General features: G+C 34.5%; 1 protein-coding gene across 5 annotated transcripts; it reads right to left on the bottom strand.

The window, feature by feature from the left end:
• Positions 1 to 23,916: 23,916 nt before the first annotated feature.
• Positions 23,917 to 139,304, bottom strand: LOC136037704 (long-chain-fatty-acid--CoA ligase ACSBG2-like). 5 transcript variants are annotated; one of them, XM_065720463.1, is made up of 17 exons: positions 139,203 to 139,304; positions 131,317 to 131,510; positions 110,770 to 110,932; positions 105,751 to 105,868; positions 105,088 to 105,257; positions 93,790 to 93,956; positions 85,506 to 85,701; positions 77,400 to 77,501; positions 72,666 to 72,809; positions 64,863 to 64,931; positions 62,466 to 62,647; positions 54,543 to 54,708; positions 51,368 to 51,502; positions 45,424 to 45,573; positions 39,113 to 39,253; positions 29,306 to 29,564; positions 23,917 to 24,121 (listed from the first exon to the last, which is right to left on the bottom strand). In XM_065720463.1, exons 2-17 carry the CDS (start codon positions 131,502 to 131,504, stop codon positions 24,048 to 24,050), a joined length of 2,424 nt encoding a protein of 807 aa, XP_065576535.1. In that variant the 5' UTR covers positions 131,505 to 131,510; positions 139,203 to 139,304; the 3' UTR covers positions 23,917 to 24,047. The 5 variants fall into 5 exon arrangements, with proteins under 5 accessions (XP_065576535.1, XP_065576537.1, XP_065576538.1 ...); XM_065720465.1 differs by lacking the exons at positions 131,317 to 131,510; positions 139,203 to 139,304 and adding an exon at positions 125,004 to 125,142; XM_065720466.1 differs by lacking the exons at positions 131,317 to 131,510; positions 139,203 to 139,304 and adding an exon at positions 119,756 to 119,827.
• Positions 139,305 to 144,110: the final 4,806 nt, after the last annotated feature.

The following is a 144,110-nucleotide window of genomic DNA, read 5'->3' as shown; positions in this document are numbered from 1 at the left end:
CGTAAAGGAGAGTCACCATTTCAAAATCAACTTCAAATTGTGACTCTTCTTCACTTTGCAGTTTATTGAACGCTTGTTTTAGTTTTTTTTCGTTATTTTGGGCTAGAGTTCGTTCTTTACTAGGTTGCATGTGACGATGCAACCATGAGATACCAGATCAAGCGTTTTCAGTTGGTGGCACAAATTAAAAAACGATTTGGCCCCTACGTGTTACTTGTTTTCCCCCAACCAATTCCTCTAGAAGGAGTAGTTGCAGAAAATTAGGAGAAGGCATATTAGATTATAAAATCAAAGCTGTATTTTTGGCTACTTTTCAGTAGTATTACAAACACACCAGATGATAAAACTCACATAGATTTTGAAAAACTGAATGACGTTGAATACACAAGAGCATGGAAATGAAAGCAGGAAAGGAGAATGAAAAAGGTGCAACACGTGAGTGGAGGAGCTCAGAAACAAAATCATGGTTGCAGTGTGAGATGTAACCTAGTATAGTAAGTGCTCAAAGGGCTCATTTGAAAGGAAGTTGGAATATCTAGCGGCTTTTATACAATCAAAAATGAAGCGCGATTTTGGCTGAAACTTCATATTTGGCAAATTTTTTCAGGCTTGTAGCTTTTGATGAGTAACACTAAATCGTATATATTTAAAGTCATCATGAAAGTCAGTTCTTTTTATGTATCTATTGATATCCACATTCCTTGTTTTTCGTTACCATGAACTATTTGATAATCTTGCAATTGTGAGATCAAATGAAAGCGCTAAGGTAAACTAGTACAAAAACAGACATTGTAGGTATAGAAAGAAAGCCATATGAATAAAAACAAAGTGTGTTATACTTCTTACGGCAATATATTCCTTCTTGCTTGCAGACTGTCTCCTCCAAATTAGAATACGAACACTGATTCTGTTCTGAGTCAAGCGTTTATGTGCATTTTTCATTGATTAAAACAAAAATGATTTTTTGTTATAAATCAAATCAAAAAGACAACTTTTTTCAACTAAAAGTAAGAAGCAACATTAGAAATCAAAACGAACAGAAATAATCCCGTATATGAAGGGGTTTTACCTTCCTCAATACCATGTTCTCCACGCTAAGGCCTTTAGCACTTTCAAAAAAGATTTCCATTCTGAGTAAACGGCCCTTGTGTTGCAGGAGTCGTTCTTAAAATAATTGGGACAAACAGTCAAACTTTAGCGTAACAAACAAGGTATTGAGGAAGGAACAACCCGCTCATATACGGTACATTTTCTGTTTGTTTTGAGTTTTAAAGTTGCACCTCACTTTCATTTGAAAAAAAACTAGCTTTTTTATTTAGTTTTTGATAGTTCCTGAAGTAATACCGGTAAATCTGGCTCACGCTCCATGAAAAATTCCCCCCTCTCAGCGGAAACTCCTCCTTGGAAAGTTCCTGGGGAGGGGCATGTTATCTTCAAAGGCATAATTTTTCGGACTTTTTAGCTATGTTAATCAAAATGGCAATCTTGAAATTTTTATCGGATTGATCTGGGGGGAAATGGCGCGGGAGGGAGAAAAGCTGCTGCCAATCGTTTGGTCACTTTAAAGTGCTATAGAGTTTTTTGTTTCCGATCAAATAACTCACCTGCTAAGATTCTAGGACCATTGGTTTGATATTATCACCTCTGGGAAAAAACACGCATCCGCGATCTGGCAAAAAAAATAAAAAATTTCACGTTTTTTCAGTTAGGAGTATGAAATGTCTACAGTACGGTTCTCTGATACATTGAATCTGATGGTGTGATTTTCATTAAGATTCACCAACTTTTAGGAGGTCTTTCTCCCCTTTTTTCCTAGATCAGGCAAGCTTTCCAAGGCCGTTAGCCTTTTATTGGTAACACTGAGGTTAATGAATCTTTTATATTTAGAATTTGTATAATAAGGCGATACTTTTGGATTATTTATTTATTTCAAAATTCCGTTTTTAAGAGTTTCAATTACTATTTAGCCGTGTTGCTCGTTACCAGCAGTTAGTTACCATGAACTGTAGGATCGGCTTTAGTTTAAACATTAATAAAGATTCATATCCGGTCACTAGCCGAAATTCGGTCATTAGCTTATCATCCAAAATCCGGTCGATAATCATAAAAGGCACATGCTGTAAAAAAATTTGAAAAATAGAGCTCATGTTATAATTTTAATCTATTCAAGGTCATTATCTTAGATAGGGAACAAGTTAACATCTAAAATATTCGGTTATCATATCTTTTATACCGGAACAGGGGGAAGGAGGAGTTACTCCACTGAGATTGGCCCTTCACCACCCCACAAAAAAGAGGTGATTTCCTATTTCGACCCGCTCCTTCTTATTGCAAATAATCTTAAACTCCCTGTCCGTGTCGAATATGTCTGCATCATTAGTGGAAGTGCTCGTAAGCACAGCATAAATATTATACGGCATGGAAAATTTGGTTCAGAAATGGAATACATAACATCGCGCGGTTTGGTAAGTTTTTCAAAGCGTCACATCAATAATTTCAGCGGATCTCCTGTATTCCCATCGCAATGTGCTAAAATTTCGTTATTGCGCACACGCGAAGGCGGAGCCATGGCAGAGAGAGAGAGAGAGAGAGAGAGAGAGAGAGAGAGAGAGAGAGAGAGAGAGAGAGAGAGAGAGAGAGAGAGAGAGTAGAGCTCGTAAGGCCGGGGCAGTACAAATGCATAGAAAAAAAAACACAACGTCTCCTCATGCTAATAATTCCAAAAAGAGAAAAAAAACTAAGACAAAAAAAAACATACAAGGTAGGAGATAATAGAGGAGACCAGCCCAGCGTGAGAACGCCACATCAAAATACATACTAAAATCTATTATCAATCAATCCCGACATCCAGCCAAAGAACTATTTTTGAAATATGTTTTTTTTCAAAGAAAATCGACTTGTGAAACTTCGTGACATTTCTACTAAGTTAAGTTTATTTACAATATGAGAAATCTGGTATCTGATTAAGACTAGCTCTTTCTGATTTGATTGACGGAAGGCTATACTTTCCGTCAGTTTGGGTTTCTGACAGATTTTTAAGTCTCGCAGGGCGATGAACAAAAGTACCTAGAATTCTAATTGCCTTGTTTTGAATTATCTGAAGAGGTTGCAGATGGACCATAAATGTGTTGAGATAAACTATGGGGCAATAATTAAGAAATGATTCAAATAGAGAATGGTATAAAATTTTAAGGATGGAAAAAGGAAACACCGGTTTTAATCTATGAAGACAACCTAAGTGATGTGCAAGTTTCAATCTAAAAAAAAAGAATGCTTACGGAAAGATAAAAGATCATCGAGAATAATCCCAAGGTAACGAAATGAATGTACTCTTTTTATCCTACTTTTATTTACAATTAACTCATCTACGGTAATTTTATTTATCACCCGCTGTGACCACCCGAAAATCATTAATTCAGTTTTAGAAAAGTTCGGAGCTAGGCAGTTACACGCAAACCATTTATTCAAAGATTTCATTGCTGTTACTATTTTCTCAACCAACAAAGATGGGGTTTTAGGTTTTACTGTCACTGCCGTATAATCTGCAAAAATTACTGCTAAGCTATTATCTTGGGGTAAACAACTTAGGAGGTCATTTATATATATCAAAAATAGTAATGGCCCCAATACTGATCCTTGGGGACTCCAATATCATCAATAACGATATGACATGTCAAAAGACCATTTATTTCTACCTGAATTTTTCGATCATGCAGGCAAGATTTTAAAAGATCTAGGCCTTTACCTCTAATACCTGTGTTATTATTTTTCCATCAAAATTGCATGGTTTAGCGTATCAAATGCCTTTTTTATATCATAGAAGAGAGCAGACACATGATTATCATCATTTAGTGAATCATTAATCTCTAAGATTAGCGCAGCAATAGCTTGTTCAGTGGAATGACCTGACCTGAATCCAAACTGATTTGTAGTAAATACGATACAATTCTTTTTTTGAATAATTTTGTCTAGAACCTTTGATATTGGAGAAAGAATAGCTATTGGGCGGTAGTTGCCTACATCTGTCTTATCACCTTTCTTATGAATTGGAATAACTCGTGCAGATTTCCATACTTCTGGAAAGATCCCTGATGATATAGATGCGCTTAAAATATGAAGCAATGGGACATGGATTACACAAGCAAGTTCTTTTAGAATATTTGTGGGGAGCCCATCTAGACCTAGGGAATTACCACGTTTTAAATTCAGAATTACTTTCTGGAATTCACCGAAAGTAACAGGGGCCAGGAACATACTAGAATTTTCGGATGACGGTAGATAATCTTTATATGAACAAAATAAAGATTCAGGGTAAGATAAGATAAGATATTTATTTCAAAAAAATCACTATCACAAGCCCTCAAAGAGCCGAATTCGGACTTCGGAGTCGACTAATAAAACAAACAAAGCAAAAAACACAAAGCTAATAATAATAAATAATCAAATTATGAGTCAAAAAAATAAATAAAAAATATATAAGTCAGAAAAAAAAGGAAAGGGGACAAAAAAGTATAATAACACAGAAATGAACAAGAAATAAACATATATATCTACAAATTACAATGGACACTAAAAAAAAGTCCAAAAACTCACAAAAAAAAGAACGAAGCATAAAACACACGAAAAACACATATGAATTAAAAGGGAAACTAAACCAAAACAGCGGGAGGCAAGCAAATTAGTGTAACGACCTAAAGCACCTCACAAAAAAAGAAGGGGGGAGGAGGAGAAACTAGTTGGCTATTTTATTTATTTTTTCTGTGATGAAGGGGACAAAGGTTTTTTCATATCTGGAAGTAACGCAGCGAATGGGAGACAAAACTGGGATAGGCTCAGAAACAGCTCGAGGCTGTCGTAATCTGGATGGTGAGTGACGTTTGGGGAAAATACTTGCCGTCCGAGGGTTCGTTATTGCATTTTTTGAAAAACGGAGGCACAACGACGACCTCCTTCGCTCAAGGGTTTCCAAACTAGCTTTTTTTAGGAGCAGAGAGTAAGGCACCTTGCCTTCTTTGAAAATTATTCGCAAGGCTCTTTTTTGGATTGACTCAATTTTGTCTGATTCTTCACGGGAGATGCCAGGGTGCCAAACTGGACAAGCATATTCAAGATGCGACGGACAAAAGACGTGTACAACCTTAAGGAGTGAGAAGGGGGGACGCTATATTTATTTAGGAGCTTAAGGAGGGCGATAGACGCATTAGCTTTATGGATGATATCTTTAACGTGGATATCCCACTTTAAATTTGAAGAAATTGTGACTCCAAGTAATTTAACCGAGGATGCATAAATTTCAGGAGGGATAGGATTAAGAAAACAGGGCGAGGATTTGAGGAAACAAATCGACATTATCATGGACTTAGAGGGGCTTACGGTCATATCTAGGTCCAAAGCCTCACTTCCAATTTCATTGAGAATACTCATAGGGTCACTTAGTAAATTTCTGAAGCAACTTTCAACAATCGTTAGGTCATCAACAAATTTCCAACGGTCAGGAACTTCCTTCGCAAAGCTGTTAACCATGACTGAAAAAAGGAGGGGGCCTAGGAGAGTTCCTTGGGGTATGCCATTGTAGATAGGGAGAGGATTTGAGTAATGGTTCTGGTATTTAACCACCTGTGATCTATTTGTTAAAAAGGAGGCAACCAATTTTACCAGTAAGGGATCGATATTGAACTCGCTTTCTAGTTTCTCAATTAAAATATTGTGGTTAACAAGGTCAAAGGCTTTCTGAAGGTCAATAGAAATTAAGTTTAGCCAGGAATTAGGTTTTTCGAGGATTTTCCCGATGTGGTCAATAAAAGAAACAAGGTAGTGGGAAGTAGAAGTTGATTTTAGGTTTCCAAATTGTTTCAGGTCAGTAAGAGGTAGGATTTTTTCCTTTAGCAAATCTGCAAGGAATCCTTCATACAATTTTGAAAAAATAGGAGTAAGCGTAATAGGTCGAACGCCATCAAAGCCAGGCTTTCCGTTTTTCTTTTTCAAAGGGGTAATAAAACCCTGTTTCCAAATTGTTGGAATTTGCCCAGACTTAGTAATTTCGTTAAACAGGACAGACAAGGGTTTAGACAGGAAGTCACCGAAGGCTCTAATAAGAGGAAATGGGATATCCAAAGGACAAACACTTGTCTTTCTTAGTTTATCAATTCTTCTTTCAATCTCAGACGGGGAAACAGTCGGGAAAAGAGGGGATGGGGCTCCTGTTGATAATTGGATTGACAATGCTGGAAGGCTCTGGACAATGGAAGCGAGAAATTTATTTAGACTATTTGCAGTAACATCAGGGGGCTCTGGTAAGTTGAAATTAAGCTGGTCAAGACTCCTGCCAAATAGCTTTTTAACCTCAGAATACCAGTTTTTTGGCTTATTAGTGAACAGTTCTTCGATCTTATTTTTGTAGTATGATCGTGCCAATTTACGAATTTCTCTTTTAATTGATTTTCTTAATATATTGGCTTGATCGAGTTTACCATTCTTAAACAGCTTCAATTTGGTTCTAATTAGTGTTTTTATTGTTTGATTAATAAAGGGTTTGTCACTTGAGCACCTTTTAAACCTTTTTTCTGGGAAACAAATTTGATATTTATCAATTAGCTTTTTATGAAACGTGGCTGTTTTCTCATCAAGGTTTTGTAAGCTATAAATGTCGGACCAATCTTCAGTACTCAGCCACATACCAAAAGAAAGAAGACCAGAATTTTGAAGGGGGCGGTAAGTGCTATAAGTCTTTGAGAAAGTATGCTTAAATGTTGAGGAGGGGGACAAAAGAATGGAAAGATGATAACTCCCACCTAATGGGGGCAAAGTTGAGGGAGGGGTGTAAAAATTATACATATTAGTTAAAATAACATCAAGAGAGGTATTTCCCCGAGTCGTCGGTGTTTTAACAATTTGCTTTACTTTAAGTGAAGCACAAAAGGAATCCATTTTAAGGTCATTGGCATCGCCAACTAAAAAAAGGCCAGCATTGGGGTACTTAGAAATAACAAAATCAGCACTTGCCTGTAATCTGGATAAAATTACGTTTTGACTCGATATTTTGATTTGGGGAGTAATAGAAAACAGCTATTACAATAATACTAAATGGACGAGGGAGTACTTTTGGTCTAACACTTAGCCAGAGGATTTCATCATACTCGGATAAGTTAGGGACTTGAATAACCTTTGGGTAAAGGTGACTCTTAGCAAAAAACAGAACTCCGCCACCTTTTTTCCCGAGTGGGTGGTCTGAAGGACGGAGTTTAATAAACTCTGAATAATTTGTCAGGTGTAGGGACCCTGGGTCATGGGATTGAACTTCAGTAACAGCTATAATATCTATCAAATGTGATTCTGAAACCACCTCGAGTTCAGTAAGCTTTTCAAAATTAAGACTTTCAGCATTAGTAACTAAAAGCTTAGGAAAAACAAACCGATTGGGGAATCGCGACAGGGAAACTTGATGGGTTTGAGAATTTCCTGGGGGGTAGGGTTTTAATTTAATTTTATTATGCTTTGGAGAAGAGGGGTAAGAGAAGGATTTGCTTTGGGGATTTGGATGTGGGGGGACGGGCAAGGATATGGACGAAGCACGAGGACTTATTATATGACAATTATTGGACGGAAAAAGTCTCAGACCTGAGTCACGTTTACAGGGTAGGCACGAGGTATAAAACGAATGGGCTGGGGTTTCGTAAGGTGCTGGGAAAGGGGGGCTGGGTGGGAATAGTGATTCATGTCCGTCAAGAAATTGCTGGTTTGCGGCGGAGTAGGGAGGGTATGGGGAAGCATACTGTAAGGGGAAGGAAATATGACTTCTGTATACGGAGAGAGAGAGGAGATAACAAGGGGTGAGGGGGGGAGTATGTAATCGGGAAGGGTTTATTAATTGTTGATCTGAGAATGCAGGAGGATAAGAATGAAAGTCGACAGGAACCTGACCAAGGGAAGGAGGGGGTCGTGAGTGCCTTCGACGCTGCCCTAAAAAAAGGTTGGGTTTTAAACCTACCCCCCGCGTCTGATGATACATGAGCAAAATTACACGACTTAAAATGCTTAGTAGATTTAGCAGGATTAAGGTGGCTTCTGGGCAGCCCAGTTTTGTGGAGCCTACTACGACCTTTAATTGGCGATTCAATATGAGCTTTTGTACAGCCAAAGCACCTTCCACTTGAAAACTTTTTACAAATATCAACATGGGGGTATTTACACAGATTATTTGTACAACGGCTAAAAACAAAAAATTTACAAATGTGTAAATATTTACAATTATTAGAAATACATCTACTATCTAAGAAGTTAAAACACACATTAGGTTTATTACGCGTAAAATCGTTAAGCTCATTTTTTTGAATATTTGATTGCATTGTGTAAGAATTTCCGCTTGTCAGTTCAACTTTATTGTCACTTTTCAAAGATGTGTCGTTAACACTGGATTTCAACAATAAATTATCTTCGGTTGAAGCGAGGTCAGTATGATTAGGTTGCGTAACCTTTTTAATCCCCTTGAGAAAATTCTGACTAAGGAAGTTCACTAGCCCTAGCTTGATGAACCGAAGAATTTTGGTAATGAATATTTGCGGAAGTATCAGCTAAATGAGGAATTCTGGGCTGTGTAGGGGAATTTAAAGTATGTAAAGCTTCAACAATTGCGAGCTGAAAACCGACTTTTAACAATTTGATTTCTTTGTCCTTGAAGAGATTACTATTCTGGCGCTCGTAAAGATCAGACAAGCTATCATAAAGAAATTCGAGATTAATAATCCGTTTCTTGAGATTGACGGATTTTGAATATTCAGTGGTAGACATTAACTGTGGGAAAACCTTTATCAAAGTGGAAGTTGCAAGAAAAGAAGCCCAAATTCTTATATTGAAAAATGCTAGGAGGTTAAAAACAAGTCAATTTTAGAGCATTCTAATATCTTTGTGACGGATGATGCCCCGCAATCGGTCCGAGAAGTTCGAAGGAAATTATTTGCTGTGAGGTTAAAATTACTCAACAGTGGAGTTAATCGTGGTGATGTTTGGGTGACGAAATCGATCCCGCCACTTTTGTGTATACGCCAGTGTCCAAACACTGAGCCTCTAGAAGTGTCTGTTGACAAAGTAAATAAGGATTTTATGGATTCAGTTTTGCCGCATATCCCTCATAGAGTTGATATTCATAGGGGTGGATTTGGAAGTTTGATTTGTTTGAAGGTTGGGTTGGACGCGCGAAGGGATAATTTGAATGAAATGAAGGGTAGTAATAGAATTACGAGTGAAGAAAGTTTTTTTTGTGGGCTTTTTTCTTTTTTGTTCATTTATTTGTAATTTGGAGAGAGTGTTTTGCTTGGTTGAGTGTTGCTTGGTTGCTTGGTTGAGAGTGTTGCTTGGTTGGTACTTTGGTACTTACAGTGTCTATGGATTCCCGTGTTGTTTTTTCTTTCGTAATTCATGTTGAATTATCTGTGATTTTTAGTGCTTTTATTTTTCAGTGGGAGAGGCATGGGGGGGTACTCCTTGGCGTGAGGTCAATGCACGATAATGGTTAATCAAGCTCATGGGATCCCTGCATCTAGACTGGAAGAATTTGAAAGAAAATCAGCCCTCTTTAGTAATGTATTCCAAACGCCCCTAGCCCATGATAATAATGAAATTTTAAACTCTATTTTAGTCCCCCCAAATAAATATTTGTTTTCTCATGAAATACCTCATAAAAACCAAATTATGAGGATAATATCTTTTTGGAACTGTCGTGGTTGGAGGAGTGGGCAAGGTGCGACTGAAAACTTTTTATTTGAATCGGATACGGATATTCTTGGGGTTTATGAACATTTTTAGATGAAAACTCGGCAAATAAAATTAATATTAGCGATTTCCAGTTCTGTCACGTAAGCAGAAAAAGAAGGAAGGTGGCTTAGCAATACTAGTTAAAAAATTATATTCCGTCGCGACTGAGAGAAGAATTTCTATATAAAACAGTTCGCGGTAACGAACTGTAGTAATGAGCGACCCGGCTCAATAGTAAACTAGACTCTAAAAAACGGAATTTTTATGCTAAAATATATATCAAAAGAATCGGATTTTCATGCTGATTTTAAATATATAAGTTTCATCAACTTTAGTCTTTGTCATGAAAAGTTACGAGCCTGAGAAAATTTGCTTTATTTTGGAAAATAGGGGGAAACACCCCGTAAAAGTCATAGAATCTTAACGAAAATCACACCATCGCATTCGGTGTATCAGAGAACTCTCCTATCTACGTATCAGCGTATCAAGCTCCTATCTACAAAAATGTGGAATTTCGTATTTTTGCCAGAAGACAAATCACGGGTGCGTCTTTGTTTGTTTGTTTTTGTTTTTTGTTTTTGTTTTTTTTTCCCTTGGGGTCATCGTATCGACCAAGTGGTCCTAGAATGTCTCAAGAGGGCTCATTCTAAAGGAAATGAAAAGTTCTAGTGCCCTTTTTAAGTGACCAAAAAAATTGGAGGGTACCTAGGCCCCCTCCCACGCTAATTATTTTCCCAAAGTCAACGGATCAAAATTCTGAGATAGCCATTTTATTCAGCGTAGTCGAAAAACCTCATGAAAAATCTATGTGGGTAAATATTTCCTTGGAGAAATATGTCATGGGGGAAGAAAAATTCAATGAAAAGGGCGCAGAATTTTCTAAAACTACTATAAAAAAAACAATGAAAAAATAAACATGAACAAGTTTTTTCAGTTAAGGGGAAAGTAAGGAGTAGCATTGAAGCTTAAAACGAACAGAGATTATTACGCATATGAGGGGCTCTAAATATACTTTAGTATAAATAGCGAGGTATTTAGGATGAGATAAATACCTCGCTTTTTATGCTAAAGTATTTTTAGTAATTTCAACTATTTACTCTACGGCCTTTCTGATTCAGGGGTCATTCTTAAAGAATTGAGACAAAACTTACGATTTAGTGTAAAGAGCGAGGCATTAACGAGGATACAAACCCCCTTATATACATAATAAAAATATAATAATATAAAAGTTTGTTACGTAAGTTAATTCTTGAGTTACGTATATTTTTTACTAATAGAAACGTTAGTTCAAAATTAAAAGGTATAGTTGCCTTTTTATGTAACCGAAACATTGGAGGGCAACTAGGCCTCCTTCCCTACGCCTTATTTCTCAAAATCGTCTGATCAAAACTAAGAGAAAGCCATTTAGCCAAAAAAAATTAACATGCAAATTTCATTTCAATAATCTGTTAATCTGATTCAATACAAAATGCAATAAGATTGGACAAGTCCTATGGTGGAGAGCCAAAATCAAACATGCATTAATTCAAAAACGTTCAGAAATTAAATGAAAAAAACTAGTTTTTTAACTGTAAGTAAGGAGCGACATTAAAACTTAAAACGAACAGAAATTACTCCGTATATGAAATGGGTTGTCCCCTCTTCAACGCCTCGCTCTTTACGCTAAAGCTTTTAATTGTTTTAAAAAGTAGAATTGTAGCAAAGAGTTAAACTTTGGCGTAAAGAGCGAGGCGTTGAAGAGGGGACAACCCATTTCATATACGGAGTAATTTCTGTTCGTTTTAAGTTTTAATGTCACTCCTTACTTACAGTTAAAAAAACTAGGTTTTTTCAATTAATCTGAATACTGAGATGGTTTTTGAGAGCTGTATTGTTGAATGTTTTTCTTACCAAATAATGAAAAAATTTTAATTGCTGTAATTTATCGTCCTCCCTCATCTAGCATGGCAGACTTTATTGACAAATTTGAAAATATGTTAAAATTGATATCAAATCTTCGAATGCCATTTTTTATCCTTGGGGACTTCAATATTGGCTTAATGAGATGCCTCCCATCAAGCCTGCAAAGGATTGACCGACATGTCCTTCAGTTTTTAGAACGTAACCTTTGACATGGTATTAGCCAAGTATCTTTTATTCAGACACAAATTACAAATTCATCTTTTTCTCTGATTTATAACATTTTTGCACCTTATCCATGTGCGGCTACATTCGTGGTTATGGAAGATATGTCTGATCATTGTATTTTAATGTTTGACTTCAGAGCACAAAAGATAGCCAATAAAGAAAACCGTATGAAAAAGAGAAAATCCTCAAAAGTAAATATGAATGAACTGAAATCTAATTTTAGCGATATAGATTGGAGTGAAGTTACTAACGAGAATGATCCAAATACATCCTTGGATGTATTTTACCGAATTCTGAACGAAAAACAGAATCTTCATTGCCCACTTAGAGCTACATACCGGAAAAGAAACTCGCCCAAAAAAACCTTTGATAAGTTTATCGTTTTTAAAATTTATCAAGGAAACAAATCGACTCTATAAGATAAAAATAAAATACCCCTCAGCTCATAATGTACAGCGATTCAAAAATTATAAAAATTTGCTGGTTAAAATTCTTAGAACAAGTGAAAAAATTTATTATGAAAATTCATTTAAAAAACCGGGTTCACCTCGGACTGTATGGAAATTAGTCAAATAGAATATTCGAAACAATACTAAGACATCACACCCTGAAGTGATCATAAATGAAAATGGTGTTGGTTGGCCTGTCAAGGCGTCTCTTTTTTAATAAATGACACCTGTGATTTTTAAGTGAAGACGCGAGATCAGCCTTGTTGAACTTTTCTCTAGCAAGTACCAGTGCTAATCCTGGCTTAGGCAACCAGGTTTCAGTTGAAGATATAGTTTCCAATTCAAGGTTTGTGTCTCGTTTTTGTTCCTTAGCCTAGAATGTCCCATCCTTGTAATGATTGCTACAGAAAATGTGGAACTGGGTCATTCCAGTGTTCTAAGTGCAATGCATGGTTGCACCCAGCTTGTGCTGGCATCACAAAAAGTAGTCGCCTAAAAAACCCTAAATGGTTATGCGTACAGTGCCGATCAACAATGGTCGTAAATGACGAGATTATTACCAACGATAACCAACCTGAAGTGATCCAACCACCCGAGGTTAAAAAGCCTCACCTTATTTCTATTGAAGAAAATTCAACTAATTCCAAGGATAATCAACTGGAAGTGATCATTCCAATTGGTATTGTTAATTCCCATCCATACCTCGTTTTTCGAATAATGATAAAAATAGTTCCCCTGGATCGATTGATTCTGCAAAAATTACCACCTACCATCAACCCCAAATTACCCCACAAATTTCTTGCTCCAGTAAAGATGAAGTCACGTGCAATGCAAAAAAGGCTAGTGTGTTTGAGCCCCATACCTGTGAAGATTGCCTAAAAAAAGATGCTTTTTTTAGGCAATCTTCACAGGTATGGGGCTCAAACACACTAGCCTTTTTTGCATTGCACGTGACTTCATCTTTACTGGAGCAAGAAATTTGTGGGGTAATTTGGGGTTGATGGTAGGTGGTAATTTTTGCAGAATCAATCGATCCAGGGGAACTATTTTTATCATTATTCGAAAAACGAGGTATGGATGGGAATTAACAATACCAATTGGAATGATCACTTCCAGTTGATTATCCTTGGAATTAGTTGAATTTTCTTCAATAGAAATAAGGTGAGGCTTTTTAACCTCGGGTGGTTGGATCACTTCAGGTTGGTTATCGTTGGTAATAATCTCGTCATTTACGACCATTGTTGATCGGCACTGTACGCATAACCATTTAGGGTTTTTTAGGCGACTACTTTTTGTGATGCCAGCACAAGCTGGGTGCAACCATGCATTGCACTTAGAACACTGGAATGACCCAGTTCCACATTTTCTGTAGCAATCATTACAAGGATGGGACATTCTAGGCTAAGGAACAAAAACGAGACACAAACCTTGAATTGGAAACTATATCTTCAACTGAAACCTGGTTGCCTAAGCCAGGATTAGCACTGGTACTTGCTAGAGAAAAGTTCAACAAGGCTGATCTCGCGTCTTCACTTAAAAATCACAGGTGTCATTTATTAAAAAAGAGACGCCTTGACAGGCCAACCAACACCATTTTCATTTATGATCACTTCAGGGTGTGATGTCTTAGTATTGTTTCGAATATTCTATTTGACTAATTTCCATACAGTCCGAGGTGAACCCGGTTTTTTAAATGAATTTTCATAATAAATTTTTTCACTTGTTCTAAGAATTTTAACCAGCAAATTTTTATAATTTTTGAATCGCTGTACATTATGAGCTGAGGGGTATTTTATTTTTATCTTATAGAGTCGATTTGTTTCCTTGATAAATTTTAAAAACGATAAACTTATCAAAGGTTTTTTTGGGCGAGTTTCTTTTCCGGTATGTAGCTCTAAGTGGGCAATGAAGATTCTGTTTTTCGTTCAGAATTCGGTAAAATACATCCAAGGATGTATTTGGATCATTCTCGTTAGTAACTTCACTCCAATCTATATCGCTAAAATTAGATTTCAGTTCATTCATATTTACTTTTGAGGATTTTCTCTTTTTCATACGGTTTTCTTTATTGGCTATCTTTTGTGCTCTGAAGTCAAACATTAAAATACAATGATCAGACATATCTTCCATAACCACGAATGTAGCCGCACATGGATAAGGTGCAAAAATGTTATAAATCAGAGAAAAAGATGAATTTGTAATTTGTGTCTGAATAAAAGATACTTGGCTAATACCATGTCAAAGGTTACGTTCTAAAAACTGAAGGACATGTCGGTCAATCCTTTGCAGGCTTGATGGGAGGCATCTCATTAAGCCAATATTGAAGTCCCCAAGGATAAAAAATGGCATTCGAAGATTTGATATCAATTTTAACATATTTTCAAATTTGTCAATAAAGTCTGCCATGCTAGATGAGGGAGGACGATAAATTACAGCAATTAAAATTTTTTCATTATTTGGTAAGAAAAACATTCAACAATACAGCTCTCAAAAACCATCTCAGTATTCAGATTAATTGAAAAAACCTAGTTTTTTTAACTGTAAGTAAGGAGTGACATTAAAACTTAAAACGAACAGAAATTACTCCGTATATGAAATGGGTTGTCCCCTCTTCAACGCCTCGCTCTTTACGCTAAAGTTTAACTCTTTGCTACAATTCTACTTTTTAAAACAATTAAAAGCTTTAGCGTAAAGAGCGAGGCGTTGAAGAGGGGACAACCCATTTCATATACGGAGTAATTTCTGTTCGTTTTAAGTTTTAATGTCGCTCCTTACTTACAGTTAAAAAACTAGTTTTTTTCATTTAATTTCTGAACGTTTTTGAATTAATGCATGTTTGATTTTGGCTCTCCACCATAGGACTTGTCCAATCTTATTGCATTTTGTATTGAATCAGATTAACAGATTATTGAAATGAAATTTGCATGTTAATTTTTTTTGGCTAAATGGCTTTCTCTTAGTTTTGATCAGACGATTTTGAGAAATAAGGCGTAGGGAAGGAGGCCTAGTTGCCCTCCAATGTTTCGGTTACATAAAAAGGCAACTATACCTTTTAATTTTGAACTAACGTTTCTATTAGTAAAAAATATACGTAACTCAAGAATTAACTTACGTAACAAACTTTTATATTATTATATTTTTATTATGTATATAAGGGGGTTTGTATCCTCGTTAATGCCTCGCTCTTTACACTAAATCGTAAGTTTTGTCTCAATTCTTTAAGAATGACCCCTGAATCAGAAAGGCCGTAGAGTAAATAGTTGAAATTACTAAAAATACTTTAGCATAAAAAGCGAGGTATTTATCTCATCCTAAATACCTCGCTATTTATACTAAAGTATATTTAGAGCCCCTCATATGCGTAATAATCTCTGTTCGTTTTAAGCTTCAATGCTACTCCTTACTTTCCCCTTAACTGAAAAAACTTGTTCATGTTTATTTTTTCATTGTTTTTTTTATAGTAGTTTTAGAAAATTCTGCGCCCTTTTCATTGAATTTTTCTTCCCCCATGACATATTTCTCCAAGGAAATATTTACCCACATAGATTTTTCATGAGGTTTTTCGACTACGCTGAATAAAATGGCTATCTCAGAATTTTGATCCGTTGACTTTGGGAAAATAATTAGCGTGGGAGGGGGCCTAGGTACCCTCCAATTTTTTTGGTCACTTAAAAAGGGCACTAGAACTTTTCATTTCCTTTAGAATGAGCCCTCTTGAGACATTCTAGGACCACTTGGTCGATACGATGACCCCAAGGGAAAAAAAAACAAAAACAAAAAACAAAAACAAACAAACAAAGACGCACCCGTGATTTGTCTTCTGGCAAAAATACGAAATTCCACATTTTTGTAGATAGGAGCTTGATACGCTGATACGTAGATAGGAGAGTTCTCTGATACACCGAATGCGATGGTGTGATTTTCGTTAAGATTCTATGACTTTTACGGGGTGTTTCCCCCTATTTTCCAAAATAAAGCAAATTTTCTCAGGCTCGTAACTTTTCATGACAAAGACTAAAGTTGATGAAACTTATATATTTAAAATCAGCATGAAAATCCGATTCTTTTGATATATATTTTAGCATAAAAATTCCGTTTTTTAGAGTCTAGTTTACTATTGAGCCGGGTCGCTCATTACTACAGTTCGTTACCGCGAACTGTTTTATATAGAAATTCTTCTCTCAGTCGCGACGGAATATAATTTTTTAACTAGTATTGCTAAGCCACCTTCCTTCTTTTTCTGCTTACGTGACAGAACTGGAAATCGCTAATATTAATTTTATTTGCCGAGTTTTCATCTAAAAATGTTCATAAACCCCAAGAATATCCGTATCCGATTCAAATAAAAAGTTTTCAGTCGCACCTTGCCCACTCCTCCAACCACGACAGTTCCAAAAAGATATTATCCTCATAATTTGGTTTTTATGAGGTATTTCATGAGAAAACAAATATTTATTTGGGGGGACTAAAATAGAGTTTAAAATTTCATTATTATCATGGGCTAGGGGCGTTTGGAATACATTACTAAAGAGGGCTGATTTTCTTTCAAATTCTTCCAGTCTAGATGCAGGGATCCCATGAGCTTGATTAACCATTATCGTGCATTGACCTCACGCCAAGGAGTACCCCCCCATGCCTCTCCCACTGAAAAATAAAAGCACTAAAAATCACAGATAATTCAACATGAATTACGAAAGAAAAAACAACACGGGAATCCATAGACACTGTAAGTACCAAAGTACCAACCAAGCAACACTCTCAACCAAGCAACCAAGCAACACTCAACCAAGCAAAACACTCTCTCCAAATTACAAATAAATGAACAAAAAAGAAAAAAGCCCACAAAAAAAACTTTCTTCACTCGTAATTCTATTACTACCCTTCATTTCATTCAAATTATCCCTTCGCGCGTCCAACCCAACCTTCAAACAAATCAAACTTCCAAATCCACCCCTATGAATATCAACTCTATGAGGGATATGCGGCAAAACTGAATCCATAAAATCCTTATTTACTTTGTCAACAAACACTTTTAGAGGCTCAGTGTTTGGACACTGGCGTATACACAAAAGTGGCGGGATCGATTTCGTCACCCAAACATCACCACGATTAACTCCGCTGTTGAGTAATTTTAACCTCACAGCAAATAATTTCCTTCGAACTTCTCGGACCGATTGGGGGGCATCATCCGTCACAAAGATATTAGAATGCTCTAAAATTGACTTGTTTTTAACCTCCTAGCATTTTTCAATATAAGAATTTGGGCTTCTTTTCTTGCAACTTCCACTTTGATAAAGGTTTTCCCACAGTTAATGTCTACCACTGAATATTCAAAATCCAAATTCAAGGCAATTCCATTAGTAATTACTTTTTCAATGATTTTCTTAGCTGATTCTTCGTCATTAACTGGGACATTCCAAAGCAATACATTTTTTTTAGTCTCGGCTTTCTATTCTCATAGTACTCCCTTTCAGTAAAGATAACTCAGATGTGAAACGAACATTTTCTTCCGCTAATAGAGATAAATTATTTTTTTTATAATTTTTGACTCACTTTGAACAGTAGCTATTCTAGGTTTTAATTTGGAGACCTCCTTTTGCGAGGTAGCAACATAATTCTCAAGGTGTGATAATTGGGATTCAATGGACCTAACTGATCCAGATAAATCATTCAGAATTTCAGTATTTGACTGAATTGTGACCAAAATTGTGCTAAAATTGTCAGCTAACGACCTCAGTGAAATATTTTCTACTCTTCTTGAATCGGGCGAGCTGGAGTCATTCAACATTGAATTGTCCGATGCCGATATAATCGCCATAGCTTCTTCTCCCCGTTTGATCTTCTTCCTTTTTCCAACCATTCTTAACTCTAAATACAGCACTAAAAAGGAGTTGAAGGGGATCCAAAAATTGCAAATTGCCTACCTTAAAAAGCTTTATCTAAGCTGTAAACATAACCATAGCAAACAACTTTAATCAATCTCAGTCCAGAACTACAGTTATATTACAGTAAATTATCCTGTATATGAAACGGGCTGTTCCCTCTTCAACCCCCCGCTTTTTACGCTAAAGTTTGACTCTTTCTCACAACTTTACTTCTTAAATTAGTAAAAACTATAAATTGATACAAGGTTAAAATGTTCCCAACTAAAAGGAGAAAAATGGAAAAGGGTTTCCAAGGTCTCAAAAGTAATTGGAACGCCTAATTTATAGCTTAGATGATCAAAATAAGGTTTTTTTCAAATGTGTTCTTTTACTTAACTGAAATTTTAAATTAATAACTATTCTGAAATATGCTCTCATTAGAAAGTTTGCTAGGGAACCTGAATACCCTACCACGGAAAAAGATAAGAACTGAACGATTTTGTGATTATTAATCACACTATTTAAGAATTAATTGTCGTTAGATTATTATCCAGGTGTGCCAATTCACAAAAGCATAGGGGGAAATGGAAAGCTTTTTTCTTTTTAATTAAATGAAAAAAGTTTTCAACTTAAAGTAAGGAGCAACATTAAAACTTAAAACGAACAGATATATAAGGAGGTTCGCTGCCTCGTGAATATCTCTCTCTTTACGCTAAAGTTCGAATTTTTATCAAATTCTCTAAGAATGACCCCTGAATCACATAGGCCGTTTAATTAGAACAAATAGCTCTTTTGAAAATACTAAAGAAACTTTAGCGTAAAGAGCGAGGTATTGATGAGGGGGTGAACCCCCTCACATATGTAATAATTTCTGCTCGTTTTAAGTTTTAATGTTGCTCCCTGCTTTCAGTTGAAAAGACTTGTTTTTTCATATGTAATTTCTGATCGTTTTTATCTAATGCTGGGAAATCCGGCACACACTTAATAGAAAATTCCCTTCCCTCATGAAAAATTCCTCCATGGAAATATACTCCCACGTAACCCCCTACCCCAAACCCTCCCCTCTCACCAGAAATATACCCCCTGAAAACGTCTGTGTAGTGCCCAATAACCAATACTACATGTAAACTATGGGCAAAGTTAATAACCTACAGCCCTCCCCGGGGACTATGAGGAATTTAGTCATCCTCAAAGGCCATCAATTTTGTTCGAGCGACTTTGGGAAAAAAGAGCATGGGCAGAGGCTTAGTTGCCATTCAATTTTTTGAAGGGCGCTAGAACGTTAATTTTCCATTCAAATAAGCCCCTTTGAGACATTCCAGGACCACTGGGTCGATTCAATCACTCCCGGGGAAAACAACACAAAAAACAACAAATAAACACCCATCCATGATCTTTCTTATGGAAAAAAAAGATAGAAGCTTGAAACCTCTACAGTAGGGTTCCCTGATACGCTGAATCTGATGGTGTGGGTTCATTTAAATTAAATGACCTTTTTTTTTGGGGGGGGGGGTCCAAAATAATTCAATTTTTCTTATTCTCGAAAATAAGGCACATTTGTTCAGGCTCGTAATTTTTGACGGGTAATATTAAACTTGTTGATAGTTAAATATTTGAAATCAGCAAAAAATTAAATTTTTTTTTATATGGATCTGTTTGCATCAAAATTCCTTTTTTAGAGTTTCGGTTACTACTGAGTCAGGTCGTTCCTTAATTTCAGTTCGTTGCCACGAATTGTTTGACACATGTTCAAGAAATGATCTTTTTGTAAATACAAGGGTACAGAGGGGAGTTTTTTTCTCAATTTTTCACCAAAGTACTAAAAAGTAGGATTTTTGAAAATCAAGGGGGACAATTATAACCCAATCCTTTCTTATAATCCAACAAAAAAGTATCACAAAAAGGTGAATTAGTCTTTTGCCTTCATAAAAAAATCGTTTCAACTAGCTTTATCTGTTTTGAGTAAATAAGGTCCAAGAGAAACCGATACCAAAGTCACTCCTAAGATTAGTGGTTCTTGGGGCAAAGTTAACTAAAGCACCCCCTCCCGAATCAAAAGTAAACAAAAAAATCAGAGAAACAATGGACAACCCCCAGTGCACCCCCACCCTCCAGCTGGGTGCCTGGGGTGGCTGACCCGGTTGCCCCCCCGTTTTGAATGACTCCGACTAAAACTGCTACTCAAGCTGGATCCTCACAACATTTGAATCTTAGACATCAATGTCAACGCTATTTTTTTGCATCACTGGTGACATTCCTCGGAATACTCGGTGACAATTCCCGCATTCTCTGCTCCATTTTCGCAATCTCGTGTACCAGGTTTTTGGCCTAGGCATCATTTAAGCATTTCTGGCTACTGGTTTCTCATGAAAAACCTCAGTTCCAAATATAGGAGTCCTTGAATCACAAAAAGATCTGTATAACAATGGTGCCTGTCTTTGATTATATTTTATGTAAATTTGGTGACATTTTGTGCATTCTCGGGACCTTTTTGTCCCAGTTTGATCCAAAAAAGTTTCCATAAAATTGTGATGAAAGACAGTTAAGATCATGTAACATTCCCTTCGAGTTACAATAGTCATTTCTTTAAGCGCTAAGGGAAAAACAAGCAAACTTTAGGGTAATGAGGATTTTGTCAAAATGCACTTTGCAAAAAGAAGTAGCTTTGAGCAACAGTAGTTGCAACTACTGGGATAGATCCTTCCGGCCATTGGAAGGACCAGACCAGGCGTTTTCCACCTGACTGCTGTTACTTGGGAATTTGTTTAACCTTAAGCCATCCCCATACTCATACGACTGAGTTTGAAGTCAAACCGCCTTAAGCTATAGGATCTGCTATACCGAGACTCAAATCCTCGGCCCAAAATACAAGAGATCATAAGCCCAGCTATCGGCAAGGGTGGCCCCCGGGAGGACCGTGTAAAGACTCCAAATCTTACGCATTTTTAAGATCTTTCGAATAAAAGGACATGCGTGATAAAATGGCTACAATTTAGTTTATATATTATGGTATATATTTTATATAAATTGATGGCTTAAATTTTAGTTTGTGCATTAACAAACAACAAACATTTTGCTCTATGTCTATTATTAGATAAAAAAACTAGTTTTTTCTAACTGAAAGTAAGGAGCGACATTAAAACTTAAAACGAACAGAAATTACTCCGTATATGAAATGGGTTGTCCCCTCCGCAATCCCTCGCTCTTTATGCTAAAGCTTTTAATTGTTTTAAAAAGCAGAATTCTGGTAAAGAGTCAAACTTTAGCGTAAAGAGCGAAGGGTTGCGGAGGGGACAACCCATTTCATATACGGAGTAATTTCTGTTCGTTTTGAGTTTTAATGTCGCTCCTTACTTTCAGTTAGAAAAACTAGTTTTTTTTATGTAATTTCTGAACGTTTTTGAATTAATGCATGTTTGATTTTGGCTCTCCGCACATAAATTATTAAAATGAAATTTACATTTTAATTCCTTTTTTGGCTAAATGGCTTTCTCTTAGTTCTGATCAGACGATTTTGAGAAATAAGGGATGGGGAAGGAGGCCTAGTTGCCATGCAATTTTTCGGTCACACAAAAAGGCAACTATAAATTTTAATTTTTAACGAATTTTTTTATTAGTAAAAAATATACGTAACTTAGGAATTAACTTACGTAACAAACTTTTATATTCTTAAATTTTTATTATGTATATGAGGGGGTTTGTACCCTCGTTAATACCTCGCTCTTTACACTAAATCGTAAGTTTTGTGCCGATCCTTCAAGAATGACCCCTGAATCAGAAAGGCCGTAGAATAAATAGTTGAAACTACTAAAAATACTATAGCATAAAGAGCGAGGTATTTATCTCCTCCTAAATACCTCGCTCTTTATGCTAAAGTATTTTTAGAACCCCTCATATGCGTAATAATCTCTGTTCATTTTAAGTTTCAATGCTACTCCTTACTTTCAATTGAAAAAACTTTTCCAGGTTTATTTTTTCATTGTTTTTTTATATTAATTTAGAAAATCCTGCGCCCTTTTCATTTAATTTTTCTTCCCCCATGACATATTTCTCCAAGGAAAGCTCCTCCCACATAGCTCCCTCCCCTCAACCCAACCCCCAAAACCAAAAAAAACCTGAAAACGTCTGTACACTTCCCAATAACCATTATTATATGTAAACACTGGTCGAAGTTTGTAACTTGCAGCCCCTCCCCCAGGGACTGTGGGGGAGTAAGTTATTCCCAAAGACATAGTTATTATGGTTTTTGACTATGCGGAACAAAATGGCTATCTAAAAAATTTTGATCTGTTGACTTTGGAGAAAAAATGAGCGTGGGAGGGGGCCTAGGTGCCCTCCAATTTTTTTGGTCACTTAAAAAGGGCACTAGAACTTTTCATTTCCGTTAGAATTAGCCCTCTTGCAACATCCTAGGACCACTTGGTCGATACGATGACCCCTGGGGAAAATAAAAAAAAAAACAAAACAAATAAACACGCACCTGTGATTTCTCTTCTGGCAAAAAATACGAAATTCCACATTTTTGTAGATAGGAGCTTGAAAATTTTGCTATAGGGTTCTCTGATAAGCCAAATGCGATGGTGTGATTTTCGTTAAGATTCTTGTGACTTTTAGGGGGTGTTTATCCCTATTTTCTAAAATAAGACAAATTTTCTCAGGCTCATAACTTTTGATGACAAAGACCTAATTTGATGAAACTTATATATTTAAAATTAGCATGAAAATGCAATTCTTTTGATGTATATTTTAGCATCAAAATTCCGTTATTTAGAGTTTAGTTTACTATTGAGCCGGGTCGCTCCTTACTACAGTTCGTTACCACGAACTGTTTGAAACCTAAACAGGTCACTTAGCTCCTAATTTCACTAGCTTCCTACGATTTGGAAACCCCCCTCACCTTATGCCTCATTTTAAAAGAAGGGGATATGTATACCCTCTTACCATAGGGTAAGAGGGTATACATAAATGTGTACTTAGTAAGTTTGGAACTTGGAGAAATCTGTTTTATTTTGTACTCATTAACAAAGTAGTTTCTAAATGAGCCTTTTCGTTTTAGGCCCGAGGACATGGAAATTCAAACCTACTACTAATCAAATATACCTCTTCCAATGACAACAGTGGCACTACTTCGACTATCCTCAATTGTTGGTGTTTCCTCAAATTTCCCTCCTCAAATTGGGTCCTCAGAAATCTTCACGAAAATTGATGTTAGCGACAGTTAACAATTCATATTCCGTACCAAAGTTCGTGCATTTACGAACGTTTAATTTAATGGGGGACTTCTGTAATCCAGTTTTATTTTGGTGGGGGATTAGGGACGAATTTGGGGTAATGAAAGTGCTGACCTGCAGATAGAAAGACTCATATAATTTCCGATAAATGACATCAATTGTTGCAGCAGCACTGTATGGTCATAACTCAAGTTTGGAAAGAATATAAATAATGTGTTTTAATATTGGTTTGCGATTTCCTTTTGAAAATAATTAATTTAATAGCAAGTTAAATGTTGAATATTTTGTTCATCAATCTGATTTTTTATTTCTATCTGAATAAATGAATTTCCGTGTTTAAATTCTTGTCGAAAAAGATCATCTAATCTAAAAAGATATTCAGAAAGATATTAATCAGAAGCACCCGTAATTAGAAAGACAAGAAAAAAATAAAAGGAAAGAGAAATTTGACGTCAAGTGTTAGACGCATTCGTTATAAAGCTACAAAGGACGAAATTGCAAAACCACAAATTTTAATAACCATAACATGCATATAAAGAAGCAAATATTGGCACAGAAATAAACATTTTAAATATTCCTAAAACGGAAATATATAGCATATAACATATTAATTTACAGAAAGTTGCCTATTGGTACATTTCTTCGATGAACGGAGCATATTTCTCATATACCACTGCCCTCTTTAACTTCAAGGTAGGCCCTGAAAGGAAAAATTAATAAATAAAATACGAATGTAATATAGCCAATTGAAAAGCACCAACTTCAAAGTATGCTAGATTCAAATGACAGGAATTAATACAATATATAGGTATTCAGTTTTGAAAGGGTTCGAACCCAGACAAAAATTGAAATATAAGCTGTCACAGTTGAGACTAGATCTAAAATTCTTTCTATTGATTACGACTATTCAAGACCTTTCTTTGGAAATTCTTAGAGAAATTCTGAGGTGACAATTCACCAGACAAATTTGCTATGGTTTGCAATTTAACTTTTTGATAAAGGCTGAGAGTAACAACAAATTTGTTGCAGTACTTCATCAGTGACTAATGTACTTCCACTAATGAATAATTTTTTTTTTTTTTTTTATCAACATAATGAAAAGGAGTCATAAAAACAAGTGAGGTATTTAGAAAAAATATGAAAATGAACTTAATAGACTACATATTATTCGAACTAACACAAATACCAACTCCAAAAGAAAAATCATTCCAAAATCTCCAACATCTTAAAAATATAAAAAAAACTGTTCCTTAATTTGGTTTAGTTCTAATTGGAATTCCTTAATATTAACACCTTTATTTTAGGGAGAATCTTATTATTGAGAAAATGCAAAAAACTATTTTTTAAGTACCGTTAAAACAAGTATGAAATAATTTATATGAAAAGTTGATACGCCAATTTCTGATTTCTGAAATTTCTGATTTCTTTCCAATTTCTGAAATCATCCCGGCAATCTCCTTCTCGGTGGTAAAGTTTCCGTGCAAAAAGGAGGCAAAAAGGGGTTTTCCGGCCAAGCATGTTTAGGCGGGAAAGGGGTACAAAAGAAACTTAAAAAAAATGCAGCAAAAATGTAAAATTGGCCTTTACTCCCTTACGATATCTGGGAATATTTCTGGTTTACGTTGTTATTATGAAAGTAAAGAATTACACTAAACCCCAAAATGAGCAAAATTTATTCTATAGAGGAATAGGACTGTCCCTTCCTCGTCCAAACCTCCAGCTCAAGGTCGCAGAAACTTCGGAGTGTGCTCATTGGATCAGAAATTGAGATTTCTAGTCCTTTGTGTGGGGGTGGAATTTTTCGGAGAGGGGAGATCCGTGGAGGGCTGTTTTCCGGAAATACTTTACACGGGGATATTTTCCAGGGGGGTTAACGCCGGCCACCGAAAAAGGAAAAGCAAAGATAAAAAAGAACGCTAATTTTTTAATAAAAAATACGCATCAAATGAGACATGTTCAATGCCGATGAAAACCAGAATAGAATTGAAACTAACAGTAAGAAAAAAGGGATTGCGACTAATCAAGTGAAGAAGAGAAGGTGAAAATCAGAATTGTTCGTCATTAAAATTGAAACCAATTAAAATCTAACCTGTATTAGGCTGGGCTCTTATTACCTGCTTTGGTTGGTGTAGCTTAAATGTATTTTGTTTGCTTTTTCCGCGAGAGGGGGGAGGAGGCAATTGTTTTTGGTTTTCCTTATTTAAAATTTTGTTTCTAGTTTTTGTTTACATTATTCTTGTTGTTCTATTTTTTTGGTTTCCTATTGCTTTTGTTTTTATTCTTTTGTTGTATGGATGAATAAATCTTAAAACGAGTACAGATTAAATTGAATATGCAAATCAAGCTTAAAACAAATCCAAATATTTTACTATTGTAGCATTAATGAAACCCAAAACAAACAGATACTAAATAAAAAATTATAGCAAACAAACATAAAACTTGTAGGCCTACTAATATAAATGAATGAATAAATTTTAAAACGAATAAAGCTTTAATATGTGCGAATCAAGATTGAAACGAACAAAAATCAACTCAAAGAAGAGTATGGGTTTTGCCTCCTTCTTTCACTGTAAAAGTCTAAAATCGACTACATCATTGGTGCTTTACTGAAAACGGTGCTTTATTACAAACATTTTATTACGTACTTAATACAACATTGAAAACAAAAATGAAATTAAAGTAAAATCAAATTTTGAACTGATGGGCTTTTTAGTAGTTGATATCATTATATATCAAATATTTAGTTTAACGTTATTTCTTCCCAAGACCGTTCACGATAAATTTAGTTTCACTACAAACAAGATTTTGGTACTGCCTCCTTTCCTAACTTTAAAAATCAAAAGCCTACTACGTTATTGGCGCTTCACTGAAAGTGAACTATATTTATATAATGACAAAGACCACACTTTCTTTCCATAATAAAAATACAGAAGAGAGAATAACGAGGACTTTTTTTTCCCAAAACAGTGAATGAACAAAACCTATTTGAATATTTAGGCCCTATATCTAAGGGACGTCGTCAGCAAAGAAAATAATAAAAATATAACACAAAAAACACTTACAATAAAATTTCTTGGTTAAAAATTCACTTTTTAAAATAGCCTTGGCTTCATTACTTCTTACCGAAAATTTCAGTCAAGTCCTGGCTGAACTTTTCGTTACACAAAGGATCAATTTAGTTCATCCTTTATGGTGTCAGTCAAGTAGTTATTATTAGAAGACCTTAACTTGACAAATGTGTAAAAATTGCCTGACTTAGGAATTGAACCTTTAACCTTTAGAGTAGAATACCAACAAGCTATCCACTGCACCATAGAGGCTCTCGAAGACACAATTTTAAAACTGTTTATTTTAATACATAAGAAATCATTATAAAAAGTAACCATTGCATATTTTGGACTCAGTTTACTGATGATTCATTTTGGTTCGTCTCTTACTTTTCCAAAGAAGAAAAGACAAAGCTTTTTCCTGTTTGTAATCAGGTATCCGGGCTGCAGCGGTAGCTAGCAACCTAGTTAATACAATAAAACTGATGTAGTCAGTTACTGATTATCAACGTCTTATTTGCCACTTTCATCTGATTCCATCAGATGATTCTAACCAATGTACCTTAAAGTTCTTTTTCTTTTCTTTATTTTAATCGCGTGACATTAAACTGCAAGTCAGAACCAAGCAAATTTAAAAGGGACAGAACTCCTAATTTCGCAAATTATTTTGTTTAACCTCTATCTTACCCAGCTATGACAGCTCAGTCCCCCAAAACACGAAAAAAAATAATTAAGAAAATTATCTGTAATTATCAGGGGGGAGTGCAATTCTCCCTGAGGGAGACTTTTTGGGCGATAATTTTCCACGGGAGGATTTTATGGAGTTAATTGTCTCTGGGGGCAGCGCCCGCAAGGGGATTTTTATGGGGTAGGGGGGGGGGTGATGATAATCAGCCAGACACCAGACTGATTATTAGATTATTTTTTCGTCGACGTAATTAAATGATTCCATTCATTTTCGAAACCTTGGGATTTTAAAAAAAGCTAACCTAAATTAGTCTTACTGGAAACATTCTGGAGTACAAAAAGTATAGCTAGTTACTAATTGTGGTTACTTTATTTAAGAATTTATTTTCAAGGAATTTTTGAAGAAAATGTTAAGAATTTTTAGAAATTAACAAAAAACTAGAAATTCTAACGTTAGAAAATTCAAAGTTTTATATTTTGTTTTGCCAAATCCATGGTATTCGTTCCCATCAACGCACAGCTTTTTACTCTGAGGTCAAACTTTTTATTGCAATGACTAGATACCAGAAACTATCTTTTCTTCAGTATGAGGAGCCTTCACAGACACGCTTCAGACAGTCGTAATGTAAGTTTAGTCTATAACATTTAATACAAAGAATAATAATAATAAACAAAAACATATCCATGTCTATCTTCTATGGAAAAAAATATATTTCATATCTTTGTTGTTAGGAGCTTGAAATCACCTCTGTAGGGTCCTCAGGGACTTTGAATTTGACAGAGTAACTTTCAAAAGGATAAAATTAAAATCAATGAACTTTGCATGCGTGGAATAGAAGTAGGCCTGCATTACTCCGCCGTATATTGTTATCAAAATTCTGATAATTACAGGTTTGGTTTCTTTTAATATGGACCACTTTTTGCTTATTAAAAAAAATCTTTAAATTTAATTTCTGTTACTTTTTATTATTGAGTCCATGGGTGTTACAAATGACTATAAATGTTAGGGTGCTTCTAATCCCCTTAACCCTGCCGTTCACAGTCAAGATAGGTTTTGTTTACACAAATTTTTGAATGATAACAACCCTAATAAGCTTACCCCGATTTTATTGAAGGAAGGCTTGAATCCTTAAAAAGAAAATCCAGAGCCATAATTTCAAAGCTCTTTAAGTGGGGGGGGGGGTCTTTGTAAAAAAAATCTTGCTTTCTGGGGATGCCCGGAGTCCTTCCCCCTCTGCGTATGTAAGTAAATAGATGTCACCTTTTATATGTTACTTAAAATATGCCCGTAGTGAGGGACAAACTTTCACTCCACGGTACCCATATTGCAACCCTAGATCAAAGTAGTAAGGAATAACATGATATCAGGGATTTAACTCTTCTCCGTCTCTCCGTATTAAGATGAACGAACTCTCTCCAAAATTCAGGAGATTTGTACTTAAAAAAGCCCTTTTTAGGCTTTCTGCTCAGCCTTCACGCCCACAGAGGGTTCACTTTATCTCTCTCATAACAATTAACATGCAATAAATCAATGAATATTCAAAGACCATAATTCAACTCAGTTCAAATATAGCTAATTAAACCTATGTCGAATGATCAAACGGTTTTTTGAAACAAACTGCAAACAAAAACCACTCCTTTCCATGGTAACTGAAAGTCGAAAAAATGGAAATTTGGAAATAGAATCTATATCAAAGGACTCATTTTATGACGAATCTAAAATATATAAAATTTCCAAAGGTTAAGATGATCATCACCATCACTGGAGCCAGCAGGAGGTTCTCACAAATTTGGTCACAGATGGAAGAAATGCTCGGTGAGCTTCGCCGAAGGACGGGCACAAGACCGCTCATCATGAGAGACCGTCATTCAGAAGCTCTGTTTAGATGTCGAGTGAGGTGGAAATGCATTGTCCTAATGCACGTACAACTTGTATAAGTTAAGCTGCACAGTTATTTGCATAAGTAATTTTAAATTATTTTATAAAGAGGAGAGTAAAGGAACAATGGACAAGGAATTTAAAAACACTAGAAAAGTACAGTAAGCTATAATTCAACATTAATATTTACCCAGTCTATCCAACTGTTTTTACAGACTGTAAAACTGTTTTAAAATATCAGTGAGCCATACCATAAGAGGAAAACACTTACCTAGTTCTCCTCCATGTACAGAAAAGTCTTTAGGAAGCAATGTCCATTTTTGAATTTTCTGGGCGTTGGATATTGCTTTTGCATTTGCAGCTATTAAGCCAGCGTTGACAGCTTTGTAAGAGGTGCTATTTACATCCTTGCACAGATTTCTAATATCAGTGATTGTTGCTACATTTACAGATGCCATTTCTTTGAACCAGCTTCGTACGGCAGGTGTCAGTTCGTCCAAAGGCTCTTGACTCTCGGGATCAACAAGGGTCTAAGAAAAAAACAAGTAGAACCATAACTTGGAAACATTTTATCTCATTAGTATAATTAAGCATATAATTCACAAAGAAAAACTAGCAGTTCTCTAGCTGAAAGGTTTTTTCGATACAAAAATCAAACAGTTCTTTGGAACAAACTGGACATAAAGACCGACCTGGATTAATAGAAACCAAAACTCTATAAACAATGTTTTTATAGCAGTGTATATATGAAAAAAAAAAAAAACAGTTCTTTGGTGATTCTAAATAAATAAAATTCTCAATTTGCGAAAATTTGCAAATGAGACGTTTCAACTCCCTATCTAAAAACGTGAAATTCCGTGTTTTTTCTTTTTTTTTTAGAAGGATGATCATAAGTTGGTGTTTATTTGTTTGTATATTGATGTTTTTTCCTCAAGGGTAGTCGTAAGGAACCATCGGTCTTTTAGACAGGACATTAAAAGTTATATCAATCTTTTAAGTGGTGGAATGATTTTACCACAGCAAACTCGCACTTTCGGCCCTTTTGCGGCACACAAGATAATTTGGCTCAAAGGGTGCCAAAAATCCATCGTATAAATATCTTGAGATAGAGATTAATCTGTAATCCCTGGTGATTCCACGAATATTGCCATATTATACCTGTAATATTGGTGCGTGAGATGAAAGGGCTTCTCTCATTGCAAAAAACACTTTTCTATGGTAACATTAAATATTACATTGTATGCCCAAGAGAAAAAATATAGATAGATGGAGGGGGGTCATGAGACAAGAGAACTGGTGTTCCCATTTTTATTGAAAACACATTTTGAAGAGTTATAATATAGTAAATTTGTCGAAAAAATGCTCATTATATTCTCACCTTTCGATTTTTGACAAAGCTTTACATCATAAATGAAACTTTGATAGTTTGAACATAGATTTGAATTCTTAGCCATAATCAAATTCACGTACTTTCTTTATCCTGCATTAAATTTAAAAAAAAAGTTTTTTTCAATTGAAAGTAAGGAGCAACACCAAAACTTAAAACGAACAGAAATTATTACGTATATGAGGGGGTTCGCCCCCTCGTCAATGCTTCACTCTTTACGCTAAAGTTTTGAATTTTGTTCCAATTCATTAGGAATGACCCCTGGACCACAAGGGCCGTTTAATTAGAATAAATAGCTCTTTTGAAGGTGCTAAAAAAACTTAAGCGTAAAGAGCGTGGTACTGAAGAGGGGAAAAACGCTCATATACGTGATAATTTCTGTTCGTTTTAAATCTTAATGTTGCTCCTTACTTTCAGTTGAAAAAAAAATGTTTTTTTATTGAATTGCTGATCGTTTTTCAAATAATGCTGGAAAATCCGGCGCCCTCTAAATGGAAAATTCTCTTCCCCTATGAGAACTTCCTCCACGGACAGATCTTCCCACGTAGATCCCTCCCCCCGACCCCACCACCAGAAAAAATCTCCCCTGAAAACGTCTGCATACTTCCCAATAACCAATACTATAAGTAAACAATGGGCAAAGTTCATAACTTGCAGCCCTTGACCCGGGAACTGAATGGGATTAAGGCGTCCTCAAAGACATAATTATTAGATTTTTCGACTATGCTGAACAAAATAGTTATCTAAAAATTTTGATCGGGTGACTTCGGGAAAAATGGGCGTAAGAGGGGGTCTGGATGCCCCCCCACAAATTTTTGGGTCTCTTAAAAAGAGCACTAGAACCCTTAATATCCGTTCAAATGAGCCCTCTCGCGACATTTTAGGACCACTGGATCAATACGACCATCCCTGGGAAAAATACAAGAATAAAATAAACACGCATCCGTGATCTTTCTTTCTGGCAAAAAATACAAAATTCCAGATTTTTACAGATAGGAATTTGAAGCCTCTACAGTGTGTGTTTTCGTTGATGAAAATTCCGCCAGCATTTATTATACTTTTTTTTAACCTCAAATATTCCAAGATATTTTGAGATGGCAATCGGGGATGTGATAAGGCTACCGCCAAAAATCAATAGGCCACAGCTTCTGTCAATCTCCGAATACATTTAATTTCAAAATAAAATAAGTCTTGAGTTAAATTTTTGAAATCTTTCGTCTCTAAAGATTAGATCTCATATCACAAAGCAACCAATTTTCTATATAATTAGTAGTCCTGGAGACTACATCAGTAGAGTTTTACTAAATTTGAATACACAAGTATTGATTTTCGTCTCAGGTGGTATTTTATACGGGGAAGTTTCATCTTCATTATTCCAGGTATACTTGGAACAAATAATATGTCAGCACGCTGTATAGAAGTAAATTGGATGGAAGCCAAACTGCATTTAAATAACTATGTAACACCTAAAAGATTAGACAGCATGACTACATGTCTGTCACGGACGTATACAGAGCGCTCAGGGACTGCCCCTCCAAAAAATAAAATCTAATTTTTAGGCGCTTCTAACTCATATTAATCAGCAGTGTTTCAATTATTCCCCCCTAAACAAAAAAAAACTCCTATGAACGTTCTAGACGCCGGTACTCAATTTGAACAAAGTATTTTCCTCTCATTTGTACACTCAACCCTCAAGTATACCTGATCTGATTGACATCCTGGCATCTCCAGCGAATTGTCAGAAAGAGTATAGGCAGTCCAAAGAAGGCGGAAAGATTGGATCTTTCCGTCTTTTCAAATCTTTGAAAGATTGGATCTTTTTCAAAGATCCAATCTGGTCACCCTCAAGGAAAGGAGAATGGATTTTTTTTTTGCGTTTCACTTGCAAAGTCCTCCATGGCCTCCGAACAACTCTACTTTACTCTAATTAGTTTTCCCAGTTCGACCTCACTTTTATCTTTCTGCTTAAAAAAAAAAAAAAAGATTACCAAAAATTATACCAATAAAATTGTCTACTGAAAGAGATAGAAGAACTTTCGTCCCGTATAAAGTTTGTATGTTAAATTACCACGGACATTAAAATAAAATATTTTTGCCCCTCCTGAACACACCTTAGGTCTATTCATACCTGAAAACCAGGATCGTCTACAAGTTTCCTTTTGGGTGTTAAACTATTAAGATTTTTTCATTGCGTTAATTTTCGCTTTTGTTGCCACACTGAATCGTGAAAAGAAGCAAGCTGAATTTTTTTTTCTGTTTACAGACAAATCCAAACGGTTGTAACCCCCATTTATCTGTATCTGAGAGTAGAGTGATAAAGCAATCACTAGCTATTATGAGCTAGTTCTGAGCTATTATGAGCTATTCTGAGAGTAGAGTGATAAAGCAATCACTAGCTATTATATGTCCAATAGCCACAGCTATTGGACAAATATAGACTAGTGGTAATATACAAGAATTAAGTAATAAAAGTAATATTGTCAGAATAATAAGAAAGCAAGAATTTTATAGATATGTCAATAGTGAACTAGACGGATAAACACAACAGAATAGGATAGCCTAATTGGTCTTTCTCAAGAGATATTTTTATGAAAGTAAGTCAATCAACTAATAATTTGAAATGACGAGTTTTAAACAATTCTAATAGTATGCAAATTAATGCATTGCCTAGATTTATGGCAGTGTTTGTCCTTTGCTACAGAAATCGGGAAAGCTACAGTATCTAGAGTCATGATGATATATTTTTTCATTTATTTTCTGCTTATTTTTTTACACTCTTTTTTATTTCCGAACTTGGCCCCACTAAGTGCTATAACTGCAAGACGGTATATGGAGGTATTTTTCATTAACAATTGACTTTCTGTTGTTTTTTTTTCTAACTGTTAAGACGTATATGGTTGCGTAAGTTTCCAGCTAACCAATTTAAAGAATCATTTTTAGTGTCCTTGGAACTTTAAATAAGTGAAGTCTCAACCCCCCCCCCCGCTCTATTTTTAACTTGCATTTTTTTTATTTTGATTTTGCGAATTTTGAGCAGTTTTTACAGTCTCCCATTTTTCCAACTAAATTGTATTTTGTATTTCTTAGTAACGATACTAAGTTTGTCCTTGTGTTTTTACTTAGTTTATTCCCTCTTAATCCTGCGAATTTTAATTGCTTTTTAGATTCTTTACAGCCTTTTTTACATTTAGACTGTTTTTTACTGACTAGCAATATTATATTTGCTTGTTTTTTGTCTGTTTTTAATGCCTTGAAAGTGCGAATCCGGTCTATCTGAACTTATGACCAACATTTTTCAGGAATAAACCTTATCCTGCATCCAAAATCATACAAAAGTAGTTTCCTGAACTCCATCATCTAGTTAAACCCCAGAACCCTCGTTTGCCCCCCTCCCAATCAACCCCATGCAGGTTATGCAGGTTTATCATACAAAAACCACAACCCAGTATAACAGTGATCTATCTCACAAATTAACTCTTCCCCTTCCCTTCCTCTTCTCTTATTGTAGTTCTGTCCCTTGCTAACCCGCCGTACCCAATGTTTATACTTGACTGCTATTTGTTATCTGTTATACCTTAATGCTCTAGCCAATCTTTTCCTTCTGTTCTATTGTTTTCCTATTGGGTGTGTTTCATTGGTAAATTTCCATTGTTCCATTGATTAGTTGTTTTTTTCAAAACAAGTTCTTTTGTTTTGCGAAAGTGAAAGCAGATTTGGCAAATCCGCGTGCTTATGATATTATTTTTTCAGTAAATCTAGGATCTTATCTTACAAAAATGGAAGCATTTAGTTTGGATTCCTCTCGTGAACTAATTAATATAACAACAAAATTCTAACTTTTTTCTCACCAACAAAACTTTGTTCAATAGATTTTTATAAATAAGCTTTATAAAGGAGTTATAAAAAGGTGCTTGTGTATGTTTAGATGGATGGGTACATTTCATCGTTAGATTTCCTTAGTTCCATTGGTTTGTTCATTTTTTCAAGCCAAATTTTTATTTAACCAAATTATACATTTAACCAAATTTCATTTGACCAAATTATATAAATAGATATTTGTGTATGTTTGGATGGATCGGTATGTTTCATAGGTAGGTTTCCATAGTTTCATTGGTTCGTTTATTCTTTCAAACCAAATTTTTATTTAACCAGATTATATATTTAATCAAATTCCATCTAACCAAATTATATAAATAGATACTTGTGTAAGTTTGGATGGATGGGTATGTTTTACCGGTAGATTTCCATTGTTTCATTGGTTTGTTAATTTTTTCAAGTCAGTTTTTTATTTAACGAAATTATATATTTAACCAAATTAAATAGATGCCTGTGGATGTTTGGATGGATGGGTATATTTAATCGGGTGATTTCCATAGTTTTATTGGTTTGTTAATTTTTTCAAGCCGAATTTTTATTTAGCCAAATTAAATATTTAACAAAATTATATAAAAAGATGCTGATGCATGTTTGGATGGATAGGTATGTTTTACCGGTAGATTTCAATTGTTTCATTGGTTTGTTCATTTTTTTAAGTCAATTTTCTATTTAATCACATTATATATTTAACCAAATTATATAAATACATGCTTATGTATGTTTGGATGGATGGGTATGTTTCATCGGTAGACTTCCACAATTTCATTGATTTGTTAATTTTTTCAAGCAAAATTTTTATTTAATCAAATTTCATTGAACCAAATTATATAATAGATGCTTATGTATATTTGGATGGATGGGTTTGTTTCATCGGTAGATTTCCATAGTTTTATTGGTTTGTTAATTTTTTCAAGCCGAATTTTTATTCAGCCAAAGTGAATATTTAACAAAATTATATAAAAAGATACTTATGCATGTTTGGATGGATAGATATGGTTTACCGGTAGATTTTAATCGTTTCATTGGTTTGTTCATTTTTTCAAGTCAATTTTCTATTTAACCACACTATATATTTAACCAAATTATATAAATAGATGCTTATGTATGTTTGGATGGATGGGTATATTTCATTGGTAGATTTCCATAGTTTTATTGGTTTGTTCATTTTTTCAAGCCAATTTTTTTTGTGATATTAAACAGATTTGTCAAATCTGCAGGTCTCTCATGTTTTTTTTTCACAATAAATTTAGGATCCTATCTCATTACAATGGGTACCAGGCAGGGAATAAACGATTAATACCGATTTCTGCGGTTTTTAGCTGAATTATGATTGAGTCACAGTGATTCTCTCATAAAATAAACTGTAATCGATTTGTGATCAAATGATTTTTGTAATTAATTTGTTCAATTGCACCATAATAAAACGATTAACTAAGATGTTGTTGATTTAGGCTTCCCTTCGACATTGGTGTCCTTGTAACCTCAACTAACCTTGAAAATACATACATACTCAATTATTTGAGAAATTCCCAATAATTTTGTAGAATTCAGATTATAGAAAAAAAGCCCTTTATGTTTCAGTTTTCTTCCAAATTTCAAAGGCTGGTGATCTGACCTTAATTTTTATTGATTATTTTATATTTTGCAAATTTATTGTTTATTTTCAATTATGGGTTAAAAACTGTTTTTTATGAAGAATTTTGAAATTTTTCGTATTGTTTCGAAGTTAAATGCGGCATAAGAAATTCTCAGGTATAGCTTATTCACAATTTTCCAATTACCAAATTGAGTATCGATCAAATATGCACAAACTGTGGTAATTTTCCAATTACCAAATTGGGTATCGATCAAATGGGCATAAACTGTGGTAATTTTCCAATTACCAAATTGAGTGTCGATCAAATGTGCACAAACTGTGGTAATTTTCAAATTACCAAATTGGGTATCGATCAAATGTGCACAAACTGTGGTAATTTTCCAATTACCAAATTGGGTATCGATCAAATGGGCACAAACTGTGGTAATTTTCCAATTACCAAATTGAGTATCGATCAAATGTGCATAAACTGTGGTAATTTTCCAATTACCAAATTGAGTATCGATCATCTCGATCTTCCAAAAATCATATGTGTTATAAAAATAATTTCTGACAGGGTTGCTATATCCCTAGCCGAGTGGTTAGCGCACTAAACTTGCAATCCTGAGGACAGGGGTTCGAGGCCTGGTGTCACTGGTTATTTGGTCTGGAACGGGGATCAATTGTGTGACTCTGTAAGCTAAGCTAGAGTCGAATCAGCTCTAAATGGGCACCTGGACAAATCTGATGGGAAAACAGAAGAAGTGTCTGATGATTTGTCCCCAACCACGTACTGTATTTACGGCCGAAGGTAGAAAATAAGGAGATCTGTACCTGCACTGCGCAGACCATTGGTCAGTTTGCAAAAAAAAGTTTAAAAGACTGAATTCTAATAAATCACTAGTAGCCCAAGAATGACAAAGTCTCACTTTTTTTCAAATCAACGAGACACTACTAAAATATATTCTTAGCCTACCACCCCACTTGTATCAAGTTCTAAAAGTCAAACAGAAAGTTTGACTGGAATTGTGGTATTTGACTGATCTTAAACTCAGTAAGTACTCATGCTCGTATATCTAAAGACTTTACATATAGATTCAGAATATAAGGGTTTGTCTGTTAAACTTTAAAGTACCCCCCCCCCCTTTTCCAATGAGATGAAACAGAAATCTGATGCTGAAAAATAGATAGGTCTGTAAATCTTTTATTTTCTGTTTTGCAAAGTATTTCTTCAGCTACCCTAATCTTCTTTTTTTATTATATTCTGATTTAACCATCTTATACTCAGTAGCCACCAAGGCCGTGTCCAGGATTTTTGTTTGGGGGGGGGAATTCTTTTTAATGTATCAAAAATTTGTTTATGTGCATTTTGTTGTTTTTTACAAGTCACACAATATTTTTGAGGGGGGAGAGGGGAGAGTTAGATCCGGTACCCACCCCCTCCACAAACAGCCTCAGTGACCACTATTATATCTAAAGGCTTGTTTAGTTTCTTTAGAAAAGTAATTAAAGCAAATTTTTTGCATGATATATTTGAATAAATTATTTGACAACAGTGAAAAGAACAATCGAAATTTGGATTGTCTAAAAATAACATTCAGAAACTTAAAATTGTAAATAATGAATTCATTATGCCCTATCATGAAAGCACTAAAAGATGGCATACTCTGTCCCATCTGATATTGAATTGAAAAGCCCCGTCTGGGTTGCACGAACTGCAACCCAGTTTTCTCTAATGTATCGAGAAATATGAGGCTGAAAATTAGCCAAATCTTTAGTTTTATTTATTTTCTGTCTAATATAACAACATTACGCTCATTACGCACTATCTAAAATGTATATATATCTATATCTATAATGTACTATATCTAGATGTATATATATAATGTACTATATCTAAAAGTATATTTGGACTTTTGCGATAATAGTGAAAGCAAATCATTTACATTACTTATTCATTTAGGGTTTTTGATAATACCAAACATTTTATACACCCCAAAAATTTAGTATGCCTGAAAATATCGTTAGAAGAATCTTGGACGTGTCAACAACGGATATATTAGACTATATATTTTAAGTACTCCCTGAAAATATTAATAGATAATACCCCTCCATTTGAGACTGGTTTATTAAGCCCTTGTTAAGTCAAATAATACATATTGCTGTGTTTAACCCCCTCCCCTTTCTCGTCAATCTCAAAGGAAACATGTTTTTTTTACTTAAACACGAATCACAACCCCATTTTTTATATATGGAGAAATTTGAGGCTCAAAAATACACAGGCCGTTAACTTTTTTTTTAACTTCGTAATTATTTTGTCAGGTAGCCTAATTATTATTTTATTTATTATCCTTAGTTTAGTGATCTTATACTACATCACGATCAATAAAGTATTGATATAGCTTAAAGTCTGGTTGCTTCCTTAGGGAATAAAACGGGACAATACTAACATCCTTAATAAAATGTACTCTTTATGTTTTCCCATGACAAATAAAATCATCGTCTCAAGAGAAGAGATATGGATCAAATTTAATGGATGTTTAAATCCCTAAGCGAAACCACTTTCCCTGCTACAACTTTTACGGAGATAGAGTATAACAAATGTTTGTAAACATAAGAGATAGATGCTATAAATTGTAGTTCTTAAAAAGTGTTGGATAATCTAGAAAACTAGACATGTGTCTGTAACCTAAATTAGTACAATATTATATTTTTCTTTGCTAGTTGATTGAAATAACTGGTGAAAACAATCGTCAATGACTTTAAGTGTTTTTGAATTAATCATGGCATCATGGCATTAATCATGGCGTCATGGTATTAATCATGACAACACGGTATTGATCATGGCACCACTGGCGGCATCCTAAAGAGTGAACTACAAACCATATTAATCAAAAGTTCAAAAACGTATTTTGGATAAAACTATCTAATGAGAAAATTTTCCATTTAAAGGTGGTTTAAGAAGGATAGAAAAAACTGCTTTTTTATCTTGATAGTTTATTACAAAACAAATTTTCATGAATTTTTAAAAGGAGTCATCCTAGACAGAGCATATTTTAATATTGCAAAAATTCTGCTTTTTACTTTACAAAACTTATGATTGTCAGAAAAAGAAATAAACTAAAATTCTATTAGGTACCTAAATTCCATTTTTTAAATTTGCAAAATAAAAAAGAAAAAATGTGCTACCCTTTCGTTACACAATTAAAACCCATTATCAAAATGAAGGACTGAATTACCTTGAGTGTTAGAAGGATAGAAAGGAACTTTCGCTTGTCTCCAATGAGCATTGCATTGCTTACACAGGGTAGTTCTGCTTTGACATTATCTTCAATAAGCACTGGGGGTACGTTTTCTCCTCCAGCTGTAATCAGGAGCTCCTAACAAAATGAGAAATAAAATAAAAATAAAAATAAGTTGAAAAAAAGTAATCAGTAAATGAAACATAAAACGTTTAGCCTATACGAGGTAATACAGCACAGCATAATTTAATATAGCATTTCAGCCTAGTTGCCAAACTTACTTGGACTACCACCCCCTTTCAAGAAAAAATATTGCTCGTTAACCTCTGGAGATTAATTCTAAAACTACTTAAATAGAAAAATGTACGCATTGATAGTTCTACCTCTTTTATAAAACATAATAAAGATAGACGTAAATTAGAAACAATGACACGTGAACTTATGAAACTTTATTAAAACTTTATTTATTTATTAAATGAAACTTTATTTATTAAATCAGGATTTAAAATTAACAAAAACAAAATTCAAGCGTTTGAACTCGTCTTGGTGAAAAAAATGGACTTGGCATGCTGTTAAAAATTTGGTTAATCTCGGCTGTATTTTTGTCACAGTAATCTTAAATCAAAGCTTCATTTACCTAGGAAGTATCAAACAGTTCGTGGTAACAGACAGTAGTAAGGAACGAACCGGCTCAACAGTAATCGAAACTCTAAAAAAACCGATACTCTAAAAAAACCAATAGTTACATCAAAAGAATTGCATTTTAATGCTGATTTTAAATACATAAGTTTCATCAAGTTTAGTCTTACCCATCAAAAGTTACGAGCCTGAGAAAATTTGCCTTATTTTAGAAAATAGGGCGAAAAACCCCCTAAAAGTCAGAGGATCTTAACGATAATCACAGCATCAAATTCAGCGTATCGGAGAACCCTACTGTAGAAATTCCAAGCTCTTATCTACAAAAATGTGGAATTTTGTTTTTTTGCCAGAAGACAGATCACGGATGCGTGTTTATTTGTTTGTTTGTTTTTCTTTTGTTTTTTTTCCCAGGGGTGATCGTGTCAGCCCAGTGGTCCTAGAATGTCGTGAGAGGGCTCATTGTAACGGATATTAAAAGTTCTAGTGCCCTTTTTAAGTTACCAAAAAAAATTGGAGGCCACCTAGGCCCCCTCACACGCTCAGTTTTTCCCAAAGTCATCGGATCAAAATTCTAAGATAGCCATTTTAATCAGCATAGTCGAAAAAATTAATAACTATGTCTTTGGGGACGACTTACTCCCCCATAGTCTCCGTAGGAGAAGCTGCAAGTTACAAACCTGGACCAGTGTTTACTTATAGTAATGGCTATTGGGAATGTACAAAAGTCTTCAGAGGTTTTTTTTGGTTGGGGGGGGGGGGGTTGAGGGGATGGGAATACGTGGGGGGATATTTCCATGGAGGAATGTGTCATGGGAGAAGAGAAAGACCATGAATGGGGCGCAGGATTTTCTAGCATTATTTAAGAAAGCAATAAAAAATAAATATGAAAAAGTTTTTTCAATTGAAAGTAAGGAGTAGCATTATAACTTAAAACGAACAGAAATTATTACGCATATAGGGTTCACCTCATCCTACTACCTCGGTCTTTATGATAAATTATTTTTAATAATTCCAACTATTTATTCTAAGGCCTTTGCGATTCAGGGTTCATTCTTAAGGAACTGGGACACAATTTAAGCTTTAGTGTAAAGAGCGAGGCATTGACGAGGGGGCGAGCCCCCTCATATACGTAGTAAAAAAAAATACGAATATAGAAGTTCGTTACGTAAGTCAATTCGTAGGTTACGTATACTTTTTACTAATAAAAACGTTAGTAAATAGTTAAAGGTTCTAGTTACCTTTTTAAGTAACCAAAAAACTGGAGGGCAACTAGGCCCCTCCTCTGCTCCTTTTTTCTCAAAATTGTCCGATCAAAACTATGAGAAAAACATTTAGCCAAAAAAAAAATTAATATGCAAAATTTAGTTATTCATGTGCGGAGAGCCAAAATCAAAACGTGCATTAATTCAAAAACGTTCAGAAATTAAATAAAAAACAAGATTTTTAACTGAAAGTAAGGAGCGACATTAAAACTTAAAACGAACAGAAATTACTCCGTATATGAAAGGGGCTGTTCCTTCCTCAACGCTCCGCTCTTTACGTTAAGGTTGTTTACTGTTTTAAAAAGTGGAGTTAAGAGAAAGAGTCAAACTTTAGCGTATAGAGCGAGGGGTTGAAGAGGAAACAGCCCTTTTCATATAGGGAGGAATTTCTGTTCGTTTTAAGTTTTAATGTCGCTCCTTATTTTCAGTTAAAAACACTTGTTTTTTATTTAATCAAACAGTTACCCGGTAAGGAGTGACCCGGCTCAATAGTAAACGAAACTCTAAAAAACGGAATTTCGATGCTAAAGGATATATCAAAAGAATTGGATTTTTATGCTAATTTTAAATATATAAGTTTCATCAAATTTAGTCTTTGTCATCAAAAGTTACGAGCCTGAGAAAATTTGCCTTATTTTGGAAAATAGGGGGTAACACCCCCTAAAAGTCATAGGATCTTAACGAAAATCACACCATCGATTTAGCGTATCAGAGAACCCTATAGAAAAAATTTCAACGTCCAATCTACAAAAATGTGGAATTTCGTATTTTTTGCCAGAAGACAAATCACGGGTGCGTGTTTATTTGTTTGTTTTTTTTTTCCAGGGGTCATCGTATCGACCAAGTGGTCCTAGAGTGTTTCAAGAGGGCTCATTCTAACGGAAATGAAAAGTTCTAGTGGCCTTTTGAAGTGACCAAAAAAAGTGGAGGGCACCTAGGCCCCCTCCCACGCTCATTTCTTTCACAAAGTCAACGGATCAAAATTTTGAGATAGCCATTTTGTTACGCATAGTTGAACACCATAATAACTATGTCTTGGGGATGACTTACCCCCCACAGTCCCTGGGGGAGGGGCTGCAAGTTACAAACTTTGACCAATGTTTACATACAGTAATGGTTACTGGGAAGTGTACTGACGTCATCAGGGGGATTTTTTTTTGTTTGGGTGTGGGGCTCAGGGGAGGGGGCTATATGGGAGAATCTTTCCTTGGAAGAATATTTCATGGGGGAAGAGAAATTCAATGAAAAGGGCGCAGGATTTTAAAAAAATCCTATTAAAAAAAAACAGTGAAAATATAAACATGAAAAAGTTTTTTCTATTGAAAGTAAGGAGAAGCATTAAAACTTAAAACGAACAGGGATTATTACGCATATGAGGGGGTTCTAAAAATACTTTAGCATAAAGAGCGAGGTATTTAGGAGGAGATAAATACTTCGCTCTTTATGGTAAAAATTTTTTAAGTAATTTCAACTATTTATTCTACGGCCTTTCTGATTCAGGGGTCATTCTTAAAGAATTGGGACAAAATAAGATTTAGTGTGAAGAGCGAGGTATTAAAGAAGGGACTAACCCCCTCATATATATAATCAAAAATATAAGAATATAAAAGTTTATTACGTAAGTTAATTCTTAAGTTAAGTATATTTTTTACTAATAAAAACGTTCGTTAAAAATTAAAAGATCTAGTTGCCTTTTTAAGTAACCGAAAAATTGGAGGGCAACTAGGCCTCCTTCGCCACCCCTTATTTCTCAAAATCGTCTGATCAAAACTAAGAGAAAGCCATTTAGCCAAAAAAAGAATTAATATGCAAATTTCATTTTAATAATTCATGTACGGAAAGCCAAAATCAGACATGCATTAATTCAAAAACTTTCAGAAATTAAATAAGAAAAAACAAGTTTTTTGAAATGAAAGTAAGGAGCGACACTAAAACTTAAAACGAACAGAAATTACTCCGTATATGAAAGGGGCTTTTCCTCCTCGGCACCCCGCTCCTTGCGCTAAAGTTTGATTCTTTCTCGCAACTCTACTTTTTAAAACAATAAAAAACTTTAGCGTAAAGAGTGGGGTGTCGAGGAGGAAAAGCCCCTTTCATATACAGAGTAATTTCTGTTCGTTTTAAGTTTTAACGTCGCTACTTACTTTCAGTTAAAAACACTTGTTTTTTTATTTAGTTATTAGTAAAGATGGTAGGTACAACGAAGACGTTAAAGGTAGAATAGCCAAGACACAGGGTGTTATTCACAGTTGAAAGTAAAAGAAGATGAAGTAGAAAAGTAGAAAGTGAAAGTAGAAGATGAAAGTAGAAAGGTTTGAAAGTAAAAGAAGATGTCTGCGAATACTGGAGGCTTCAGCGATGACAGTGGTGTTTCTTTGTATTGTTTTGATGGGTTTGTCAGGAAATAAATAACAATTAAATAAAATTGTAATTTCAACTAATGTTCATGTCGCTTGAAGTACTAGTTATTTTTTGCAATATATTTCTAGTATATTATGCACTAATGAAAAAAGCAGCATTTTTATTTTGGAAAAAAATTCCTAAAAGAGCACTAGGAAATGCTTCACAAGAGTAAAGAAGATACCTAATAGAATTTACTGAATGCGAGCGGAAATTAACTTACAAAAAGTATGCTTAAAACGAAAAAGAAATAAAAATCAATGAATAAATTAAACCTAGTTGGTAGAAATTACAATAAACAATGAAATCAAACTTAAAACGAATAGAAATAACCTTAAATGATGGTGGCTTTGCAGCAACCTCAAAGACCCAAAAGAGCTTATTATCGTTTTTGTTTTACTGAAAACTTAATATACAGATTGAAATGAAAGTTTGGTCTAGTCAATTTATTACCCACATAAAAGTGTGGTGTTGCCAACCCTCCCCCCCAAAAGTATAAAATGTCACTTGCAATTTATTTAAAAGTAAATATATAGCTCCAGATGCAAGTTTTATTTAGCAATTTGACTTGTCACAAATAAGCGATATTTTAACAAATAACCCCCAAAGAAGCTAATATCATTTAAAGTTTGCTGAGAAGTAAACAGATAGTTTCAATTAAAACAATTTTCTGACAAATATCTTTCAGTATATATGAAAGAAAAGGCTTTAAAAGAAGCAAACTTTGATGAAAAGTATTTGTAAACTGAACTTTCAAAATTATACTGATTGTATGCTGGTAAAATATTAAAAATAAAATTTAAATATTTAAATGTATTTGTTTTCAAAAAAGACACTATATCCCATATTGGATTTTAGCGACACTGACGACACTGAGAGTATTGTCAACTTATCATCCCACTCACCACATTTTGTTCAAATCTACATAAACCAAAAGTTGTAGGAATGTAAACAAAGATTTAACTTTAATTTTTTAGAAAAATTTGGCAATTTTTCTTTGAGCAGTAACTTCGAAATATTTTGCATAGGAATGTCCAACAGAAATAGCGGGGGAAAATGACGGTTCTTCCGAAAAAACATTGTCACAACAATCCCAATCTAACCAGACTTGCAAATAGAAAAAGAATAGGGAGAGGAAAAGGGCCCCAAAAAACTCATAACTTATGCATATAATATTAAACAACCTTGACTCTTGACTCTTCAACCTTGAATTACCTTGACTCTTCTGTGATAAAGAAGAACCCCTTTGAATCAACTTTAAAATAGATCCCAAGTTAAGAAGCTCGTGGATCCGTGGTGAAGGGTGAAAGGAAGGGGGGGGGGGAGAAGCAAAACCTTTAAAGCGCAAATTTTATAAAATTATAGGTCAACATTAAGAAGTTACAAATCCGGGACAATATGTTTGCAGTCTGACCCATCAGCCAGGGGAATTTCTTTGCCCCTCCTTCATAGAAAACAAAGAATAGTAGAGCAAATAACAATTTTGCTGTTATTAGGCAATAAAACAGGAGAGGTAAATCACCTTAGTTCTTCCTGTAACCAATATGAATATACTTGTTCAATATCTCCCAAATTAAGAAGATAGTGGACCCGTGGTGAAGGGTCAAAGGATGGGAGGGGGAGGGGTCAAAGCCTTCAAAGCGCGAATTTTATAAAATTTTAGGTCAAAATTAAGAAGTTAAAAATCCGGGACAATATGTCTGCAGTATGTCCCATCAGACAGAAGATTTTATTTGCCCCTCATTCATAGAAAACAAAAACTAGTATAGCAAATAAAAATATTGCTGTTATTAGGTAATAAAATAGGACAGGTAGATCACCTTTATTCTTCCTGTAATTTTATAAAATTATAGGTCAAAATTAAGAAGTTAAAAATCCAGGACAAATGTCTGCAGTCTCCCATCAGCCAGGGGAATTTCTTTGCCCCTAATTCATAGAAAACAAAAAGTAGTAGAGCAAATAACCATATTGATGTTATTAGTTAATAAAATACAAGAAGTAAATCACCTTTATTCTTCCTGTAATAAAGAGGAACCCTTTCGAATCCACTTTTCCAATATCTCCGGAGTGAAGGAGACCGTCCTCATGGATCGCTTCATTGGTTTTTGGCTCATCATCTAAATATCCCATGAACACGTCTCTTCCGCCCATACAGATCTTGAAAAGACAGGTTGATCTTATAGAAAATAATTGACACCTTTACACGTCATTGAGAAAGATATTGGGAGTTGAAAAATAAAGAGCAAGAAATTAGTCTCCGGGTAACTTTTTAAAGAAAGTAGTTAAGATTGGACAACGAACTTCTGGAGATTTTCAGGGATGGATATCTGATGAGTTCTTTCAAATCCAAATGTTTGTATTAAAATGACGAAAAAAACCCATAAAATTGGCAATATATCAACACTGGTCATTATACTCGAATATACAAAGGACATAACGACCAATTAAATTCATACAACTTAAAAAAGCATAAGCTTTTTCTCGCGTAAAGCATAAAAGCTTAAAAAAGCATGTTAGCGTTTTCAACGCTAACAATATAAGATTAGAGGAAACGGATTAGACAAATCGAGACAGCATGTTGCGCAGAAAAAGGGGGGGGGGCTAATTGCAGTCTTGCAAAGTGTCACATAACGCCTTTTGCTCACCAAAGTCATTTAGTTAGCAGTAAACATTTGGGATTTAAGATGAAGAGCCTAAGGAGAAATCATTTTCAGGGAGGCCCAATATTTCAGAGGGGGCAAACTTTTGAGAGCACGCTAGTACAATTGAGTTGTCTTGAGAATATACAAAATAATGGAAACGACGTCGAAACCTCGAGATGGTGGAAAGGGGTAAAGGCCTTCCCTCTTCATGCGTGCCTTATTCAGAAGTGGTCTAAAAATCGTATTTTTTCGCCTAAAATTCGTTCACAGTATTTTTATTTTTTTTACTGCTAAATGTACTGACTCTTAAAAAAAACTGATGGAGGTAATCGAAAAAAAAAGATTAAGCTAAACCAAAAAAAAAAAAAAAAAAAAAAAAAAAAAAAAAAAAAAAAAAAAAAAAAAAAAAAAAAAAAAAAAAATGTGTAATAGACTGTAATCACAAAAAATTCAGATAGCTAAAGATCTCCAACTTTCTGAAAATATTTATCTCTATGGAAATATTTCCAGAAGGAATAGGAAAAGCCACTTTATGAAAACTACTTTTCATATAGTGGCTTCACCTATTCCCTAATTATATGAAAATTAATTTTCATATAATTAATTAATTAATTAATTAACCACTATTTAATATAAAATTAATATAAATTAACACTCACTTTAGGATAATAATGTTGGTCTTTCTGAAATTTTCTGGTGCCAATGTGCGAACTTTTCGGGCAAAACTTTATACCCGAATTTTTTCGAATAAGAACCCTTTAAGCTACGAAATTTTTAACGTTTGACCCTGATCTCAGATTGAGCATATTGATCATGGATCTTCCTATTGTTAATAAATTGATTTATTGATTGTATTACGTACTTATGTGAGACCTAGATCGTGGAGAGATAGTCAACCGTAGTTTAGTACTAAAAGAGTCGGTATCGTTAGAAATTATCGCTATGGCATCAGAATCAATGTAAATAATCACCCCAAAATTAAAATACAAAAGCGTACATATGTTTTTAAACAAAAATAAAACTAACATTTTTTAGAAACATGTCTAGGCAACGTTTTTTTTACGTCACCCAGACATTATTTATTTGTCAAAAATACTCTTTCCCGCTTATGTTGACACTTTGGTATTTGGGACTCAAATGCACTAAAAATTTAGTGGTGCTTAGAAAATTTCATCAGTGATGTAGGAAGGGGGTACTGGAGGCCGACTGCCCCGGATGCCTTCCTTGTAGGGGTGACAAAAAACTGATCTAAGAAAAATAACTTCGAAGACCACACTGCCTTTCCATGACGAAAGTAAAACAGTTCAAAATAGGGATAAAACCTTTATATTGACAGTGAATAGATATAAATTATTTAACTGGACATTTCGAACTGGATTTTCGAAGTTTTACTGCTGATGATGAACACTGTATATGTGTTCGAAATATCCAGTTAAATAATTTTATATCTATTCACTGTCAATAAAAAGGTTTCATCCCTATTTTGAACTGTTTTACTTTGATCTAAGAAAGCTGTTTCTTCTTCTGATTTTTCATGTTTACTAGTCAGTTTGTTATCGTTACGTTACGTATCGTTACGAAAGCAACAAAATTCAAAATAGTTTTCGGTACCATCTTCTATTCGTTTTAACACAGCCTCAGCGGTAGTAGCTTGAATTAGCCATTTCTTTTTAACACGCGTCTTTTAATAACTGATAAATCCCTTTTTCATACGTTAGAGTTACTATAATGTTGATGTTTAAAAATTATATTATGACTACTATGTTTAAAAATGCTTTATTTTTTCTTTAAACTTCGTTGCGCATTAATTTATTTGAATTAACATGCTACATACATATTTTTTAAAATGTACGACTTAGTTTCGCCTTTTAGTATAGTCAATCTAAATTAATTTTTGGGGTTACCTCAAAACAAATCGCAACAGTTTTTATTTTGGTATAATTCAAAATGGAACACAATTCCCTACAAAATATAAAAAATCGGCCAAAATCGGTCGAGGTGTAATTGACATTTTACGTCTTTTCTTGTAAAATAACGACTTCAAGAAAAAATTAATTTTCACTTTTAAAAAGTCCGTGATAAGGAAATCTGGTACATAGATCACGAATATGGGCTTAGATCTGTGTTTTGACCATCCTTGAGTCGTTACCCCTACAAAAACCCACCCACACGCGAGAAAAAGCGTGCACTAATATACGCTGGATATCACATGAATTCGAATCCAAGCATAGAAATTTACACTTCCTATGCCGAAATGCTAGGAAGAAGTCGTGTTCTAGTATTTTGCATATTCTGTCCCCCCCCCGCACACCCAACAGAATAAATGGTTTTACAGATATCTCAGAATTGTCCAGCATCTGTAATATTCTTCAACGCTCTTGGTAAGAAATTATTCAAAAGATGGGGTGATGCGCAACAACAAACTGACCCATTTTGCCGACATTCGAGTTTGAAAGAACGTGCGAGCAGTACACTTAATGATCAATTTTGGATTCTAGTTAAGTTTTTTTTTTAGTTAAATTCAAGATCAAAGGTAGGTTTTGCCAAACTGAAATAGATGGACGACTTTCTCTTGAACAAATCTCCAAGTCTTCAAGTGTCATAAAAGTCAAAGCTTCTCTGTCAAAGCAAATTCGTGATCTATGTACCAGATTTATCAATTACCGGCTTTCTATACAAGCAAATTAAGTTTTTTTTGTTTCTTCATTTTAGAAAAAAGACGAAAATTGGTCAATTTCGCCTCATCCGAATTTGGCGGATTTTTTATATGTTGTAAACAAAATGGTATCAAAACCAAAACTTTGGCAATTTCTTTAAGAATAATCTTCGGATTAACTGTACTATTTCACTTCTTAATTTCCCTATTAACACGAATTTTGATGATTGTACGTTTAACAGCTAGGGGAAATACCAAAAACGGGGAATGAGGTGGCAAGTCGAAATTTTGCCCCAGACATTAGAAGATATTTCAACACCACTTGATTTAATTAGTTGAAATCAGGCGCAGGAGTATTTTTTACAGTAAAAACCAGTCGAAGTAGGAGGTATAAATGCTAACATTTTCAGGCTGGACGGTCCCTTGCGCAGCAATTTTTTTCTAAACTTCAAAAGAAGATAAATAGGTGATTTGTATGTAAAATATAAGAAACTGCAGGAAAATCGTACAATTGTAAAAATGAGGTCTGTTTATGTCCCTGAGATAACTACAAAAGGACATTAATCGTTTTCTATTTAAGCAGTACTTAAAAAGGGCCTACTAAAATTGACTGCTCATAAAGTATTTATTTTATAAAGGTGTTATTTTGTAATTGAATAATTTAATATATAAATAATAAATGTATATTTTATTAAATAATATAAACGGAAATGAAATACTATCACTTTTTCTTGAGTATTCAGATAGTGTTCTCAATTACAATAAAAGGATCCTAACGATGAGATTAGAGTTATTAAAAATATATATATAATCACAAGGTCTCCAAGGTTTAAGACGATCCCCCCCCCCCCACCCTTCCTAAGCATTTGATTAAACTTTTGAAATGCTCCCAAATTTTTAGTGGATTTGAGTCTGAAACACCACGGCGTCAGCATGAGTAAGAAATAGTAATTTTGACAGAAAAAATGTCTAGACGACGTGACAACCCCCAATGCATTAGATATACGTGTTTGAATAAAACCTTATAAAATTATCCTGAATAATTTACTTTTCTTTTCAAATTATAATTACTCTCCCGGACCGATTATCGTTTTTTTTATACGATTTTATAGACGTTTTCAACCAGTTTTTTTTCAACGCTAACCAATAGAAACTATCGATTATCAGTTTATTTTGCTGTTTTTTAAATTTATGCCAATGTCTTGATAAAGTTTATTAAAACTATCTATAAGTAGTTTACTTTTCTTTTCAAATTATAATTACTCTCCTGGACCAATTATCGTTTTCTTTGCGATTTTTTAAGACGTTTTCAACCAGTTTTTTTTTTTCAACGCTAACCAATAGAAACTATCGATTATCAGTTTATTTTGCTGTTTTTTAAATTTATGCCAATGTCTTGATAAAGTTTATTAAAACTATCTATAAGTAGTTTACTTTTCTTCTCAAATTATAATTACTCTCTTGGACCAATTATCGTTTTCTTTGCGATTTTTTAAGACGTTTTCAACCAGTTTTTTTTTTCAACGCTAACCAATAGAAACTATCGATTATCAGTTTATTTTGCTGTTTTTTAAATTTATGCCAATGTCTTGATAAATTTTATTAAAACTATCTATAAGTAGTTTACTTTTCTTTTCAAATTATAATTACTCTCTTGGACCAATTATCGTTTTCTTTGCGATTTTTTAAGACGTTTTCAACCAGTTTTTTTTTCAACGCTAACCAGTAGAAACTATCGATAATCAGTTTATTTTGCTGTTTTTTAAATTTATGCCAATGTCTTGATAAAGTTTATTAAAACTATCTATAACTAGTTTACTTTTCTTTTCAAATTATAGTTACTCTCCCGGACCAATTATCGTTTTCTTTGCGATTTTTTAAGACGTTTTCAACCAGTTTTTTCAGTGGTAACCAATAGAGACTCGATTATCAGTTTATTTTGCTGTTTTTAAATTTGTGGCAAAGTGTTGATAAAGTTCGTAATTGATGATCTCTACTACTCTAATTTTGGTGGTTCGTTTGAACCACAGAAGGCATCTTAGCCCTCTGTGGTGCAGCCAGGAGGAGGACGAAGTGACAACCTCCAATGCATTAAATATACGAGTTTGGATAAAAATTTATTAAAACTATCTATAAGTAGTTTACTTTTCTTTTCAAATTATAATTACTCTCCCGGACCAATTATCGTTGTTTTTTTTTTTTACAATTTTTAAGATGTTTTCAACCAGTCTATTTCAATGCTAACCAATACAGTCTATCCATTATCTGTTTATTTGCTGTTTTTTAAATTTGTGCCAATGTCTTGATAAAGTTTATGATCTCTACTGTTCTAATCTTGGTGGTTCGCTTTTTCCACAGAAAAACCACAGAGTGGCAGCAGCACAGGACCTTCTGTGGTGCTACCACGAGGAGGATTTGTGCAGCTCAAGACATCCCCCGCATAAGACGTGATATAAAACTTTTTTGTTATACAACGACTGAAGATATTTTAAAAACTTTCAACGCCATCCACCCCCCCCCCCACCCCCCACACACACAAAAAAAGAAGTTACAACCTTGACGAAGGAAAATCCTAGACACACTCGTGAAGTTACATAATTACTTTAAAAAGTCATTTCAGACATAAAAGGATAAATAATGTGAAATTATATACCTCGCCATTTCCATCTTTGTCTGGTTGATGGATCACTGTTTTGCTTCCGGAGAGTGTTCTCCCGGCACTGCCGAAACAAAAGGAAGTTGCAATATTTACAGTATGAGGGCCAGTGGATTCGCTCATTCCGTAGACCTTAATGAGAAAATCGTAAAATTACGCATCTTTATTGCGTCAAATCGATATTTGATAAAGCGTTTATGGTCAAGGTTACTACAATGATTTACTTCAATTAAAATTTAAAGATAGAAACATTCCATTCACTCAAAACTAAATAGATTAATAAAAACGGTCTATACGTATCACATCTAAACTAAACAAACTTCTTCATACCCCAATTACTTCTATTAGATAAAATAATCTACTTAATCAATTTAATATTGTCAATTTTGCATACCAGTATCATAGTTGAGAAAGCTACGTTGAGAAAGCTTGTTTTTTTTATTAGTGTTTTCGAAAGGCTATCAGAAGCTCTAATAGATTAGAATTTGCTTCATATGTCCAAAAAGAGAAAGCAAAACAAAAAACAAACAAAACAGCAATATAAAAGTTAACTATGAAAATAGTTAAAATCCCTTCAAGTCAAGATAGTGTAAACTTTGTTCCTACTTTGGGGTGAGAGTGTTGCAGTGGGCTCTGAGACTTAATAACAACTCTTAGACCATCTGTAGTGTACTAGGCACCAACATTAACCATCTGGTACTATCATAAAAATTAATACAATTAGTCAAATTATGATTAATCATAATAACTAGTATTTTACTAGACTTTCTACTGAAAGAAGCTTATATACTAACTACTTTTTTATTGCTATTATAAGTCTTGTAGGTGGTATTATTAGTATAGTGGATGCAATGAAATTGCTAAAAGTAGAATAGATGAGGTCCAGGGTGTTATTTTCGCTTCCAGTAATAGAAAGCAAGACAAAAACAACCAAGACAGCAAGACAAAAGTTAATTAGCAAAACATAACATAAAAAAATCCGTTTCCAAGACGATTAAAGGCAAAAAACAGATGGGATGGGGGATAAAATAATATCTGATAATATTTTATGACTAACAACTGTCACAAGCTAAAAAAACTGAGTTCACATTCCAAGTCAAATATTACAAAAATCAAAATAATATAAATCAAAAAGTCAAAATCATCAAGGGATTCGAGAAGAATCAGAATTATTTACATTGTGAAAACGACTGGACAAAAAAAAAAAAAAAAAAATGCAAAAATGGTAAAATGTAAATCTTAGTTTTCCGAAAAGTGCCACACTGCTGCTTTTGAATTACTACAACAGCATCATGACCATAATATAGATTGTGGCATTCTTCTGGCTGTAGACCAATTCAAAAATCGGACTGAGTGGCAATGTAAGCGAAGGGCAATATGCTGCTTTGTCTTTTATTTCAGTACATATATACATATGTAGTACATATATAGTTAAATTTTAGTACATCTAGTTCATATATAGTTATATAGTAACATATATAGTACATATATAGTTACACATATACAGTACATATATAGTTCAATCTTAGTACATATATAGTTCAATTTTAGTACATATATAGTTCATATATAGTACATATATAGCTACATATATAGTTACACAAATACAGTACATATATAGTTCAATTTTAGCAGCATCGGAACTCCCCATAGAATAAAATTGGTATATGCTACGGAGGACAAGGGAATAGAGCCTTGAACCTTTTGACTGGGCATTCCAAGGAAAAAAGAGCCGGGGTACCTGGAAAAGTTTTGCAGAATTGTTCGGTGTAAATCAATTTCAATTCGAAAGTCCACCCAAAACCCACATTTTTGAAAATTTTGACAAGATAAAATTTAATAAATATGTTAAATTATGATTTTGATGAGACATAGGTTTGATGCCCTTGTCATAGACATAGACAAAGACATTGTTATAGACACAATTTTGAAGCCCTTGTCATAGACATAGACATTGTCATAGACATAGGTTTGATGCCCTTGTTATAGGCATAAGCATTGTCATATACATACGTTTGATGCCCTTGTCATAGACATAGACATTGTCATAGACGTAGGTTTACACTGGTGATTTATGAAGTGTCCTGACAGTTTTGCCATAAAAATACATAATGATTTTATTTGCGACATAGATTGTTTTATCATCTCAAAAAGCAGCGGTGCCAGAGGTGCAACTGGTATTTTTGTCATCAGAAAGTGTCACTGTTTTTCTATTATTTCAAAAAAGTCTCATCATTATCCTCATCATCTGGAAAAGTACTATCTTTTTTGCAAGTTCTTTTAAATTTGATTTTCTCGTATGTTGAACCCTCCCCCCCCCCCCACATCTATCACGAAGAAAGATTTTGTTTCAGTACAAAATATTCTCACCAAGGATGAAATTTTTATTGTTTCAGGGAAATTTACGCGCATGAAATTCTATCCACGGGGGATACTCCCACAAAAAAAAATGCGTCTAAGGAAGTAGACAGCACCCATTGAAAATAATAATAATAATAATAATATGGTAGATGTGATAGTAACAGATAAAAACAATTGCATTTTTCTCTAGTCTCCCATAATAATGGGAAATTCGCCATATACCATATGCTATTCACCATATTCCATTAACCATAATAATGGGGATATCTTTTTTACAACAACAAAAACTCAAGGGTAATTAATAAAGATTGAGTTGAGAATTCATCGTTACTTTGAAAGTGTCTTTGCTTTTATTTTAGAGATATTTTACTACAGTTTCTTTTTATTTATTTTTGTGGTTGTTTTCTTACGATTGCTTCTTACTTTATGATGGTAAATTGACTTATGGGCTACCCGATATTAGTAACAAATACCGAAAATAAAAAGAAACAACATTGAAGTTTAATAAAAGGGCAACAGTTATTTTACAAAGTAACAGAAGAAAAAAAAATACAAAGTAAAAATAAAAAATTGGATATTTTGAGTAAAAAAATATTTTACCATTTTTGTAAACGCATAGCAAACTTTTTGTGCTTATTAGAGAAAATATTGATGTAGCTTAAGAGACAAAATCAGCTTTAAAATTAACGTGTTAATAAAGTAAATATAAATTCTACTAATAAAATAAATCCAAATAGTAATAATAAGGACAATAGCACTTTTCATATAGCTTTATATGATTAATCTATTCAGCTACCTATCTACGACTTACCTCATAAACTGGTATATCTAATGATGCAAAATAGTTAATAACGTCCAAAGATAAAGGAGCTGCTCCTGAGAAGCAGTAACGAGTTCGATCCAAGCCAAGCGCTGCACGAACTTTTCCAAAAACTAAAGCTTCGGCAATGAAAAACCCAAACGGCTTAGAATCGAATCTATAAGAGATATTGGACCATCTTACGTTCTTATGAATAATGCTACTTACTAAATGAACACGGTTTTCGAATTCCTACTTGCCGAATTAATTTTGTCCGTAATATTCGGAAATTATTAAAAAATATAAGAAAATCTTCGTTTTTTAAATTACAAGAAGAATACTTAATTGTTTAATTTTTTACTCAGTTTTCATACGCTCGGTTATTCATTTATTACATTTTTTTCAATTTTTTACAATTTACTACATTTTTTTCTCTTTTTTTTGCACGAGTTTCAAAAACTAGTGGCTCTCCTAAAAAAAAAAAACAAAAAAAATAATCAGTTTGCAGTCGAATCTAACATGAGTAACGAATTCTATGAAGGCTAAGTGCCGGACGAACATTTTAAAAAGCTAAAGCCTCAGGAATGAAAACCCCAAACTACTTGGAGTCGAATCTAAAAGATATTAATTAAAAAAAATTTTACAGAAAGCAAGGAGCATCATTAGAACTAAAAACGAAAAAAAATATTCCGTATATGAAGGAGTTACCCCCTCCTCAATCCCTTGCTTTTAAAAAATTCTAATTCTCATTGAACGACCCTTGTGTCTCAGGAGTCGCTCTTAAAGAAATAAGACAAACAGTCAAACTTTACAGATTAAGATAGGAGCCTTTTGCAGATAGGATCTTGAAACTTTTAATTTCTGTTCAAATGAGCTTTCTTCCGATATTCTAGGACGGTTCGATAAAATCACCCCTAAGAAAAAACTCAATAAGAAAATAAATAAACATGCATCTCTAAACTTTCTCCTGGCAAAGAAAAATAAAAAATCCCCGTTTTTCAGATAGGAGCTTGAAACCTCTACAGCAGGGTTCTCTGATATGCTGAATCTGATGGTGTAATTTTCATTAAGGTTCTTTTAATTTTTAGGAGGTGATCCCGCCTTTTTCGAAAACCAGGCAAATTTTCTCGGGTTCGTAGCCTTTTATTGGTAACACAAAGCCTAAAGAATCTGTTATATTTGGAATCATCATAATAAGCAAGTTCTTTTGACACATTTATCGATATTTAAAATTCCGCTTTTTGAGTATCGTTTACTATTGATCCGTGTCACTCCTTACTTACAGTTCGTTACCACAAACTTTCTCATAGAATTATGAATAATACGACATGGTTAGGAATTTGTACTGTGTTTGGAATATTAAAATATCATTAAAAATATAGGAAAAATCTCAATTTATTAAAAGAAAAACTGGAATTATTCATTGGTGTTTTTTCATGCTTATAATTTTTTTTGTTAGCTAAAATTATGCAGTTGTTGGATCATGTAGTCTTGTGCAGCCATCTTAAGCGTTAAAGTAAATCAAAAACAAAAAGAATACAAATGAAAAATATATAAATAAAACCAAACTCATATATATATATATATATATATATATATATATATATACAATATATAGTATATATATATACAATATACAATATATACAATATATATATATATATATATATATATATATATATATATATATATATATATATATATATATATATATATATATATATATATATATATATAAATATACAATGTAATATATATACAATATATATTATATTTAATTTAGCTTTGTTGTTTTACATTTTTTTATTTATATCCCTTTAATTTTATATTCTAGTTGGGGTTTTTTATAGGTTTTTCTCTCTCGCTTTTTGTTTTAACGCTGAAGACGTCTTATTATATACGGGCTAAATAATCGTTTGAGTTTCTTCTGTTTCATCATACTGGTCAAATATCCGTTTATCTTCTTCAGATTTATTTTTTTGTTTTAGACTAATTAGTGAATGATACCTAGTTCGTCAAGACACTATTTAATATTAAATAGGGACTAACATACTTGACTTTGACCTAAGGCAATAAAACAGGGAAATGAACTTTACACATGTTTAGAAGTAAACATGGTTGTATTTACACAGTTCATTCCTATGCCTTTGATAAATAGCTCACTGACAGAGAGACTTTGGAATATGTATAATTTGAGGTTAGCCATAATAATATAATAACTGTTGGTTAATTTACCCAAAGCCACAGCAAAGAAAACATAATTAACTAGATGTTTATTTTAATTTGGCTTCCGGATTGATTTTCTTGTAATAATTTCAGCTTTAATAATGTAGTGGCATAAAAAATAATTGCCGAGTTCAAATGTGATTATGGAATTTGCATAAGAGTTTACTCATCTTGTACACATTGTAAGCATATTACGTTCAATAAAGCGTTCTTGTTTGGTTGAACCAAATGCTTTTTCATAGACTCTAGGATTGAAGAAAATTTTTCCAAGAACAGTTGAATATGAAACAGGAGAGCTTAGAACTCGACCATGTAGAAGATGGGTCGAATAAACTGAAGAAAATAACATATGAAGTAGCAGAAGATGTTTTAGGGACAGAAAAACCTTGATAGGAATATTAATAGAACCCTTTTATGCTTAATAGAACATAAAGAAGTTTATAAATGAAGCCTCCGAATCTGGATTGCCAACTGCCGGCGTTTAAAAAGATTACAAATCAAGCCGAAAAAGAATTATTTTTGCTCAAAAAGAGTGCAAATAAAAATATTTACGCATCCCGTCTTATGCGCCTTCTCGGAGGTAAAAAGAGTGCATTTCACTCGACAAAAGTGCAAGTTGGCAACCGTGTTCCTTAGGTTAAACGCTCTCTGTATGAATAGGCCAAGTACTGACGTTTAAAGGAAATGAAAACTGACACCCAAAAAGAGTGACTTTTCCCTCTTCCGCATCTCCTCTGAGGTAAAAATAGAGTGCATTTCACACGGAAAAAGTGCAAGTTGGCAACCCTGTTCCTTAGGTTAAACGCTCTTTTGACGAATAGGCCAACTATTGACGTTTAAAGATAATGAAAACTGACACCCAAAAAAAATTATTTTCACTCTTCCACATCCCCTCTTGAGGTAAAAAAGAGTGTATTTCACAAGAAAAGTTTGCAAGTTGGCAACCATGCTCTGATTGATAAATTTAAGAAGAATAAGAGGTAAGAATGGGAAACAGAGAAGGGATTAAAGCGTAAATCAAGAAGATGTAAAAGTGAGACCAGGATGAAATTAATAAACGATAAAGGAAAGACTAACAAAATTTATAATTTGGAAACGAAGGAAGATCTATACTGCAAGGGGGGGGGGAGAATTTATAGACTATTAAACAGCTGAAATAGCACACACATTTTTCTAATAATGGATAATAAGGGCGAATCTGGGAGGATTTCTTTATTACTTTTTCCTAGATACGACTATTTACAAAGATATTCAACTTAACGTATTTTTATTTATACAGCTTTATCTAAAGCTTTAGCTATTTCCTTATGTTTTGATATAACCCCGTGTATTTTACTTGTTTTTTCTTTATTTTGACGTGGTTAACCTATTTAACAATACTTGACCTACATTACTCTTGACTCTTAAAAGGAAGCTAGAATTTCCAGTTTCAACCACTTCTAAAGTTAATTCAGCCATCCCTTCCATAAGAGCCTTAAATACCCCAGGGGCATAAATTACAACCCTCACGCTCAGGCGGTTTGCATCAACTTCAAAGCCTTGTTATATGTTAAATAGGGGTAACCTACTTATAGGTTAGACGTAGTTGGACGTGGTTTAAAGAGTGCTAAACCTAACAAAAGATGCTGATCGATCCAGTTTATTAGCGTTTTTGGCAGTTGCTTTGCCCAAATAAAACCAATTCCATATCATCAAAACCCTGCATTTATTTGATACTACTTAGAAAACCAATTAGTGATGCAAAAGCGATGCATGAGTATTAGTTGTAAGTAATGCAGTGATGCAGTTTAAAGTGCATCACTGGAGTTTAAGACGTGGTAGGTTAAAATGGGGCTAAACCTAACAAAAGATGCTGATCTATCCAGTTTATTAGCTCTTTTGGCAGTTGTTTTACCCAAATAAAACTAATTCCATATCATCAGACAATTCCATTGTCTTTGCATATAAATAGATAGTCAGGTTTATCGACTCTTGAACATGCAACATATAATTGTCCATGGGAAAAACAATCCGTGTTCAGATCTATACCTCATTATACTAATAATTGCCCTTGAGCTTTGTTGATGGTGATTGCTAATCGAACATTTCCTGTGTCCCCGTCGTCATTTATATATCCCCCCTATCCCCCCTCCAGCGTCCCCTTTGTAGTTGTGTCCCTGTGTCCCGGTCGTCATTTGTGTCCCGGTGTCCCAGTCTGTAATTTCTCTTTGAGTGTCCCGGTCGTCATTTATATTCCCTGTGTCCCTGTGTCCCGGTGTCCCGGTCTGCAATTTCTCTTTGAGTGTCCCGGTCGTCATTTATATTCCCTGTGTCCATTTATATTCGTCATTTGTGTTCCGGTGTCCCAGTCTGTAATTTCTCTTTGAGTGTCCCGGTCGTCATTTATATTCCCTGTGTCCCGGTGTCCCGGTCTGTAATTTCTCTTTGAGTGTCCCGGTCGCATTTATATTCCTTGTGTCCCGGTCGTCATTTGTGTCCCGGTGTCCCGGTCTGTAGTGTCATCTTATAATGACGTCATATACTAAGCCTTATATACTTATATCTTGCGAATATACAACATTCTTCGCTGTCCCATTGTCAGTGCATATAAATAGATTGTCAGGTTTACCGACTCTTGAACATACAACATATAATTGTCCATGGGAAAAACAATCCGTATTCAGATCTATACCTCATTATTCTAATGATTGCCCTTGAGCTTTGTTGATGGTGATTGCTAACCGAACATTCCCTGTGTCCCGGTCGTCATTTATATATCCCCCCTGTGCCCCCCGGCGTCCCCGTTTTAGTTGTGTCCCCGTTTCCCGGTCGTTATTTCTATTCCCTGTGTCTCGGTCGTTATTTGTGTCCCGGTGTCCCAGTCTGTAATTTCTCTTTGAGTGTCCTGGTCGGCATTTATATCCCCTGTGTCCCGGTGTCCTGGTCGTCATTTGTGTCCCGGTCTGTAATTTTGTCAATCGACAAACATGACGTCAGTCGACAAACAACTTCATGACGACATAATGCTCAATCCTCATAATTGCGTCAGTCTACAAACATGACGTCAGTCGACACACAAACATGACGTCAGTACACAGACAAACAACTTATTTATATATATATAGATAGATATCAAACAACAATATTTTAATGCTATTTTATCAAGACGTCTTAATCTATATATGGTACAAATTTTTATGCTTAATTTCCCTTGGATTTGGCGGTATTATTTTGTTTAACTTTTTTTTACAAAGTTATATGGGGAGGGGGTTAGAAGACGAGCGACAATGAGAATCCATATATAGAAGCCTGCCGCATGCCGTTTATCGAAAAGTGTATATTAAATTGCTTAAAGAGCAAAAAACTGGTAATTGCAAAAATATTTGCATATATTTTGACAAACAAAATTGATGAGAGCTGCTACACTGGACATACATATATCAATAATTCACGCTTATAGACTTATTAAAAAAGTCTGAAGGTCAGCCGATAATGCCGATGCCGATTAATTACCCATCTAGACTATTGGATTAGGTGTTTCGCGGGTTGCTTTGGCCAAAGTAAACTAAATGAATACCATCAAAACCTGATTATTTCTTGATAATTAATAGAAAACCAATTAAGCATGCAAAAGCAATGCATAGGAGTCTCATGACAGTCCTAGCATCAGATACTTCAATAGTCATTTGGCGCAAAAAATATTGAACTGCCACACCTGTCCATTTACCAATAGTTTACACTTCTAAATTCATTAAAAAGATTCTGGACGTCGGAGCTGTATGACTATATACGTCTCCGGTAGAGATCCTGCGCATCACCTATTTTAATGATTTTAGAACTAAACAATTAAGAATTTATACAATTTTATACCATAAAAATAAATCTGAATATATGATGACATGCAGTTCCCAGAGGAAAAGTAAAGTAATGATGTTGTTATTTTTTTCATATTTATAGTTGAGTGTGGTGGTATTAGTGGTGTCGGTGGCCTAGTGTTCTTTTATTTTATGTGTTTTATTTTCTCTATGTCCCCCTCGGACGAGCTTTGCTTTTTCGGGGAGGTAGTAACCATTTTTTGTTTATTATCCGTTTAATGAATAAATCCTTCTCTCTTAAAATATCTTGTGCTACGCGCAGTTCGAGTTCCAAATTTTTAATAAATCTGTTATAATACAGAGGAAAAGGGAAAATATAGTCACGAACAAGAGGGGAAAGTATACGCAATATTATCAAGGTCTAGACGCTTTAGATTGTTGGAAATGGAAGAAACTTTGATAAAACTATTGTAGGTGCCAAGGGCGGATCAAGAGAGTGGGGGCCAACTGGGCCATGCCACCCAAGATTTTTCTGGCCCCCTTATTTTTTGTTTTTTTTCTTTTTTACTCTTTTTTAAAATAAGTTTGTCAATTTGTTCAATGGTACCTTTGTCATATTGCCCCCCCCCTCAAAGATTTGCTCATTAGCACCCTTGTCACATTGGGCCTTCCCCAAGATTTTGATCTAGATCCGCCCCTGGTAAGTGCCACATACATTCAGGTATGCGGTACCTTAAATACAATCGGTTATGTGGTAGAAGGTTACCTTCAAGCGTCAGAATTAATTTAGCTTAACGTATGTTGAAATACAGGATTTGTTCCTGGATTTAAACTTAGCTAAAAAAAAAAGAAAGAAGAAAAGAAAATATTACTGCTACCACTGTAAAAGACAATTTTCTTTGTCTTTCATATAGAAAGAGGGGGCTCAAAACCTGTCCTTAGGAAGTTTCAACAATGACCATCCCAATTATATAATTTTACCCTTCATCCGCCCTCATTTAAGTGGTGTCTAAAGCTCTTTTTCAAATTATCAAAAAACAATTTCGCAGTGAACTTTTACCAAAAAGATAGTAATGAATTTTTACAAAATAGACTGTTTTTTTTTTTTTTTTTTTTTTTTTTTTTTTTTTTTTTTTTTTTTTTTTTTAAACGTACTTTTGATTACTACGAGCTAGTTCACTTTTAACTAGGTTGTAACTACTACAACAACCATGATTGAATTCAATAAAATTTGAAATGAAGAGGCCAAATTTCTTTTTCTGAATGTATTTGGCATTTATCCTAATTAATAAATAAGATACATATAATTGGATATCTACATTTATACTGAATCGTAGAGAAAAGCAAAAATAAAACCCCCCAATGTGCATTCACAGGATTCGAGATCTTCAAACCCCTCCCTACTTCCTAAGATCTCAAGATGGCCTTGATTTTTCTTTCAGTTCCTTTAATTTTGTATGTGATTTGCCTTTTTTGTGTTTTTCTTTTCAAATTTACAAAAAAAAACACAATATTTGAAAAAAATTTGAAAATATATGTTTTTTCAATTTTTTCCCCTATTCTTTTCTCAGTTTTTTCATGTAACACAAAGCAAAGGCGACTCATAATTTAAGTCTAGTTAACTGAATACTTATTTAATGGAAACATCAAAAGGAAACAAGAAGGTTACCTGAAAAAACAAACAAAAACAACATGACCAAGTTATCATGAATAAAATGTACCCAAATCGAATGTTAATTCCGTCCATTCAACTTCCAAGCTATCTTTCATTGGGATAAGTTAGTATATTAAAGAAAAAGTACGCAGAGACAAATCAGCTGAATAATCTAATACGATTTTTAAGAGTTTTTTAAGACAATATCTAGGCTTTATAGGCTTCATAATAGTAAACAATAATAGGCTTTAATTTACTCACCCATCCATCTTGTTTTTATTATACTGTGTTCCTCTATCTTTTGCCCAAGTAGCAATTGTTCTCTTCCATCCTTTTGTTTGACTCCCAATCTCCATCATTTTTTCATGAATTTTCTCCCATACTCGAGGGACCCCAAAAAATATTGTCGGTCGTACTTCTTTTAACGTATTGACTAACGACCCCTAAAATAAAAGGTTTAATTCAAAGATTTCGGTATTTGTTTTGATAGTCTACGTTAACACTAAGTTACTGAAATTTTTTGAAATACATCCAATACTTCCGTACTGACATGATTCTGCTTTTAAGAATATACTGGATCAGCCAAAAGAACATAGAGCGGCAAAAAGCCTTTTGGTCACCTTGAGTACTTTTTACTTTTTATCGGATATCTAATTAAAGTATACAGTCGTATTACCGGTGGGATTAACTTTCGAGAAAGAGTGTGACAACATCATAATGCTGCTAAAAACTACCACTTCTACTACTACCACCACTACAACTATTACTAGAACCAAAAACAAGAAGAACAATAGGGGATTTCTCAAGATAGTGGGAGACAAATTAGAATGAATATTTCGGCCCCATGTCCAAGGGCCGTACTAAACAATACAAAAATATATTTAAAGAAAAACTTACAACAGGAAACTCAACCAGGACTGTTAAATAAATTGTGATGAAACGAGGCAATTCATTGAAATGAAAGAGAAAGATTTATAAACACGGTTTTAATGTTAACCGCGCTTTTTTGGCTGCTGATCCCATAGGTGTATTTGTGAAAGGTTCTATCTATTGGTTTTTTGTAATATTTCGTAAGGTCATTTTTAATTAAATTTGTATATAGAGCATTTAATGAATATTCTCCCGAGTCCCTATTTAAGCAAATGTAATTATTAATCTTTAGTCTGGTTTAAATTGCTTCTCGAACTACTTGCTATATGCCTAGGTCATTGTTAATAAGGGCGGATTCTTCAAAGAGTATTTTGTAGCTAAGATTTTCAAAAATCATGGCTGCTTAAAGCAGAATCAAAAGAAACAGAAGCAATATTAGAATTTAGAGCTTTGGACTATTGCTATTAGAATTCTTACTACTACTAACAACTCAGAGCAGCACCATGCAGCCTGAGGCCAGCACAGCCGCACACGCACCTCCTCCCACCCAATCCATTCAAAAGTTCACTCTTCATTTGATTTGAAGTATTTCTAATTCCCTTTAAATCCTTTCTGATAACCTCTTCTCTGGAGACGACCTGCTGCTTACTTGACCTGAGGTGGATGGCCAGAAAACATTGTCTTTGGCAATCTATCATCCTTAAGATCGTGGCTTAAGATCTATAAAGCTTGGCTGAAGGGTCTTACCCTATCTTTCATTATAAAGCTTCACTTTTTGTTATTATTAAATAAAAAACAAGCCATTTCAACTGAAAATAAGGAGCAACATTAGAACTCAAAACGAAGAGAAATTATTACGTATATGAAGTGTTCGCAACCTAGTCATTACCTCACTCTTTGTGCTAAAGTTCAAATATTGTTCAAATTCTTTAAGAATGGCCCCTGAATCACAAAGGCCGTTTAATTAGAAAAAATAGCTCTTTTGAAAGTACTAAAAAAATATTTTTTACTATTTATTGCTCTCGATTTTTATAAGCCCTCTCCCGCCTCAATAAAGCTAGCCAAAGTTTGATAGTACCGAAGTCTAAGATGAAGAAAGAAATAAAATTTTTCTCTCTTTCTCTCTCTTCTTCTTTATTTTCCTTTTGTTTTCTTTTCCCCACTTTTCTGTCTCATTTTATTTAATTTTTTTGTTAATGTTGTCGGTAATGTTGTTCATTGAATGTTTATCAGCCACTGCTAACAAGTCTTTGACTTTCTAAAGTGGCTGATTTGGTTCTTTTGTATATTAATGATATGTATAATAAAAGTGTCTCTCTCTCAAAAAGGACGTAGCTTCAATCACAAGTTTTGTAGTATGCGAATATTAGCACATGTGCAACTTGGAATGTTCAAGTTATCAACAACAAATATCGTAGTAGAACTTGGCATAGTTCAAAAGAAAAGAAAAGGCACCTATTATAAATTATCATTTTTTTTAAACTGAGCATGGAAAACAAATTAAGCACAAGTACTGATATATTACAGCTTAGTCAGTTCATAACTTTGATGTTTGGTAAGGTGGCGTGAATTGTGGGGTGGGGTACTACCCTCGTAGATTTATAAAAATACCTTTTTCGGGTGTATTTTCAAAGAAAATGCCTTTTCTGAAAAGAAAATTAAAAGAAAAACACAAATTTACCCTCCCCCCGAATGCTGAAAAAAACATCCCCCCCAAAAAAAATTCCCATGAATTTATACTCCTTTTTTGGTTGCTTTAATGGCTAAGAATTAGTTTTTGGAACATACCTTAAGTGCATCAGGACTTGCGAAGTATATGCTTGCGCCAACGGAAAGAGCGGCGTAAATATCAACTATCTGGAAAATATTTAACACTTATAAAGAGATATATAATATTGTCATGGGTTTTGTCTTATTTGGAAGGCTCAATAGGTCCTTGCACGATAAAATGTCAAGTTTAATTTGAATGAAGGACTATAAGAATATTAGCAAAAACTAAGCATCCATCCAGTCTGACGGAATCTCATTTGATGGAATTTATTGGTCTCAACTTGAATATCAAGTCAATTCACGGTTGTTTTTTTTTGGGGGGGGGGACTATAGCAATATCAGCAAAGAATAAATATCTGAGAAACAAAATGACTTGAGATTAAAGTTGAGAACAATGATTTCCATTAGACGAGATGATTTAGATGGCAATCTAGTCATAAATAAGGAGAGAATTCACCAGCAAGAAAGTCATGATAAAAAAAAATGTCATTCTATTTTTTTTTGCTGGATACCATGCGACATTGATAGCCAGTCTACTAATTATTTTACTTATTTTTTAACTTATTTATTGTTTATTGATTGCATTTTTCTTTTTTATAAGGTACGATTCCTTATCAGAATTTGGCTACAACATTAAAAAAAGTTCAAGATTATTTCTCAAGACAAATATTTTTTTTTGTGGGGGGGGGGGAGAAGTCAAAATATAGATATAATTATACAATACCCCTTTAAAAACCATTGGCCTTTTTAAAATTCTATTCCCCCTACTCCTTTCGGAAGTTTACAAACACAGAAAGCAATCTTTTCTTTCTCATCCTAATAGACAGAACTTAACATCAGCTCTTGCCGATGTTAAAAGTAAGTTAAGAGGCGGATTTGATAAAATTACCACGAAACGTGGTTGGCATTCCTCTTGAAATTTCATTAGGTCTCATTCAATACATTGCAACCATTTGATTCCTTTCCTATCATGTTTACGCACATTCTTTAACATTCAAGATATAAGGCTTTTGTATTTTCGCTACTGTAATTATTTATTCTTTTCCATTTTTATTCTTTTAATAATTTTCATTTATTTCATTTCTATTTTTTATCCTACATTACTTTGTTACTTAATTTACCCTTATCAAAGTAACATAAATAAATATATTACTTACTCCTACCCCGTAAAGTACGAACTAATCGTTACGCCAACTCATTTCTGCCTTTCTTCACTTCGCTTTCCAATGCTGAGCCGTAGTGTGATTGTGGTTTAAATGTAAGAATTTGTAAAAAAAAAGCTGAATCTAGCTATACTATGATAGTTTTTAAATATACAGATCTCTCTCTCTCCCTCTCCCTCTCTCTCTCTCTCTTCTCTCTCTCTCTCTCTCTCTCTCTCTCTCTCTCTCTCTCTCTCTCTCTTTTTTCTCTACCTCTATTAATATATTTTACTTTATTTATTTATTCTTTTGTTTTCTTTATAATTCATTTATTCTTATGGTTGCACAGAAAACGTGGAAGCTTTTGTAGTATGCCTTTCCACCATTAAATAAAAAAAAAGTTTTTTTTTTAACTGAAAGTAAGGAGCGACATTAAAACTTAAAACGAACTGAAATTACTTTTTATATGAAAGGGGCTGCTTCCTCATCCACGCCCCGCTCTTTACGCTGAAGTTGGACTTTTTCTCTCAACTCTTCCTTTGAAAACAGTAAAAAACTCCCTTATTTTGTGGAAGCACTGAACAGAACGCAACTGATAAACCAAAAGTAATGAAGGAAAGAGGTAATACCAAACTCTCAGCTGACATTCTTGGGAGACATCTGAGAGTTTATTAGTGGCCACAGAATTTCTGCATTGTTTTAAAATCGCTTTTCTGTGGATAGGCTGCGTGGCGGTGGAGTGCACCTGGCACTTTGACAATAAATCACATCAGTCCAATTTTTTAAGGAAAAAATCACCCAGTGATAATCAATTGCGCCCCCGGTAATGTACGCCCATAGGCCCGGGCCGATTGTCAAATCCAGGTTGGGCTCTTTACTCATTAGAATGGAATATATCGTTGACTTTCAGATTTTACCCCCTCACTTCAAACTCAAGTGGAGGGGGATTAAAGAAATAGCCCTGCAATAAGCCATAAGTGATGGACCTTTTTACCTTTATTTTTATTTTCTACTATCTCAATACTCCATAGAAGACATCACTTCCTACGCATTATTAACGAAATACACTTTTTAGCTTTTTTCTCCCTCTTCCGCACTTCAAGGCAAAGTTGACTAGTTTAGCCTTGGGGTAGCGATGCCAATTTCGATGTCAATCAGCGCGTTTTCTCTATCGAATGGTATAAAAGCCATTTCTGTTGCACCTTCTACCGTTAGCTTCATTGCTTTGCACAAGTTCAGCTAAGATCATATTGATTGCATTATCCTTTTTAGACTGTTTCGTTTCGCTGAGGACAGCTATAGACAGAGGTATAGCCGAAATATTTATTTATTGTTTTCTGCAATTAGCTGTCTTAACAATGTCCCATTTTTTTGCCTATTTAATATAAAGACCGAAGAGACGTTAACAAGGTGGTACTGACATTTTGATCTTATAAAAAAAAAATGAGTTTTTAAAACTGAAAGTAAGGAGCGACATTAAAACTTAAAACGAACAGAAATTATTCTGTATATGGAAGGGGCTATCCCCTCTTCAACGCCCCGCTCTTTACACCAAAGTCATTTATTGTTTAAAAAGTAGAGTTGTGATAAAGAGTCAAACTTTAGCGTAAAGAGCGGGGTGTTGAGGAAGGGATAGCCCCTTTCATATACGGAATAATTTCTGTTCGTTTTAAGTTTTAATGTAATATCGACTTTAAATTATGCTATTTACTGCCCAAACTCAATTTCGAAGAATATAGTTAACTTATAAGGGTAGAAACTGGCGCTTATCTCGGCAAAAAAGCCATCAAAGCCATTTAGGCTTTGGTGACACTTGGCTCTTTTCAAGCTTTTCAATCGTTTTTCTGTCAGGAACTGGTATCAGACACTTGCCGACTACAGAAATTAAATTAATTGTTCTCATTATTATACTTAAAAAAATATTGTCAAGTGTTGCCAAATGCTAGATGGTGACGAAGATTTTTCTTGTCGACACTAACTCATTTGAGTTACATATACTGTTTGCAAAATTTCTCAATTGTTTATTTATATCCGAGAAACTTTAAATATCCGAGACAACAAAGAATCCCACCATAAACAATCTAAAATCAATTTACTAGGATTACCTATTTTCAGAAGGGCTCCAAGTTGCAGAAGCAAGTTTCCAGGTATTAATTCTTTCCAGAAAGCAATTAGAGTTCTTTATTTCGTACTCCCCTTGGAACAAAAAAAAATTCTACTAATGAGGCCATTAGAAGTTCTCAGGTAGAGAAATTGATACTCATCGCAGTGAACCTTTCGTATTGATTTTGGAGTGTTTAAGAGGGGTGTATTAGCAACTTCACTTTTAAGAAAAACAAAAGATAAAAAGAAGTCTGACACAACGATTTATAGTAAAAATTTAGATACGGTGTTAAATTAGTTCAAAATGTGAAGATATGTGAAGTGTAAAATATTCATATTACATACGTGAACGTTGGTACAACTCAGCGGCAAGAGGAAGGGGTCACAAATAAAAAAAAAAGGAACCTGAAAATTTGTAAAATAGGCGACTGAAATTGAAGTTTTTTAAAATAATTATTTATTTTAATAAATTTAATATAATATAAACCATTATAAAAGCAGAGTAAAAGTTAAAATAGATAAAACAGTAAAAAGTAAAATAGTAAAAAGTAAAAAGCAAAAGAGAGCAAACCAAAGTAAAATACATAATCCAAAAGTGGAATCAAACATTAGAATCAAAATCCAAAAACATGGATTAAAACAAAGAATGCTTGGCGTTACCATTAAAAATATATTGGAAAGATATTTCATTAAAATCTATTATTTGCCCAAAAATAATAATAACCAACCAACTTCTATTAAAAAAAAAAAAATTGAATTCTAATAAGACACATCTTCTTGACAAAAAATTAATTTTTGGTAGCAAAACCATTACTGACCATATTCTTTGCTCTTTACTAGATCCCAGCTCCTAGGACTTGTGTTTTTTTATGCAACAAAGATCGTGATTCTGAAGTAGAATTTACCACTTACAAAGATCGGTACTCATATTAATAATGTAACTACAGAAGTGGATTCGAATACTGGGATCAAAAAATATTGGAATCAGCTGGTGTGATCCTGCAGTGGCGGTTCTAGACCTAGGAACGGGGGAGGCAGCTGCCCCAGCAGTTTTCTGACATCTGACATAAAATTCCTTTTATTTATACCTTTAAAGTCCTAAAGAATACATGCCCCCCCCTCAGATTATGAGGCCTTTAACCGCTACTGTGGCCCTGGTCTTTCTTAAAAGGTAGAGAGAAGCCACTTAAGCGAATCTTTCTACTTTTCTACTGTTGTTTTTATTTCGATTGTTTGCGTTAGCTCTAAGAACTGTTCTTCTATTGAAATTGTTAGTCTGTTGAAACGTGTAGTCTAACAGTTCAACTATACAGTCATATAGGCTGCATAGATGTTTAAAGACAAAAAGTTCCATTACGTGGCAGTGAGTCCTCAAAAATAGAGAAATCTATCAACAGTTTTAATAGAGTAACAGAGATAGAGAATACTACTGCTGATAACAGCTAACCACAGCACCAAGCTGCCTGAGGCAAACATAGCTCCTCCTCCATCCCAATCTTTTCGACGACCCCCTTTTTACAACCTATAAGGAAGTTCCCATTTTCTCTTAAATCTTTTCCTTACGATATCCTCTTACCCCAACGAGGGAACGACCTGTTTTCCGTTTAGCCCAAGATGGTTGACCGAAAAGTATCATCTTTGGAAATCTGTCATGCTTCATCCGCAGAATGTGCCCTAGCCATCTCAACCTTTCTCTCATTATAGCACTAGAGAGAGGGATTGAACCCAAATTTTCGTACAGCCTATGGTTTAAAATACGGTCAGTCTGTCGGGTACCCAAAATAGTCCGCAAGCAATTTCTCTTGAAAACATCTAGCAAATCCGTCTCCGTTTTTCAGAGCACCCATGTTTCAGAACCATATTTGACCACTGTCATCACCTTAGCTTTCAATATTCTAACCTTGGATCCCATCCTTATCTTCCTATTTTTTCGAACATTTATCAACTGCGAAAAAATGACTATTCTACTTTCAACATCTTCACTGCACCCACCGTCTTAACTAATAACACAACCAAGGTAAGTGAAGCTGTCCACTTGAACGACCATTTCGTTATCCAACGTCACCTTTTCATCTTCACTTATTCCTAGCCCAAGCCACATAGTCTCCATGACATTAATTTAGAGGGATAAAGAATAGAGAAAGAAAAAATAGAGAGCGAGTGAGAAATAGAGAAATCCTCAAAACTGTTGAGGATCAACAGAGAACTGAGCAACAATCAACCTTGATTATTGCAATGTTGTAAAGAATAATTTTGAATATAAAGCACATGATGGCAAAACAAAAGGAATGTCTTAGATAAGTATCTTGGAATTGTAGCTTTATAGTTTTTTTTAGTTAACATTGACAAAATTCATATAAAAACTGTAGTTTTGCGACGAAAAAAATGGAAAACGAGTTTTATTATGACACTATTTTTCTTTATTGAGAAAGAGCTCAAAGCTATTTTGGAAAGAGTTCTCTTCACATTTTCTACAAGTATCTTATCCCACCAAAAAACAAACTAATAAGGCATACGCGATCATTTCACGAAAAATACTTAATTCGGTTCTTGGGTTTTTGGACACATTGTAATTCAGTGGTTAAACTTTCAAAGACACCAACCAAATTACAATATCGAACAGAAATTACAATAAATAACCAAGTCAAACTAAAAACGATCAGAAATTAAGTGGGTAGATCTGATAACCCCCATACCTTCTCAAGACCAGTTCATAATTTGCACTTTACTCCTCCGCCCGTGCTTAATAATACTGTCATTGTGCCTCAACAGAATATTCTGACCACATGTATGTTTGAAGGTATTAATGTTTCGCCAGCTAACTATGCTGATTACATCCATGGTATTAGTAAAACAGACTGGAATTGAAGAGAATTTTTGAATTCTCGATAGGGGAGTATAAACGTATCAGTCTTCGATTTAATAAGAGTAAGACTGAGGTTCTGGTGTTTTATCACCGTTCAATTGATCACCGTGCTTTGGATTTTTGATTACAATTAATTCTTCGTGGTAGATAAGTAAACGAATGTAATCAGCTTTTAAATATATTTCACAAATCGAAAATTGGCACATAGTATAAGTATCTAACCCAAAGCCGTATCCAAGAGGAGGGGGAGGTATTTGACAAATGTTAAAAGTTCAGTTAGGTGAAGATGTTATTAAAGCACTAGACGTATCTGACGTATACACTGACGTATCTTGGCGTGCCGATTATCTAGGCCGGTCCAATCTTCGCGCCACGCGTCGACTTTTGAAAGATTTTTTTTTTTTTGCAAGAAAATCTAAGAATGCTTACGGTTTACTAGTTGCGTTAAAGTTTAAATTTAACCGCCGTATCTTAGCAAGCGTTTATAATACATTTTCTGTTCCACATCTACTCGCCCATGCACTATTTGTCTCTTCTTAGGCCTACTGCTTCACATATTTGTTATATACAGAAGCGTTTCTACATGTATGCGAGATACTTGCTACGGCTGCCTCTCTGGACTAACAACAACTCCCTATCCTCGCGGTATGGAGTTGCTAGTCCAGCGTCCACGGTGCAAAAAAGAAACGAGAGATATCAGAGGCAGATTATTGGTGAAGGTACCTCTGAAATTGCCCGTCGTTGATAATATGTCTGGTTTTACATATAATTGTCTTACTTGTATATTTTTTTTTCGTTTTCTTTTTTTCCTGTCATTTCTTCTTTGTTTTGGTTTTGTGCGTATTTGTCAAAATTTATTCGTTTATTTCTCATTTCTTTCTTTTTATTCTATCAGTGTTGAATTTTAAATTTATGATGGGCAATAAATAGATATAGACATACATACTTTGCTGAAAAAAAAACTACAAAGAAATGTAGAATGACAGTTAAATATACATATACTAATATTTATTCCTTTAACTCATAATATTTTGGACTTATTAAAGTTAAAAAAACAAAAACATTTCGAATGTAATTTATTTTCAGTAAAGTGCAAATTATGTACTGGTTTTCAGAAGGCGTTGGGTCAGTATAGCTCAAATTAATTTCTGCTTGTTTTTAGTTGGACTCGGGTATTTATTGTTAATAAATATATATTTTATATAAATATAATTAAATAATTATATTTATATAAAAATAAACAGAAATATACGGATACTTCTGTTCGTTATTGTAATTTCGGTTCGTATCTTCGCAAGTTTGACCACTGAATTATCATAATATAGCTCTTTAGTTTCTTTGAAAAAAATTATTAGTTCTTGTAAATTAATTAAACAGAAAAGTTTACGCAATCCTTCACGAAAAATATCAAATTTCGTTCAGGGGTTTTAAAGATATTTTTCATCAAAGATAAAAACCCTATTCCTCTTTTCCCTAAATTGGAATTGACTTTTGACTCAAAACAAGAAATTTAGCAATTGTTACCGTGATAGCATTAAAAGTATATTTGCTAAGTGTATACCAATAAAACTGTTGTAAGCGTATATGTTATATGTTAAGTTTCCAATCTTATTTGCACCAAACTCTTTGATAGCAGCTTAATCACGATTATCTTTATATTATAAGCCACCTGTTATAAGCAAGGAAGAATATTCAAATTGTCAAACTTACCTGAGCTGCAACATGACTTAACGGTAAGAAGCTGATCATAATTTCCTGTTCTTTACACGAAACGTACGTAGCGACGGCGTGGCCATTCCATGTCAAATTATCATGACTAAGCATGACACCTTTTGGATTTCCAGTAGTTCCAGACTAAAGAGAAATATAAAAGATGGCGATCAATCAGGTAATTTACAAATAGGGTTTTGCAGAAATTATTAACAGGCTATAAGTGTTGACAGATTTAGTACTTCTTTGAGGTAATTGCATATTGAAGTGGCATAAGTATGGACGTCTGCCACTCGTCTGGTATCTTCAAAAACAAAATCTTAAGCAAATTCTAGTTAATACTTAAATTTTTTCTGGTTTCCCCCGGGAGTTGATGTCTGGATTGGGTTGGATATTTTTTTGAGCTTGAGTCATTTCAGTTTTGATAAATTTTTGGTTTAAAGTAATGCTCTACTCCCCTGCCTAACTTCTGGTCTCTGGGATTTTTACATCTTGTTTTACTTTTATGGTATATTTCCTTATTCTTCTTTTTCCCTTGTTCCTCCCTGACCATGGAACCTTATGAGCGAGACTGTGTTATAGTTGTTTTCGTTGTAAATTTACTGTTGAATAAGTAAACTGTGGGATCTCTCCCCCACCTCCTTTTTTTTCAAAATCGTCCGATCAAAACTATGAGAAAACTATTTAGGAAAAAAAAAATTAATATGCAAATTTCCTTTTATTTATTCATGTGCGGTGAGCCAAAATCAAAGCATGGATTAGTTCAAAAACGTTAAGAAATTAAATAAAAAAATAAGTTTTTTTAACTGCAAGTAAGGAGCGACATTAAACTTAAGACGAACAAAAATTATTCCATATATGAAAGGGGTTGTCCCTTCCTCAACACCCTGCTTTTTATTCTAAAGTTTGACTCTTTGTCACAACTCTACTTTTTCAAACAATCAATAAACTTTAGCGTAAAGAGTGAGGCGTTGAGGAGGGGACAACCCCTTTCATATAGGGAATAATTTCTGTTCGTTTTAAGTTTTAATGTCGCTTCTTACTTGCAGTTAAAAAAACTTGTTTTTTTATTTAATTTTTCTTCAAACAAGTACATTTTCATATCGAATTTCAACTGAGAATTTGAATCCGCTGCGCTTTTTGGAGCAAATTTTCTTTTATCGAGCACCTGGCAACACTTGTTTGTGTTAAAAAATGAATTCATTGCACTAAGCATTATTTAATCCACAGACAGCTAAACGGAAACTATGGAATCAAACAGTTCGTGGTAACGAACTGTAGTAAGGAGCGACCCGGCTCAATAGTAACCAAAACTCTAAAAAATTGAATTTTGACATCAATAGCTACATCAAAAGAATCGCATTTTAATGCTGATTTTAAATATATAAGTTTCATCAAGCGTAAAGAGCGAGGGATCGCGGAGGGGACAACCCATTTCATATACGGAGTAATTTCTGTTCGTTTTAAGTTTTAATATCGCTCCTTACTTTCAGCTAAAAAAATTAGTTTTTTTTATTTAATCCTTTTAAAGACTGAACCAAAAAATGAATTTTGTGCACACTGGACATTTGGACAAGCTAAATGGAAGACTTAGGATCCATTCTAAAAACTGAACCAAAAAAATGAATTTAGTGCACATTGGACAATTTAAACCATGATAAGTTAAATGGGAGATTTGGAATCCATTCTAAAAACGAAATTAAAAAATGAATTTATTGCACTAAGCACTATTTAAACCGTAGACAGCTAAACGGAAGCTATGGAATCTTTCTAAAAACTGGACCAAAAAATGAATTTTGTACACTATGCATTATTTAAACCATAAACGGCTAAATGAAAAATATGTATCATAATTATAAAGCTTGAGTTAAAACTATATTACACTCTGGAACAGCTTAAGTTATGCAAAATACACTCAACCTTAATTTTACTAGATAAAATTAAAACACTATGTATTTTTTAACTTACTTTAAATTAGTAGAATTTAAGTCCAACTAATTAGATAAGAAATTAGTTTAAAGTGTACAAATCTATCTGTGGTACTGTTAAATTTTTCTAGTTTTTAATTAAATTTGTTAATTCAAAAAGACTGTGGCGATAATTTGTTTTTTATTAAGTCTATGCATATTTTAAATTGTATATTTGTTTCACTAAATTCACATTTATCGTTCTAATTTCGATGTCACTGCAACGGCCTTGCTAATGAAAAAAATACTGTTAATTGTGACCCAGGTATTCTTTATTGTGACCAAGGAACAAAGGCAGGATTTTTTTTAGGGATTCCTATAATAATGAAAAAAAAATTGAAAATTGAATTAGAAGCATCAAGAAGTTCCCGAAATTGAGGTTTTTGGAGGGAGGCAGGAGGCATTCCTGGCTGGGTGCATTATCTGACCCACTGGTAACAGGACTTAAATACCTGAATAATACCAAAACATGTAAGGAGACTCATGACATTATGGCTCAGCATATACTCCCTAAACTTGATAAATTCATATATACAACAATAATCAAGATACTGATGCGTATTTTATTCAAGCAATTCAATTATAGTTCTAACCATGTGAAGTAAATTCAATACCATTTACCGGGTCGACAGGGGGGGGGGGGTAGTCTTATTCATTGACTTGATAGCTCCTTGTTATAAGAAGAAGAATGGATATTTGCTATCGCTTTTAGTACAATATACATAACCATTTATATTACTTAAAATCTTTTAAATACAGCACTGTTGTCATACCAGCTTAAGAGATATATTGTATAGAAATATATCCTAAGAATATATATTTTGCTATCTTTTTAGTGCTATATCCGTAACCATCTGCATATTACCTAAAATATTTTAAATACAGCACTTTTATTATGCTAGTCCTAAGAAATATATCCGAAGAATATATATTTTGCTATCCTTTTTAGTACTTTATTCTTAACAATTTGCATATTACCATAAATCTTTTAAATACAGCATTGTTTTTATAGGCTATGTGTTCTAAAAAATATATATATATGTCATAGGATATATGAGAAAAGAATTATATTTCTTGATTGGGGCTTTCAAAGATAGTGAATATAATTTTAAAAACGTTATTATTTAGGAGCTAAAAGTTTTGTTGTGGGGCTGTTAGGCACACTAAATTTGGAAAAAGAGTTTCCACTCAGGTGAATTCTTTGTAAAGGCACCTCCCTCTTTTCTAAGAATATGCATGTTTTCTAATGTTAATGGTTTTGAAGTAAAACCCCAGACTTAGTAAGAGTAGCACAAATGAAGTGTATATAAATAGCATATTATTTCAATATAATAATTTTTTCAGGATTTCGTCAACTATAGACCTGTCTAAACTCACAATCGTGCGTACTAAGTGATATACAATCACTAAGCATCACACAAAATTGCGTCAGGAGCTTTGAACTAGGGGTACTAATATGGTTATCTCTCAACCATAGCTGGTGCATCCTACCTCCCCTGAGGTATTTACCCTTGCCTGGTATCCCCTTCCACCAATGATTCTCTGCTAATGCGATCGGTGAATACTGCTACTGTTAATACAAACACTGCATTGCACCAGACACTTGAAGCTAACACAGATTCATTTGATTCTCGCTCGCCTCAATCTGTTTAGACTCTTTTAAATCACCCCTTTTGAATGCTTCCCACCCAAAATCGATGATATTCTACTTTTCTTTATCCTCCACTGCATTAGAAAAATCGCCATATTTGTCAACAATATCTTTCATTCATAGAAGATGATAGCCATCATAGCCTTTTTGTCATTTTTATCCTATAACTGGGAACAGACCATTATTTCAGCTTTCATTTCAGTAAGTAAGTAAGTAAGGAAGTAAGACGGCACTAGACCCTTAAGGTCCAAAACGGTGGTGCTGATCTCCGTTTCATGGCCCTTCAGCCAGGAAGTGCAATGGGGGGTTGGGGGCCAACCATCATGTGCTTTCACACACCCTTCCTCCTTGCCTTTCCCTGATTTCTCCAGGTATCCATTTAGAGCTGGGTCGACCCTGGCTGAGCTTACAGAGTCACGCCACTGACCCCCGTCCCAAACTAAACAACTGGTCACAACTGGGATCGAACCCGTGCCCCTTGGACAAAGAATTCCCACGCCACTGTCCAATTGAGAACAAACCAAAATTTTGTACAGCATATGGTTAGATCGTTCAAACGAATACCAAAAACTATGCTCAGACAATTTCTCTGTTCCGTCGTTCTAGCGTTCAGCCGGTTGTTTAAATGAATACCCATAACTATGCTTAGACGATTTCTCTGTTGAGAGTCATTCGAACGTTCGCCTAGTCATTCAAATGAATACCTAAGACTATGCTTAGACGTTTTCTCTGTTGGGCGTCATTCAAACGGTGATTGAAATGAATACCTAAAACTACTCTGAGGCAATTTCTCTTTTGAGCATCGTTTAAACGTTCAATCGGTCGTTCAAATAAATATCCAAAATTATGCTTGGACAATTTATCTGCTGAACGTAGTCCTAACGTTAAACCGGTCGTTCAAATGAATACCTAAAACTATGCTTAGACAATTTCTCTTAATTCATTAAAATGACCTATCAATTTTTTTTTTCAAATTAATACTAAAAATTTTTCGATTTGAAATTAACAACCACCAAAATCACACAGTTGCGTGAGATTTGAATCGAGGAAGTCAGTTTGTAAAATACCATAGAGTTGAGCAGATAAATTGGTACAAATTTCATAGTATATACTTACAGTGTAGATCATCGTGCAACACTGGTTTACGGCTATTCTCTTGAGGCGCTCATCTAGTTCAGAATCTGAGCAAGAATTACCAAGGTTAATTAACTGCGACCACTAAAAAAATTTAAGAATTAAAAACACACTTAAAAACTGAAGAAAAATCTACAAATTAAGGTTAAATACAGAAAAAAAATACTTTTAGAGGAAAAAAAGATTTTATATCTAAGTGCTAATTCATTTTGGGGAGAGCAGGATGGGCAACTTGATGAAAAAATGCATAAAATAATTTTTTTTTCAGGGGTTAATACCCCCCTCATTCCAATTCATTTGACAGCAATCTTTGGCAATATTGATAATATTAATCGTAATATTTGCATAGACTAATGACACGATTTAAATCCAAAAATATGGGGTTTAAAACATTGAATTTCAAACCAACATTAATGTATTTAGTGTAATGAAATAAAATTTAGTCTATAAATAAATACCTAATTTGCACATAGTTTAAAAGAAAGTCATTAAATAGAAGAGGAGGAGGAAAGAAATTTCAAAAGAAATTACCCTCTAGATTTTGACGAAATATTTCTTGCCCTCTCCCCTCGTTTTCATGGATTCTTTACTCAGCCTCCCAGGATTTTCTTATGAACCTCAAAAAATAGTGAAACTAAGTATTTTTCAACATTAACATAACTATGGTTGAGGAATTGGCGAAGGTTGGTTAAAATAAAGGTTTACTTTTAAAGAGTCAAATGGCAAGCCCTCTAATATGATAAATATTAGAACTTTAAATAGTTAAAGCTATTAACCCTACTTTATAATAATTCTGCTATAACTATAGTTAGCTAATACAATTCTGTTTGGTTCTCATAATAGTAGCCAAGGACCCCACAGGGAAGGGTAAGAAGTGTCTTATTATGGGTTTAAAATAATAATACCAAAAATTGTTAAAATTCTGGTTTAACTATTTTAAAGCAGAATAAAATATAAGTATTGGTAAAATGTATGTGGGTTTAAACCTAAAGTGATCTCAAAACATCTTTTTTTCGAAATACTTTTCTTTATTCCACCCATCCCCTTGAGAAGAACTGATTTATATTGGCTTTCCAATTACTACATAATAATAATGTAGTCTTTCATTTTTCCAGATTACCAAAAGGGGTCTGAAACTCGCGTTTCTTTGACCTCGCCTATTTCAAGACCAAGACCTATTTCAAGACTCAAAGGAAAAACAAAGTGAAGCCTTTCAAAATGATTTCTCATTTTAACAGTGTTGTCAAATATAGATTTAGACCCAGTGTTTTTGTCTGTTCAGACTTTTCAGCGTCTCTTTTTAAATTTCGTCTGGCCCTAAAAGAGAAATTTTCTGAAAATGGGTAAATTGCAGAGGCGGATTTAGGGGGGTAGAGGTGGCACTTCCCCCGGGCAGAGATATTTTAGGGGTGCAAAATTTCCAATAAATTATCTAACGAAAAATGACCCCAGTTTGAAATTTCTAGAATTATTATATAAAATTTCCAAAATTATTATATGAAATTCAAAAATATTTTTAGTGTTTCAGCAAAAGCTCTACTTTCTCAACTGAACCTAAGAAAAATACCTGAAAATTTTAAAATAAATTTTTATAATGACAAATATGTCAAAGTTTCTGCTGATGGGATGCAACCTAGTCAGAGACTATCACGTCCCGTAGTAAAAAATAAAATGGCCCATAATTCCTAAAACTATAGTCAGATAAAAAAAAAGAACACTCTTGGAACCGCCTTTTCCAATACCCCTATATAGGTAACTTACTGTCCCTTGGCTTGTATAACGAGGAACATTAACTGGCTTGAAAAACAAGAAAATGGGCCGCGATATTTAACATCGACGGCATCTTTTTTTCCGTTTTTATTTTCCTCCTCAGCTACCAGAACACTGGGAAATCAAAGAGAGCTTTTTAGGGGCATTTTAACGAAATATCGAAATTATTATGGTTTGAAATTTCTAAAATTATTATATGAAATTCAAAAATATTTATAGTGTATCAGCAAAAGTTCTACTTTTTGAATTGAAACTAAATAAATACCTGAAAATTTTAAAATAAATTTTTATTGAAGGACATGTCAAAATTTCTGCTGATAAGATCCGGGTTGCAGCGGTAGTTTGCAATCTAATCAGAGACGATCACCTTCCATAGTAAAAAATAAAATAGCCCATAATTCCTAAATCTAGTCAGATAAAAAAAAAAGAAAGAACCGCATTGTCCAAAACCCCTAAATAGGAGAGTTACTATCCCTTGGCTACTTTTTGAACTGAAACTAAAAAGAAAATTTTAAAATAACGAGGAACATTCATTGGCTTTAAAAACAAGAAAATGGGCTGTAGCAACGATATTTAACATTGGCCGCATCGTTTTTTTTGTTTTGTTTTTATTTTCCTCCTCAGCTAGCTAGGCACTGGATAATCATATAGAGCTGTTTAATAGTTCATTTTAAAAGAAATTTCTATATCTACTACTTCTTACATTTAACAAAAGAAGTTTTTAAAATAGAGCTAATTTCTTAAGAAAAACTGCATTTTTCCATGACACTGTTGCAGCAGATGTTATTAACATCATATTAGATAGGAGGATCAAAATAGTATTTTTAACATTATAAAAAGAATGTAGTTATATTTATGTAAAATCTAGCAATATTATGGGAGGGGGGGTAACCAAAATCTTATTTGTCTACTGAAACAAGAGTAATTCCTGAAAATTTTAATAAGATAATTTTATTTCATCTCTCAGTTTAAAGTTATAATTTTCTCCTGAAACCAAACTTTTTGGCTTAACTCCTAAAATATGTATCTCTATAACGTTGAGCTGTATTTATCATAGAAAAAAAAAATCAACTTTGATTATATATTAGTTTTCAGTTCAGAAACACTAAACTTATTATGTAAACTACAAAAACATTTATGGTGTCTGAGCAATAATTTTAATTTTTAGTTCGAACTAGAAATATACCTTAAATTATGAAATTAATTGTTTTTTGTTCGATTTGATGAGCTGACACGTGATTTTAGCAAGAAATTATAGAATGTCAAAAATACAAGTAATAATATGAGGCTCCTTAGCAAAGAGAGCAAACAAAGCGATTAAGGTTCCTTGTATGATATAAGCCCAACCTAATGTTCTTCTAATATGTTTCTCTGACACTTGATAAATGTGCCGAAGTATGATAAAAATATAATACTTTAGAAACAAATTTGGGCTATATATTTGCACATTAGGGGGTGGGGGGAGTAAAGTATAGGGAGTCAGCATGTCTAATGGGCTAGGCAAAATTATTCTCCATATTATGTAGTAAGAATTGTTTTCTAACTTCCAACTGTCACACAAAGATGAAAGAAAGAAACTAATGAAATAAAATATTTTCTATGCGTCAATGATTGAACAGCTTGAGCGGTAGGGCGTTTATCATACAAGTACCCAATCAAACAGTTCGTGGTAACGGGCCATAGTAAGGAGCGACCCGGCTCAATAGTAACCAAAACTCTAAAAAATAGAATTTTAATACTTGTAGTTACATCAAAAGAAGCGCACTTTAATGCTGATTTTAAATATGTAAGTTTGAGCCTTACCCATCAAAAGTTAAGAGCCTGTGAAAATTTGCCGTATTTTAGAAAGCAGGGGGATTCACCTAAAAGTCAAAGGATCATAACGAAAATCACAGCATCAAATTCTGCGTATCAGAGAACCTTAGTGTAGAATTTTCAAGCTCATATCTACAAAAATGTGGAATTTCACATTTTTTGCCAGAAGTCAGATCATGGATGCATGTTTATTAATTAACAGAGCAAAGAGTATAGGTTTACCTATACTCGTTGTTCTGCTAGTTAATACGTTCCAGTCTCCTGTGAATCTCAGCTTTGCTCTCACTGATAGACTTTAAGGGGTCCTTCTCTTTTTTTTGGGGTGAATTCCCTCGTGACATTCTGTTGTCCCCTACTTTCTGTTTTCTCGGCTTAACTTTAGTAGGTGTAGCAGACGATTCACGTTGCTTTTCAAAGTTCGTTATAATTTCTTTGACACGGATCCTTTCGGCACCTGATCTATCAGACTTCTTGTCAATTGAGGATGAGGCTTCAGAGATGCTTGTTCCCTCAAGAAGATCCAATAGGTACTGAACTCCACTTTCTTTCTTTGAATTTTTATTTTTGTGCCTTCGCAGCATTAAATCCAACTTTTTTTCAAACTCAGAATCATCTGAATTTGTCTCAGAACTTGACTCTTTTTTCTTTCTATTCCTATCTATATTTCTCTTTGGAGTTTTACCTTCATTTTTACTTTTATTATCTCGATTTGGCCGATTTTTCAAGCTCAAGTTTTCATTGTTCAGAGGTGCGGGAGACCCATCAAGATTTTCTGTTCCGCTTAAAAGGTTTTGAATCAAGTTTTGTGGGAGATTTACTATGTTGTTAATTTTGGCAAACATGTCTACACCAATTTTTGATAGTCCGTAAGTGGCAGCTACATATAATAAGGAGCCCCATATCATGTATCTTGTATTATCTTGTATTTTTGACATTCTGTAATTTCTTGCTAAAATCACGCGTCGAGTTCATTAAATAGAACAAAAAACAAAACTAACTTTAAAATTTTCAGGTATTTTTCTAGTTTGAATTCAAAAATTAAAAATATTGCTAAGACACCATAGATATTTTTATAGTTTACATAATAACTGTAGTGATTCTGAACTGAAAACTAAAATAAAAAAAAATATATTTTTTTTCCACGGAAATATAGCACAACGCTAAAGAGATACACACTTCTAAGAGTTAAGCCAAAAATAGCTTGGTTCTACGAGAAAATTATAAATTTGAACTGAGAGATGGAATAAAATTATTTAATTTAAAATTTTCAAGAATTACTCTAGTTTCAGTGGACAAATGATATTTTTTATTAAATCTCCCAAAAAATTAAAGCATTTTACATAACTATATCTACATGCTTTTTTTAATATTAAAAATACTATTTTGATTTTCCTATGCAAGATGATGTTTATAACATTTGCTACTACAGTTGTAATAGAAAATTGCAGTTTCTCGTAAAAATTGATTATGTTTAGAAAATTTACGACTACTTGACTACAACTACCTGAAATTTTTGCTGCTTACTACTACAGCCACGACTACGTGCGACTGCAACTACTTGTGAATGTGACTACTTAAGCTTACTTACTATCGGCTGCAACTTCTTCCGACTACGATTACGTAGTCAGTGAATTACGATTACGATTATGTGACTGCGAGTACTTGCGTCTGCAACTACTTCAACTACTTCTGACAGTTATTGAGACACCTTGCAATTGCGACAGCGACTACTTGTGACCACGACTACTTGTAAGTCCGACTTGTTGCGACGACGAAAAATTTTGACTGTGACTACTTGTGGTTGCGACTACATGCCTGACGCTTTCTGCACAATTTTACAATAACGTCATTTATAGCTATAGCCTACGATTACAACGTCATTGTTCATCTTGTATTTGGAGATTCAGTTTTGGTAAAAAAAAATGAATTTTATTATTAATAGTTTATTTTGGTACTTACAGGGCAAGTAGTTGTAATAATTTCCTTTAAAACAGTCCATTGGCTATAACAACAAGGAAAACACATTGGCTTGATTACTATTAAGACTAATCGAGATAATAGTTACCATTCCTGAATCAGCTGCAAATCTCAGTTTTTTCTGCACAAACCATTTCTTTTATTAATTTTTTTTTTTGTTACAATGCTGTGGTTCGTTGTATTCAAAATGAATTCATTTGAAATCTGACGAAGCTGTCTCCTTTAGTTGTTGTAAATAATGATTGTCAACATTCAAAAGACGAAATTTGTTTGGTATTTGTTTTAGTAATTACGGAACAAGTGGAGCAGTTTCCTTTAAAGTAGGTCTTTAAATAACCCTATGATGTATCAGTGCCCCGCTTGCAGTGGAGGAAAAAATGAGGATACGTCAGCGCTATCTGTGTAAAAAAAGTGATTTTCCTTGTTTTTCAAGCAAGGGGACCTAAGTCTCCTATAGTTTCCGATCCGATCGGTTTCGGATCCGATGCCATTGCTTAGGGGTTTTTAGGCTATTTTTGGAATCCTTATAATTTTGTTTCTTAAACAACATTTCGTGGTTGCAGCGGCAGCTGCAACCTAGTAAAAGACGAAGACGTCCCATACTGTCAAAAAAATTAGCTCGAAAACCCTAAAAAGGGTGTCAGATTGAAACACAAAGTACACCATTGGAACTAACTTGGCCAAAAACCCTATACAGGAAACTTAGAGTCGACTGCCCTGAACAACAAGGAAAATACTCAGCTACAGATCACAATTTTTTTTGCATAGACCATTTTTTTTTGTTAAAAGTTTTTTTATATGTTTTTGGTTACAATGGGCCGTGGTTCATTCAATTTAAAATTAATACAGTTTAAATCCGGCGGACTCGTCTCATTTAGTTGCTGTAGTTATGATCGTCCTCATGGAGAAGAAAAAATCTGAAGAAAAAATATTCAATAGAAAAGGTTTTTCTATTCAATAGAAAAACCTTACTTTTTGTATATGTTAGTTATACATACTCAAGAAGATGGATACGTACCATCCTGCATTGAGACTTATTGTTATTCAAAAGGTCTTAATAATTTTTAAATATAAATAATATGACAATAGTAATTTGGGATGCTTACAATGTTAAAAAACAACTGTCGTATGACATTTGACCAACGAATTCGAGATTTTAACTGGATCTTTTACGAGTTTCTGAAACTCAAATCCAAGGGATAGGAAACATGAAATTGCCTGATATAGAATTAATTTACTCAGGCAGGAGGGATGGGGTGCAAAGGCAGTGATTATGGCCAATGATGAACAAGGAAGCTGCTGAGTCTCATTTCTACTTTGTGTTTGTTTGAAGTCTTATTTATGTTGGGAATACATTAATAATAGAATGCTAGCTGCCCGTTTTTTGGCTAAACAATGCAGAGGTAGAAATGAAAAGAACCGTCACTTGTAATAAGTGCAAATTTTCTGTTTTTGGGCTCATATTTCTGCAACTACCAGTTTTTGCTTTTTGCGCAATTTAATGTCTTTTCAAAAATACTTAAATTTTGAATCAAGTCCAAGTTATAACCACGATTTCTACTAAACTTTAACTTTTGGTTTTCTTTTTTAAGGTTTTTGAATTGTTGTAATACCTTGTCAAAATATATACAAATATTTTTGAAATTACCAGTGTTTCGCTCTTTAAGAAAATTAATGTAAACGTCTCTATGCATGAAAATCTTCAATTTTTTTAAATTAGTGCGACAAGCGTGACAACATCATTGCAATACTGATGTATATAAATATGACGTCACTGACATATTTTTTTTTTCGAAAATTATTCTCTTAACGAATTTCTCATACTTCTGACCTATCTAGATCGGTTTTTTTTTAGATCAGCATATCCCAAGATGCCAATTTTCTCGAAAAAAAATAGAACCGTGTTCGAGAAAAAAAATACATATATAGATATATACACAATTTCTATTATATAGATAGTATATATATATATATATATATATATATATATATATATATATATATATATATATATATATATATATATATATATTGACTACTTCCATTTTCGGGATTGTCCGAATACTAGATTATTAGCTTTAAATTATGTACGTAATACTATCAATCAAAGCCTATTTATGATTAATACATCTTATATTTTATCGTCAATATATATTAATATATTATATATTAATCTGTATGAAAAACTACATTTTAGTTGAAAACAATTCGCACAAGCAAACTGTTTTCTCTTATACTTTAAGAAAAAAAAACAACAACAACCATAAAATAAAAAAAAAAATCCATAGAAAAAAGATAATAACAATGAAACTAGTTCAATAGATGAAATTGGGTACAAAATAAATAAGTTTCGAAAGTGAAAACATGCAGTACAATATAATGAAGTAATAAATCACGAGTACTATAATAGGAGGAGAAGGGACAAGATTATTACACATAAGCACCATAAAGACACGCCCAATTAAGACGGCCTAATTACGGCCTAAAAATGGTCTAATTAAAAAACACGTATAAAGCAACACTTACGGATATGACTACTTCCGTGTCCGGATTGTCCGAATACTGGATGATATGCTTTAAATGAGGCAGTTGATCTTTGATCTGAAGAACCTTTGCAAGCTGTTTCTTATCTTCAACGACGAAAATGTTGGCTTTGCAATTTTTTGCACAATGCAATATAGATTCCGGAGAGTTTGTTGTATAAATTCCAGCTGCCAGACCACTATCAACGAAAAGAATGATAAGTCTATCGTATGATTGTCGTACGACAGACGTCAGGTCGTTCCCGGTGGAAACTTTAATTTAACACGTCCATATTTAGTATAGACAGTGGTAAGACAGTATCTGGTTTTTAAAATAGAAAAAAGTATATGTATCTATACCTAATACCAAAGGGGTAATTTTCTAAGGGGCAGGGAGGGGGACAACTGCCCCTCACAGACCTTGGTTTACCCCCCTCTTCCTCCCCCTAACACTTCAGTTATAGCAATATAGATTCCGGAGAGTTTGTTGTGTAGATTCCATGCAAGACCACTAGACCACTATCAACGAAAAGAATGATAAGTTTATCGTATGTATCGATGTATCGTCAGGTAGGTATCGAGTACATTCGCGGCAGAAATTTTAATTTAACCCTTCCATACTTAATACGAATTAACTGCGGACGAATGGTTTATTAACTAATTCTTTAATATGTATTATAATGGTTATTAAAAATAATTAATCTTAATGAATAAAGAGTAATATATGAGCGTTAATTACTTAATACCAATTAATTCTCATACAGCTGGTCGTCTGCCTCCATTATTTCCAATTTGGTGATGATTATAAAGAAGTTAATACACTAAAGATGCTAGCTAACGGTATTCAAAAAAGTTAACAAAAATATAATACGAAGCTAATTTTCGATCGTTCCAGTTAATTCGCTATTATCTGGAATGAAAAATTAAATCTTTATCAAATATTGTTAACTTATTATCAAAACTGGAACGTGCTCCTTATGACAATTGTCGCACGATGGATAGTAGGAAAGTTTCATGACACTTTCGATATTCTGGATGTCAAATGTCAAATCACGGTCAGTAAGGGCGCATCCAGGATTTTTTCGGGGGGGGGGGGGGGGGTACAAAAGATAGTGTAAAAATGCGCCAAAAAAAATTAAGCGCAATTCACTAACGTTTTTAAAGTTCGCCAAAATTCGGTGGGGGGAGGAGAGTTAAAACCCGGCACTCCCCCTTGATATGGTCATGACTGATAGGCATTTATTTTCAGTTTTATGTATTCTTCGATGTATATCTGGTATATTCACCTGGTTCTGGTTATTTCAGTTGATTAATTTACTTTTTTTCGCGAAAAAGTCTACCTCAAGGGATACGGGTAACTTTTAAACGTGGAAACTGCAACTGGTGTTGAAAAATACGTCATCTGGTGTTTGGCGTTTCTTTAAAGCCCCCCTTGCGTGTAAGTCTTTGTCTCATGTTAATTAGAGTTACTAATTAGTAGTTTACGATGTCGTCCCGTCCTAAGCGCAAGGGCACTGTTTCTAACAGCACTGAACAACCAGGACATCTTTCGAAAAATCATCCGTCAAATTCAAGCCCGGATATAGGCAACCAATCTTCTGACCTGAACATGAGACTAACTCAGACTCAACAAGAATTGGAAGCTGTAAAAGCGAATCTCAGGGATGAAATCTCACGTAAAGTTTCCGATCGCATAAAAAATCAACTCCCGCACTCGGCTGAATCAATGATATCTGACGTATATGATTCTTTGATGGTGGAATACTCGCCAAAATTTGATTTTATCGAAAAGCAACTAAAATCACTAAAAAACAGCTTCATGATACTCGAAGAGAGAGTGAAAAAGATTGAAAGTAGACTTGACGATATTGAGCAGGAAAATAGGCTGGATTCACTTATTTTCAGTGGTGTCAAACAAGCTCCGGGTGCTGATGTAAAATCGTGTATTAATAATATTATCTCGGACAAGATGGGCGTACAAGTTTATGTTTCGGAACTAACTAAAGTGTATAGATTTACCCTTCCAGAGAATCCTACGCGGCCTGATATGATTGCACCGGTACTCGCCCAGTTTTCGTCTAAGGATGTGGCTAGAAAGGTATTTGCTGCTAAGAGCAAACTGGCCAAATCTGGTATATTTGTGTCTGAAAGTTTAACTAAGAAGCGACGAGAAATTCTGCAACTGGCTCGTGATAGGTTAGGTAACCACAACGTATGGTCCGATCACGGCCGTATTTTCGCTCGATCTGGAAATGACGCTCGGACACGCCGACTGTGGAGTTGTGACGACATATAATCTGAGTTTTTTTGTTGTTTTTTTTTCGTTTTAGTAGTTATAAATGTGTACTTTAGTATTTACATTCTTTCGTAGTAATAGTTCTTTAATAGGAAGTAGGATAAATTATTTATGAATGTTTTCACGATTACTTCAGTTAGAAAAAAATCGCTTTTCGTTGGATAATATTTTGTCGAGTGATGTTGGTAGCCGGTCGGAATTTTCGGATAAACAGCCTGCAAGGCTTAGTAAATATGTTGCAGTAGATGATGTGAGTGCACCCGTTATGCTGTCCGGATTCCAGATTCTCCACTGGAATTGTCATTTAACTACTTCACATGAAGATGTAGTTGATATAATTAATAAACTTAACAGTGAGGTGCAAGTGATAGGTATTTGTGAATCATTTATTAGTGAACAATGTCCTGCTTCGTTGTTTAATTTTCCAGGTTACACACTTATTTCCAAGAACCGGTCATTGATGGGAAGGGGAGGTTTAGCATTCATAATCAAGGATGATATAAAATTTAAAGTAAGGGAAGATTTATCTTTATGGATTGAAGGTAAGATTGAAACTTTTGCTATTGAAATAGTGACAAGTAATAATAATCCACTTCTTATTTCATCGGTGTATAGACCCCCTGGTGCTAGTCCGGATTTTTTCCTAGAGGAAATTGAAATTTTAATATCTGAAATAAATCGAAATTTTGATAAAATTGTAATCATAGGTGATTTTAATTTTGATTTATTAGATCTTCAAGCCAAAAATTTGGATTTCCTTAATGTCATGCTTTCATTTGGTCTTTTCCCATTAAATTCTATCCCATCCCGATTAACAGACCATTCTGCAACTTTGATTGATAATGTTTTCGTCACTGAAGTTATAGTGGAAGATAGCATGTGTGATGTATTAATCCATTCTGGTTCGGACCACTTACCGCTTCTTTGTTTGTTGCAGAAGTTATCACATTGTAAAATTAAAAGAAAAAACAAGATTCTTCGGCGTGACATGAAAGAAGTTAATCTGGCTAAATTTAAAAATGAAGTTAGTTCGTTGGATTGGGAGGTGGTTTACAATGAAAAGGATGATGCTTCAAAAGCTTTTAACATTTTTTCAGATATTCTTTACCCTGTGTTTGAGAAAAATTGCCCATTGAATAAAATTAATTGCAAGAAAGCTAAACCGAGAAAGCCGTGGATAAATGATGAAATTTTGAGTTTAATAAGACAAAGAAATAAGTTGTATTGTCAATATCTTGATAATCCATCTGAAATGATTTTAAATGAGTTTAAAGAGTTGAGAAATTATGTAAATAATTCAAAAAGAAATGCAAAGAATGAGTATTATTTAAACCGTTTGAAGATTAAGGAAGGTAATATAAAAGATACTTGGGGAATTGTCCGTGAAGTGATAGGATGTGAAAAAAAAGATATGTGTATAACTAATTTAAAAACTAGTAATAGAATTATTCATGATAAATTGGAAATAGCAAATTACATGGGTGATTATTTTTCGAAAATTGGTAGTGTTATACAGAATGAAGTGTCTAGAGGTAGTTGTGCCGTCAAAATTAAGGTAAATCCTTCAAGCATGCAGAATGGGTTTGAATTTGTACCATGTAATGTAGAAGAAGTTGAAAAAATTGTTTGTAGCCTTAAATCAAATTCTTCTGGTGTAGATGGATTGAACCTAAAGGCTTTTAATTATGTGTCGGTGTATCTTTTACCGGTACTGGTTCATTTAATTAATCTCTCAATGGTTAAAGGGCATTTCCCGTCGGAACTGAAACAATCTAAAATCATACCTTTACATAAAGGTGGGGACCCCTCAGAACCCTGTAATTGGCGACCAATTTCCATTTTACCTTTATTTAGTAAAATTTATGAAAAAGTTATTTATAAGCGATTGTATGATTTTTTGGATTCGAAGAAAATTTTGTATAATGGACAGTTTGGTTTCAGAAGTAAACATTCCACTAGTCATGCAGTACACCATCTTTTAAGTTTTGTTGATAATGCATTTGAAAATAATATGATTCCTTTAACTGTTTTTGTAGATTTCCGTAAGGCTTTTGACACTGTTGATTTTAATACTCTTCTTAGTAGACTAAGTGGGCTTGGGTTAGGTAGTACTTGTGTAAAGTGGTTTTCATCGTATTTGCATGGCCGGACTATCAAAGTTGCTTTATCAGATATATCAAGCAGAGAGTTCGGTGTTAAGTGTGGAGTGCCTCAAGGTTCCGTGCTGGGACCTCTACTTTATCTTATTTATGTTAATTCGTTGGCTTCACATGTTGGAGTTGAAGCGCTGACCTCTTTCGCGGACGACACTGCGATAACAGTAATTGGTAGTTGTTTGGTGCAGGTTGCACATAAGGCTAATTTGGCACTTGAACGTTTGCGCAGTTTTACAATAGGTAGTTCCCTAGCAGTTAATGCATCTAAAACAAATTACATTATATTTAGTAGAACAGGTAGGTTACTTAATGATAATAATAACATTTTTTTTGGACATTTACCCATTAAACAAGTTTTTGAAATTAGGTATTTGGGGTTTTATTTAGATAATAATATTAGTTGGAAAAAGCATTGCAGTGTTATTGGTGCTAAAATGGCTAGGGGTCTAGGAATTTTGAGGCGTGTAAAAAAAACTTTTCCGTTCAAGATTTTAAAAATCATTTATTTTTCCCTTGTTCATCCTTATATAGACTATGGTTGTGTTCATTGGGCTAGTAATTTCTTCTCTAATTATAAAAGGATCCAGATTTTGCAAAATAAAAGCATTCGATTGATTGCGGACATAAAAGAGCAGGTTGAATCCAAAACTACTGCTAGCTTTTCCCGGTGTAATGTTTTAAATGTTGGTCAGATTCGTGACTACCAGGCATCAATTTTTGTGTTCCAGAGCATGAAACATATATGCCCTGAGTATTTTCATGATTATTTTTCCATGAATCAGGAGTACCATAATTATGATACAAGAAATTCACAACTTTTAAGCCATGAACAAAGAAAAACAGTTCGATCATCATATGTGGTTCGGAATCTGGGGCCTTCTGTTTGGAATAGTTTGCCGGCTGGCATCAGGGAGTCTGTCACTTTATATGGGTTTAAAAATAAATTGAAAATGTTTTATTTAAGTAATAGGTTTTGAAGGGCAGAAGGTTTTTGATGTCTTTTTTTTTTTTTTTGCAGTTTATTGATGTGGGGTGGGGACTGAATACCGGTAAATGATATTTAATATGATTATTTTGTTGTATTTTGTTCATGTGTATGTGTTGTTATTTTTTATATATAAGATAGGCTAGGTGGTTAATCATGAGATGTTATGTTTAGATATTTATTTATAAGATGTAAATCATAATATGAAATTGCAGCACAAGTCCTTAGGACTTTCTTTTTGCTGCAACAATTTATTAGTGTTGTCATTTTTTTTATTTATGTTTGTATTGTGGATAAAATAAAACTTACCTACCTACCTACCTACCTACCTTGGTAAGCGTAATAATAAGGCAAAATTAGTACAATTGAAAAAATAAGTATAAAATGAGTGTCTGTTCTCAGTATATGAAGTTTAAAACATACCAAGAAGCGCCAAACGCCAGGTGACGTGGGTGAATCTTTTCCGCACTAATAGCAGTTTCCACTCTTAGTTAACCATACTCTTTGGTTTGCACTAAAAGCGCTATGAAAAAGTATCCAGGGCCCATTTTGAAGACGATGAAAGTTAAGCTCATGCTCGCCTCCCGTCCTCATGAGAACAACCATTTGTTCAACAAAAAGGTAGATTCCTCCATCGTGCTCTACTCTGGTGGCAATTCAGAGTTGAAGTAGAGCTCTTCGCCAATTTCAACAAGAGATGGATGAGAGGCGAATGGAAGCGACGGCGTGCCCGCTTTCTAAAACTGGGTGTACGTGACTTCTGAAACTGGTTGCCCCTCAGGTGGAAGCAAGAATATTTGTGAAACGAATTCAGCGCGAAAACGTTGAAAGACTTTCAACGCCATCTAGACTTTCAACGCCATCTAGCGTATGGCGACACTTGGCATTTTTTAGTGTAGAATAACTAATTTAATTAGTGTAACTGATAAAATTAGGGTAGCAATAATTGTTTGATCTAAGTTTGTGATAGAATAATGATTACAGAGCTTGAAAAGTGTCACCGAAAGCTAGATGGCGTTCATAGTTTTTTCAACTCTAGTGCCAGTTTCCACTCCTATAAGTTACCCATACCCCTGGTACCCACTACTACGATTTCGCGCAAAATCCTGCGACATTCGAAAAATGACACAAATCGTGCGAAAAACGACGCAGAACCTTCCGTTTTGCTTTAATGTCGGATGCGTTGAATAATTTCAACACATACGACAAATCGCATGCATTGTTCTGATTTAAAAAAATGTAAATCATAATCAAAGTCATGGAGCTGATTGAAAAGCTAATTTGAATTCTTCTAGAGTTTGTTGCAGCGACGCAGAAGTCTGCGTTTCTTTGTGAACCTCCATCCGATTCTGTCGTACGTCTGTTCCGCCAGAAAAAAAAATCGTGTCGGGATTGACGCAGCAATGGGAACCAGGGGATACTCTTCGGTCTACGCGTATAAGCTTCAGCCAATTTACTGGAGGGTCCCCAGGTTGGACTCACAACCAATCCTATCTTTTCAAACGATACCGTTTACATCCAAATTGATAACCTTTCTCCGTAGTAAAATTGCCAAATTCTATAATCTGATTTGTTTGTGTATCAACAATTTAATAAGAGTCTAACTAATCTATCCTTAATTTTAAAAAGGATTATCTAAAGGTTGTATTTTCCCTTAAAGATAAGATTCAAATTTTACGCATTGTAAATACTTAAGTGAAGGAGCACAACAAAAATGTAAACGAACTTATAAATTTCCCGACAATAACAATAAATTAGAATCGGTGCCTGTGATTACCTGTTATATTTATTTTTAGTACATTTGGAAACTTTTGTGGTTGGTGTATTTTGTATGGCTAAACCTTATCTTTGTATTACTAATCGTAATACTGAATATTTGTTTTTGTTGACAATAGCTCATTCAAAAATACCTCTAAGATGAAATGAGTTAATTAGTGGAATAATTGAGAGTAAAATTATTTGATAAAATCAAGCGTAAAATCCTGTGATCTTATTGGCCTATTTTAATCGGTAAATATATTGAACTCAATTGAAAACTCGCTTATAGAAAACCTATTTATTTGTAATTAATTAATGCATCAACGGTAAAAATCAACTAACAAGCACGGCCAGATCAAATGATACAATAGGGCATCTTCTAATTTCATGTTTGGGGGTGGGGGAATTATTTTCAATCCCCATAAAAGAGTATACACTATGGTTTTTCTCCGTGTTTTATGTCTGTCACCCATTAGGCTTCGCAGCTAGTTTTAAAAATTAACAGGAACAAAAGAAACAAGACAAAAAGATCCTTCTAGTAACCCAGCTAGATCTAGCTTAATTTTTCTGTTTCAGGCTTTCTGATCTTCCAACTTATGCCCAAGAAATGATCAGTAAGTCTGTAAAAACAGTTGGATGGCCTAGGAACTCATTATTGTTCACCTTTTTTAGTTTAAAAAATCGAAGTTGGCTGATTGGTCCCTGGAGAACACCTTAGCTACTATTTTGGAATTTATATCACAAGTATAAAAACTTCAGCTACATCTTTTAGTCGTGACAGCAACTATATAATCTTCACATTACCCCTCTTAACCTCAATTTCTTTAATATCAGCAATAAAAATTAGCCGAGTAAATCTTCGTTGATAGACATTAATGAGTCCTTCGGAGGCGTTAATTGTTCCCATGGGCCAATACCCTCCCCCCACCAAAAAAAATTGCTTATATTATCTTTTATTCTGCATAATTAACTTCTTCTTTTATCAAAGTCCCCCGCAGGAAATCCTACGTAGATCCCTGTCTAGAGATCATGGGGTGGAATTCCACCAAGTCAGATTTTTATTTCACAATGGTAGGTCAAACAGTTCACTTACCCAGCGTGAATAGCAGCAAGGTTGGCGAAGAACCATTCTGGAGAGTTGAATCCTAAAATACAAACTCCATGAAAAGGCTCCAGCCCAAGACGAATGAAAGCTTTTGCTACTGTCCTTACGTTTTGCAAATAAGCTCTGTAGGTATATTCTTGCCATTTGCCTTCTCTCTATATATATATAATAAAAAAAAAAAATGTTGGTTAGTAAGAAAGATGAAAACCCAACTCTAAGATTAAAGCTATTGCACCTTGCTATTCCATAACGAGAGCTGCCTAACATAAAAACTTAAAATATCCAATTATTGGTGAGCCAAAAATAATTAACCAAACATAATTAGACTCAGAATTAGAACTAGATTGTGAACGGAAACCGATTGCACGCTTTGAATTTCACCATTGGTCATCAAAAGATAATACTTAAAAAGGTCATCAAAATACTTAGCCAATGTGAAAAAGACATTGGATTATAAAAATGAAAAACTCAGAAACCAATATTTAAATAGACATTAGATTGAGAACGTCAAATACTCAAGGAACAATGAAAACTGCTGGGCATTAAAATTACAATAGGTCACCGAAAGATATTCCACCAAACAGAATTAAGTTTACATTCTTATGGATCTTGCGTAAATTGGCGTGATAGGCCTACTTAGCCAATGTGAAATAGATATTAGGCTGTGAAAATGAACGGAAAGGATGAAAACCAGTTGCTAAGTATATATTCAGCTGAAAAAGATTTAAACTTTCTCAGACACTTTTATTTCCCCATCGAACACGATCTATCAAGTTTGAGTCAAGATCCTTGTTTATAGTAAGCAGTTAAAACACATTCTGTTTTTGGAACCCAATATTTAACATCAGCTCATCAGAGTGAGATTCATTCATTTCTTTCTTCATAAAAAGACAGAAGTCCAAAATGGAAACATGCCGGATTGATGGGAAGTAGTTAAAGCGGCCAATAAATATTTTTACGAAAAATATATATAAAATAAAAATAAAAACTTTCTAAAAAAAAGAAAGCATATCGGAATGAGACTCACTCATGCCTTTCTTCGCAAAGAGACAAGTAACCCAGAAAATAACTGAATACATAGCTGATTGGTAGTTGATTATTAAAACAGGCAGAACAAATTTTTGGAAAAAAGAAAGATGAAACATCAAAAAAGAAATATCTTGCGTATTTACAAATGTCATGGCTATGGGGGTTCAAATGTGATATATTCCGTCACCGAAGTAAGGATCATCCGAATTAACATTTAAGTCATAAAAATAAATCACCTGATTTACTAAATAAAATTTCAATCCTTGAATCTAAACCAAATTTAGGATCTTGAATTTAAACACTGCATCTCTTAAGAGAGGACAGTGAAGTTCCGACACAAGGTTATGTGCAGATTTTCTAGCCAAAGAACGCTTGGTGCCAGCTTATAAGTGCCTAGATTATAAACAAAAAATCATACAAAATACCAGAGCCTCCAGAATTTTTCATGGGGGGTGAGCTGCCATAAATTTTTGCCAGGAACACGTTATATTCAGTTTAGGCCCCACCGAACTTGGTATTTATATGCAGTCTTTGTATTCCCAGACGCGGGCAACTGCCTCATTGCCCATTCGTGAGCTAGCACTTTTGTATTCAATACTAAATGAAACAATTAAGACTAGCAGCTGAAATCCAATTTTGAAAGGATTATTAGTAATGCCATTTATCAAATCGTGATTTCGTTATATGTAATCTCTTGTCTTGGGGTTCAAAACTTTCCCGGATTAATCTTTATTTATCCTGCTTTCTACGAGAATAGATGAGAAAACTGACCTTACTCGACGTATATAAGAACAGGGCAGACGGGTATAGCGAGTCTGTCTCAGAGGACAGTTTAAATTCGAAAAATAGAAAATTATATGAAAAAATATATAGAATCAAAAGGAAAATAGTAACAATTATGAGATATTGGGAGGAACACCAAATGTCCCTTTACCTCTCTCTCACGTGGTCCTCTCATATAGTGTCCATTTTTCAAATTATTTTTATTTATTTTTATTTTTTTACTTTTATTTTTTTCAAATATTTTCATGTAAATTTTGATACATTTAATTCATTTTTTTCCAAATATTTTCATGTAAATTTTGATACATTTGATATATAATTTTGATTCCTTGCTTTGGGTTGTTGTTTTTGACCCCTCCCCCGCTCTCATAAGAAATCGTGCAAATGCGAGCTAAAAATAACTGTACAAGAAACGTAATTGATGCTACTTCTGAATCCGGTGGGTTCCAATTTTCCATGTTGAAAACCAATAACCTCTCCAAGGTACAAGCCCAACTGTTTCATTCACGGAATACTTTGACTGCGTAACTTTGTTCCAGAACGGAGGGGTAGATGCTTGAAAGGTGTATTTTAGCCAGGAAAGTACCATATTAATTAAAACCCTTTTTCGGTATTTTTGATCCTCTAGGAGAGCATTACAGCCCACATCAACTCTAACCAGTAGGAATTTCACACTAAATGGCACCAATTCATGAATATGTAGGGGTAACCGCACAAAATATTCAATTTAGGAAGAGGACCTGAATAATTTTTGAGGGAGGAGGGTAGAGGTTTGAAAAATGTATTTAAGCCAAATTAGTACGATATTGTTTCCAAACGTTGAGTTCTTTTGTATATTATTGAGTTTAGTCTAGAGAGAGGAAGATATAAACCTTCATCTCCTCTCTAGGTCGCTGGAAGAGGTAGTAGGTATTCCAGGGTCGGCGGCATTAATTTATAAGAAATATTAGGGGGGGCTAAGGCTTTTTGCTTAAATACAGATAGATAGAAAATTTATTATTTTAGAATTTAGGAGAGGGGCTTTAAAAAAAATTAAAGTACATACAAGAAGATATTTTTTTTCATAGGGGGCAACTGTTACTACCCAAGACATCTATGCATTTTGTGTAATGTCTAACAGAACCTTAACCAAGCATAATCTACGATACGAGGATTCATCAATATCTAATGATGTTCAAAATACTAAGCCTTAGCTCTTGGGTATTCCCCCAGGGGTGCTGAAAAGCATGCCGTGTATTGATTGTCAAGGACGTATGATACGCATTATATATAGACAAACGTGCCAACTATGACAAATCCTTGCATCAGAATGGATTGTATGAGTAATTAAAAGGAAAGTGAAACCATGGCTGACAAATTTTAGCTCTTCTGAATGCAAATACAAATGCAGGGGCTTCGGGCCAGTGTCCCCTCATAATCATCGAACTTGTCTAATATTTTACCCTTTTACACTCATTGCATACGTGTAGGCAGAATCGTATCAAGGATTTTTTAAGGGTGGGGTGGGGGGATTACGAAAGTATTTTTTCGGGGATCGGCGGGGGGAGAGTTGTAATTTTTTTAAAGTCATCAAAAACTTGTTTATATTCATTTTTGCTAAGAGTCGGCCAAACATTTCGAGGGGGGGCTCAAACCCTTTAACCACCCTGGATACGGCCTTGCATGTAGGATACCCTTGTATCAAGTTGTTTGAAAGAAGGTCAGAGAGACAAAGCAGAATTTTTTTTTATATAAAAACAATTATGTGGTCTTATTCCCTATACCCAAGCAAATTTTTGGTGTCTAGCCCCTCCCCCCACTCCAAAATAGATCTTAAGTCCTAAGGTACGTACATAGGTAAAAGTCGTGTAACTACACTTACAAGAGAGAACGGCCCTTAGATTTAACTCTTGTTGTTAAGCTTGCTAAGAAGGCCGTATCCCACGGGTGGGTGGTTAGCCTACTGGGTATGAACCCCTTCCCCCCAAATTTTTTGTCCAACTCTTAAAAAAACAAGTAAAATGTAAATGCTTTTTTATGTGTTTTATAAAGTTTTTTCCGATCCCCCCCCCAAACAAAAATCCTGGATACGCATTTGCTAACTAAAATGTTGGTCATGCTGATCCAAAACTAAACATGGTTATATAGTTCTTTTTTCTAGGTTTCCCTTACAGTTATGGGATGGAGAGGGGGGAGAATTCATGTCACGGGATCGGTGCAGACATTTTGAAGAGGCAAAAATAACCAAAAAAACACCGAATAACCGAAAATTTTTTTAAATCCTGCAATTTTAGAGGGGAAGAATGGTTTTGAAGTCCATTCCTCTCCCCTGTGCAAGTACCTTGTCATGGTTGTTGCTAAAATATACAGCTGAGTATTTGTTGGGGGAGGCTATTAATGGTTCTTATTCCCTATTAAGAACTAAAACACACATAATAAAAATAAAACCAAATACTAGGACCATTTTGTTAGATATATGAAAACAGTAGTTGGGTCAGAATGAGAGCATCTTGGTTGACCTTGAAAATTCATGATGTTCTTTCCGCGAAAAACAGAAGAGAAATTTGAATTCGAGCATGTCGTTTTGAATCTCTCAATGTAAAAAAAAAAAATATGGAGGATTGGGTCCATACCGCTCCCCCAATTTCTTGAATTTTCTTGGAGCCTAGCTTCTTATACTATTTACGCAATATTTGTCCAATTTCAGTGTTTTTTTTAATTATTTCCCTTGGACTGAAAACGGTACCTGAATCACCTTCACCCAGCATCCCGAGTTTGATTCCTGGTACCGGAACCTCAAACTTGTTAGAACATCAGACCATTCCTCTAATTTCTCCAACATTTTGTTGGTTATCCACCAAGTTTATGGTTCTGGTGCCGGGAATCAAAAAGACAATTGATTTTAAGGTGACTGTCTCCCATGCAAAAAAAAAAAATTACCCGATCCAGATGCTAAAATCAAAATTTAATAGCAACAAAACAGGACCTCAAGAACATCTCACTTGTTATTAGCAAAATAGGCTTTCGTGGGACGGCTCAACATGTATGAAAGTGTTTTGAACAGTAAAGAACCCGTTAAGGCCAAGAAACAGCTATAAAATCTCAAAATTAGCAGTTAGTCCCCAATTAGTCAGCCATTGGACTGACTTTACGGTTACAATATTTGCATGAATCAAAGATTCTTGAAAAGATATTCTTGTCATATGTGTCAATCTAACATGTTGCTGTCAATATTGCAACTGTATTGTCAATGTGTTTTTTTTTTCAATATTTATTATAGAACACTGTGTTGTATGGCCTTGTTAGGTTTATAATGAGAAGAAAAAAAGTGAAGAAAAAAAAGAAAAAAAATGTATGAATGTTAGTGATGTGTAAAGGAAAAGAAAATTATTTAAGTTCATCTTTTATTTTGCTTTTTTCAGAGGGGGGGGATTAGATTTATGCTACTATATTGTGATTTGAATTATCGAGTACTGTGTTGGCCTTGTTCGGCTTATAATGAGAACAAAAAGGGATAAAAGGGAAAATACAAATTAAATTGCACGACTGTTAGTGATGTATAAAGGAAAGAGAGTAATTTAAGTTGGCGTTTTACTGTTATTACTTTTGTTACAGGTGGGGGGGGGGATAAATATATGTTACTATATTGTGATTTGAATTATCAAATACTGTGTTGTATGGCCTTGTTCGGGTTATAATAATTCTATCATTTCTAGCCTAGCGGCAAAAGCAATAACAACTAATAAAATCCACTAGATTTATATTAGCTAGCTTATCAATATATTATATTATAAATCTATATATATTTACATATATATATATATATATATATATATATATATATATATATATATATATATATATATATATATATATATATATATATATATATATATATATATATATATATATATATATATATATATATATATATATATATATATATATATATATATATATATATATATATATATATATATATATATATACATATATATACATATATACATATATATATATATATATATATATATATATATATATATATATATATATATATATATATATATATATATATATATATATAAATAAGTTGTCTGTGTGTGTGTCGACTGACGTCATATTTGTCGACTGACGAAATTACAGACCGGGACATCGGGACACAAACGACGACCGGGACACCGGGACATAGGGAATATAAATGACGACCGGGACACTCAAAGAGAAAGCGACCGGGACACAAGGAATGTTCGATTAGCAATCACCATCAACAAAGCACCAGGACACAAATGACGACCGGGACACAGGGAATATAAATGACGACCGGGACACAGGGAATATAAATGACGACCAGGACACTCAAAGAGAAATTACAGACCGGGACACCGGAACACCAATGACGACCGGGACAAAAATGACGACCGGGACACCGGGACACAGGGAATATAAATGACGACCGCGACACTCAAAGAGAAATTACAGACTGGGACACCGGGACACAAATGACGACCGGGACACAGGGAAACAACTACAACGGGGACGCCGGGGGGCACAGGGGATAACAAAGCTCAAGGGCAATCATTAGAATAATGAGGTATAGATCTGAATACAGATTGTTTTTCCCATGGACAATTATATGTTGCATGTTCAAGAGTCGGTAAACCTGACAATCTATTTATATGTACAGACAATGGGACAGCCAAGAATGTTGTATATTCGCAAGTTTTACGTAGTTAAATATATATATATATATATATATATATATATATATATATATATATATATATATATATATATATATATATATATATATATCTATTTTCATAGGTGGGACTCAGGAACACAACTACAATGGCGCGTAACTAATATGGCCCGTAACGACTTACGCGCGCGGGGGGGCTTGGGGGGGGCGAAGCGCCCCACCAACTAGGTGTTGGCGTGAAGCGCCACCCCAACAGCTAGTATATATATATATATATATATATATATATATATATATATATATATATATATATATATATATATATATATATATATATATATATTTCCATTTGGCTAGCTCCTAGTTTTCAAATTATGCCTAGGTGGTTGGAATCACATCTTACACAGCAACAACATTCTGATTGTTTGCTACAGCCTTGTCGAAAAGCCTGGAATTCATATAAACCTAATTCCTAGGACTATCATCAAAAATGTTTAGGGAAACAACTTCGGAAAATAGCGGACAACATGGAAATTATAAAAGATCGTCTTGAGTCTCAAGGTTTCAGGGGGCTATCCTTGCGTGCAGGTCTCGTGCCCATGACCTGTCACTTGAATATGTTTTGAGCTGTACAAATCAACCTTGCTTGAATCCATACAGCAGGTTAACTACCCATTAAAAAAGTATCTAGAACTGGGACCCGTGCCTTTGTTTGGGGTAATAAAACATACCCTAGGAAGGAACAGTTAAAACAAGTTCTACGCATTGTAGGCTATTGGTCTCCTTAGCATGTCAGAGTAGTTTTTTCAGGCCAGATCAGCATAAAGACTCCCCCCCCCAAGGTACAGATTCTTACATTATATATGTTATTTTATCATGGTTATGTCTGATGGAAAATCAGTTAATGTACCTGATACAAAGTAGTTTCAAATTTGGCCACAATTTTTTATTTTGTCTAAATCATGGACTGATTATTAGAAAATGTCCAGTTAGTCAACACTAAATAATGCAGCACTATAATAATGCATTTAAGAATGACAAATTTGATAAATAATCAAATAGTCGCGTTATAAAAATCTAAAATTTAATGGTTAAAAATTAATAATTACATAATTGAATAATAAATAATTGCTCTGGTGTTATCTCCTTTGATGTATCCCACTTGCTTTTGTTTTGCTTTCTCGTTTGACCATTTGTGTGATCTGGAAAGACTTGTGCTACTTAGTGTTGCTTTCTGAATATTTATGAATTAAGATGCAACACTAAACTCTGCTTTCCCTTAGCCAGGGTGGTAATTTTGTTGTAAAAATGTTTTATAGACAAGTCTTTCATGTTGTGAATATTTCTTATTTCATCTAACATATTTTCATTATTTTTATATTTTCATTTCATCTATCATTTCTATATTTCATCTTTCATATTTATGAATTAAGATACCACATTAAGCTCGGCTTTCCCTTAGCCAGGGTGGTAATTTTGTTTTAAAAATGTTTTATAGACAAGTCTTTCATGTTCATGTTTCTGTGCATCGTCGGAAGTAACCAGAATTGGTATTAGACTTTTCATTAGAATTATATAAAAATTATAATTCCACTTTTACATTAAAAGGAGAAGGAAATTTACTACAAAAGTCTTTTATTATTACTTGTTAATTTAATGTGGACAAGCAAAACGTGACTGGATTTACTAAATCGACTAAAACGAAGTGTGAGTAGCATATTTAGTCAAGATTTCCAAATTGTTCTAAACATTGCAAAACTTTCTGTTCTTGTCTTAATTCACTTTGAATACAAAATATGGAACTATTGCAGATTCTCTCTCTTCTCAATTTATTTCATTTCTTTATCTATTCTTCTTCATTTATTCTCTCTCTCACACAAACTCTTCTTTCGCTTTGCTTTCTTGTTTGATTATTTGTGTGTCCGAAGATTTTTGTGCTATTTAACTTTGCTTTTCGTTGCTTGGCGTTGGACTTAGAACTGAAAGAACTAATAACAACATTTTCTAAAGGAATTTAATTTTCTTTCAATGAAAAAAAAGTTTCGCTATAAAGTTCAAAAACGATGTGAAAAACTAATTTTTCACATTTCTACAACATGTAAGCAGAATCTATATTTGTCATAATCTACATCTACACCTACAAAGTCTAAATCTACAATTTTGTCAGTTATCTGGCAAAATCAGTAACTTGAAGAGAAACGTGTACCAAAAGACGACACTTACGTGTTATTCCAACCACACTCAATAAGTGAAGTTAGGTTAGCTATATCAGAGAATTATGGAAAGCAGGCCGTCTAGACCGCATTATATCAAATACCTAACCTAACCAACTCTATATATTATATATTTTGTTAAAATGTATCTGCATAGTAGTTTATTTCACTTAGACTAAGGTGTTATCTGAGAGTGGACAAGGAAAAACCGGTTTTAAACAGATCAAACTTCTTGAGTGTGGTCGGGATAACACGTTAAGTACCCAGAGGAAGATGGGATATTGTGCAGTAAAGCATGTTGACTAAGATGTAGAGGGTTTGGACGTAGCCGGATTTAAAAAGTGGACGTCTGTCCGACGGACGCCTCACAATCAGTACATCGGGAGAGTAGTTTAGAAGGTAGGAGAGTGTATTAGGAGGTGGTTTAATTAGGAGAGAGTACAGTTAAAAAGGAATTAACAGCTTTTAGATTTTGCTGGGCAACTGTAGAATCATTTTAAAAGTAACAAAACCTCGCCAAATATTCTAATCTCAAGATACGCCTTGTACTGTCTTTCCCATCGTATTTTTACAACCGACAGAAGAGCGAGGCAAATTCCTCCATTCACTAAGCTCTAAAGGTTGGCAATTGACCCCTAGAATATCAATTGTGCAGGTCACAATTTATTTTTGCTACTGATAATTACCCCCACATTCAATAGTGATTTATGTTATTAATTTTGGCTCTTTTTCGCGTTCAATAAGGAATTGCAATTGTCGAATTGCGTCCGAGGGGTCACCTACTTTCCACCCCCTGGTGAACATATTGAAGTGCCACATGTTCCGCAGAGTTTCACCCCGCGTGGTACATAATGGGGTACATGTGCCGCATGGTACAGTCCCAGCCACTCTTGGCATGCAACACCTGGTGGTTGTGACTTCTGAAAATTGGTACCTCTTCGATGATCGATAGTATCCCAAAGATATTAGTACAAACCTATTGCAATTATTACTTTCTTATAATTGCCTTTAAATATAATTCTTCCTTTACAGATGGAAAATTCTTGCTAAATATCTCTATCAGGATAAGCTAACAAGGTGTTTATTGTTCCAAAGGCTCTACTGGGTTACGATTTACTTTCTTTTCAAATAGATTAACTTGGAGCTTCAAACCATGTTCGATAGAGCACACTAATTAAGTTGATACAATAGGCTACTATAAATAATTGCGATAAGCTCTATTGAACGCGGAATATACTTGCGAAATGTAAATTACACTAAATTACATTTTTATATTGCTCACAATTTTGCAGTTTTGTTTCATGCTCGTGGCATGTCAGAGCCACACTTGAGGACAAATTAAATACGTACAACAACAGTGCAGATAACGTATTCCTTACGTAATTTGGAGAGCTAGGTTATGTTCAACTTTCAAGTGCACTACTTATGATTGACCAATCAGAGTGAGATATAAGACATAATAATTTAAAACCAGCTTGGAACAGCTAGTTTTCGCATCTGTATGATGAATCTCACAAAACATATTAAGACATAGCATTAATAGAGAACACAAGGAACATATTAGTGTTTATACTAGTATGTTTAAAACATGATATGTTTATACTAATATATACAATATATATACACAATATGTTTAATATGTTTATGACTATGTTTCAAGCCAAAATCCTGCCATTTTAATTTTCCACTTGTGTAGTTCAAGTGTGACATTTAAATCAAGGATAAATTTTAACTCTTATCTCAACAGGTGTGACTAGCATGTGGCTCCGGCATAAGGCTACAGTAACGGGAAGCGTTATTTTTCAAGTGCGCACATTCAAAAAGCGAACTACAACCATCTGCTGCGCGTTCGCAAAATTATATATATATATATATATATATATATATATATATATATATATATATATATATATAAATATATATATATATATATATATATATATATATATATATATATATATATATATATATATATATATATATATATATGTATATATATATATACATATAACAGTGATAAGTCTATTGTACTTTCGAAGCGGAAAATTAATAAATCCTAGGTTTTATTGCTTAAATCCTTTCTAATTCTGGCATTAGTCGTAGAATACTAATTCCGAAATTATATTTGCTAAAGTCAAATGCTTATTTGTTTTCCTGATTAGCTCAGCCAAAAAATCCTAGTAAAAATACTTCACCATCAATTTGCTGGCACTAAACATTTGGCAATCGCGCCTTAAATCTGATTCGTTGATCCGGAGGTAAGTTACAGTGCTTGAGTAATTTAAAAAAGTGATAAAAATAAACTTTGAAAACAAGCCAAGTTACTGAAGTAAAGGAAAAAGGACATACGTTATAGTGATAGTAACAATCGGCGAAGGCTGATCTACAGCAAATTCTTGGGGGGAGGGATGTTACAAGGGTGCCAATACTTGACAAGTTTATTTCAAAAAGAGTAAAGAAAAAGAATCTAGAGCACATATTTTTTTTGGGGGGGGGTGTCTAAAGAGCCTTCCTTCTCGTTTGTTTACCTCCAAGGAAATAAGTAGGAAAAATAGCTCCTTTCTGAATAATAGTACATACCTTAACAGCAAGCGCCACTCTATCCGTGTACCTTTCAACTGCCCTTGCTAAAAGAGTTGGAACAGATATTGGGGGAATAGATTCAACACCACGTTCTCCAATTTTCAGTTTAACAGCCCCAGAAGCTTCCGTAGTCTTGTAATTTTCGGCTGGAATAATTTGATCTGGACCTTAAAAAAAATGGATTATTAGGTAAAATATAGCAAGTCTTGTTCAATTATAAGTTTTATCAGTCTGGGAGTATTGCTGAGGAACATTTTTGGCATTTATCCAGGCAAAAAATTTAAATTAAATTACCATCGCACATTAGTAAATTGGCTGACAAAGCACAGAAATGGGAAAGAATATTCTAACAGTGGTTACAACTACAAAACTGATAAATCAACAAGTGAAATGACAAATGAACTCATAATATATATATATATATATATATATATATATATATATATATATATATATATATATATATATAGATTCTTATAATTAACCCACTTTTGCATTTTCAAGTTTCCCCTTCTCCAAAACGAAACCTTGCTCCCCTCCGAAATACATTATTTCGTACAAATCGCTCGTCTTTCACTATACAAACAATTTTTAACTAAAGAATATAAAAAATGTATATACTAAACCAATTATTAATATGTTTTGAAAAAAAATACGTACCTTTCAAGTACATTTTTGGTTTTGGCAGTATCGGTGAACCAGATTCAATTTCAGCTACAACATTTTCTCTAATAACATCCTTATCTATTGGTTTGATCTGATAAATTGAACCATTTTGCTACAAAAGAGAATAAGTAATTAAAAGCAATAAACAACAAGCAAAACAACAAACAAGCAAGGGGTGCTTGTGCATTTGTGCCACTCACTCAAAGTTTACGCTGTGTAAAACTCGAGAACAAACCGGTTTCTTCGTTAGTTTCTTTCAGCTTAGCGTGGGACAAGACAAGTGACCGAATAGATGGAAAATATATAATCTGTGCTGTATATTTGCACATCAGGGGAGGGGGGGGGGAGGGTAAAGTATTTGGACAGTTTGAAGTTAAAAACAATTCTTACTCCATAATAGGCAGAATAACTGTACCACACATTTTGCATACACACCCGCTATATTTTATCCTTCCCCCCTAATGTGCAAATATATAGCCTAAATTTGTTTCTAAAGTAACGAAGAAACTAACAAAGAAACCGGTTTGTTCTAGAGTTTTAAACAGTGTAAACTTGAGTAAGTGGCGTATAATACACGAGTACCAGGCAAGGATGTGGGAATTTATTTCAGTGAGGAAAAATTAGAAAAAATACACAAAAGAATCTTGATTTTTGAGAGATTAGGATGCAGACAGGAGCATCCCCCTCTCCTCTGCTCGCGCAGTAAAAACTATTATTCTCCTTTTTTGGGGATGACATAATTATACCAACAAATGAATTTTAAGAATTAAGTAAGCTTCAAATTTTAAAATAATGCGACCAGGGCAGTATCCAGGAATGGTGGGAGGCCTACCCAATTTGACCCCCCCCCCCCCTACCAAAATTTTGTCCGATACATAAGAAAAGTAGCAATAATGCATGTTAACAAATTTTATTATGTTTTGTAAAGATTTTTGTACCCAACCGAACAAAAATTATGGATACGACCCTGTCTGTAGCGCAATTCTTCAAGCCCTTCCAAGTAATGAAGTAACTGGTGTTTTTTTTTTTTAATAGAAATCGAAACTCAAAAATTTAGAACTTTGCTCACAACATGTGTTTAAAAAGAACCTGTTTTTATGTTGATCCTGAATGTACATTTTAACAGATGAACTTTAGGAGGCCCTAGACGTTCAATCATTTTGATCAAAATTTTCCGTCAATCCATTGACTTGTGCTTCAATTAATCTTCAATCGACCCTTCATTGTCCACCAAAGATAATCTAACACTGCTTTTGATCAAAATAATTGAATCATTGAAACTTTCCATCCATCACCGGTAACGCCAGACCCAGGCGTCAAACGGGTTCCTAGACGGTCAATCATGCTTGAGTCAATCGACCGACGGAAGCTTTTGATCAAAATGGTTGACCGTCTAGGGCTTCCTTTAGAGTTATCCATGAATTAACACAAAAATAATATGCTCAATTCTAGAAAGGGGGAAAACGCACCCAAAAAGAAGTGAAATGAATGAAATTACGCCATTAAATTCAACATGTTTGAAAGCCCTATCAAAGTTTCAAGCTCCAATTTACAGAAATACAAATCTTCGTATTTTCCTTGAGATGAATGGCAATCGATGTGCATTTGTTGCTGTATGTTTATATGTTATTTCTCTTTTCCACTATAGATCACGTGGTACTTTGACCGTAGAAAATCGAGAGAGGCCTCAAGGTGAACTTCAAACTAATGTTTTGACTCAGCTATTTCAGAATCTGAAAAACTTTCAAATTTTGCATTTTTTCTAATCATAGAAGGGGGGTTTCCAGTTTAGGCACCCCGTGAATATTAATTGGTTTACTCTTTCATTAATTACTCCCTCCCTTCACCTCCTCAGAAACTTTCTTATTTTAAGCACAGAGGCCGAAAAATACTCTTTAACAAAGTTTGAGAAAACCATGTTGTCAATCCAGGTAGGTACACAGGAGGGGGGCTCCGAACCCAGAGCTCCCCCAAGTATGATGTTTTACTCTATGAGTGGTAATTTCTTGTATTATCAATTGAATTAGCGTATTTTAACCATTTTTTCAAGTTCTCTCCTTCCTATCTCCAATAAATTCTCATGTATGTACCGTTATCATACCTCCTTGGCATTGTTTATCTGATCTCTGTAAAACCTCTTTATTGAAATACGAGCTTCCATCACGAGTGTGTTTTTGTATGGATATTATGACGCAGTTATTTTATAATCCAAATTTTTTTTTCAAAAATTGGCAAGACCTTTAAATCATGACTTGAAATTTGTTGCACTGATTTCTGCTTATATGCCAGGAGCTATTTCCGGGAAAAGAAATTACATATACAAACGAATTATTCATAACATATAACTCGTTAAACATATTAATTATTATTGCACGATACAAAATGAGAAAAAAATATAAAGCCAAAACACGAGGATATTTCAAGCCAGTGAAAGATGGGATAACATTGTAAACGTTCCGGTCAAAACTTTCGCTCCATTTTCCCGAGAGCACGGAAGTGAGTAAAGAGTAAAACAAATTATTGAGCATTCAGGTACTTGTCTATTATCCCGACAAAACTCAAGTTCTTGATCTGATTAAAACCGGTTTCTCTCTCTGCATTCGGTTACGATTAGATTTGCCTGATTGAGATGAACTACTATGCAGGCATATTTTAATCAAACAGTTTGTGGTAACGAACTATAAGGAGCGACACGGGTCAATAGTAACCGAAACTCTAAAAAGCGGAACTTTGATACCAATAGATACATCAAAAGAATTAGAATTCAAAAAATAGGGGAAAACACCCCCTAAAAGTCATAGAATCTTATTGGAAATCACACCATAAGATTCAGCGTATCAGAAAACCATATTGTAGAGGTTTCAAGCTCCTATCTGCAAAAATGTGGAATTTGGTATTTTTTGCCAAAAGAAAGATCACGGATGTGTGTTTAATTGTTTTTTTTTCTCAATGGTGATCTTATCAACCCAGTGGTCCAAGAATATAGCGAGAGGAATCATTTGAACGGAAATTAAGTTTTAGTGCCCTTTTTAAGTGACCAAAACATTGGAAAGAAACTTGGCACCCTCCCACGCTCATTTTTCCCCAAAGTCACCGGATAAAAATTTTGAGATAGCCATTTTGTTCAGCATAGTCGGATTATCTAAAGTCTATGTCTTTGAGGACGACTCAACCCCCCACAGTCCCAGGGGAAGCGCTGCTAATTATGAACTTTGCCCATTGTTTACATATAGTATTGATTATAGGTAAGTATAAAGACGTTCTCAAGAGGGATTTTTAGTGGGGGTCCGGGGGAGGGGGTTACGTGGGAAGATACCCTCATAAAGGAATGTTTCATTAGGGAAGGTAAATTCTCCATGAAGCCGAATTTCCCACCATTATTTTAAAAACGATCAGAAGTTAAATAAAAAAAAGAGTTTTTTCAACTGAAAGTAATGGACCAACACTAAAATTTAAAACGAACAGAAATCATTACAGATATGAGAGGGTTCGTCCCCTCGTCAATACCTTACTCTTTATGCTAAGTTTTTTGGTACTTTCAAACTTATTCTAATTGAACAGCCTTTGTGATTCATGGGTCATTCTTAAAGAATTGGAGCAAAATTTGATCTTAAGCATAAAGAGCGAGGCATTGACGAGGGAGAGAACACCCTCATATACGTAATAACAAATAGCAATCAAACAGTTCGTGGTAACGGTCTGTAAATAAGGAGCGACCCGGCTCAATAGTTACCTAAACTCTAAAAACAGAATTTTGACACCAATAGATGCATCAAAAGAATCAGATTTTTATGCTGATTTCAAATATATAAGTTTCATCAAGTTAAGTTACCCATAAAAAGTTACGAGCCTGAGAATATTTGCCTTATTTTCACAAAAAGGGTGAAATACCCCCTAAAAGTCATAGAATCTTAATGAAAATCACACTATCAGATTCAGCTTATCAGAGAACCCTACTGTAGAGGTTTCAAGTACCTATTTGTTAAAATGTCGAATTTTGTATTTTTGCCAGAAGAAAGATTACGGATGCGTAATGTCTGCAGAAACGTTTTCTTCTTTTTTTATGGCAATTTCAGATGTTTTTTAGCTTCAAAAGGACTGAGCCCATCTTTATTGCTAAATTATAATTAGCTGAACGTAGCTCGAGAATAGCTATTTAAAGCCTATTTGAGGCACTGGTCTATGGCGGTTCGAATTAGAAAATTAGACGAACTTAGATTTTTTCTGGGGGGAGGGGGGTTGAGGTTACAAAAAAACTTTTAAAAAAGCATTAGCAAATTTTTTATATTCATTTTCGTTACATTTTTACGAGTCGCACAAACATTTCAGGGAAAGGGGGTCAAACTCCTCACCCCCCTGGATAAGGCCTTGAGAGCAGATGTCAAGTAATTCTACGTTTTCGTCTCACCAGTGTTCAAAGACCCGTTGTTAATTTGTTATGCATTTTTAAAACATTTTTACCACGTTGTGGCGCTTTTAGAGAGAGAAGCTGTGGAGACCCCCTGCCCCAAAAACGAATTATATATTTTAATAGTCACACGAAAAGTTAAAGGGAGGGGGTGAATTAAAAGTTGTTCTCTAGGCGAAATTTGAAATCAGGAAGTGTATTTTCAGCATCATATTTTGTAGTTTCTCAAAAGGGAAGGGGGAATATAGATCGTTTTTTATCGAAAAAATTTATTGGATAAATGGGATACGAAATGTCAAGGAAGTCAAGAAAAATCAGGTCCTCCCCCCCTTTGTACGTCCCAAGGGAAAGTGTCCTTCGAGTTATTTGTAGTGAAATTTTGATGGCTTTTTTTGGACATCCGTCTCCCATAAAGATAAAGACTCGAAAATTAAATATCTCGATACCCGTCTTACAAAATGGGAATGAAGTAGAGGTCAAGCAATGTCTTATAGGTGTCTCCAATATTACTAAAAGCATAAACTGCTGAAAATACATGAGTGTTTGATATATTTACAATTAAAACTTAATTCAAAAAGGGATTACCTGCATGTAAGAGAACTTACTGTTTTGTGGTTAATTACTGTAGCCGTGTGAACAGCCTGTTCTTGCTCTAAACCCATCGTAGGTGAACCAAAATCAGGTGAGCTCCCTCGAGATTCAGAAGGAGATGTATCTGTAGTGAAACCACTATCGTTCAGAGTCCCAGGAGAGGCAAGCGATTTATACCTAAGGAAGAACAATATAAATACTTTTAAACCTGTACAAATAGAACCCAAGGGAGACTAGACATAACCCCGCTGAAGCCAGGTTACAAATCAATCAATCAGATAATATCTTTATTACCCAAAAGAGCACACAAGAGTTCAAAATAGGGTAAAAGGAAAAATACACACACCACGTCATAACTGTACCCTTTTGGTACAATTTAGAGGTATAGGTACAACGGGGTACAGTTAAAAATTTTTGTTACATTATATTTTTTTTTTACATTTTGGTTTTACTGGCTCCTTTCTGACTCGGATATCTGTTCAAGTTTTAGTTCATCGAAAATTTTCTTCTTGTTTTTGAGAATTTCCAACCTGCTGTTAAGATGGAGCAACTAAATTTCTTTGATACAATTTTAATCGGAAAACGGTTACAATTTATTTCAAAGTATTGACAGCACTGACACGCACAGAAATCACCATACTATTGCGAAAAAAACATACCTGATGTCAAATAACATTATTGCAATTGATTTTTATCAAACAGTTCGTGGTAACGAACTGTAGTAAGGAGCGACCCGGCTCAATAGTAAACGAAACTCTAAAAAACGAAACTTCGATGCTAAAAGATATATCAAAAGAATCGGATTTTTATGCTAATTTTAAATATGTAAGTTTCATCAAATTTAGTCTTTGTCATCAAAAGTTACGAGCCTGAGAAAATTTGCCTTATTTTGGAAAATAGGAGGAAACACCCCCTAAAAGTCTTAGGATCTTAACGAAAATTACACCATCGCATTCAGCGTATCAGAGAACCCTATAGAAAAAAATTTCAAGGTCTAATCTACAAAAATGCGAAATTTCGTATTTTTTACCAGAAGACACATCACGAGTGCGTGTTTATTTGTTTGTCTGTTTGTTTTTTGTTATTTTTGTTATTTTTTTCCCAGGGGTCATCGCATCGACCAAGTGGTCCTAGAGTGGTGCAAGAGGGCTCATTCTAGCGAAAATGAAAAGTTCTAGTGCCCTTTTTAAGTGACCAAAAAAAATTGAAGGGCACCTAGGCCCCCTCCCACGCTTATTTTTTTTCTCAAAGTCAACGGATCAACATTTTGAGATAGTCATTTTGTTCCGCATAGTCAAAAACCACAATAACTATGTCTTTGGGGATGACTTACTCCTCAACAGTCCCTGGGGGAGGGGCTGCAAGTTACAAACTTTGACCAATGTTTACATACAGTAATGGCTATTCGGAAGTGTACCGACGTTTTCAGGGGAATATTTTTGGTTTGGGTGTGGAGTTTAGGGGAGGGGTCTATGTGGGAGGATCTTTCCTTGGAGGAATATTTCGTGGGGGAAGAGAAATTCAATGAAAAGGGCGCAGGATTTTCTAGCATTACTATTGAAAAAAAACAATAAAAATATAAACATGAAAAAGTTTTTTCAATTGAAAGTAAGGAGTAGCAATAAAACTTAAAACGAACAGAGATTATTACGCATATGAGGGGTTCTAAAAATACTTTAGCATAAAGAGCGAGGTATTTAGGAGGAGATAAATGCTTCGCTCTTTATGCTAAAGTATTTTTAGTAATTTCAACTATTTATTCTACGGCCTTTCTGATTCAGGGGTCATTCTTAAAGAATTGGGACAAAACTTAAGATTTAGTGTGAAGAGCGAGGTATTAACGAGGGGACAAACCCCTCATATATATAATCAAAAATATAAGAATATAAAAGTTTGTTACGTAAGTTAATTCTTAAGTTACGTATATTTTTTACTAATAAAAACGTTCGTTAAAAATTAAAAGTTCTAGTCGCCTTTTTAAGTAACCGAAAAATTGGAGGGCAACTAGGCCTCCTAATTCAGGGGTCATTCTTAAAGAATTGGGACAAAACTTAAGATTTAGTGTGAAGAGCGAGGTATTAACGAGGGGACAAACCCCTCATATATATAATCAAAAATATAAGAATATAAAAGTTTGTTACGCAAGTTAATTCTTAAGTTACGTATATTTTTTACTAATAAAAACGTTCGTTAAAAATTAAAAGATCTAGTCGCCTTTTTAAGTAACCGAAAAATTGGAGGGCAACTAGGCCTCCTGATTCAGGGGTCATTCTTAAAGAATTGGGACAAAGCTTAAGATTTAGTGTCAAGAGCGAGGTATTAACGAGGGGACAAACCCCCTCATATATACAATCAAAATTAAAAGAAAATAAAAGTTTGTTACGTAAGTTAATTCTTAAGTTACGTGTATTTTTTATTAATAAAAACGTTCGTTAAAAATTAAAAGTTCATGTCGCCTTTTTAAGTAACCGAGAAGTTGGAGGGCAACTAGGCCTCCTTCCCCACCCCTTATTTCTCAAAATCGTCTGATCAAAACTAAGAGATAGCCATTTAGAAAAAAAAAAAGAATTATTATCCAAATTTCATTTTAATAATTTATGTACGGAGAGCCAAAATCAAACATGCATTAATTCAAAACGTTCAAAAAATAAATAAAAAAACTAGTTTTTTTAACTGAAAATAAGGAGCGACATTAAAACTTAAAACGAACAGAAATTACTCCATATATGAAACGGGTTGTCCCCTCCGCAATCCCTCACTCTTTATGCTAAAGTTTGACTCTTTGCCACAATTCTACTTTTTAAAACAATTAAAAACTTTAGCGTAAAGAGCGAGGGATTGCAGAGGGGACAACCCATTTCATATACGGAGTAATTTCTGTTCGTTTTAAGTTTTAACGTCGCTCCTTACTTTCAGTTAAAAAAAACTAGTTTTTTTAATTTAATAATACATAGCATCGAATACCCGATTACAATTATTGAATTGCGTTCAACATCACGAACTGAAAACTATTGCAATTTATCTACGTTTTGTGCTTCAGAGCTCAATAAGCTGCAATTCACCCTTTAACAGATAGAAATTCTTGGGATATTTATCAATTAGTAGATACTCAGGGCCGTATCCCAGATTTTTTTTGGGGGGAGGGGGGAGGTTTACAAAGCAGTTTTTCAGGGGAGGGGGTTACAAAAAACTTAAAAAAACGCATCAAACTCTATTTATATTCATTTTTTTTATATTTTTTTTTGCGATTCGGACAAACATTTCGAGGGGGGCTCAAAACCCCTACCACCACATGGATGCGGCCTTGTATATGCTAATATTATATTCTAACATTTATCAATATTAGTATATGCCTTTAGTTAGTTTCGAAGGTTCTAAGGGTTTGCAAGATTTTTTTTGTCATAAATTCATTTTTGTATTCAAATTACGTTCAATAGAGCACAATAAATACGTTTATTTGACAAGCTATTGGAATTAATTACAACCAATTGCAATAAACTCTGTTGAACGCGGGGAACAAAAGTTTCAACAGAAAAAGAAATCGACGCTGCTCAGCCGATAACAGTAAACCCGAAAGCTGAGACTAGACATTAGTTACTATAAATAACAGTGCAAATCGGGATCCGTTATTTACCGAACTGTTATTTATCGTCATAGAAAAGCAGTGTGGTCTTTGAATTATCTACGAAGTTAGTTACTAAACGCCTGTACATGAGAAACTTGACAAAACCAAAATATAGATATTCAGTAATATTTCTATCAGTAATTATAAACATATTCCAAATTGGAATAATTTCAATGCGAAGACATGAGATACAACAAAGGTGTTGCACAAACAGGTGAGAATCAACAGGTTCTGCTATGGCATGGACCAGAGCACAAACAGGTTCTGCTATGGCATGGACCAGAGCACAAACAGGCTCTGCTATGGCATGGACCAGAGCTGTGACTATATTGTCAGAGTCAGAGACATGGCTGTATTGGCGCCAAAATCTGCCAAATTCAAAAATGAACGTTTTGTGGTAGATGGATATTGAATAATAATAGTAACACATCTTATTCTTCTTAATATTACACATTTTTGTTTGAGTTTTCTATTTCAAACAAATATATTCTCACAAATGAAGAAATTTCTAGCAATTTTAACATTAAGTTCTGGAGAATCTACAGTTTGCGCAATATCAGAAAATTATCAATTGCATGAAGGGAAAAATTACTAGCGCCACAAAGCGCAAGCCATCTTGTGAACGGCTGTAAGGTGTGTCTATGCCTCCAATACCACTATCTATATACCTTTTTGAGGGAGAAGGCCCCTTATCTCTTCATGTAACTGGAGGGATAAATCGGATGAGCACCCTTCATTTGTGTCTTGAACAGGTTAGCATATCATAGCTAGTTCCTTCAAAGCAGATCCGATTAACATATACCTCTTTTTTATTGTTCTCTGATAGGGTGCGACCCAAATATATTCCTAGGTTCCAACCAGGGCTGTAAAAAAACTCAGCCATTTCAACAATGCATCAATTTTGTACCGCTAAGTGTGGGGTGCATCCACTGGCATAACTAACTAGAGGTTACGCCCATTTGTATAGCCCCTGCCAAATACGCGTGCCGGAATTTATTTTGGATAGGGGGTAGCTTTGAGAGAAACACGAAAAAACAACTAAATTACATGAATAATACATGGGTGCTAATTCAACAAAATTTAGGGGAGAGGCGACAGGGATTTTTTAAAGAAGATACAATAAAGGTATTTTTCAAAATCTAAGGGGGGGATTTTTGCAGGGAAATTACTAAAAAATACATTTTTTCAAAATTTAGGGGGCAATAGCCCTACCAACCCTAGTTGGAAATTAGTGGATATAAGAAAATAAATCTTGGATTTTTAGGGTGTCGCTATTCTATAGAGTCCCCCTCAAATGGCATCAACTGAACTAATAGTCTTACTTTTCTGTCAGGATAAAATTTTTATTCTCCTCATGAGACAGCACAAAGTTAAAAGAAAACATTTTTTCAATTACGTGCTAGAGCAATAGTTCAGCACTGAATAGGAAAATCAAAATTCTAATGTAATTATTGAGTCATTTCCCTCGGTTTCCTAATCTCATGACGTATGTTTAATATCGCTCAGTAGTAATAAAAAAGAGTCACGGGTGTGTAAAAAAAAAAAAAAAAAACAGATTTTATCTAGTTTGGAATTAGCTAGTAGAATACGTTGAATGTTTTCCTTCTTGTTAAGTTTACTTGTATTAGTGTTAATAAAATTATCAAGACTTTATGTTGCCAAATAAATTTGAACTGAAAAAAATTGCATCACATCTATTATTCTATGCTTTTCTGTAGGGACGCCAATACACGAAAATGTAGAGGCAAGATTTTTCAAATTTTTCAATCAAAATACCAAATAATGAATTTTTTGAAAACTAAGCGGGTGGCAGAAAGTCTAGAGTAATGTAGATATGTTCTAAGGCCACACTGGCTTTACATTATGTTCGACAAAAAAAAGTAAAGAAAGAAAAAACTAAAAGAACTTAAGGAAACCAAACCAAAGAAAAAACTAAAAGAACTTGAGGAAACCAAACCAAACCAAAGAAAAAACTAAAAGAACTTAAGGAAACCAAACTAGGGTGATTTTCAGCTAGCGGGAAATGAAGACATAGCAGATATTTTGACAAAGAGCTCCGCCAAGCCGTCCTCAGCGGGAAAAAGGTATATATGAAAGAAAAAAGTAAGTATTTTGTTCAGTTTAGACCTTCAGAGGCATAGCTTTTTTCTTTTCTATATAGGCTACATTTTGTCCTTCCTTGTTTTGCTTTTAAGCGCTGAGGACGGTTTGGTAAAGGGGGTTTGATCTTCCTGTTTTTCATAGGCTAAACATCAACCTTGTTTGGTTTTCTTAATCACTCTAATCGTAATTGTTTTCTACCTCTTTAAAACAAAGTCTAGCCTCCTCCCTCCATTAGTACCCCGGCTTTCCTGGTTAAATTTTGCTTCTGATTTCGAGCACAATCACGAATGACAAGAATTTTGATAGGCCCATTACAAGCAAAGCTTCTTGGGCCTATTAACTGATTTACTTTTGTAATAGTTTTTCTTTTAGTATTAATAAATTGATTGATTGATTGATTGACTAAAACAAGAAAAGCAGCTGTTCCTGTTCCTGGATTTAAAACAATTCGACTACACAGCCCGGGTCCATAGTATGTTCCCATGACATATTCTAGAGAGGTTTGAAACTTTCCTACCCTCCTCTAAACTCTTCTAGCTAGAACAATGAGGAATCAGGCAATTGAGACGAGAAATTTTGGAGGAAATAATCTTCCAAATGTGAGGCTATCTTTGATAAATAAAATAGTCCCAATCTACAACCGGTTCAATAGTTATAAGGGGGTGAATCCCAAGTGCATACGCAAGGCAAGAGCACAGGGACCCAGCCCCGTGAAATTTAATAATTTTTTCTTGATTCTACATAATTTTGTTCTTGTATATTTGACAAGTTTCTCAACCCCAAAGACAAATTCTCGCATATGTGCCTTACGATAACCCTATTCCTATCTATCCCTTAATTTCTTACCTTGGATTCTCGGAACTTGAACTAAATTAGACTAAAGAGTAACGTAGTATTTCATTAAAATATAACTTCTCAAAGGGTCATGTGCCAACCCATTTGACGTCAACAAATGTGAGGCCAAACTCATTGACAGAAAATATACAAAGAGCCAAAATATTGACTGTCACTCGTAAATACAGTCAACAAATTTAAATTCAGCTATTTCAAATCGAAGTTTTTTTTCAGGCACGTAAACAAGATTTTTTGGAACTTGTCGGTTATTGGAAACACACCCAAGAAGTGAAGCAAACCCAATCCAACGTAACCTAACCTAACCCCCATCCCCACTCCTAATGTGCAGGCCCATAGCCCAAATTGTTCAAGTCCAATGCATGTATCATCCATCGCTTGTTTTTGCAGCTATGAAACCGGTTTTTTGAAATAGAACCAAAGCATAGTTCTTGAATGTATTTCCAATAACCTACAAGTACCGATTTCTTTCGGTGGGGGAGGGATCGATAGAAAAAAAAATCGGGGGACCAATGATAACAAAAAAAAACAAATTTTATTAGGTAATTTGAATCAGAGGTGTCCAGAAATTCAAGAAAGTTTAGAATTTGGGGGACACCCAAGCCCCCCCCCCCAGCGTAGGTACTAGATTAAATGTAGACCAGGTCATTCCTGCTTACATTCAACTCTTCTGTACTGATATTCGGCCACTTCTGTTCCCCGGGAATCTAAAACGTATTCGTATAAACTATTACCAGTACTGCAAATTTCTTTGATATCTGTCTCGTTCTTATCGGAATACAAAACTGATTAAAAAGTATTGTGCGACAGATATTACTGGTGTTTTCGAAAAATTATCTGCCAAGCTAGCTATTGAAGCGCCTTATAGGCTAGGGTGTTTTCATCGCCTTATCCATCTTTTTTCTGTATGTGATTAACTTTGTTTCTTGTTGTTCTTTTGCTGTTTTTCTTTTGTTTTTACTCCCTTTAACCTCTGTTTTGTAAAGTGAGTGATAGATAAATTATTATTATTAATATAGATGTTAACATCCTTTATCAAACCGAATCCTAATCCTTGATCACAAGAAAATTTTGTTCCATAATTTGTGAGCTCCAGGTTAACACCCAAAATTTATGACACGGCAGAGTTGTCTTGCTTAGAAAAGTGTCAAAATATGGATGGCGAACCTGCTATTTATCAATTAAATTGACGGGTTAAAATTTGTCAGATAAATAAGTAACTAGAGAAAGTTAAAGATATACTTCTCCACGCTTGGCACAACCCCAAAAACCGTTGTTGGTATAGTTCTGCCACGCTTGGCACGCGTCACCTGGTGTACATAATTCCTTAGTGGGTAACCCCTCAGTACTTCCTTTTGATTTATTTATCGTTAGAATGAAGAAATTTTTGAACTATGTGCAGCTAATTTGTATTTCTTCACTAGTCCCCCCTCCTGTCACCCCGTTGTGCTGCAATCCACTATTTTCCTCTGGTCTCCTATGTTTGAATATTAGGCGTAGGAGTTACCTTACCTCCGAGGTAATTGCGTAGCCTAGATTCCTCTATATTATGAGAGAAAAGGCGTGGCTCACAAAAAGAACTGATGGTTCAATAAGGGCCGTATCCAGGGGAGGGGGCTATTAAGGTGGTTTAAGGGCCTCATTTCCCCGACATATTTTTCAAACTCGTAAACTGGTCTTAAAAACACAGGTAAAAACCTTACACTCCCCGGAAAAAATTCTTTTAGCAGACCTTCATGAAAAAATCTTTTGGTATCCCCCCCTCTATCCAGAAAAAATCTGAATATGGATATGACCTTGGGTCGAGCCCTAAGGGCTGAGCCATTACTACTACTACTACAAGTATTACTGACAACTCACCGCAGCACCAAGTCACCTGAGGCCAACACAGCTACGCACGCTTCTCTTCCATTGTTTGTTTTATTTAAGAAATAAGAAGGAAAGCAAATAAAGTAACCAAGTGCAACAACAGTACAATTTGATCAAACAATCTATGGTAACAAAATCACAATTAAGAATAACCAGAGCCAGGCAAAAATCGATTGTTCTCGTGTCATTTTTCAAGTGACAAAGTGATCGCTCCGCATATAATTGTATTCTCCCGCTCACTGCAGCTAGTATCAATTTCGGAAAAGACCAAAGTATGGGAGATTACAGGAAAAGTATAAGAAAGTATCGGAGGCATCGTAAAAAGTTCGAGACTTAGGAAGAATCGGAGTGACGCTCTCCCCCCCCCAAACCCTATGGGTAGCTATCAAGTAGTGTGTGCTTTACATTAACTGCAATGAAAATGGTCCCGTATCTCAGCCAATATTTTCCCATAAGCCGCATATTAAAGATCAAAGAATCCCATGTCACTGGGAAGCCAGGTCGATTACCCCTAGTGTATAACATTTACATAAAGAGAAAGTGCAATTTACCACTTGAGTGAAGTGAACTAGATTGAGCCTCTCATATAACTAAGAAAACAGAAGCTAAAAAGTTCTATTAAGAAAGAAACGTGTGTAACTACCCAGCGTGATTTTTCCGTGAACTTCTCTCTGCACAGGTTATATCCAGATGTGCACATGCTGTACTGAAGATTGAACATTGGACCCATTTAACAATGGTTCAACATAGAAACAAATATCTATTTGAGTATGGAATTCTTAGAACACAATATGTCTCCATTCAAGGAAGTTCCTCTGAAAATTTTTGCTTGCTCGTCAATAAAACATGTACACTCCTGGATCACTCAAAGGGACAAGGGAAGCCAATTCACGAAAATTATGGGGGGGTTGATTTTTTCTAAAAATGAAGGTGCCAAAAAGAATTTTTTTAAAATTTAGGGGAGGGGTATTTTTTTTGTTTCAAAGAAATGAAAATACCAAAAATAATTTTTTTTTTAAATCACAAAGCGCAACGCCCGTTAATTGTTTTCTAAGGATAGCGGGCTACGTTTTTGTACATTTTATTCTACTGGAGAGACAATCCTGCTAATACTAACTGAGACAAACCAAGGCTGCTAAGGGCCAACACGGATGCCCAAGTCCGTCCTACTGCTCGTTCTTGTCAGAGATCCTTTCTGCTGCATTTCTTAAGGTTTCTCCATCCTTAAAATAATTTTTTACTGCTACTATCTTAGATAACTAGTCTGAATTCGGGATTATATGCTTACATCGAATTTAAATATAATAATCTTCTGTATTGAAGGGTACACATAATAGAAATAGCTTAGGAGCCCCAAAAGATCTTGATAAGGCTGATAAGCCTCCAAGATGTTTTTGTAAAAGCGAACAACTGGCTGGACCCTAATTCAGGCTATATATTCAATTCTAAGAGGCTCAAATTGAGTACAGTTACGCGCCTAAGCAGTTTTGCTAGTCAGGGGGTACTTACTACCTTGAACTTTTACCCAGAACCCCATTTTCATCCATCGTCATGGTAATACTCTTAAATTATACTTGCTAGCATATGGGCTGTAAAGCCCCCCTTTTGAGAATAGCACTCCTATTCAGAGGGGGGCAGTGGGAGGAGCAGCTCATAACCACCAGAAATCTTAGAATTCTGTGCTTGTTTGCTATGATTGCTTATCTAAATTATGTTCGTTTTGGGTTTCATTTATACTTTAATGGTAATAAATTAAAAAAAAATCCACAAGGCAATTTTTTCAAAGAAAAATTAAGAGCTCCCTCAGTGTAGAATGAGCAAAAATAAAGTCAAATAATCTTCCAAGCGTAAAACTGCCACAAATCCCTATGAATAAATAGATGAAACACAAAACGAACTGAAATTACAATAATTAGCCGAGTCAAAATCCAAACGAGCGAAAATTAAAATGAGTAGGGCTGATAACCCTGTGCCTTCTCAAAACCAGAACAGAATTTGCGCTTTACTGACTTTTGAAATGTTTTCACCTTTCTTACTTTAATAAGAGAGAAATTATCAAAACCTTAACGAAAAAATGTCAGTATATGGCAATTTACCTGACAATCCACGGTCATTTGTTTGTTTGTTTTTTATTTTTCAGTAAAGCGCAAATTGTGATCTGGTCTTGAGAAGGTTGAGAAGGCTGATTGAAAATCATTATTTCCAATAACTATTCTTTTTCGGCATTGCTTGGCATTATAAATCAATTGCTACCAACAATAAAATCAGTGAGCTCTTGGATATAGCTTAAGCCTATGTCCAGACAAAGTCCAGGGGGTGAGGATGCAGTTGAACTGGAAGAAACTCTAAAAGTCGATTGCATAGAAAGTTTCTGGGTGTAATCAGGGGCGGATAAAAAGTTAATTTTATTTTGGCGGGGGGGGGGGGGTGCACCTCGACCGTGTTGTTGGTGTAACCTGGTTGTATCGAAGTAATCTTATCATTATAGTGATTAGTTCACAAATAGAATCTTGGACCAAGATCACCAATCACACAAGACCAACTGTTATTTACCTTGTTTCACACTAATAAGAGAGGGAAATCCAGATTACAGCCCATCTAGATTACAACTATAAATTAGGCTATTAGGCAAGATGTACAAGCTACAGGACCATCATGTATGGGGGGAATATTTTAGGGCACTTGGTAAAAAAATAAGTCGTCAAAATTGTGGCGCGACGATTTTTCCGACGCCCCCAAAATTAGTTGTTCGGTTAAATAAAGACCACGAAAATATTGACATCTACAGGAATCTTAAACTTGGTCGGTAAGCGCAGTTTTCAGTTTCGGTTTTACCGACTCGTGCACTGATATTACGTGTTGTATTCGAAAAGAACATTATGCTAATTATTGTTAAAAAAGAAACTGTTGGTAAAAAAAAACCAGTCAGTCGGTAAAATCTCTTGCCCTCCCACCCAAGCATTTTGGCTAGTAACGACCCTGTCAAGCTATCAAAGAAAAATAACTCTATCAGTGATAACTTTGTCAGTGAAATGTAAAAAAAAATTACAGAAGAATAGAGACGCAATTAATTTACAACGAAAAGAGAAATCATCGATGCAACAGCACAAAGACATTAAAAAAAAAAAAAAATGTTAATCAATTGGTAAAAATAATAAGCTAGTTAAGCTTCCTCATAGGATCGAAAAAAAAATATATCATTAGATCCTTCGTACAATGCTTTTCCAAATACAACAATTATTGCCACCACAATTGTGCCCTGTTCCTCCCCACTTAATGGGGCCATATATAGCCTTGGGCTATAAAAAAGGTTTTGGATCTGTGTATTTTTTTTATCAAGTATTCTAGCCTATTTGAAATTGTAAGCCAGCTGTTGACTAGAATGATGAAAAATAAGCGTAAAAGAGGTACTGAAGTATTATAACGACCCCACTCAAGAAGTGAAGTTAGGTTAACCTTAGGGAAATATGCCGAAATTATAATGAAAATGTAATACTTTAGTAACGAAATAATGGAAGCTACAGAAGAAAATTATGGAAAGCTGGCCGCCCAGAACGCATTATATGAAATTTCTAACCAATCCTAACCACCTCTATATATTAAATATTTATTTAAAATATACTAGCATCGTAGTTTTTCTTATTGAGGCAAAGCTAATTATAACCGATTGCAGATAGTCAAACCAGTTTTTCTCAGATAGACAGAGCAAACTTCTTGATCGAAGTCGCTATAATACAGAAGTACCGTAAAGATAATGGTAAATCCACAAAATCATACAACTTCTGTACATAGCCTAGGCTATTTCTGGCCCCCAATAATGATGGGGGTAGTATGTGATTGTGACGGCAAAGATTAATATACTTGGAAAGAGAATTGAATGGAGAATATAAAGATAGATTGAATCGTGAACTCACACACATAAGTGCAAAATTTATTGCCTACATCAAGAGTTCGTGCTCAACTGGGAGGTCACTGTATTCTCAACCAGGAAGTAATAAGCAACCAGACACGAAAATTAGGTAAAGTTTCCGATTAACGTAACATAGAGATAGCTAAGAAATAGACAAACCTTTGGAATCAGAATTCTATTTAGAATCCAAATATGACACTGATTGGCATCAAAAATTAACTTAACCCCCAAGCCCCCTAAAGTCCAAATATATGGCTTGAATTGTATAAATGCACAGAATTTTCCCTGTCACTATTTGTCACTATTTCATCAAATTGAATTAACAGTTTGTCAAAATAATGGAAAATCCATTGCGTATGTACAATTTACGGTATATATTTCCGTGTTAGGGGGAGACTGGGGGTAATGTTCATTAACTACGCAGACTCGGGATGAAATTAGGATTTTAAAGGTAGGCTATGTCTATTTCTAAGTTATCTTACCAAAAATAAGTCCTACAGGAGTCATTACGGAACATTTACAAGGACGGAAATCCTAAGCCCGCTCAGAGCAGCGGATTAAGGTAATTAAAGTTAATCTACACAAGCTCTTGACAAGGCTTTATGGTCAGGAATCCAGGGAGATAGAAAAAAAAGAAGAAAAGAAGAAAAAAGACGAAAAAAAAAACACACCCACAAATCTAAACATATCTAAAGGTAAATTTATAAAGCAAAAATTTAAAGGCCTTTATAAAGCAAAAATTTCAAGGGTCAGTGCCCTCTAGAGGGAGAAAGAGTGGAGATTGGTACCTCAAAAGGTAAACGTATCACAGTTCATACAATTGACTTACCGATGAAGTGAACATACCATCGATGCCTTTTTTATGCTCTTTATGAATATAACAATCGCTTCTATCACAAATTCAAATTTAAGCACTTTTTGACCTAACCCAACTTAACCCAACCTAACCTAACTATAAATAATTTTGGCACCGAGGAAATGCAGGATTATTCTGTCGAAAACTACCGAGAAAACGGTGATGAGAAAACCTAGTGTTATTTTCTCAAAAAAGGACCGATAACTCATACTTTAATTGAAAATTCGTCATTTTTAAGAACTCGAAAAGGGCTTAAATTTGAATTTGCGATAGAAGCGATTATTATATTCGTAAAGAGCATAAAAAAGGCACCTTTTTGGTATGTTCACTTTATCAGTAAGTCAATAATAAGAACTATGGTAGGTTTAACCCTCAAAATGCATTCCCAGGACATTCTTTGGTCTGTGAATCCATCCATGAAAGTACCATGTTCGTAACCTAACGCCCTTCCAAAACAGCAAAATAGCTCGTCTAGAATTTTACCATTTTCCTATCTTATGATAAAGAAAGGCTTCAGAAGGACCCATGCTAGAACTAAAAGAGACATATTTTTAGATTGCAAATTTTAAACTTATCTTCATGGTTCGGTACAGGTTTTGACATTTCTTCCCCCTCCAGTCCCCCCTCCAGCGGTCTTGCATAGCCTTAAGCTGTGTAGAAAAAAGTAATATAATAAATGATGAGAAGTGATTCAAAAACATGTAAAAAGGGGAAAAACAATGAAAAATAATTCGTTGATGTTTTTTACAATTTTACACAGTAAGAAATCTATATTTTTTTTAATTAGTTTCTTTAAATACTCTAGGGCTATATGAGAGCATTAGAGGGGGGCTGGGGATGAACTATCAAAAACGTGAATGAAACTAGCCTATATGAGTATAAAATTAGCAATAAAAAAGTCGCTCTTTTTGTTCTTGCAAGGTTCTTTCTGAAGGCCCTATTCTAGAGATTTCCTATTTTTATACTATAATATTCTGTTTTAAATAATAAATATAATTATCAAGTAAAACCTTAAAAAACTAATTTTAGTTACCTTTAAACTCTTTGTTGGTATCAAAAGGCCTATCCTTAACACTGGCAAAAGTAGGTTTTCAGATATTTCAAAAATTACGGATCTAACCGTTCGCCACAATTGCTAAACCTGTTTTAGTATCGTAAGATTCTTCAGTGAAGGCCTCCAGCCACCATGTCCCACCAATTTGTGGTTTTTAAGTCTACGTCACTGTACTTCAATGAAATTGCTCCTATTTAAGGTGTGCAAGAATGCGTGATATCACTCAAGTACAAACTGTCTAATGAATGAACTTTTTGCGCGTATGAACTATCGGCTGAGGAAATACGAAAGTCGACATTTTCCAAAATGTTCAGGAGAAGCAAAAAGACTATTTTGGAAAATCTGTCTCCGTATTTCTCTCCAGCTCCAATCGTGCCTTTCTAGCCATCTCAAGGTTGCCTTTATATGACAATCTTCGTGGCTGTGGAGGGGTCGTGCTTTTAACGCTTTTTGGTCTAAAAAATGTCGAAATTTCGTTATAACGCGTTTTGAATGAATTATAAAATCAAGACTATCACAAGAACAAAAGGGGGTATGTGCAATCTGATTAAATCAATCAATGGGGCGTATCTAATTTTAGTAGAGGAAAAAAAAAGGTAAAGGATAAGACACTATACCCATGAAGTCCAAACCGGTCGTGCTGATCTCCGTTTAAAGGCCCTTCATCCAAAAAATGGAAATGAAGGGGGTTTGGGTGCCAGCCATCCTGTGCTTTCGCCCCCCTCCCTGCTTACCTTCCCAAGATTTTTTCAGGTGCTCATTTAGAGCTGGGTTGACCCTGCCTGAGCTTACAGAGTCACGTCAATGATCCTCGTCCCAAACCAAATAGCCAGCCACACTAGGAATGGAAACCCCGCCCTTCGGACAGCTGACTCCAAATCTAGCGTGCCGACCACTCGGCCTGGACGAAATTCGGCTAGGATTCTAGTAGATTCAATGTATAACTCATTTTTTTTTACTAATATCTCACTTAACGCTTTCCGTATTACCACAGCCAAGAGGGTACTTGTTGTGAGTCGGTTGGGGTCTCTTATCGTTTTCAGCTGTACAAATCTGGAATTACCTTGCATAATAACAAAAATTGGCTCTAATTTAGAGTGAAACAGTTCGTGGTAAAGAACTGTAGTAAGGAGCGACCCGGCTCAACAGTAACCGAAACTCTAGAAAATAGAATTTTGATACCAATATTTACATCAAAAGAATCGTATTTTAAGGCTGATTTTAAACATATAAATTTCATCAAGTTTAGTTTTACCATCAAAAGTTACGAGTCTGAGAACATTTACCTCATTTTAAAAACCAGGGGAAAACACCCCCTAAAAGTCATAGAATCTTAACGAAAATCACACCATCGCATTCAGCCTATCAAAGAACACCACTGTAAAAGTTTCAAGCTCCTATCTATAAAAATCTGGATATTCACCAGAAGACCAATTTCGGATGCGTGTTTATTTGTTGTTTTTTATTTGTCGTTGTTTTTTTTCCCCAGGAATGAGTGTATCGACCCAATGGTCCTAGAATGTTGCAGGCTCATTCTAACGGGAATTAAAAGCTCTAGTTAAAATACCCTTTTTAAGTGACAAAAAAATTGGAGGGCACCTAGGCCCCATCCCACACTCATTTTTTCTCCTAAGTCACCGGAACAAAATTCTAAGATAGCCATTTTATTCACCATAGTCGAAAAACCTAATAAATATGTCTTTAGGGACGACAAACTTCCCCACAGTCAACAAACGTAGGCTACTTCCTCATGTTACAAACTTTGGCCAGTGTTTACATCTAGTAATGGTTATTGGGAAGTGTACAGACGTTTTCAGGGGATTTTTTTTGGTTTGGGGGGGAGAAATTGAAGGGGGGTTACGTCGGAGGATCTTTCCATGGAGGAATTTGTCATGGGGAAGAGAATTTTAATGAAGGGGGCGCAGGATTTTCTAGCATTATTAAAAAAACAATGAAAAATAAATATGAAAAGTTTTTTCAACTGAAAGTTAGGAGCAGCATTAAAACCTAAAACGAACATAAATTATTACGCATATGAGGGATTCACGTCTTCGTACTACCTCGCTCTTTACGCTAAAGTATTTTTAGTAATTTCAACAATTTATTCTACGGCTTCTGTGATTTATGGATCATTCTTAAAGAATTGGGACACAATTCAAGCTTTAATGTGAAGAGTGAGGTATTGACGAGGGAATGAACTCCCTCATATACGCAATAAAAACATACGAATATAGAAGCTCGCTACGTAAGTTAATTCGTAAGTTACAAATATTTTTTACTAATGAAAACGTTCATAAAAAATTAAAAGTTCTAGTTGCCTTTTTAAGTAATCAAAAAATTGGAGGGCAACTAGGCTTCCTCCCCCGCTCCTTTTTTCTCAAAATCTTCCGATTAAAACTATGAGAAAAAAATTTAGCCAAAAAAAATTAATATACAAATTTATTTTTAATTATTTATGTGCAGAGTGCCAAAATCAAAACATGCAGTAATTCAAAAACGTTCAGGAATTAAATACAAAAATCAAGTTTTTTTTAACTGAAAGTAAGGAGCGACATTAAAACTTAGAACGAACAGAAATTACTCCGTGAAGAGAATGAAAGGGGCTTTTCCTCTTCAACGCCCCGCTCTTCACGCTGAAGTTTTTACTGTTTTAAAAAGTAGAGTTAAGAGAAAGAGTCAAACTTTAGCGTAGAGAGCGGGGCGTCGTGGAGGAAAAGCCCCTTCCATATATGGAGTAATTTCTGTTCGTTCTAAGTTTTAATGTTGCTCCTTACTTTCAGTTAAGAAAACTTGTTTTTTTTAAATTAATTACAACCAGGAGCTGCTCCAATGTTACACAAATGAGTGTAGGTAACGTCAAAGTAGTCACTGGCATAGAATAGTGTCTTGCTTTAGGGCGCAATTAAAGAAAATAGGCGTTCACTGTTCATCGTTGACAGCGTCAAAAGCCACCCTTCGAAGGCTACCCTACTACCTTCGAAACATATATAGGAGATTAAATGTAAAGGTTAAGTCACTTTCTGGTAAAAGCTCTGATTTAATTGACAGGTCCATTCCCGTACATTCGACAAGGTATTCGACAAGGTGCTATTACCTCGCCACCTCTATTTAACAACAGTATTATCGATGCTCAGAAGAAAGTTGAAATGAGCTTTATTTTTCGTGGCTTTGACCTACCGCTTTTGAATTATGCTGACGATATTCTTAATTTGAGTAGAACCCTGTCTGTAATAGAGAAGAATTTTGCAAGTTTAAGTGAAGAGTATAACAATAATGGTCTAAAATTCAATCCGAGTAAGAGTGAATGTAATAAGTTCAATTCTAAACGATCCGGTTCTGATAGTACCACAGTCACTTTGGGTGATTCTGATATCGAACTTTCGACATTCCTAACTTATCAGGGTTTACCCCTTGGTACTGACCTGAAAAGTACGTGTGCAGGGCTACTTGGGCATTTCAGCACGAAGGTTAGTACAGCTTAATGACTACTAGTTAATGCTAAAACACGTTACAGTAAGAATGTTCTGGCTAGACTCTATAACGCTTACACAATCCCTTATGTCCTAGCCCTAGCTCCTTTTTGGAAGCTATTTACCATTACTGATTTACGGACAATCCGTAAGCTATATTACAAGTATGAAAAGTATCTTCTAAGTTTTCCTCTTTGGGCTCGTAACCGCAAAGGTACGCAACTATATGGTGTTACTGATCCATTTGTAGCTGTGGACCAACGACGTGTCGAATTTGTTTCATCTCAAGGCCGTAGCCACCCGTTCTCTTCTCTTTTTTTCCTTTACTCCATATGGGCCCTTTCGTGTCATTTTATATGGTCAATAAAATTATTGATTGATTGAGTGTAAAGGGCTTCGTACAACAAATAATCTACCCAGTACGTTTTCAGTTTGCAAATCTAGTAGCAAAGTAATTAAGTAACAGCTCGTGTAAATGAAAGTTTTGAGCCTATCCGAAAAAATTGCTAGAAGATTCGAGCCTCCTCCCACTAGACGAGTTTGGTCTAAAGAGGTTTTCGCGCCTCGCATGGAATTTTCTATGCTAAAGATACGAAGTTGCAATGGGTTTAGTATACCTTTCACGATTAAACAAGTACTTTCAGATCAATCCAACGCAAAGATCCATAAAACCACAGTATCTTCCTATAAAATCATCACAATACTCGTATTCAAAAGTTGAAAATGTGGAATGGGGACGGATATTCAAGCTCTGATCAAGAAGTGAAAGATTTCTCGGGTAAATTTACGGTACTTGTGTATTATTCAGAACACAGTCAATAAGTGAAGTTAGGTTCGTTCGTGAAACAAACTATGATGCAGGTACATTAAATTTTTGTATATAAAGGTGGTTAAGTTAGGTTAAGTTAGGTATTTGTTGCAATGTACCCCCCTCCCTCTAATGAGCAAATATATAGCCCAAACTTTTGATAAAACTAATGAAATAAAACAAAATATGATGAAAATATAAAACTTTATTAGGAACACTGTAAAATTACAACATAGAGTTCTAACCTAACTTTTTGTCTTTGAGTTTTGTCTTTGTGGCTATAAAACCGGATTATCTCATAAAATGTACCTGCATCGTAGTTTGTTTCAAGAAAAGAGCCTAATTTCACTTATTGAGTGGTTTCTAAATAATACACAAGTATCAAATTTACTCATTTTATTTTTATTATTATAGTATTAATAATATTATTATTAAATTTATAATTAAAATATCATTACATTATAATATATCGTATACAGCATATAATATATATTAATAATATCATAATAAAAATAACATTATTATATAATTTTATTATTATTTTTTTTTTATTTTTTTATTAAAAATTAAATTATTTTCAAAATTTATTAATTTTCCATCCAGAAATTTCATCTTGCTGCTTCTAAGTTAACTTTTCCATAACCTGCCGGAACTGCAGGTCGAGTCTACTTGGAACTGCCTTTGTTACGGACTAAATTTGTTGTGTAAGATTTTAGTCATAACATACTAGTTATGCCAACACATAAGGGCTACGTAGTAGCGTGAAATCACTGTTAGAGATTTGCTCTATAACAACTTCTGCACCGAAGCCATTCACTTTTTGCATTGTCAAACATTGAGTTGTCCAAGAAAGTCTGAGTTTCCAATAATTTTCGAGAAAAATCCGTAAGAAATTACCGGAAAAATCCGGGAATTTTCTTTTTAAGAAGCTTGAACACTCAAGATTTATGGATTTAACGTATAACATCGTTTTTGTGTGTGTATGTTTTTAAAAACAACTCTCCCTTCTAGGTTTCTGTTGAAGTTTACTTCCAGTATTGTCATTAACTATCCTGCAGTAAAACAAAAGCAGATTCAGAGCAAAATCTAGGGGGGAGGGCAATGTGACAAGGGTGGCAATTATTAACAAAATTATTAACGACAAACTTATTTTAAAAAAAGTGAAAAACAGAAAAAACACAGAATGAAGGCGTCAGAAAAATCTTGTATGGAAAACAATACAAGGCCTGTTATTACCGACAAAATACTTTTTTACCCAATGTTGCTTGGAAAGAGTTTTCAAAAAGAACTAATGAAACTATTCTATTAAGTAGGCCAAGCCTCAAAGTTTGAACTGAACAATATTGCAGAAGGACGCTCAAACTATATCGCTCAGAAAGTTTAACAATTTCAACTTGAAAGAATTCCAAACTATGATGTGCTTGTAACTGAACCCCCTTCAACTGAATTGATTTAACGGAGCCCTCATTCAAAAGAACTCTTCTTCATCTGAGCCCCCGTTGAATTCGGTTCCCGTACAGCTTAACCCTACGTAACTCAACCTTCGTTCAATTAACTCCCATTCAACCCAACCCCCGGACGACTCAGCCCCCATTGAACTCAATACCTACATAATTCAACCCTTATTCAATTCAACATCAGTGCAATTCAACTCTCATTGAAATCAACTCCCAGGCCAATCAACCACTGTTATACTCAACTATAATATAATTCAACCCCATGCAACTCAATCCTCGTTCAACAAAACCCCGTTTAGGCAGCTGAACCTAACCTAAGGACTGCATTGCAAGGTGGCTGAGTTGAATGGGGTTGAGGTAAATAGAGGCTTAGTTAAACGGGTGTTGACTTGGACGAGTGTGGCTTAGCAGGGGCTCAGTTAAACGGGGGTTGAATTTCACGAGGTTTCATTTAGATGGGATGAGTTTCACAGGGTTAAGTTGCCCGGGAACTCCAAGTTATACTATAGAATAAAGTCAGAATGACTCTTTTTCTTCCCTATTTTACACAAACTTACCCAGTTAGAAGAATCTGTGACTTAAAGTTTTCTATTAAACCTTTGCTAAGACTTTCATCTGTGCCTCCGTTGCTTTTCTTAGGAACCTTCCTTGCCACATGTTCGTAAGGGTACTCAACTGCGATGGCTATCCGAGTCCCAGAAAGGATTGGAGTTTGATCAGCCGTCGTAGAGCTACGGGTAGGCATTTTGCGCTGCAATATGGAGCATAAAAAGAGATAGATAGATAGATAGATAGATAAGTGTATTTCAAAAACCCGTGGGCCATATACACACAAAATATAAATAAATAACAGACAAGCAAGGAAATTAACAACAGTACGAACACGCACAAAAAAAAAACAGAATTCAACGCAAAAAGTACCTAATCTAACTACAAAAGAAATTAATCATATAAAACTTTTTCTTCTTATTAAAGATTTTTCTATATATACTCCCACTCGAAATATTGTGGTTGGGTTACTATTTTGTAGAATACCCGGAAGCATCAAATTAATCCCATGCAAATAAATTTCCCGTAAATCCAAGAGCACCGGGCATTTCCGGAGAAAATGATCCAAGTCTTCATCATCATCTTTACAAAGAGGACAAAGATACCGCCTATCAGGACCAACTATTATTTTATTTTTGTCGAACGTTTTTTGCCTGTTCTGGATTGGAAGACAATTTGCCCTAAGCTGAATCCAACGACGTAGAATCATAGCCGGTAAATTAAGTTTAAAATAAACTTCCTCCCCAAAACTAGGTTTTGCCTGATTATAATGTTGTAGGGTTGTAGAATCAAGAACCAGCCCTTGCCAATGCTGAATTTCCTGACTCTCTAATATAAATCGTACCTGGCTTTCTAAATTTGCTGGTACATCGCGAGAGCAAAGACCATTATTCCATAAATAAGGCATTCCTACTTTTTCTAGTAATGATTTAATTTGGGATGGCCACGAGGTTTTTAAACCACATTTCAACATCTCTTCATATGCCACTCTTACTAGTCTATCTTCATTACTCTTAGTTAACTTCAACCAGAATCTAAGCATTAAAATATACCTACGTAGCTTTAAAGAAAACAGGCCCATATCACCTTTCAGAATCTGTGAATGAGTTGTCTGATGTAAACCAAACACTCTTTTATAATACTGGAGCTGAAGGGACTCCAGTTGCTGCACCGTTTCTCCACCCCATATCTCTGCTCCATATTCTATTACGGGTAAAATTTTTGTGTTAAATATTCTTTTATGCATTTTTAGGTTTTTGATCCCCATTATCGTCGGGTTTCTAAATATAGCTGACATGGCCACCCTACCTCTCTTAATTATTTCATCAACATGACTCCTTAGGCTTCCATTTTCCGATAAGATAAAGCCTAAATATTTTATTCTTTTACTTATAAATAGTTCCTTATTATTAAATTTAAACGTATATTTTTCATCGTCCCCAACCTTCCTTTTTTTAAAAATAACAACTTCGCTCTTTTCAGTATTCAGCCTTAACTTTTTTATATGCAAATATTCTTCTATGAGATTCAAAAGAGTCTGTAGATCTTGCGGTTTATTAGCCACCAAAGCAATATCATCTGCAAATACTAAGAGAGATAGTTCTTGAGTCCCTAGGCTAACTTTCGGAGCCCATCTATTCTCTAGAAAATTAACAACATCATTAATAAAAATATTAAACAACTTAGGTGAAAGGGTGCTGCCCTGTTTTACTCCCCGCTTAATATCAAAAAGCTTCGAAAACCTATTACCAACTTGAATGATTCCACTCACACAAGTATACATGCTCACTATCAATCTAACAAATGAATGGGGAAGGCCAATATTTAGCATGGCATCCTTCAATAACTCTCTGTCGACTCATAAAAAGAGATATATTAGGCTCGGATAATCAACACTTAAAAAAAAAAACTGCAAGAAAACCTGCAAACAAAGTGCATCAAATGTAGATATAATGACCATAGAGCCTGCATAACGAAAAGCGATGTTAATTAATTAATAATTAAAAGACTAATTAAATAATAACGATTTAATGATTATATTAGATTACTAATAAAAATTACATAATTTTAATAATAAATTAAAAAATAATTGATAAACCAAAACATAGAGCCTGTATGACGACAAGCGTTGGTAACTTATAAATAATTAAAAGACTAATTAAATAATAATGATTAAATAATCAAATTATAATTATTAATAATAATTAATAATTTTATAGTGAATAAAAAAAATAATTGATAATAATAATAATTGATATGACTGACCATAGAGCCTGTATGACGATTAAATAAAAAAACAAGTTTTTTTCATTGTAAGTAAGCAGGGACATTAAAACTTAAAACTAACAGAAATTATTCCGTATATAAATGGGGCTGCCCCCTTCTCAACGCTCCACTGTTTACGCTAAGGTTTGACCCTTTCTCGCAAATCTACTTCTTAAAACAGTAAAACACTTCAGCGTAAGGAGCGGAGCGTCATGGAGGGGACAGCCCCTTTCACATTCGGAATAATTTCGTTCGTTTTAAGTTTTAATGTCGCTCCTTACTTTCAGTTAAAAAAACATATTTTTGTTATTTAATTTCTGAAAGTTTTTTGAACTAATGATGGTTTTGATTCTGGCTCAACGTAAATGAATAATTAAAACGAAATTTGGTTAATAAGTTTACTTTTTTTGCTAAATGACTTCCTCAAAGTTTTGATCAGACGGTTGTGAGGAAAAAAGGGGCGGGGAGGAGGCCTAGTTGCCCTTCAATTGTCCTGGTCACATGAAAAGGCCACTATAACTCATCGTTTTATTTACAAAAGTTTTGATTAGTAATAAATATAAGAAGCTTACAAATTTACTTACATAACGAACTTCTATATTCGTACATTTTATTACGTATATGAGGCGGTTTGCCCCCTCGTCATTACCTCGCTCTCTACTCTAAAGTTTTATTTTGTCCCAACTCTTTAAAAATGACCTCTGAATCACAAAGGCCGATTAATTAGAACAAATAGCTTTATTTAGATTACTAAAAACACTTGACCGTAAAGAACGAGGTTTTGAGGAGGTGACGAAACTCCTCATATACGAAATAATTTCTGTTCGTTTTAAGTTTTAATGCTAATCCTTACTTTCAGTTGAAAAACTTGCGTTTTTTAATTTAATTTCTCATTATTTTTTTAAATAATGCTAGGGAATCCAGCACCCCCTTCTTGGAAATTCTCCTCCCCTACGATAAATTGTTCCATGGAAAGATTATTTCACGTAACCCCCTCCCCCCAAACCCCCCACCCTACCATCAAAGACACCTTCCCCGAAATCGTCTGTATACTTCCCAATAACCAATACTATATGTAAACAACGGGCAAAGTTCATAGCTTGCAGCCTCCCTTGGGGACTGTGGGGTATTAAGTCATCCTCAAAGACATAGTTACTAGATTTTTCGATTATTTCGAACAAAATGGTTATCTTGAAACTTTGATCCGACGACTTTGGGAAAAAACGAGCGTGGGAGGGGGCCTAGTTGCCCTCCAATTTTGTAACTTTAAAAGGGCACTAGAACTATTTATTTCCGTTAGAATGAGCCCTCTCATGACAATATAGGAACGCTGGATTAACACGATCACCCCAGGGGAGAAAACAAAACAAAAAATAAATAAACACGCATCCGTGATCTTTCTTCTAGCAAAAATACAGAATTCCACATTTTTGAAGATAGGATATTGAAACTTTTACAGTAGAGTTCTCTGATACACTGAATCTGACGGGGTGATTTTTCATTATGATTCCCTGACTTTTAGGGGGTGTTTCTCCCTATTTTCTAAAATAAGGCGAATTTTCTCAGGCTCGTAACTTTTGATGGGTGCAACTAAATTTGATGAAACTTACATATGTAAAATAGGCATAAAATTGGAATTCTTTTGATGTATATATTGGAATCAACACTCCGTATTTTAGAGTTTCGGTTCCTATTGAGCCGGTTCGCTCCTTACTACAGTTTGTTACCACGAACTATTTGACAAGCGTTATTAACTAATTAATAATTAAAAGACTAATTAAACATTAATAATTAAATAATTAAACTAAAATTATGATTTATAATTACATAATTTAATAATAAACCAGTAATCTTTTTAAGACCCAATAGTGATTGGAGGACACCCATTCCTCCTCCCTGCCCTTTTTGGTAACCACGCCCCAACGGATTTTGGTCGAAATTTAAAATAGTTTTTGTTCCAAATAGTGAAAATACCAAATAAATATACCTTCAGAATTGCCCAGCCTCCAGAGCCTTTGAAGCAATTTTATTGCCCCAACTGTGTACACATGCGTTTTTTAATAGAAAAGCTTGTTTTATGTTGGATTTGCAATTGGCTCTTTGCTTATAAATTCTACTCATTTTGGGAATTAATGTTACTCTTTACTTTCACAAGAACAGTGTAGACAAAAAATATTCCCAGAAATCATAAGGGAATAGATATCAACTTCATATTTTTGATACGTTTTTTAAAGTTTCTTTTGTCCCCCTCCCCCCGAAAAAAGCTTTGCTGAAAAATACACTTTTGCTGGCTCTGATTAACGGCCTGATCATAATAACAATCAGAAATTAAGCTATTTTTTCAAATGAAAGTGCAATATGAAAAATTGTTCACCCCTGTTGATCCGCAAGAAATTTTCTCGGTGGAATAAACCAATGGTGAAGGAAGTTGTTGGGGATTTGCGGAGAATTTGGTCTAATCATTGGAAATGGAAGGTTTGGAAATGATACCTGACGCGGTGAGATTACTTGCATTTCCGGAATGAATTTTAGTGTTATTGATTATGTTTTGGTGGACAGTAGGCTCGCACCTGAATCCCTAAACCTCGAGGTAGTGCATTTTGCTGGGTCTGACCATTTTCCATTACCTTTTTTTGTTTTAAGTCGACAAATATTGGTAAAAATCAGCGGAAAAGAGAAAAACTAAAGCATCAGACATTTGGAATAGGAATGAGTAGAACTGGCTTGGTAAAATCAAGAATACTATGTGAGTGGGTGGAGAAAAATATGACCCGAATAAAATATTATTTTTGCTCGGAGCCGATGTTACAACAGTTGAATGCCCTAGCATGTGAGATTGAGGAAAATACGGGAAATGTAAATGAAGTTTTTTCAAAATTTGCTGAGCTGATACAGAGTCCTTTACTTGAAAAGATACAAAAAAAGGGCAACAAAAAAAGCATGTTTTCCAACAATGAATGTGAACAGGAAAAAGAAAAATTAAATCACATGCTAGAATATGTTAAAAAATCCAAAAAGGAAACTGAAAAACTTGAGTTGCTCCAACATTATAGAAGTAAAAGAAAAGAATATAAACTTATGATAAAAATGAAGAAACTAGAGTTTCGATGGCGGGAACAAAATGAATTTGCGCATTTCTATAAGACAAACGATTCCCGCAAATTATGGAAAAGAGTTTCATAAAAAAAATGACTGCTCCCTAATGTATTCCGCAGGAGGACGAGTGGCCCCCCTTCTTTGAGAAACTAGAAGCAGGTACAGCATCTGGCACACGACAGCCCCCACCCGATTTCGAAAAACTGGCAAAAGAAGTCGGAACCCACTCTTGTGACTACACTGAATACCCCCTACTAGAAGAAGATTATCACCTTTGTCGCCAAATCCAGCGGGAAGAAGTAAAAGATGCCATAAAACAAACTAGTGGTGGGTCTCCGCCAGGACCAGATGGAATTCCAGCAAAGGCTTTGAATGTACTACAAGTAGTTTTATTACCCCTGCTTCTGAGGTTGTATAGCTTGGTTACGAAAGAAAAAAAGTGGCCTGATCCTTGGAAGATATCTGTAGTTATCCCCCTATTTAAGAAAGGTGATGCAAGCTTGTGCGAGAATTACCAACCATTCAGCTTAGGAAACTGTCTTGGAAAAACTTAGGACAAAATCTTAAACAAAAGGCTGGAATTATGGCTGGATGAGAGGTAAATTCTGAGAGAAGAGCAAGCCGGTTTCCGTAAAGGGTACTCACCATCTGATCGAATGTTTGTTCTAAATGCATTAATTAGTAAGTATTGAAAGGGAAACGGAAAGTTGTTCGTGGCTTTTCTTGATTTTAGTAGAGCATTTGACAACGTTGACCGCATAATTCTGTTTAGAACGCTTTTAGGAACAGGAATTCCGCCACCCTTTTTAAGGGTTCTTCTTTCGATGTATTGTTTTACCAGAAATGTGGTAAAGATAGCAGGAAGCGGTTTATCTAGAGTTAAAAAAAAAAAAAAAAAAAAAAAAAAAAAAAAAAAAAAAAAAAACAGGGTAGTACCCTATCGCCGAAACTTTTTGCTATTTTTTAAATGATCTTGCCGAATATCTTGAAAAAAGGTGGGCGCCAGTTCTACACCTTGGAAATAAAGTATTATTATTACTATTATTTGCCGACGATATTGCCTTGTTCGTCAGATCCAGTTCGGAGCTACAAACTCTGTTAGATTTGACAGCTGAATATTGAGAGGAAAAGAAACTGGAAATTAACACAAAAAAGACAGAGATGATGATTTTTTGCCGTAGACAATCAACAGAAAATAAAAATGAAGAAAGTTTTAATTTGAATGGTGAAGCTGTGAAGGTTGTGTCTCAGGCAATATATTTAGGATTCCATCTAACATCGAACGGAAGATTTAGCAATCATATTTCGAAGATGGCAAATCGAGGAAAAGCAGCAATGGTAACGCTGTTCAGGAACAGTAATTTGACGGGAATAGGTGACAAAGATGCACAAAAACGTATTCAACTCAAAAATAAATGCATGCAAGAGCGAGGAAATCTGTTTGAAAATAAATACCAATAGAGTTTTGACTGGGTTAGCAAAAAAGTTCTTAAACTTGGTCAAAAAGTTCTTTTAATGGTGACAAAGTACCTTGATGATAAAATATATTTATTTTAAGGCAGGGGTCTAAGTAATAACGTCAAAAATAAAAAAAATTTCATACATAAGAAACAACAAAGAATAAGATAACATTTTATAGACTTTTTTAGCAAATTGACAATCAATATCAAATTTTAAGGAATAAAGCTACACATAGGCTTATCCTCTAGAAAAACATTAATGCAGATATATAGTTGGGATATATATAGAAAATAATAAAATTTTCTTTACTTATGTAGTAAATTGATAATTAATATCTAGTTTTAAACAGCAAAGTTACATATGTAACTTTGCTCTTTAAAACTAGATATTAATTCCTCTAAAAAAACACTATCCTCTAAAAAACACTAATGCACAAATATAGTTCTGATTCACAAAAAAACAATGAAATTTTATGAACTTACGTAGTAAATTGATAATTAATATTAAGTTTTATGGAAAAAGGTTACATGTATCCTCTAAAAAAACCTAGTGCAGAAATTTAGATGTTATAAGCATAAAACATTTTTGCTTTTATTCAAAATGACTTTAAAAATCGTGTTTACCGGGTAAGGTTTTATGTTATGTCTACAGTAAAGGGCAAATTGTCTTCCATTTCTGAGCACAAAAAAGTATTTTGATACCTGAAAGTGTGTGAGCTTACTCCCCCCCCCTGTAAAGGAGGCTTTGTAAGCTTTGGACTATTTTTTGACTATTTGGACTTTGTTGAACTAATTTTATTAAAGACATGTAGTTGTGCAACGCATAAAGAAATAATTTCAAAACTGTTTTAGTTTTATTATAACGTACATTCGTTTAACTTACGTGCAAAATCAATTTAGGAGTCACTTTTATACTTTAAATTCAATTTTTGACAGAGCCAGTCGAAAGTACTAATTTTTTTTGAACAGTCCATTAACAACTAAAAATAAAGCCCAAAATTTTGTATATTTTTATTTATAAGCAGCGTTCAAACTGAGAAAAAATACATAAAGGCAAAAATTTACGTTCTTACCTAGTAAAATCTCCAACCCGTACCGACCTGATACAAGCTCTCTGAAACAAGTTCAACGAAAGACTGTTTTCTTCTGTCTCAAGTTTACCAAACCTGAAATACTTAATTTTTTGATTCAATCTTACACTAAAGTTAATTCAATCGGTGTACGCCCAACTATTTTTGTCATCCAATTATCAAACATTGTTGAGGTCACTGCGTTAACTTTTAATCAAGAAGCATTGACCGAATACCTATCATTAAGCAAAAGGTAACAATTGTAATTAAAAAAATAAAATTAGCGCCACTACCGCTGATGATTTAACTATATTCCAAGATTTATTTGCGAAAAACTCCATCGTTTGAAAAAATCTCAACATATTAGATAATAACAATATATATATATATATATATATATATATATATATATATATATATATATATATATATATATATATATATATATATATATATATATATATATATATATATATATATATATATATATATATATTATACATAATAATAATAGAATGTAGTAAACTGCATCATTGGGCTTAAGTAAGAGGTAGGTGCTACCTCCTTTAACTATAATCATAGGATGGAACAAAATTAAAACTGAAACCGAACAAAACTTATTCTGTATATAGGGCGTTCCCCCCTCCTCAATCCCTCTCTCTTCATGCTTAAATTTTTAGTACCTTTGAAAAAGCTTCTTTTTCTAATTAAACGGCCCATATATTTCAGGGGTTGTTCTTAAAGTATTGGGACCAAAACTCAAAATTTAGCGCAAAGACCGAGGAATTGAGGAAAGGGAAATACCCCCATGTTTGGACGAATTTCTTTTTGATTTAAGTTTTATTCCTTCTCCTTAATTTCAGTTAAAAAAAACTTTTTTTCTTTTATTATATTTCTAATCGTTTTTCAAATAACACTCCCTCTCTGTAAAGCTCATCCCACGTAAAATACCTCACCAAACAATTCCTCTGGTAATTTCCATCCTCGCTGATAATTTCCCCCCGAAATTTTTTGGAGAACGACTCCACCGGCAAATTTTCCACCTGCAAATTTTCCTCGCGGCCGACCGAAGAAACGTCGGTCCGACAGCCTGTCCGAGTTCTTGGCGATGGCAAACATCAGACAGGGCGAAGAGCAAATACTCGCCATGGACCGAAGTGGGTGGAGGAGGCAGACGTCACTCTCTACGCCAAGCAGTGCCCGGCCGGAGACTTAAGTCAAAGAAGTTATACTTCACATACTCGTTTGAAAAAGATTTTAGTTTCTAATCGTTTTTCAAATCATGTCAAAAATTTCCCCCTTCGTGGAAAATTTTTCCCAGTAATATCTGTCCCCACTGGAAATCTGCTCCCACGGAAGAATTATTCCCCATGGAAAATTCACCAAAGCTTTTTGGTCACCTTAAAAGGGCAATTTTAATTTCCGTCCGAACGAGCCATTGAACATCTTTCTATGATGTTCTGGTAACCCGCTAGCCCTGGTAGAAAAAAAAGAAAAGAAAAAAGAAATAAATAAACGGGCGGAACATAAGTGCTGCCTTTGCAAAAAAAAAAATATTTTGCCTGTTGTTCAAAGTGGAGGAGTGTAATTATCCTACACAAGGTTTTCAATTATGCTGATTCCAATGATACACTTTTAATTTCGAGCTGATGCCATTTTGGAGGGGCTTCAGGCTCCTTTTTGGAATCACTGTAAATTTGTTTTTGCAATAAACTTTTGCTTTTATGATTAACCAAAACAACAGTGACCATTCCTGATTCAGTGTCAGATCTCAGTTTTTCTCATTTAGCAGCTTTTTTCAAAACGTCTTTTTCAACTTTTTATTACAATGGGCTGTGGTTCGTTCTTTACTAGGTTGCAGCTACTGATGAAACCATGATGGGACAAATGTTGATGTGACGAAAGTGGGGCCACAGGCATAAAAAAATTAACAAGGCTTAAAAAATATCGAAAGCCAGAAAACAAATGTTTTGTACTGTACTGTATAACAGTACAACAATTTTACAGTGCAGGATATTCAACTGTAGAATCCCACATATTGTAGTACCAGTTTTGAAGAGGAGGAAGGGCTCAGAGCCTTCTTTCTAAGATTTTAGACTAAAGAAAAATCAATTGGACATCTTGAATTTTCATTTTCTACCATTTGACCCTCTTCCAAAACAAATAAGAGTTCCAATAGAGATAGGTCCTTTTATTAGACAGTGAAAAACAGATACAAAAATTTACCGGATATTTCGATCACATTCATACATTATCATCATCAGCAGCGTAACTAAATTATTAAAATTAAAACAAACTATATTTATAGAGGACAAAATAATTACTTCCGGGTACTTTTGTGGCCCGATCTCTTTTATACTTAAAAAAGGACACTACATAATTACAACTATTCCTTTCTAAATGTGCCCTCTTCCAATATTGTACGTTCATTGGATGGATACGATCCTCCCCAGGAAAAAAATAAATAAGGAGACAAATTAGTGCTCCCCATATAAACAAGAGATAAGAGCTCATATGGCGCTTGTGACAAGGTGAGAAGAGCTAAGAGCCAAGAGATCATATGGTATGAGCTCTAATAAAATTCTATGAATCAATAGACTGATTTAAAAAGGAAAATAAGAGGCTTAACGCCGGTCAGGATTTAAAATAAGAGCTCTGATTCACGATGTCCTTCTAAATATCAAAATTCATTAAGATCCGATCACCCACTCGTAAGTTATAAATACCTAATTTTTTCTAATTTTTCCTCTCCCTTAAGCCCCCCAGATGGTCGAATCTGGGAAAACGACTATATCAAGTCAAATTGTGCAGCTCCCTGACACGCCTACCAATTTTCATCATCCTAGCACGCCCAGAAGCACCAAACTGGCCAAATCACTGAACCCCTCCCCCCAACTCCTCCAAAGAGAGCAAATCCAGTACGATTCTGTCAATCACGTATCAAGGACATTTGTTTATTCTATCCACCATGCTTCATCCCGATTCCTCCACTCCAAGTGTTTTTTCTAAGATTTCCCCCTCCAGCCCCCCCCCCCCAATGTCAAAAGATCTGGTCGGAATTTGAAATGAGAGCTCTGAGACATGAATTCCTTCTAAAAATCAAATTTAATTAAGATCCGATCATCTATTCGTAAGATAAAAATACCTCAGTTTTCATATTTTCCAAGAATTCCGGTTTCCCCCTCCAACTCCCCCCAATGTCACAGGATCTGGTCGGAATTTAAAATTAGAACTTTAAAGCACAAGATCCTTCTAAATATCAAATTTCATTAAGATCTGGTCACCCTTTCGTAAGTTACAAATACCTCAATTTTCAAAATTACCCCCCCCCCCAATTCCACCAAAGAGAGCAGATCCGGTCCGGTTATGTCAGTCACGTATCTTAGATAGGTTTCTATTCTTCCCATCCAGTTTCATCCTGATTTCACCGCTTTAAGTATTTTCTAAGATTTCCGGTCCCCCCAACTGCCCCCTCCCCAATTACGCTTGATCCGGTTGAGATTTGAAATAAGAGATCTGAGTTACGAGATCCTTCTAAATATGAAGTTTCATGAAGATCCGATCACTCCTTCGTAAGTTAAAAATACGTAATTTTTCTTATTTTTCAGAATTACCCCCCCCCCCCGTAGAGCGGATCCGTTCCAATTATGTAAATCACGTATGTAAGACTTCTGCTTATTTTTCCCACAAAGTTTCATCCCGATCCCTCCAATCTAAGTGTTTTCCATGATTTTAGGTTCCCCCACCCCAAACTTCCTGCAATTTCACCAGATCCGGTCAGGATTTAAAATAAGAGCTTTGAGACACGATATTCTTCTAAATATCAAATTTCATTGAGATCCGATCACCCGTTCGTAAGTTAAAAACACCTCTTTTTTTCTAATTTTTCAGAAATACCACCCCCCCTAACTACCCCAAAGAGAGCGGATCCGTTCCGTTTATTTCAATCATGTATCTAGGACTTGTGTTTATTTTTCCCACCAAGTTTCATCCAGATTCCTCCACTCTAAGTATTTTCCAAGTTTTAGGTTTCCCCTTCCCAAATCCCCACCTCCAATGTCACCAGATCCGGTCGGGATTTAAAATAAGAGCTCTGAGACACAATATCATTCCAAACATAATATTTCATTAAGATCCCATCACCCGCTCATAAGTTAAAAATACTTCATTTTTTCTATTTTTTCTGAATTAACCGGCCCCCCAATCCCCCCCCAGTTGGTCAAATCAGGAAAACGACTATATCTAATTTAATCTGGTCCGGTCCCTGATATACTTGCCAAATTTCATCGTCCTAGCTTACCTGGAAGTGCCTAAAGTAGCAAAACCGGGACCGACAGACAGACAGACAGACAGACAGACAGACAGACAGACCGACAGACCGACAGAATTTGCGATTGCTATATATCACTTGGTTAATACCAAGTGCCATAAAGAGTGGTTTTCCTTGTTCTTGAAGGTGTAATACTAGAATTCTTCGGCAAAGGGTTGTCGACCGTGGTGATTTTAATGGAGTATTTTCAACGTCGATCCCGCACCATTTTGAGTGGATTCAGGCATTTTTTCAACATTTCTATAAATTTGTTTTCGCCACAAGGTTTTACTATTAAGCTGAATTGCAACGATAGTTTTTTAGTTCCGATTTAGCTATAAATTTGGACTTTTTCCCATTAGACAGTTTTTTCTTTTCAAAACAGGTTGTTAACTCTAAGGGGGAAGCGGTCCTAAATTCTTGCCAATAGAACATCTGCCACAAGAGGCTTTTCGATCTCAACAAACTTGGTGAAAAGTAACTATTACTGACTTAAATTTGCGAATTTTCTCTACCAAAAAATCATGACTACCCTTCCGATAATCAAACGGAAGAAAATTCGTTTCGCGAGGTAATGGTCTGGGCCCCCGGAATTCCTCAAC

Source organism: Artemia franciscana, chromosome 17 (genome assembly GCF_032884065.1).
Source record: "Artemia franciscana chromosome 17, ASM3288406v1, whole genome shotgun sequence".
Lineage (NCBI taxonomy): Eukaryota > Metazoa > Arthropoda > Branchiopoda > Anostraca > Artemiidae > Artemia > Artemia franciscana.
This window is presented reverse-complemented; position numbering and strand designations above follow the sequence as displayed.

Excerpts from the sequence above, each read along its gene's own strand:
- LOC136037704 (XM_065720463.1), bottom strand. The coding sequence starts at position 131,504 with ATGCCTACCCGTAGCTCTACGACGGCTGATCAAACTCCAATCCTTTCT. Across the intron at positions 105,869-110,769 it reads CAGTAATTAACCACAAAACA|CAAAATGGTTCAATTTATCA; the intron begins GTAAGTTCTCTT and ends TCTCTTTTGTAG. Across the intron at positions 85,702-93,789 it reads CTTGCTGCTATTCACGCTGG|TGGTCTGGCAGCTGGAATTT; the intron begins GTAAGTGAACTG and ends TTTCGTTGATAG.